The sequence below is a fragment of the Peromyscus leucopus genome, chromosome 7, assembly GCF_004664715.2.
Source record: "Peromyscus leucopus breed LL Stock chromosome 7, UCI_PerLeu_2.1, whole genome shotgun sequence".
Classification (NCBI taxonomy): domain Eukaryota; kingdom Metazoa; phylum Chordata; class Mammalia; order Rodentia; family Cricetidae; genus Peromyscus; species Peromyscus leucopus.
The window spans coordinates 20,831,030-20,975,208 of record NC_051069.1 but is presented as its reverse complement, the minus strand read 5'-3'; the positions used below and the strand labels follow the sequence as shown (position 1 = coordinate 20,975,208).

Genomic DNA, 144,179 nt, shown 5'->3' with positions numbered 1-144,179 from the left:
AAGTGATATGGCTGGGCAGAAAAAGGAATATAAGGCAGGAGGAGACAGGAACTCTGGCTCATTCAGGCTGAGGAGTTGGTGAGGTAAGAGGTGGTGGCTGTGGCTTGCTCTGCTTCTCTGATCTTTCAGCTTTCACCCTGATATCTGGCTCTTGGTATTCATTATAAGACCATTTAGGATTTGAGCAATACGGCTTCTCATTCTGAAGCCCAGGCTGGCTTCAAACTTAGAGCAATCCTCTTTACTCCACCTCTGGAGTTCTGAGATCACAGGCATTAGACACATGCTGGTCCTTGACTTCCTACCATTTATTTAAGTGTTTTCATACAAGTTAAATATCACTCCATATATACATTTTAAATCACATTTTTAAAAAAAAAAAATCTAACATTTTACAGTACATTGTGTTGGTAAAGCTTTGAGGAAACAGGCAGTCTGACAGACTGCTAGCTGGTGTGCAAAATAGTCCAATTTCTTTTGAAGACAATATAAATTTTTCTTTATGTAATTATGTGTAGTGTTGTATATGTGTGTAGAATATGTACAGGTTTGCGGTTAAACAAGCAGAGGACCACAGTCAGGGGTCTTTTCCTGGATCCCTTTCCACTTTGTTTGTTTGTCTATTATGGAGACTGAGTCTCTCAATGAACCTGAAGCTAGTGTCCTAGGTAGAGTTCCTATTGCTCTGAAGAAACACCAGGACCAAAAGCAAGTTGAGGAGGAAAGGGTTTATTTGGCTTATGCTTCCACATCATACATAGTCCATCATTGAAAAAGTCAAGGCAGGAATGCAAACAGGTCTGGAATCTGGAGGAGGAAGCTGATGCAGAGGCCATGGAGGGGAGCTACTCACTGGCTTACTCCCCATGGCTTACTCAGCCTGCTTTCTTATAGAACCCAAGACCATCAGCCCAGGAGTGGGACCACCCACCATGAGCTGGGCCCTCTCCCATCAATTACTAAGAAAATGCCTTACATTCTGGCTACAGCCAGACCTTATGGAGGCCTTTTATTAATTGAGGTTCCCTCTCCTTTGATGACTTTAGCTTGTGTCAAGTTAACATAAAACTAGCCAGCACACATAGGCTGACTAGCCAATGAGCTTCAGGGATCCATCCCTCTCCACCCACAACCCTCAAGGCTCAGATTACAGGCACAAATCACCCTGGAACCTTAGGCTATAGATATCCATACAATGATACATAATACAAAGTGATGTCTGAGCAGTTGTTTATGACATTTCTGCAGAGCAAAACACTGGAAACAATTCAACTGTTCTTCACTTGGAGATGAGTTCAATGAACTATGAGAATTAAATAGCATGAAGCAAAAAGAGGTGAGGAGGGCTCAGGAAAAAAAAACTGAAATGTTTAACAGTAAAGATTTGTATTATACAGAGCAAAACTTAATACTGATATATATTGATTGGAATTGCATGAGGAAATACTAGACACATCCACAAATAGGAAAGTGGCCATTAGAACTAGAGTGTTAGAGCTGTGCTGCCCCAAATCAAAAAACACCTGGGCCTATAAGAAATTATGAGAGTCTTCAGTCAAGAACCTAAAGAGATCAGGGAAAAGTATCTTTTCATCCCCTGCAATGAATAAAAGACAATGAGCCTAAAAATTGTGTGTGCATGGTTTATCATCAAGTGATATGTGAGCAATGCCTGCAAAGAAGTATGTTGTGAGCAGAGTTAAAGGCTGAATGTTATTGTGACTAGCCCTTACCCCGTTCAACAAGGCACCCTGAGCTGGAGGGTCTCTTCCTAGTGGCCTCCAGTTAAAACAAGAGAGCCAGGTCTTTGCATTTTTATATCACTCACTGATCATGGCCAAACCAATGACCTATACTGCTGACCTGCCCCACAGCAATGAGTTTTCCTATAGCAATAAGCTGTCAGATGCAGCTGATGTGAAGTCTAATTACACCTTCAGGATACATTGTATGCTCTGTGGATGCTTATTTGTGTTGCTATTGTCATTCTATAGCTGAAAAGCTGATGATCAAGGACATTATCGAAGCCTGGTCCAAAGGAGTCAAGAATCGATGCCTGGAACATAAATCTGGTTAAATTTTCATGGCAAGGTGATCGTGGGCCCTGTTGTTTTGCTATATAGACAAACAATCAAACTGCCTTCTAAGTAATTATGCTTATACATTTGTGTTACTCTCAACCTTAGTCAGAGAAGATTCCATAGGCTGAGTTTTCCTGTCCCAACCCCCTACTCCTAAGTAATCACTCAGAGTCTTATTAATAATCACAAATGCTCAGCCAATAGCTCAGGCTTGTTACTAGCTAATTCTTACATTTTTAAATTAACCTATTTCCATTTTTTACTTGTTGCCACGTGGCTCATGGCTTGTTACCTCATTTTTGTACATGTCCTGCTTCCTCTCCATCTCACTGTCGACTCCAGACTCCACCTTTCTTTCTCCCATCATTCTCAGTTTGACTCTCTCAGCTAACCTTATCCTGTTCAGCTCTTGGACAGTCAGTTTCTTTATTAAACCAGTCTTCCCCTTTTTGTCCAATTAAAAAGGAAGGTTTTAACTTTAACATAGTAAAATTATATACAACAAAAACAATTATCAAGTAAGAATTATAGTTAGAATATCTAGTCTATCCGTATTTGGCAAAATCAGAGAAAATATTCTATTATCTATTTTATCTTTGTGACTTTAAAGTTTTATACCTAATTATCTTTTGTCATAACTAAGGAAAACTTTTACTATGACTATCTAGTCTTCAACTTCTTCAAAGACCCCCGAAGGGTGAAATGTTGCCTAATGACAGACACATCTGGCTGCCTGGACAGTCACCTGTAACACTGGGGCATCCATCTTTGGTCTACAGGCCTAGAGTATCTGACAGACTTTTCTCTGAAGTAGGAAATTTTGAAGGACTGTCATACTTTGTCTTGGCAAAGTTTGGCAGTCACTTTTGTGTGTGTGTCCTGCTTGTCCAGTTTGTACAACATACTGTCAGCAGTCAAGGCATGGGCAGTTGTGTTTTTTTTTTATTTTTTTATTTTTTTTATTTTTTTTTCCCAAATGGCTAGCTTTTGCCATAAGGAAGGCAAACTCTACATGGAGTTTCTTCAGTGCCCATTATCTTCTCTGAGGTAAATTGGTGCTGCCAGGAGCAGACATGTCTACCTGTCATGAAAAGCCTTAAGTTATTAAGCATATTAAATGCCATATTCTGTAGATCTTTGAAGTGTTTGAAGACCATCAATATATCTAAATTTATCTGTGTATGACCTTGAAAACTACCCAATATGACTACACGTTTAATTATTATAGATGACTACCAACCTATATTTTGTTTGTTTGTTTGTTTGTTTGTTTGTTTCAAGACAGGGTTTCTCTGTGTAGTTTTAGTGCCTGTCCTGGATCTCACTCTGTAGACCAGGCTATCCTTGAACTCACAGAGATCTACCTGGCTCTGCCTCCAGAATACTGGGATTAAAGGCATGTGCCACCACCGCCTGGCTAACCTATATTTCTTAATTATACATTACATTTTTAAATGAGCTGCATAAACACAATACTCCAAACAAGAGTAGAAATATACATACAGTATAACAAAATTAACTTTAAATTTGTATCAATATACCAAAATCCATACCAATGTGAAATATTTAAGACTAGCAGTTGTTTTTTTGTTTTGTTTTGTCTAAAAGTAGATTCAATAACCTACCCTTTTATCTCATCATTTCCATATCAACATTCTTTTTTCAGTAGGCAGTGGTTAATGTAGAGACTCATGGTCAAAGTGTGAGAACAAGAATCAGGCCCTAAATGGGGCATCTACATCACCCCTTCCGAGGCTCAGAAAACATCACAGAAGAGGGGAATTATTAGGAAGAATGTCAGAACCAGGAGACAGGAATGCTGTGAACACAGCCTTCTAGTTCTGACATGGCTGTGACACTCACAGACTCACTGCAGCTGTGCTTCCTGAACAAGACTGATGCACAACATCATCCCATCATGGATAGGGCACGGGTGGCTCATGATGCCCCATCCCTAGCTGAGAATTGCTAGTGGAGAGTCATTTTTCTTCAGTGATGTAGCCAATGGTAAAGTGCCCAAGGTCATGAAACCAACCTTTATTAAATTCAACTTGTCACTAAAAAAGAAAAAAAAAACTATAAAGAAGGAAGTTAAGAGCACTTGCTGCTTTTACAGAGAACCTTGGTTCAGTTCCCAGTACCCACATAGCAGCTCACAATCCTCTATAATCCCAGTTCCAGGGCATCCACCCCTCTTCTGGCTTCCACCAGCACTAGGTACATGTGTGGTGCAAATACATACATGCAAGCGAGCACTCATACACATAAAATAAAAATAAATATCTTTAAGACATAAAAACAGGATGGGAATAAGTTAGGAAGGGGAGGGAGTTCAAATAGAGTGGGAGAAGGTAATAGAGAGTAATGTGGAGGTGAATATGATCAAATACATTATATAATGAATGATCAAAGAATAAATTTAAAAATTACAAAAATGGGTAGGGGCTAGAGAGATAGCTCACCAGTTAAGAGCATGTGCTGTGCTTGCAGAAGACCTGAGTTTATTTCCCAGCACCTTTATAGGGTGAATTAAAAAAAAAAAAAATGAATGAAAGGACATGACTGTTCTTAGGTATGGTGCAGAAGGTACTGAGAGATTCTGGGAGAATCCAGGTGGCCAGGTCTGTTTTGATATGCTAAACAGGCACCTCAGTTATCCATTTGTCCTGAGTTTGAGACCAACATTGAGTGGCTCACAACTGCCTGTAACTCTAGCTCCAGGTTCTCTTATACTCTTTTCTAGCTTCCAAGGGCACCTACATTCACATGCACATACTCATACACAGAAACATACCCATACACAGACAAATACACACACACACACACACACACACACACACACACACACACTCAAAAATAACACTTTAAAAAAAAAACAGCAATTGGGGGCTGGCAAGATGGCTCAGCTGTTAAAGGTACTTGCTGCCACCCTGACAATCTGAGTTTGGTTCCCAAAACCCATATTTTGGAAAAAGAGACCCAACACCTACAAGTTGTCCTTTACCTCCACGTTCATATTATGACATGCATGTGCCCCCCACACACACATTATATATACACACACTTTAAAATGTTTTTTATAATGCAATTAGATTTTATCTTTTCTGTATGTTCTAAGCACCTTGTCTTGCCTTGCTATTATATAGGTTATCCTATATGTATGTATCCCAATATTTATAAACCTTTCTTAGGCAACAATAAAGAGAAATTTGGAGGTGGCAAGGATTCATATTTCAATGCAAAATATGAAAGTTTGTTGCCTAGTGTATTGGTTGCTTTTTCATTGTGACCAAATGTCTGGCAAAAATCACACGAAGGAAGTTTTATTTGGGCCTCACAGTTCAGAGGAATACAGTCCATCATGATGGGATGTCATGGAGGCAGAGGCCGTTTAGGCTCAGGTTCTGACTGGGAAGCAGAGAGAAAATAATTGTCTGAGTTACTTTTCTATTGCTGAGAAGAGATATCATGACCAAGGCAACTTATTAAATAAAGGATTTAATTGAGGGCTCACAGTTAGAGAGGGTTAGAGTCCATGATCATCATGGCAAGGAGCATGGCAGCAGGCAGGCAGGCATGGTGTTGGAGCCATAGCATAGAGCTTACATTCTGGTTCACAGACAGGAGTCAGAGAGAGAGCTAACTGGAAATGGTGTGGGCTTCTGAAGCCGAAAAGCCCACCCTGCAGTAACACACTCCTCCAACAAGGCCACACCCCCTAGTCTTCCCCAAACAGTTCCACCAAGTGGGACCAAGCATTCAACTATATTAGCCTTTGGGGAACATTCCCATTAAAACCACCATAGAAATGCTGATTGCTCCAGAGGCTTTCTCCTTCCTCCTTTCTATTTAGGCAGCTCATGAAATGATGCCACTCACATTTAGGGTAGATCTTCTCTCCTCAGTTAAAACTCTCCAGAAACACTAGCACATGCTCGTGCAGAAGTATGCCTCTTGATGATCTCAAATGCAGCCAAATATGCAATGAGGATTAATCTTCATACCTGGTGTCTTAGTTAGGGTTTCTATTGCTGTGAAGAGATACCATGACCATAGCAACTCTTATAAAGGAAAACATTTAACTGGGCTGGCTCACTTACAGCTCAGAGGTTCAGTCCATCATCATCATGGCAGGGAACATGGCAGGAGTGGTGTGCAGGCAGACGTGGTGCTAAAATAGTAGCTGAGAGTCCTATATCTTGCAGACAACAGGAAGTAGAGTAAGTGTCACACTGAATGAAGCTTGAGCAAAAAAAGACTTAAAAGCTCGCCACTACAGTGACATGCTTCCTCCCACAAGGTCACACCTACTTCAACAAAGCCACACTTCCCAATAATACCACTCCCTTTGGAGGCCATTTTCTTTCAAAATGCCACACCTGGTAAGATGGAGCTTTGAAAACTTTTGCTAAACTTTCCTGACCAGGAGTAAAGGTAGCAAGATACTCTAGTATAAAAGCAATGGAGTAAGAGGAGTCCTGTTGTTTTGGGAGGCTTGGAAATGCTCTGGTTCCCATCTCCCAAGTTTGCAAGAACAGTTACTTAGAACTTGATGATGACTCAAGATCCTAAAATCACACACAGAGTAGCATTAATGTAAAAAATGTGCATTATGAATACATAGCTGGGAGGGTAGAACGTGTGTTCAAGAATTGTTTTGATTTCAGAGTACAATGATCAGAAACAACCAAAGGTTACAATATATACTGTTAAAATTCTGCCCTCACTCCAGCTGCATGACCACACATGCAATTCAGGAGTTAAGCAAAGGGTCTTGCGTCTTATGTCATCAGTGTGTGCTGCCATGTACGCACAGCGTGGTGGCACAATCTGCATGGCATAGCTCTGTAAACCCATCTGCACCTTAAAGGGCCATGACTCAGACACCCCCCACCCACCCACGTTCTGCTCTGCTCTCTCTCCCTCCACCATCTTCCTTCTCTCTGCATGTGCTTTCCTCCCCAGGCCTGGTTCTCTTGTGTCCCCCACCCAATATAGCTCTAAAACTAATACTGGATTCTGTCGTGACCATGACCTTTCCAAGCAGTAACCAGTGCCACTTATCTGCCATTACATACTTAATTGCCATTCCTTTCAATGGTGCTGTGATTTGGATAGACCATTCCTTTTTTCATTGAGTGCCACTAAAAACCATCATATACTGTCCTGCAATGTAACTTGCACAGAAAACAAACAAAACTAATCAAAATGCTCTAAGATGATGGCTAGTAGCCAGCCAGAGATTATCTACTAAGTCAAAGAGCAAAGTCCCAAACTTGACAGACCAGTGAATGTAAAAGGGGAAAGTTGCCACATCGAGTTCAAAGGGCAGAGAGTAAATGTGGGGAAGAAAAAATGGAGAAACAACCTCAGTCCTTGGGCTGTCTCTCTCTGATGATGAACCACAAGACAGTTGCTGTCAACTCATGTGTTTTCCAGTGGCCTAGCAGAATCTGCCAGGTGTGTGCTGACAGGCAGAGGCAGATTCCTACAAATGTTAGGTAATCTGAAACACAAACAAAAGAAAACCAGTGGCAGAAACTACAGGGTAGTTGTGTTCTGTTGCCTTAACACAGCCTCGTCGTAGTCAGGGTTTCTCTTGCTGTGAGGAAACACCACAAGCAAACTTATACTCCCACATTGTAGCCATCACTGAAGGAAGTCAAGATGAAAGCTCAAGCAGTGATGGAACCCGGAGGCAGGAGCTGATGAAGGGGTGCTGCTTACTGGCTTGTTCCTCTTGGCTTGCTCAGCCTGCTTTCTTATAGAACCCAGGACCAGCAACCCACAATGGAGCTGGGCCCTCCGCTATCAATCACTAATTAAGAAAATGCCCTACAGGCTTGCCCTACAATCTTATGAAGGCATCTTCTCAACTGAGATTGCTTCCTCTCAAATGACTTTAGCTTATGTCAAGGTGACATAAAACTATCTGGAACACATGGTATCTACAACTGCGTATCTATGAAGTGGTTTGCTTAGCTTCCAGTTTGGGAGGCCACAAGTTGAAATAAGTTGATACCATCCATTTCAGCTTCAATGAGGGCTTTATAGTAGATGATGTCCCCAAGGCAGAGCAGGTGAGGTCACATGGTAAGGTGAGAAGCTGGATGGGGAGTTGAGGAGTCAATCTTTCTCTTTTTAGAACTCCTCACCCTTGGGAATTAACTCGCTCTGAGAGACTCTTTGCTTTGACTAGTATTCCTACAACCTAGTCATCTCCCACTCTTTAGAGGTTCCACCATCTCCCAACAGTACTCCTGGGTGACCTTAGGAAGCATACTCAATGCCATATCTAAACCACAGCACTGCTCTTGAGCATACTAACAAAAGAAAAGAAAAAAAAGCTGAACTGAGAAATATTCTATTCAATATAGGGTCAGTGTTTCTCAGAACTAAACGAAACTGCTGTCAAAGCTGAAAGAAACCTGAGGGGCACCTGAGGACTAACTGTAACGTGGGATCCTGGGACAGAGAAGGACAGTAACTAAAAACTAATGGAATCCAGGTATAACATAGACTCTGATAATAAAAAGGAAGAAAGAGTTATGGAATGGAGGGGAAAAAAAGAGAAAAAGCCAAGATTGAAGAGTGTGTGGTCAGGCGACTTGACAAGACAGTCCAAACCTTCTCTAATGAAGAATTCATAGTCTTTCTTACACATGGAGCTAGAATAATTGGCTGTCCTTGGAGGGGGTAATAATTACATTCTAGTACATATAATGTTTAGATATAAAGATCATATACCTAAAACAAAAGCTAAAATATAAAAGTCCTACAATAAAGCACATGGAAAACTTCATCTTGTTATGTGAGATAAGAAAAAAAAATTCCTAGACAGAACACAAAATCACAAAGCATAAAAGAATAATTGTTAAATAAACTCTTATCAAGACTAAAAATAGAGGGACTGGAGAGCTGGCTAAGCAATTAAGGGTACTCTCTGCGCCGGGTGGTGGTGGCACACGCCTTTAATCCCAGCACTTGGGAGGCAGAGGATCTCTGTGAGTTCGAGGCTAGCCTGGTCTACAAAGTGAGTTCCAGGAAAGGTGCAAAGCTACACAGAGAAACCCTGTCTCGAAAAACCAAAGGAAAAAAAAAAGAGTACTCTCTGCTCAATCATGAAGATGGGAATTTGGATACCAGCACCCACATAACAAGCCAGGTGTTGTGCACACATACACTGACACACACAAACACAAGTAAATAAATTAAAAATTAAACAAATAAAGGAGGGGAACAGGAAGAAGACAGGGCCAGGGAAGTGTCTTGGTGGGTAAAAGCTCTTGTTACACAAGTCTGGCTACCTGAGTTCCATTCCTGGAGCCCATGTAAAAAGCCAGATGTGATGGTGCACATCTGTAATCCCAGCATTTCTATGGAAAGATGTAAAGCAAACAGAAGCTTGTGCAATAGCTTGTGTTGAGAAACCTTGTCTCAACAAGATCCAAGGAGAGAGTCAGCACTCAAAAATTGTCTTCTGGCCTCCACATGCTCTCTGTGGCACACACAGGCAGGCACACACACACACACACACACACACACACACACACACACACACACAAACTAGCTGCTTTCAACTCTCTTGTGTGGCCTCCAATCATGTGGCTTAGCAGAATCTGTAAGGTGTGTGCTGACAGCCAGAGGCAGATTCCTACAAATGTGGGTAATTGTGACCATAAACTAAACAAAACAAAAAACAGTGGCAGAAGAGCTCTCTCCTTTCCCTGTCCCTGTCCTTCTCCCTGTCCCTGTCCCTGTCCTTCTCCCTCTCCCTGTCCTCCCCTCTATCTTCTCTCCCCCTCTGTTGCGTGTATGTGAAAATTACACTGCAGAGTGAATGACTATGCTCACAAAAAGTTGGAAAAAACTAAAATTAGAAACATATCTTCGATTTTTTAAATAATAAATAGTTCACTAGCGAATATGCAATTTCAACTACAGTAATAGAGTCCCTTGGTAAGAAGAAAATAATCAAATCAAAAGAATAAATGTAGCAGTCATCAGAAAAATCTGTGGCTGTCTGAGATGTCATACAGAAACACATGACTCAAGTTCAATCATAAAGGTTTGTCTTCTACTAGCCTGTGTAGAATAGGTGCTGGAACCTAGCATGGCTTGTTCACACACATGATGACTAGTGGTGAGGAGGTTGCCACCATATCACCTTTTCAGGTCCTATAAAAATGCCAGTTGAGATCTGTTCTGAGAAGACAATCTGTGAACTTTTGAACTGTAGGTCCGTTGATACTCCAGAACACTTTGCACTCCCACCCATGTGTTCCAGGGCACAGCAGGCTATACACTACCGTCTCAGAGAGTACAGCCAATGGTAGAAAGTCTTTTCTGGACTCCTGTGTGGCACAGTTTCACACTGATTGCTACCACTGGCCATAGGTCTGTTTTGCAGTGCATTCAATTTTTTTGATAGTTACAGGCAGTATTTGTAGGGTAAACATCCAAAGCATGTCTCAGCACATTCATGGTGACTCATGGGTTCAAGATCCCTGAGCCCTGTGGAGTCCTCGGTCTTCACATCAAAAACTCGCATTTCTTTGATGCTACATTAGCCTGCAGATAATGTTTTGTCATGTCTTTCTGTAAACAAACAAAAAGAAGAAGAAAGAGTTCTATATATGCTGTCCCCTTCTCCTCTACCTACATTCCCTCCTTATGTCATTGCGTTTAGACTTGCATGTTATCGCTTCACCGATTTGTACCAGTCAAGGTCAACAACAGCTTCCACACAGCTAAATATCATGGTCAATTTCCAGTTCTTGTCTCACTTCCTTCATCAGTCCCGTTTGTCATGTCACCAGCAAATGCCACCCTTCCTCCCACAGTGTGAGCTGGCGTCATTCAGAGTTCCATTCTTGATCACTTCTCTCATGGATTTTCTTCACATCCCCAACTCTCAATGTTAGTGTGTCCTATGCGCCGATCTTCAAACTTCTATTTCTCTCTATTTTTATTAAAGGAATCTCAGGTAGGCTCCTGCCTGAAAATTATCTACAGATCTGTATGTTGCTAAAGTATACATTCTTCTCTTCAGGCCAGGCCACTAGTCTAAACTCCACATCTGATTTTCCAACATGTGCCCAACATCTCCAACTAGAGACTAAGAGGGACTTAACTTAAAATGGAGAAAATGAGTGAACTGTTTCTCCAGGGTGTGTGTGTGTGTGTGTGTGTGTGTGTGTGTGTGTGTGGCCCAGAGGTCAATGTAGGGTGGCTTCATCCTGCGCCCTTCCAGCCACAAAGGTCTTTATCCCTCAGGACACCTCACTTCCTCGCTGTTCTGCGCTTTCCCACAGATTGTGCATACCCTTTCCTTCACTGTCTTTAGGGACATTTGCAGATGTAGCTTTAACAGTGGATCTCTGCCATTATAAGATAGCATCTACTCCCCCTCACTCCATATCTTCCTCATTGCTTTACTGTTACAGCACTTATCAGCCTTCTCATCCATGTTTGTTTATTTGTTCCCCTAGTAACCCTTCCCACCCCCCAGAATATAATGGTTCTAATCTTATACTCCCAATGTCTAAATCAGCATTTGTCTATAGAATCTTTCAATAAATATTATTTGAAATAATCAGAAGGATCTTTTCCCAGGACTTGAGAGTCTAAGTAAAGTGAAACCCACAAAAACTCACTCCAAGTGTTTGAAATTTACATACACCCCCTCTGACCAGATTTTCCTATATAAGGTAGGAAAAAGAGTTGGAAATTGTATAAATGATAAGTTTACCTAGAACCCAAAGCACAGACCAGTTCCTATGATCCCATTAAAGGCAAAAGTCACCACCCATTGCAAGAAGGTCTTTCAGAAAGAGGAACTTTGCATATTAAAAACAGTAATCCAGGCCCTGAGAGACTGTTCAGCATTTGCTCTTAGAGTTCAACACTTATGTTGGGTCCCCAGAACCCACATAAAGGTGGAATGAAAGAATGGACTCCACAGAGTGGTCCTACAGCCTCTACATGTGCCATGGTATTTGTGTCCCCAAATGATAATAATAACAATTTAAAAAAGAACAAGCAATTGAGTATCAGTGAACGGTACATTTTCTGATAGTTCCTCCTAGCCTGAGGAATAAAGCAATGTGTCCACGAGGAACAATAACAAGCCCTTTCGATTTTGTCCAAGAACAGAGCAGACAGTTTGAAAGAGGCAACATAACATCTAACTGCCACAGACTTAATGTCTGTATCGTACCTCCACCCCTGGGAATATGGTGAAATCCTACCCACCCCCAAGTCAATCATGACAGGAGGAGTCTTCTTCGGAAGATGATTACTGCTGGGTTAAGTGGGCACATGTCTATGAATTGGATTAGTGCTCAGTGAAAGAGACCCTCAGGAGATCCCCTAGTCCAGTGGGTCTCAACCTCCTAATGCTGTGACCCTCCAATACAGCCCCTCATGCTGTGGTGACCCCCAATCACAAAATTGTTTTCATTGCTACTTCATAACTGTGATTTTGCTACTGTTGTGAATCATAATGTAAATATCTATGTTTTCTCATGGTCTTAGGCGACCTCTGGGACCCCCACCCCACCCCCACCCCGGGTTGAGGATCGCCGCAAGGCCTCCCTCCCGCCACGTGGCATACTGTAAGACAGTGTCATCTATGAGACTGCTGGATCCGACCCACACCAAATCTGTTGGCATCCTGACCTTGGATTTGCCAGCCTCTGGATCTTGGGGGAGGGGGAAATCCTGTAGTTTATAATCCAGTAATCCGAACAAATGAAGAGAATAGTTTTAGGAGAAACTGCATGGGATTGTAAACAAATCTGAGTCACGGCAGTGCTGGCCACTTCAGCCCGCTAGGTGGAGCCCGAGGAGACAGAAAACTGTCACTGGCAAATCGAAGAGGGATTCCAAGCCCAGCCCAGAGGGCGCTACCACTGTTGCTTGTATGTGGTAAGGGGAGGGGAGTGAACCCGCAGTGAACTAATGCAGTAAACAGCAGGGCAAAGCAACTCCCAACACAAAGAAAAACCCGGTTTCAGTCTGAGGTTGAAGGGTGTGCTTTTGCGAAAGCACAGAACTTTAAACCGCGAAAATGACAGAGTTGAAGGTGCATTTGGGACACTCTCTGGATTAGAAATAAAAGATTAATAGTTATATTAAAATTAAAGCTCTAAGCTGACAGGGTGGCTCAGCGGCTTGTAAAGACCCTTGCCACCAAGCCTAGATGTTCTGAGTTCGATTTCCAGGACACATGGTGGAAGAAGAGACCAGTCCCTGGGGTTGTCCTCTGACCTCCACACGCCCCTCCCTCCCCTCACACACATAAATAAATAGGTGTATATTTTTAAAACTTAAAGTTGTAAGGCTGTAGTTTTATGACAAGTAAATGGGAGAAAGAAAGAAAAAAAAGTTATTGAGGAAGTTTGTAATCCCCCCTCCCAGCTAACTGCAGCTGACTAATAGGCACAGGAGTAAATTTCTGCATAATTTGATCGCTGTGATGCTTTAAAAATCACCAGCTACATGTGTTGGATTATATTTCATGGCTATGCCTTTCCACCACATTAAAATACATCACGGATCTCATCATCAGAAAAGTCTCAGACAGAGATTGATGGTTTGCCAATCCAAGAGTAAAAACTGGGGATGGCTTCTGTATCCCCACCCATCTCTATAAGCTCCCATCAGCTGCCAAGTCTCACCTGCCCTGTTCCTTTCCCAGCAGGCTCTGTGGACTTGACTGAGTAAGGATGCCTTCTTAGAAAGAAATGAGCCATACTTTACAGGGTAGCCCGGTCTACTGGGCATGGTAGTACAGATTTATAATCCCTGTGCTCAGAAGGTGGAGGCAGGGGATCTCCAGTTCAAGGACTGGCTGGGCTACACAGTAAGATTGTCTCAGAAAACAACAGAAAGGAAAGAGAGGGGGAAGGAGGGAGGTCTGGTTATGATGCTTTCTGTTCATGCAGCTGGGGGAGGGGACACCAAGGCGTTTCCCATCTCCTCTTTCCACCAGCCTAGAGTAAGCAGAATGAAAATGGTAAAGACCATGGGAACTTGATAATATTGCTGAGAAGCCTAAGGACCTCTTGAAGTTTAAGCTGAGACCAGATATCTTAGTCCATTCAGGCTACTATAACACAGTATCTTAGGTCGGGTAACTTAACAAACAATAGAGACTTACTGCTCACAGTGCCAGGCCTTAGAGAGAGGCCATGATGAATGCACCAGTAGGTTGGATGCTCTTGAAATGAGTTTTCCTCTCCCCCCCCCCTTTTTTTTTTTTTTTTTTTTTTTTTTTGTTGCTGTGATAGAAAGCAAATCAGGGCCTTGTGAATGCTATGGAAGTGTTCTCCCGCTGAACTCTAGCCCTGGATAGTGCCTTCTGCTGAGTTCTCACGGGGCTGAGGGTCATACGTGGGAAAGCAGGCTCACTTCAGTCTCCTTTGTAAAGGCACTAACCCCATTCAGGAGGACAGACCCCTCATGGCTTCATGGTTTTCTCCACCACTCCATGTCTTAGTACTATCGCACTGATGATTAAGTTTCAGCACATGGAAGGGAGACACACCAGCATGCTCGCATCGGTCAAGGCAGTTGCAGGCCGTTCTTCCATGGATGAAGACATGAAGTAAGGCGGAGAGCTAAGGCAGGGTTAGGGCTCGGCCAAATGACTAGAAAGAACCATGAGACGTACAAGCCAATTGAGGATCATTCAGGGTGGTGAGCGGAATGACTGACAGCTGGATTTATGGAGCTAGAGAGAATGGAAAGTCACGGGCACGTCTAGAATCTTCTCAGCGGCTAAGGCTATAGAAGGACACAGGTTATAAGTAGACAGGGTGGAACCTTGCCCTGCTGGCCTCTGACAGAAAGTAGAACTCAATCGCTTTCTACGCCAGTGACCCAGTTTCCTCTGCTTTAAACAGCTCTTGGCACCTGTGGCTGGGGCTCATTCTTCTGGCTGCAGGGAAGCCTCCCCTGACCTCACAGCTCCCTAAGCTCCCTGGGCTCCTCTCTGCGGGTGACTGGGTTGTTTTGCTTGTCCGGTGCTATACTGAGTCTTCTCTATACATTTTCTCGATTACTACTCAGGAGGTAAACACTATCTATGGCACAGTTAAAACTTACAAAGGTTTGATCATTTGTCCAAGGACCCAGAGCAAACTCTGGATTCATCTTTGTGATTCTAAATGTCCCCCTTTCACCTTTACAACTTCCAGAAACAGGCGTTTTGGACGCCAGGCATTGGTGTGGTGTACTAAAGGCATTTACAACCAAACTAAGAGGCAAGGGAGAAAGATAGCAGAAAGGTGCCTGGGCCTTAGCTGTCTGTCATCACTCTATGCCGTTTGTCCACATGGCAGGCAGGGGCTAGAATTCAGAACTGAATGTGCTTGTTTGTATTTGGCTCCAAATTTAAAGAAGGAAGAGACAAAACATCTGCCAAGAGCCTCTGCTCGTCCCCACAGCCCCCTTCTTCTGACTTCACAGCTTCCCTCTGACTCGCCTCATCCTTCTCTCTTTGGCACATTCCAAATCAAGAAGGGCAGACCAGAAACAAGAAACACGGAGAAAGAGTTGGTGCCAGACAAGCACGGGGGAGTTCTACTTCAGGGGTTACTAGAAATAAAACATGCTGAAAGTCACAGAATAGGATCTGCAAAAAAAAACTAGATCACTCTGAAAGAATGATCCATGACATCATGGATGCATGTGTCCACGTGTCATTGATAGGGGGTGGGGCCTTCAGTTCTACAGAACAAAACCAACCAATAGTGGCTGTGTGTAAAAGAAATGGTGTGTGGAGCCTCTTGTGCCAGCACTTGGGATGCTGAGAGAGGAGGGTGCCACCAGGTCAAGCCAGCCTGGGCTACATCGTGAGTCCAGGACAACCAGATCCATAGAGAAGGACCTTGTTAGATAGATAGATAGATAGATAGATAGATAGATAGATAGATAGATAGACAGACAGATAGATAGAGTTGTAAAACTGGGAGGTACTTGTTATATTAGTACTTGGCAAACAGAGTGATTCAAATTCTGTTATCCCTTTGATAATATGAAAGCCACGATTCAGACTAAAGCTAGCTAGTCATAGTAGTGCCTGTGCCTGCCTGTATTTCCAGTTACTTGAGAAGCTGAGGCAGGAGGATCCCTTGAACCACTGAATTTGAGGTCAACTTGGACAAATAGCAACTGGCCTCAAACCCAACAGAGATCCATCTGTCTCTGCCTCCTGAGTGCTAGGATTAAAGGCGCGCGCCACAAACACCTGGCAGAAAAGAAGTGAAATGAAGGAAAAAGTAAGAGGAGAGGAGGGAGGGGAGGGAGACAATGCTAGCAACAGCGATCAAGGGTCCAGCACAAAGGCTGGCAAGATGTCTCAGTGGGCTCATTAAGGGACCTCCTACCAAGCCTGTTGACCTGAGTTCAACAGGGATCTACATTAAAGATGGAGAGAACCAACTCCTACCAGTTGTCCTGTGCCCTTGGCACACATGTGGGGGACACACACTTCAAGTAAATACATGTGATTTAAAAAAAAAAAAAAAAAAACCAAAACAGTCCAGCTTGACACCTCAAGTTTCAGAAACATTCTTTCTATTTTTCTCAGCACAGCTACAGAAATGACTCACACATAGAATGTCCCAAACGGAACCAAATTACAGTGCTCTAAGACAAAAAAGTTACCCCGGCATGTTCTAAATGATCCTTAACAGAGTGGAAAGAGGCTGAAACGGAACAATCCCTATTTGCAGCCTTCACAGGACTCCCGGGAAGGCAACTGGCTATGGTTGCCAGAAGCAGTGGGCAAGCAAACAATCTGCATCTCTGGGAATCCCTTCGAGGAGCAGCCAGGTCTTTGAGCTCTAGGAGTGTGATTAGGGAAGTGCTTTGCCTTGTCTAACACCTACCCCATGAACGGTAGTGGCTTTCTCAACCCTCACAGCCTCCCCCCCCCCCGTTGTCTCTTTGTGGGAGTGATGCTAAGTGCCTACAACATGCCAGCCTGCTGTGGGGAAGCTGTCATCAGATGAGAGTGACATGCAGAAGGGACTTTCCATTCCCCTAGCACAAGCGGGCGTACCACTCACCACCCAAAGTGAGCGAAGGCCATTTCTTAAAATTATATTGATTTAAAAATCGACACCAACAACAAAAAATCTTACAAAATAATCATTGGAGCTTGGGATAAAAGAGAAGCTCCATTCCAAAATAAAACCCAGCTATATCTATGAAAGTTTTAAATGGGGGGGGGGGATTTTAGTGGTACTAGAAGCAAACTTGGACCTGATGCCCACTTAACATGATGGAAAGCAGGGTGTGGTGGCACCTGCTTGGAAACCCAGCACTCGTGAGCCTGAGGCAGGAGGATGGCAAATTCAAGGTCGACCTATGCTACATAGTGAGAGCATGCCTCAGAAAGAAAACAGTTAGGAAGTGGACTGCCCATATGCTTTTCATCCTCTTGTGATAAGCTGTGAAGCAGAGCCCAAAGGTGTGTCTACACCTCAGTCTGCAGAACCTCTGAGTGCCCTCTAACCTGGCCTTTCAAGATGTGACGGAGTTGAAGGTTTTGAGTGAGGAGATTGCAGATTATCTGGGTACATTTGAAATGCAAAACCACAAGTATTGTTGTAGGAGGGAGGCAGAAGGAGACCTCCTCTAGACAGAAGAGGAAGCAATATAAGTGTGGAGGCATCAGTTGTAGTGATGGGGCCACAAACCAAGGAATGCCAACAGCCACCAGAAACTGGAAGATGCAAGGCCGATTGTCCCCTAAAGCCTCACATGGTGTTACTGACTGGATAGGAAATGTATCCTACAGTCTAGTGTCTTTGGTCCCAGGCAGTGGCACTATTTTGTGAGGTTCTAAAACCTTGAAGAAGGAGCTAATGCAAGGAAAAGGGACTCTTAAGGGGGGGCCTTGAGGCTAACAACCACACTGCTTCTAGCTCTATTCCTCCTGGTTTCTGGTCCACTGAGCACGCAGCTGCTAATCTCTGCTGCCAAGCCTTGAGCTGCGCCTTCCTCGCCATGAGGGACTGTGTCCTCAAACCATGAGTTAAAATAAGGCCTCCCAAATTGCTTCTCGTCAGGCATGCGCTTGCTGATTCAGAGGCAGTGCAGCGCTGTCAACTCCTTGATTTTGGGACCAGTAAAACCGATCTGACACTTCTGCCTTCCAGAACTATACAAAAACAAGCTTCTGTTACTGAAAGAAACAGGATTTATTTTCTTTTTAAGTGTGTGTGTGTGTGTGTGTGTGTGTGTGTGTGTTGCGTGAGATGTGCATGCATGAGTGCCGGTGCCCTGAGTGCAGGAATCCAGAAGAGGGTGCCAGATGCCCTGCAGCTGGAGTAACAGGAGTTTGTGAGCCCGCCGACATGAGTGCACGGGTCCTTCGCCAGAACAGTACATGCTCTCTCAACCTTAGTCACTTTCCTATTGATGTGATATAACACCATGACCAAGGCAACTTACAGAAAAATGTGGCTATATAGATGTCCTATAATGAGCTCCTTTCCTCAAGAGCAAACCTGAATTCAAGGGCAACATGTGACTCAGATAATCTTCCCCTTGCCTTCACTTCTCTGTGGAATACTTCAGGGCAATTTGATAGCCAAAAGAAAAATGCCTTTTGGTGTGCTTTTTTGGGGAAGTACATTCATGAGGTATCTTTGAGACCTATGACCCCTAAAGCTCTAGATGAGGTCAGATGCTCCCAGTGACCCTGTAACCCCACTCTGTCCTTTAAACAGACCGAAATGAAGAATAAAGTTGTTCTCTTTTATCAGGAAGAATAACCAGAGAGTCTGGTTGTCTCTCTGCCCTTCTCTTCCAAGAACTCCAAATTTTAGCTTTTGCTGTGCTGGTTGAGGCAGAAGCAAACATTTAATGGCTGCCTACAGTTTCAGAAGAGGAGTCCATGACCATCACGGCAGGGAGCATGGCAGCAGGCAGGCAGGCATGATGCTGGAGCAGTAGCTGAGAGCTCACAGCTGATCCACAAGCAGGAGGCAGGTCAAGAATTCGTTGGGAATGGTGTGGACTTTTGAGAGCTCAAAGCCCACTCCCAGTGATGTAGCTCCTCCACCAAGACCACAACTCCTTATACTTCCCAAACAGTCCCACCAACTATCTATGAGCCTACAAGAGCCATCTGCATTCAACGCACCACAGTGCTCTTCATCCCTGACCCACCTTTTCAGCCCCACATTTCTGTTGCTTTAAGCCACTACTTTTATAGTTATTTATCACAATAGTTCAAGCCAATTAACGAGCTCCCCTGGTCACCCAAGCTCCTCCAAGCAACAGTTAAGGGAAGGAAGATTCATAAATACAGAGAGAGAATAACAGAAGAGGATTATGATGAATATTTGGAAGATGGAAAATTAATAGATGAGATCATAAAGGGATGTGAAGACATGGGTAAGTTGTCCCCAGAGGCCAGATATAGGGTAACTAAGTAGGTGAGGAATGAGGTGTGGGTCTGAAACAGAAGACAGAGTGAATGTATAGACATGGACCTAAATGTTCCTGAATCAATGGTGTGCCAAGAGCTAGGGGCACCCCTGGTCCTTATCTCTAGTCCAAGCTTTACCCTACCACTTGAACTTGTATACCTCAGTTCTGCCCATGTTCACTCTGTTGGGAAGAACTAGTCACAGGTTTCTTCCTGGAGCAGAGTGGCTAAGAAGCGCCACACAGAACAGAGTCGGGCTTCTGCACAACTGCTCTGTGCTGTGGGAGGGAGGTGAGCTTCCTGAGGCGCTGATTCCACTTTCTGCTGCATGCTCTGCAGCACGTCATCCTAACACTCCAGGGCTCAGAAGATCGTCAAAAGCTCCAGAATAAAATAGCCAGGTCACATGCTGCTTGAGGGGAAGCAATCTCACTGGTATCGGACACGTCGATCTCAGCACAGAATTACACAGGGAGCAGTCTCAAAGTTCTGAGAGAAATATATCTTGCAACTGAAACGTCTATCATATCTACTGAGCAACTTGTCAGAGCAGACTGTAGAAGTGTGAAATGAAGATGTTTAGGGAGAAAAATAGAATTGATATTTATTTCATGTGTTCTAAAATTTGAGGGAAAATTATGATGAAGAGTTTACCAAATCTGTTGGATTTCTTGGTGGGGAGAGGTAATTGTATAATAATATATAAAACCCAAGCAACTGCCCAATGGTGAAGGAAGTAGAAATGATTCACTTTAATGTTTCTGTCTTTATCATTGTAACTTGATAAGTTATAGTTGCATGTATTTATAGGGTGCAAAGTGATGTTGTACGGGGCTGGAAAGATGGCTCAGAACTTAAAAGCATTTGCTGCTCTTCACAGGATCCACCTTCAGTTATGAGCATCCAAACTGTGAGGCTCTAGTCCAGGTGTTAAGAGATCCAATGCCCTCTTCCTGCCTCGGTGAGCACCTGCACTCACACGCCATACATACAAAACACACAAATAACAACAACAACAAATTTAAGTGATGTTATGACTTAAAAACATGAAGAACCATTAAACTCCCTCAAAATTAGCATCTGAAAAGTTCCATTTCCTGTGGTAGAAGCATTTGACATTTACTTACCATTACTGTATTCGCCAGGTTGTGTAATATCTCAAAGTTTAAGAAGTAAAACCTTATCCCTCCTGTCTAACTGTAGCTACATAACCCCTGACCATTATCTCCATATTTCCCTTATCCTAGATTAGAAGATTAACAATTACTCATGTCAGGTTAAGCAGAGTCTCCGTAATAAAGAAGAGATGATTGCAATACACAGCATGCCGCAGTGGTAACAGATTAGATTTTCTTAGGATTTATTTTTATTATTTTTAATTATATGTGAGTGTGTGCCTGCATGTGGATATGTGCATGCTGGTGTGTACATGTGAGTGCAGAAGTCCCCAAAGGCCAGAATGGTCAGATGCCCAGATGTTAGAATTGCAGACAGCCTGATGTGGGTGCTGGGAACTGAATTCTGGTCCTCTTAACTGCAGAGCCATCTCTCCATCCCTTAAACACTGGTTTTGGGTTGTTCTATTTTGTTTTGTTTTGTTTTTCGAGACAATATTTCTCTGTGTAACAATCCTGGCTGTCCTGGAACTCACGTTGTAGACCAGGCTGGCCTCAAACTCACGGAGATCCGCCAGTCTCTGCCTCTCAAGTGCTGGGATTAAAGGCGTGAGCCACCACTGCCCAGCAACACTTATAACTGTTCTGGAAAAAGTAGGGGGAAGGGAAGTTGGGGAAGAGCTGGAATTGGAAAAGAAATAAAAAATCTAAATATTTTCCATTCTAGAATCACAGCCTATATATGTGTCTTTATATGTGTGCAAAGACCATGTACAAAGGAAGTCATATCACTGAAGAAGTCAGAAAAACGGAGAGATAATTTAAATACCTGAGTGAGACGCAATGCTATTCATTTGTAATTCCAGCACTCAAGGAGGCTGAGGCAAGGGAATCACAAGTTTGAGGTCAACCTACATAGTGAGACTGTGCCTCGAAACAGACAGACAGACAGACAACAATAACCAAAAGGAATCTGTTTGTTGGAGACTGGTTCATCCCACCTTGGTTAAACGGAATAGAATGTAAGGATTCTTCAAAGAAATCATCCCACTATGCTGGCATGGCGCATGCACAGATAATGAAAACAAAACACACAGACAAGCACAGCAGCCTCCGTGCATCAGGTGCTTTCCCCACGGTGTGCAAACTCTTGACAGAGCAACTGAGGGGAGGAAAGCTGAGTTTTTGCTCCATCATGGTGGGGACTGCATGGCATCAGGAGCAGGTCAGTCTAGGACTGTGGAAGCTGTAGCTGGTGACACTGGCCACCTCGGCAGACAGGAAGTCAAGAGAGCTCCAGCTGAAACCCAAAGTTAGTATCTATGAGCTTCAAGGGCCTGTCACCAATGAATGACCTATGTCAAACAAGTAGGCCTCATAGTCAAAGGGTCCACAGAGTGACAAAACAGTGCCACCAGCAAGGGGCCACATTCAAACACCTGAGCCTGTAGGAGGCCTTCAAACACTGTGGGTGGGGCAGGGTGTGCATTTCACACTCAAACATGGGGTTTTAGCATACTACCACTCATGATACATGCACACGAAGTTTTGTGTCTGCACAGACTATTTCTGGAAAGACACCCAAGGAAACTGCTAATGGAGAATGACCCCGAGAAGGAGGCTGTGGAAAACTTCAAAGTTTATGTTAGTGAGCATACTAGCTGCTTAGTAAAATAAAAAGTTTAAAGGAAATTTTAAAAAGAACCTTGGTAAAAGAAAAAAAAAAAAATCAAGTGTCTGCTGAACATGACAGGACTTTGGCCCTTATGAACCACGGCAGAGATGGTTGCTTGCACATCAAGTCAGTCAACATTCCAGCACGGATGGGGGAGGGGCACACAAGAGCTCCCCCCCCCAACTCACCCCTGGCTGAGGAGCCGCTGAGGCTGCCTTGATGAGAGAGAGTCAGTTTTCTTTAGAGGTGTGGCCTCTGATAGTTGACCATGCTCCTGTGGCTGATCCCACACCCATGCCTCCATGGGCAACACTAACTGGACTCAGTGAGTTATTTAAAAAAAAAAAAAAAAAGGACATGAATTTGGGGGAGGATCTGGGAGGATTTAGGGGGAGGAGTGAGGGGTGAATATGATAAAAATACATGAGATGATCAAAGAATAAACTTTAAGATTCTTTTTTAACGTTAACTCTCTTAATAGCTCAGCTTAATGTGTTGGTCGGTCATCTCAATATTGCCTGCATTTTTCCTTTAGATGGCAGCAGCTGCATTCTTTGTGAGTACGATCAGCCAGCTTGCCCTTAGGACCAGGTCAATGGCAGTGTGTTTGCATGTCTTGTTTTCTTCCCTTTCAAAAGGGGGGAAAAAAATCCTTGAAATACTAACTATTCATTAAAGAAACGCACTGCTCAAAAATGTTCCCAAGTACTATTGTCATAAAAAGAAAATCACAACAGAGCGAGAGGCTACAAGTCCCGGGGGTTATAGATCCAGTGGGAGGGTATTTACCAATCTGACAATGCTTATGTCTGGGTAGTAGACCAAGAAACCGGTCAGCTTGTTTTGCTCAGTGCTCTTCCAAATGTCCTACAATGTGAAAGCTGTTTCCCAAAACCTTGTTTATCTCAGTCCTAATCTTTGTCACTGCGGTCTCCTCAGACCATGGGAAACTGAAGATTATATGCACATGTTATCTAGTCCCCAGATATTTCTAAAACTGAAGTTTTTAATTTTTTAAATGTGGAGTGAAGAGAGGAACAGAAAATTAAGGCACATAATAGGACTATGGGGAGAGGGCTTTTTAATACTCCTCCTATCCAAAAGGAGATTTACCATGGAACAATAAGGCTTATTGTTCAAGATTCTTCCGACCACTTGCACAGCCTTATATCTAATTCTGAACATATAATTTGACATTATGTTTCTTAGGGGCCCATACATTGTGTAGTTTCAGAATCCATCAAATCCAGATTCACCATTATTACAACATGCTAAAATGCTCCTTGAGTGAGACAGTATAGTCCGCGATTTCAGGGACCTTGAGAGGGCTCAGCACCAACATATCCAAGCCAGTTAGAATTTACCTTCAACTTGACACAACTTAAGAGTCACGTGGGCAGTAGAGCCTCAATGGAAGAACTGCCTGGATGGGATTGTCCTGTGGTCGTGTCAATGGGGCATTTCCTCGATTGATAACTGATGTAGCAGGGCCCAGTCCATTGTGGGGAGCACTATCCTGGGTGAGTCTACGCTGTATTAGAAAGGTGACTGAGTGAGCTGGAGAGTGAACAGGCCAGGAAATAAGCTTCTCTATGGTTTCTGCTTCAGCTCCTGCCCTGGAAGTGTAAGATGAAATAAGTCATTTCCTCCCCTAAGTAACTGGAGTGATAGACCGTTGTGAGCCGCTGTGCAGGTGCTGGAACTCAAAGCCAGGTATTCTGGAAGAGTAGCCAGTGCTCCTAAGTGCTGAGCCTTCTCTCCAGCCCCCTGATCTGTAATCATGTGCAGATTGTCAATAGTGAATGTTGACATATAACAATAATGAATGTTAACATCTATTTGGTTAGGACAGTGTTAAGGAATATGTATATATATTATATATAGTCCATATATATATATCAGTATATGTGTGTATGTGTGTGTGTGTGTGTGTGTGTGTGTGTGTGTGTAAGTATATCAGTAAATCTCTGGGTTGCAGGGTTGATTGTGTTTTATTGTTTATAATTATTAAAAAATAATGTTGATTAATGCCAGGATTTACCATTATAAGGTTTGAAAATAAAGAATTTAAGTGACATTAAAATTATTTTACGCAATTATCTGTTTGCGGTAACTAACACTTTCTTTGCCCCTTTTCCCCCCGGGGTTAGGTGTGACATGCCAATTCCACAATTAGATATGAATGAGTACTCACTTGCCAAGGCTTTGAAAATTATATACATATACAATTTTAAATACCAAAAGTTGTCTTGTGTGATAAGTGCTATTATTATGTTCATTTTAAAGTTCAGAAAACAGAGGTTTAGGAACTGTAAATATTTGCTCAAGGTTCATGAGTGACAGAGCCCAGCTTGTTGTTTTTTAACTGGGAACTGACCCTGGGTTCTCACACATGCAGTTTACTGCTGAGTTCGTCAGCCAGAGCCCAGGTTTGATCTTGTTCTACTAATCCGGGCACACGGATCATTTCAGAGTCTGGGTTCTGTTTTGTGCCGTCAGACATTCTGTAGTTGTTTTTGTCTTAAGATAAACATGTCTTTACAACATTTTTTTTAAAAGGTAGAAATCTCAGAGGGCTCTAAATTATATGGGCTTGGACTGTGGCTCAGAGACAAAGCTTAGGAATAGTAAGGTCCTGGGTTCAATTCCCCCAGAACTGAAGAGAAGAAAAGACATTTATGTGTTTGCAGATTTGAGAGTCGATTGGCACTTCTTAGAGAACTGTGCCAAAGACAATGCCTTAGCAAGTGAGTACCCCTCTCTAGCTGTGGAATTGTGGTGCCACAAAGACCCCAAGGGAAAGAGACAGAGAAAGTGCTAGGAACCACAAATAGATAATTCTGTAAAATAATTTTAATGTCACTTTAAATGCTTGATTTTCAAACTTTATAATGGTAAATCCTGACATTATTCAACATTATTTCTTAATAATTATAAACAGAGTAAAATGTAACCAACCATGCAACCCAGAGATTTACTGATAATTTCTCCAAAGAGAACTGACTGGATGCGGGATTGTATTTACTTTGTAAATGTATGGAGAAGTGTATATTCATATGTATACACACACACACTGTCACCACATGCTTGTGGAGATAATAGAACAACTTTCAGAAGTTGGTTCTCTACTTCCACCATGTGGGTTTACAGACTGAGGCCTCTCGCCAGCCTTGTTACGCATCTTAGGCATTTGAAGCCTCCAAATAAAAGGACATGATAAAAATATGGAAATTATTCCACTTTGTACATGTGTGGAGTCACCCCACTGTTCCCAATAAATATGTATAATTGTTACCTGTCAATTAAAAATGAGCCAATAAGCAGGTAGCTGAGGTGTCTATGTGGAGGAGGTGGAGAGGCAGGTTGGGCTTGTTTGCCTGTTTCCCTGAGTTCATCATGGAGATTCGGGAATTCTTGCCTTCTCTTAGGTCACAAGACCTTTGAAAGAAACTTCTTTGAGCTGACTGCTTGCTTTCTAAGGACAGTGCCCTGGCTTTTATCCTGGGGGTAAAGTCTCATCTGTCATTCCGTGTTTACACAGGTCTCAGGAAAGGGGCCCAGATGTCCCAAGGCACAGAATTCAGCTCAGTAATGAGGCCACTGATAATTGCCCCACAGTCCATCACAGCATTGTTGACAGAGTGGAGCGGTTCTGGGGTCCCGAGGGAAGGTACATGCTCATTCTCGTGCCTGGGCCTGCAGCTTCTCCTGCTTCCTCATCCAGCTATCCATCCCCCACTTTGAACTGTTCAGAAATTCCTCAGAGCATCCTCTGTACTAACATTACTTTCTCTTCTTTCTGACTGGTATTATCATTTTGTTTCCTTTAAGGATATATTCTGGGCCAGTGAGATGGCCCAGTGGGTATGGATGCTTGCCACCAAGCCTAACCATCTGAGTTCGAGTCCCAGGGTCGTGCCAGCATGAGGAAATGAGTTCCAATCTCCAGCACCCAAGTAAATAGCCAAGTGTAGCACACACACCTGTAATCCCAGCACTCAGAGGTGGAGACAGGAGGATCCCTGGGGCTGGCTAGTCAGTGAGACAGCATAGAAGAAAGCACTGTCAAACACACACACACACACACACACACACACACACACACACACACACCACACACACACACACACACACCACACACACACACACACCACACACACACACACACACACACACACCACACACACACACACACCACCACACCTCTCTCTCTCTTTCTGTGCGTGTGTGTGTGTGTGTGTGTGTGTGTGTGTGTGTGTGTGTGTGGTGGTATATGTGGTAGGAATAGGTGTATTGTTTGTGTCAGGCTGTTAGAAACTAGGACCAGAGCCTGTGCCTACTATCTGACTGCTTTGAAGCATACTGTCCTTCCCCTGCCCTTCCTGGCTGCTAGTCTACTCTGCTCTTCATTGAGATGACCTTTTGTGTCCACAGGAGGTGCTTTAGAGACGTCATCCAGCACATAAGTGCCACCATCTTGGATAGGAGTCCCGTCAGTAACTCGATTCAAGGAAACAGGCCTAAACAATGGGAGAAGAATCCACAAAGCTCTTCCTACCAAATTGTCTGCTCAGTTTCATTCACAGGAATGAACAAGGAACACAGACTTGTGGGAAAAAACATACAACAGTGAAAGCTTCAAATACAGCAACTTGACCTGAAGGAAAGAGATAATTCAAGCAAGGAAGAAAACTATGTTTTTCAAACACCAATCAACTCACAAGTGATAGTCACATTCCCAACACGTATATTAGCTCATTAAAGAAATGAATGTGGAAGCCGAACAGTGGTGGCACACGCCTTTAATCCCAGCACTCGGGAGGCAGAGCCAGGCGGATCTCTGTGAGTTCGAGGCCAGCCTGGGCTACCAAGTGAGTTCCAGGAAAGGCGCAAAGCTACACAGAGAAACCCTGTCTCGAAAAAAACAAAAAAAAAAGAAAAAAAGAAATGAATGTGGGAACAATACTAGAAAAATTCTAATTAGGACCAGAGAAGGGATTTATGACTAGTTGCAATCTTAAACAATCACAGTTTGCTGTGAAAAGTCTTAGGTAACCTGGGATGGTGACTCATGCCTTTATTCCAGCACCCCAGAGGCTGAGGCAGAAGGACCATGAGTTTGAGGCCAGCCTGGGCTACATAGTGAATACCAGCCTGGGGTACATAATTAATATATAATGAGTATATATTGTGTGTTGTATATTCTCTGAACTCTTTGGAATGTATCAGTGAATCAGCAAAGATCTTGCCTCATAAACGCCTCTTGCGTTGATCGAATGTCTTCAAAGCTCTGAAGGAAAATAAATTAATAAATACTGGAATGTGTGTCTGGCCAGACTAGCAGTTGAATGCAAGATTACATAACTTTCAAAAGCAACTCATGAAGCGAACAAGAAGCCAGACCATGTAAACATGGCACAGAGGGAGAGGACTCCAGAAGAAGAGAGAAAGGAGTGATAGAGAGGGAGAAGGAAGATGGGAGGCAGAGGGAGGGAAGGGAGGCAGATAGGCAGGAGTCAGGGTGACGGAAGGAGGAAAGGCAGGGCTCCGAGGGAGGGAAGGAAGGGCACTAGACCGTGAAGCTTAGGAGAAGCTCATTTGAGCTGGAGCATTCCCACTTAGGAGACGACATTTTCTTCCAGATGGGTTTTCCACAGCATTTACTGATCACTCCAGATTGTGGTTACAGAAGTCCTCTGCCAGCACTCCGCAGACTGCTTCTTGTGGAATATCATCAGCAACCCTCACAGACCCAATTATAACTGCAGTAGAATGTAAATATGCAAACACGAATAAACACAAAAATATACACACAGGTACATAGCCAAGAGGTGGGGCCTCTTACACAAATGAGAATCAAAGCTCCCATCCAAGGAAGCATGATGGCTCATGCTTATAATCCTAGTGCTTGAGAGGAGACAGAAGGATTTCAAATTTGAGGCCAGCCTGAGCTATAGAGTGAGAACTTATTTCCAAAAGAATACCCAAAAGAAATAGACACTTTGTTCTGGGAAAATACTTAAGGATACAAAAAATAATTTTCAATGTGGGGTGTTATTTTTGGTTTTAATTTAGTGTTTTGAGTTTTTTTTATATTTATGTATTTGTTTATCCATTTATTTATTTAGACACAAGAGTTTTACTCTGTAGCTCAGGCTGACCTCAAACTATAAACAACCCTCTTGACTCAATTTCCCCAATACTGGAATTACAGGTGAGTCACTATGCCCAGCTAAGAATAGTTTTTATTAAGAAATATAATAACATCATTAGCTCAAGTTAGAAGATGGAGGGGAACAGAGAAATTAAGAGAAATACAAACTCAAAAGGTTGGCAGATGCCAGTACATACTTCCTAGAGTTAGGATGCGTAGGGAAACAGCGCTCAATACTTCTTAAATGATCATAGCAACTGCTGTATGGTCATCAACAGCGGCCAAGAACTTCAGGTTTCCAGAGTGCGGCCTGGACCCTTCTATTCTAGGAGTCTTTTATGCCTATTCAAAATGTCTATAAAATAATAAGTAATTTCAATACTAAATATTTACATACAATTATGTATTATTAAATATGTGAAGAGTTACGCATCCCCAGCGATCTTTTCCATAAGCATGTGACTAACACTTCACACATGTATGTATATTTATATATGTAACTCTAAACCATTCCCAACACTGACCAAAGGTTCAAGATTTTTAGGAAACGCAGCTTAGGTCAAAGAGAATTTATTGTATTCGTTATTTCACATGTAAAAGAAAAAGTAAAATATTCTTTCCAGCATTTCTGACTTTGGATTTGAGAGAAGTTGTAAACACCATGTCCCCTAACCTTTTTTGACTTCACAAATGACCCCAAACTGCTCGACCAAACACTTTGGACTTTGCCGAAAAGGAATTTATCACCGAGGATTACTCATCTGTCAGACTGTGATAAAATGCAGCTTTGTGTTTGGTTAGGTCACCTTCTTCAGTAGTTAATATTTATTGAGCTTGGGAACGCTGTAGCACTGAGGAGAGAGAGCGAGGGTCAGAAAGCCCTCTGGTTCAGCTTTGACTCCAGCTAGCAGAGTGACCCAAGGCTGCACACTTAATACTTAGTTCCTCCATTTGTGGAGCATGGAAAAAAATTAATAAATAAATAACTCTGCTCGCTATTTTGTGTTATTCCTGTGAGAATTAAAAACGATAAAACAAATGAGCCTCTTTGAAAAATTACAAAGGACTAGGAGATAACAACGCAACACTGTCTGAATCACAGATTTCCCAGATGGAAAGAACTCAGTAACTAGCTAGCTGTGTTTCCCGACTTCAGTTCCTCTCTCCCAGTCTATCAGTTGTTCAGCCATTTCCTTTATCAGTAGTGCTCGTCTCACAGTAGATACTGACTTAAAATTATATTCTCAGAACTATGTCCTCCTCTAAACTTACAGGGAAACACAGGCCACTGCGGCCGCAGAGGACTTTGCCTGTCATCGACTCCAATCCTCTTATTTTAAACATGAGGCAACAGCAGTGGGAAGGGATGAGTGGACTAAGATAAATACAGGACAATGAACTCAGCGCTTGGATTAGAGGCTGGATCCCCAGTCCCTAGACACCCAATCCTCTCTCCTGTCACCACTGAAATAAGCAGGAAGAGAATATTTATGAATAGGCAGGCTTACTAACGGGACACACTATCCTGAGGAGTTGAGACTAATTACTCTAACCGTTTTTGTAATCCAAAGTTTGTGTTCCTTTAGTAATTTAGTAAACTTGGTATTGTTGAATCTTTAAGAGGACCCTCTGAAGAGAGGCAGAAGAGTCTAGGTGGTTCAGAATGTCTGGCTTTAGTCTAGTGTGCTGGGACAGACTTCTAATCTCAGCACCTAGGAGGCCGAACAGGCAGGCAGGGCCACATAGTGAGATCCTGTCTCAAAAATAACTAAATAGAAATAAAGGAAAGAAAAAGAAAGAATACTGAGTTTTACATAACTATGGATTTGAAGAATTAATATTGTGAACACGGCTGTTTTACCACAAGCTATCTATAGATCTAATGCAGCCCCTATAAAAAATTCTTATGCCAGTTTTCAAAGAAATAAAAAAACAAATCTTAAAATTCATTTGGAACTACAAATGACCTCAGATGATAAGGCAATTCTCAACAAAAAGAATAACACTGGCGATATCACCACATACAATTTCAAGTTATATTACAGAGCCATAATATCAAAACCAGCATGGTACTGGCACAAAAAGAGACATGTAAATCAATGGAACAGAACAGAAGATCTGTATATAAACAAATGCACGGGGCTGTAGCCACCTGACTTTTTACAAAGAAACTGAAAATAAACAGAGAAAAGAAAGGCAGCCTCCCTAACAAAATATGTTGGGAAAATTGAATGTCTGCATGTAAATGAATGGAACTAGAGCCTCGCCTCTCACCTGCACAAAAATCAACTTTAAATACATCGAAGATCTCAACAGAGGACTCAAACCTCTGAAACTGCTAAAGGAAAAAGTAGAGGAAACACTTCAAGATCCAGGCATAGGAGAGGCTTCCTGAGTAGGACTCCAGTAGCTCATGGAATGAGGTTAACAATCCCCGACTAAGACCTCGTGAAACCAAAAAGCTTCTCTACAGCAAAGGAAACAGGCAATGAAGTGCAGTGACGATATATAGGACGGGAGGAAGTCTTCGCCAGCTATACATCTGACAGAGGATTAATATTTAGAATGCACAAAGACTTCAAAAAACTGAGGAAGAAAATGAACGGTTCAATTAAAAACAAGTTATTGAACTGAACAGTTGTCAAAAGATGAAATTCAAACAGCCAATAAATATTTTTGGGCTGGAGAGATGGCTCAGTGGTTGAGAGCACCGACTGCTCTTCCAGAGGTCCTGAGTTCAATTCCCAGCAACCACATGGTGGCTCACAACCATCTGTAATGAGATCTGGTGCCCTCTTCTGGCCTGCAAGGATACACGCAGGCAGAACACTGTATACATAATAAATTAATAAATCTTTAAAAAAATATTTTTAAAAGTGTTCAACATCCTTAACCATCAGGGAACTCCACATAAAAACTACTCCGAGATTCTCTCATCCCAGTAAAAATAGCTATTAACAAAAACAAAACAAACAAACAAAAACACCAGCAAGGATATGGGAAAAGAGGAATATTTATACACTACTGGTGGGAGAGAATGCTGATACAACCATTAGAAAATTAGTGTGGAGATTTTACCAAAAAAAGCTAAAATAGAATTATTATGTGAGGGGCTGGAAAGAAGACTCAGTGGTTAAGTGTGCCTGCTGCTCTTGCAGAGGATCCAGATTTGGTCCTCAGCACCCACATGGTAGCTCACAATCATCTCTACTTCCAGTTTCAGGGGATTTGATGCCCCCTTCTGGCCTCAGCTGGCACCAGGCATGCAATGGTGCACAGACATACATGCAGGCAAACATAAATATAAAATACACATAAAATACAAATCAATAAAAGTAAGAACTGCTATATAATCTAGTTATACTATCTTTGGGTATATACCAGACACCTCTAAGTCAACATCTATGTTTATTACTGCTCTAATTACAATAGCCAGGAAATGGAATCAGACTAGAGGTCTACCAACAGATGAGTGAGTTAAGACAATGTGGTGCATACATACAATGGAATTTTATTCAGTAATAAATAAAAATAAAATTATGATGTTTTCAGGAAAATGAATAGAATTGGAAAAGACTATAATTTGAGAAAGACAGACAGACAGACAGACAAACACAGAGAGGAGAGAGAGAGGAGAGACTCTAGAAACAGTTAAAATACTGGGGGGGGGATATACATCTTCCCCTCCCTCTATGCAGCTTTCCCCAAGGCTCCAGATCTCTCCATCACCAAAGGAGAGTTCTCCTCCTTTCTTTCTAAGTAGGACAGCTTTTTCAGCCAATTTCAGATAATATGCCCTCTAAAAGCGGTGTCTTTTTTAGCCTGCCAAAGGTTGTTACTTGACTCTTGAGTTCACAGACCCCATGTGCGAGATCCATGTGGAGGGGCAGTGGCCTGTCTTGGTCACACAGCCCTCTATTGTGCCCTTAGCCTCCTAGCTGGCTGCTCTGACCTCATCTCATGAGGAGGCACATGCCCTTACTCCCCCACCCCTACCTCGCCCCAGCCATGCAGAATCTGTCTGTACTGGGAAGGTCTGCATACCTTTTCATCCTGATGTCTTAGTCCTGGCCCTTTAGGATTCAAAGACCTTTCAACACTAGCTTTTCTCTAAAGGGCTCCAACCAGATTAGATTCCCCTATTCTCATTGCTAGGAAACCTTGGGTTTTTCTGACCCCTGGGAGCCGAGAGTGAGCTGATACATCATTAGGTCTCCAGAAATATTTGCTGGGGGAAAAGTTGAAAAGAAAGATAGAAAGAAGGAAGGGAGCAGGGAGGGAGGGAAGGAGGGAGGGAGGAAGGGAATGAAAGGTGTATTAGTTACTTTTCTGTGGTGGTGATAGACACCATGACCACAGCCAGAGCTACATAGAGAAACTAGTTAGACCCTGTCTCAAAAGAGAAAGAAAGAAAGAAAGAAAGAAAGAAAGAAAGAAAGAAAGAAAGAAAGAAAGAAAGAAAGAAAGAAAGAGGGAGGAGGGAGGGAGGGAGGGAGGGAGGGAGGGAGGGAGGGAGGGAGGGAGGGAGGAAAAGATCCTTTTAGCTTCCTATTCCAAAGGCAAGGAATCTATAGGTGGGAAAGGCGCCAGGAAACCTGGCAACAGGAACAGGAAGCAGACAGATGGGGCGGGGCGGGGGGGGGGGGGTCTGAGAGGTTGTGCACGACTTAATAGTCAGAGCCCACCCCAGTGACTGCTTCCTCCCACAAGGCTCCACACCCACACACAAGGCTTCCATAACCCAAACAGAACTGCCCACAGAGGACCCAAGTGTCCAAGCCTAGTGGAGATATTTCTCATTCCAACTACCATAGAAAGGCAGAGATGGGAAAGGAAAGGAAAAAAAGAGGAAGAGGGAAAATGAGAAACAGCTTGGCCGTCTTGACATTTCATGTGCTAGGATGTAAGGCAGTCAGTTCACTAAGCATTTGAACAGAATTCATACATTTACTTCTGTTTTCTACCTGCCTGCATCTGAAAGGATTTATAATTGAAAAATCTTTTGTTTCAGTATCATAAATATTTACATTTGGGGAGGGCTGTATATGTGTGTATGGGAAGGGGTACTTAAGCCATAAAAGTCGAATTGAAAACCTGAGTTTAATGCCAGGAGAGATTAATGTGCTAGCTAAATTCATGTATCAACTTGGCGGAGTTGAAGCACCCGACCCCTGATGAAGCACTCGCTGCCGAGGGTGTCTTGGGGGCTGTTCTGGATGAGATCAGGTTTTGAATCAGAGATGAGGAGGGAAGGCCATGCTCAGCTATGTGGGCCGGTACCATCCCATCCCCTGAGGGCCAGGAGAGAACACAAAGAGAGAAAGAGCTTGAATTTGCTCTCTGGGCTTGAGCTGAGGCATTCATCTTCTGCAGCCCCAGGACATAGTTCTCCGCCTTCAGACTCAGAGTGAAAGGACGCGATTGGCTCTCTGGGTTCTCCAACTAAGCAGAGGGTATATCATGAGACTTCTCAGCCTCCGAAAACCACAAGAGCAAATCTAGGATGAATTTCACATTTCTGTATACAGTCATCCTTTGGTGAAGCATTAGCTGCTGGACCCTTCTTGAATTCAAAATCCCTAATATAAAAAGACATAGTACTTACATGTAACTTACATACATCTCCTTTAAATAAATTTTAGCCTTTTATTTATTTGCATGTGCAGTGTGTCATAGCACAAATGTAGAAGTCGCAGGACAACTTGGGGTAGTTGGCTCTCTTTCTACCATTTAGGTCCTGGGGGTTGGACTCAGGTCATCAGGTTTGGTGGCAGATGCCCTTACTCACTGAGCCATCTCTCTAGCCTTTTATTTACATCTTCTTGTATGCTTTAAATCATCTATAGACACTTACATTCTACCTAATAGAATACAAATGGTTATATTATGCTGCTTACAAAATAACAAGAGAAAATCTGAATATGTTTAGTATAATATGTATATATGTAGACATATATATATATATATATATATATATATATATATATATATATGATTCTTTTTCAAATATTTTTCATGTGCACTTTGAGCCTATGGGTACAGAGGGGTGAATACAAACCCCGTTTGATCTGTTTCTCTGGATATCTCTGATGCATCTGGAGCTTAAAGGTCCTAAATTCTTATCTGCTATGCCCAAGCTGCTGTGTGATCCTAGGGTATTCATTTCTCAGACCAAGTTGCCATGGCCAATAATTAGAATGCAATTTTAAATTGCCAGCCTTTCACAGGATCCACAGAAGAGGTCACTGTATTGTCTGGATTTTCAGGATCTCTGAAGATCAGATTCTCTACTGTTTGAATCTCTTTGGTCTGTGCCTCCTTCCTTACCTTTACTAACACCTTGAGAGTTATGGCTCAGGGCTATCCAGCCATTTGTGCCCATTAATTCTATTTCTGAAATGTCTTTTGAATCTGTTCCTGGCCTCTCTGTTCCCTGTGCCTCCTACTCTTTTAATACTTCTCAGTTAGGTGCAATAGCTCCCTAAAGCCAATGTCTGCCTCTTTAGCTCATCATTCTCCATTATGTTCCCTGTATCCTGGGACATTGAGATGAGTTCAGGCTGCCCAGGCCATTTATCTAGGAGGGTACTTAAAAGCTCAGCCTCTGGCTGCAGCTATCTTGGCTATATTCAGTGTTTTCTGGTTTCTAATCCCTTAGCTTTCTATTACAGTTCTTAATATCTGCCACAGACTCCCTTTCTTTGATCAACTGGAAAAATAAAAGTATTTTCAGGGGTGAGGAGAAGGCTCAAGTCAGAAAAACACTTGATGCACAATCATGAGGAACTGAGTTCTGATCCCCTAAAAGACCAAGCAGAGAGGCAAGCACCTGCTTAGAACCTGGTACAGACATGACATTCCTGCATGAAATTTTCAGATGGGCTGAGAATATGTAACCAAGAATATGTAACCAATACATAACCAAGAATATCTAACCAAGAATATGTAACCAACATTATAGTCACCACCACCCTTCCCTTTCTGCTTAGAAATAGTGGCACAGTTTTAAAATAAATGACCTCCTGATAGGCAGATTTCACTCACTGATGGTCCCTGGGATAGCCCTGAGCCATAACTCTCGAGGTATTAATAAAGGTAAAAAAGAAGGCGCAGACCAAAGAGATTCAAAAATGGCTTAAGCAGATATTTTCCCAACTCATTGCTTCTAAATTGGCAGTTCAAAATAATTCTTGGGGGCTGGAGTGATGGCTCAGTGGTTTAGTGCACCAACTACTCTACCAGAGGACCCAGGTTCAATTCCCAGCACCCACATGGCAGCTCACAACTGTCTGTAACTCTAAGACCTGATACCCTCACACAGACATACATGCATACACTAATGCACATAAAATAAAGATAAATAAATTGAAAAAAAAATAATTCTTGACATAGGATCTTAAGCATTAATGATCACAACATAGTACTTAGAAATATACCCAAAGATTTATGCTAGCTATCAAGAGGTCTCAGTGACTCAAGTTATTGTACTTTTCTGAACCTGCTTGTCACAGTAGGACCAGTACCAGAAATGTGTCTGCAGGAGAAACTACTGCTTAGCACTAAGAGTCAGCACCCACCAGTAAAGATGCATAAATAAGGAAAGGCATGGGAGCTGGAGGGATGGCTCAGCACTTCAGTGTACTGGCGACCCCTCCAGAGGACCAGGATTGATCTCTAGCCTCCGCGTGCTCTGTAACTCCAGTTCCAAGGGATCTGACAACCTCTTCTGGTCCCCTCGGGTACTAGGCAAGCAAGTGGTACAGACATATTTGCAAGCCAAACACCCATACACATAAAATAAGAATAAAAAGTTAAAGATTAAAAAAAAAGAGATGCATGTTATGTTTGTGACTTAGGAGGCATCCATTCTTAATAGGGCAGTTTTCCCTGAAACTAGCCAAATATGTTTATCACAGTACAACAACAATATGAACAGAATTCTTTGGAACTTGGAAAAAAACAAAACAACAACAACAAACTATTTGTCTGGACGAATGCAACAATCTGCAAAACAACCAGGTAGGTTCTAGTTAGGAAAGGCGCATTAGGGAGGACGCTGCAGGTCAGTTAAGCTCCAGTGTTTAGCGCTCATGGTCGGTTGCAGGAACAGAAGTGGATCCAAATAAGAGTATGACTGGATTATGTAATAAGGCAATGGAAATAAATGTGTCATCAGACAACTGGCTAGTCATTGGAAAAAGAATAAAGCCGGGTGCCTACCTTGAGCTTCCAGATGGAATAAAGATTGCAACATCCAAAAATGTCAAAAAGAATTACAATCTTGTAGCTGAGTACTCCTCTGTGAAGGAGGACATGAAGCCTGACTCTTGGCTTCACGATCTCCATGGGAAGGATTCCCACTGTGGGGGCCCTAGAGTGATCCAGTGAGTGGCTTCCTGATGGGAACTCTAGGAGTTCGGCTCTCAGCACACACATATGGCCTTATGGGGAAATTCCCCACGTGACTTTCAAATTCAGGAAGAAAACACACAAGTAAGATGGTTCCTTCCTGTAGCCTTGACACTCCAGAGTATGAGGCAGGAGGATTGCAGTGAGTTCAAGGCTAGTCTGGATCACCTAGTAAACTATGGGGTGAGACTTGATCTAAAAAACAGAGACAACAGCAACAGCCACAAGAGTCAGAGGAGGAAAAAGAAGAAGAAAATGTACTCCTGCTTTTCAGGAGCATCTCCCCAGGTGTAATGATGCAGCCATCACTAGCCCTGCAGTTCAGGATCTACCCTCCTAGAGGAGGTCTTGGAGGATGAGTGAGAATGAGCAGCTTCCCAGAAGCACACCTCGGTGCAGATCCTCCTTCTCTTCCCGGAAGGAAAACCAACCTGAAGACTTAGGAGCCAGTGGAAAGAGGACACACTGACCAGCTACTGGGTGGGAAAGTGAAACTCAGACTCTGCCATTTCTTGGCAAACAGAAGTCAAAGTTCATGTGTGGGCTGGATGATGACTTTGGATCAGAAACAGGGAGAGTGCTACCGCAACAAGACAGGGGAGGCAGTAATTTCTAGGTATGTACAGAAGCTTTCTGCTCCATGCTGTGGTGAGGAGTAACTGGCCCTAGTGACAGGAGCTGGGCAAGGACAGGACTCGGATCCCTGGAGGATGAGAGTTTGGGTCACCACAAGTAAAGAATGCTGACCAGTAAGAGCACATTGAGAGCAAGGCGTCATTTTGTTATTGCAGAGACTGCATCTAAGTGTTTTGGTTCAGATGGAAGCAGCAAGCAGAATGACTGATGTTAACTTGGTGATATATCCCCACGTTAAGAACAAAAAGTCTGTTCACATTTTAGAAAAGAAGACAGATCCTCTTGCCTACTGAGAGTTCTGGGAAAGTTTATATCATTGGCAATATTTTATCTCCAGCTCCCCCAACCAATGCCTCCTGGTGCTGAGAGGGCCACGCTCCTGTTTTTTCCTTCTCTTTAATCCATGGGCTTTCAGTCCTTCATGTGTTTCCACCTCCAGCCACCTGCACCTGAGCCCTTTTTCCCACACGTTCACGCACAGCTGCTCACCTGCTGCCATGTGCCATTTGGCCTCAAGGTTGTCTCTGAGACTACTCTAAAACGTGAAACTTCTGTCCACGAGCCTTCAGCAGGAGTCAGAGCCAACGCTGCGCTCTAGACCGTGTACAATATTACTACTTTTCAGTCAGAGTATTTGTGGGGGAGCTGCAAGGTCAAATCAGCATCCAGGCCCAGGAGTCCAAAAGGATCAGAATAACAACCAATTAGTCCTTTTTTACCTTTGGCCCTGGTCCATGTGACTCTTCCTTTCCTGGCCAGAGGGCAGAGGAAGGCCTCTGAGCACAGAGCAGGAATCTGTTGCATTGTTCAGGATCTGCTCCACCAGTGATAATGAAGGCTTGGGGGAACTCGGTTTTTCAACTGTGTCTCAGGTTTCCGTTTTTGTCACAAATTTTAGTTACTCACAGACCAAACCCTTCTGTCCCTAGGACGACCATTTGCTTAGTGAGCACGCATTTGGCGAAAATGTAAAGTTCTGGAAATTTCCCATTTCTCTTTTTTTTTCTCGAAGGTGCCCCGCCACCTCCCGCCGCCAGGAGGTCAGTGTTTAGTCACCATCGTCATCCTGAGTATATTTGACACAACAGGATCACGGAAGGCTCAGGTCCTTTGGAAATGGAAGTTGAGTCACTCAGTGCATTTCAGACTATCACTATTTCCTCTTGAGTCTATTCCCGTGTCCTCCTTGATATCTGGCTGGCCTATCTGATGGTAATTATGAATCCAGTGTTTTGTTCTATCTTGTTGCTGATTGAGCCAGATTCTAATACACACACTCAAAACAATGTAGGCACCATTGGGAAGTTACGGTAAAGCTTCTGGGGTGGTAGGAACTATTTTATATACTAAAGCTGCAATTTACCAAAATGTAACTTACCTCTCTGCCTCCAGTCCTTGCTCTTTTGTGGTGAGATTTTATTTGTGCACCCCAATAAAGCTTATCCGGGGATCAGAGGACAGAGACAGCCATTATATTTAATATAGAGGTCAGGCAGTGGTAGCACACACCGTTAATCCTAGCATTCCAGCGGCAGAGATTCATCCTGATCTCTGTGAGTTCAAGGCCACACTGGGAACAGAGCCAGACTTGGTAGCACACGCCTTTAATCCCAGCACTAGTTAACCTTAGCGGTCTGGAGGTCTGTACAGACACACAGGAAGTGATGTAGCTGAGTGGAGAGAGGGAATAAGATGGCAGAACACAGAAAGGTATATAGGCGTGAGTATACAGGAAGGCTGAGGAGTTGGTAAGGTGAGGTTGGCTGTGGCTTGTCCTATTCCTCTGATCTTTCGGTTTTCACCCCAATATCTGGCTCTGTTTTTTTTTTTTTTTTTTATTAATAAGACCGTTTAGCAATTTGAGTGACACTCTTTTCTCTCTAGAGCACAGAGAGCCTCCTAAGCTGGATACTGTCATATCCTTGCATACCTTTCCAATGACTTCCTTCATACTGAAACCTGCCCAAAGTTTTTGGCTTATGAGTCCTTAGATTCATATTTACAATCTCTGCCTGCTTCTTGGTTCACCTTTTCTGCTACCTATTATTGGAGTTTTCTTTGTGTACCCTCACTTTGAGACTCTGGCATCTGCATATCTTTACCCAGAATACTATTCACCTCGATATCACTGTGGCTCTCTTCAGTTCTTAAGTGTGTCTGTACACATGTGAGCTATCAGAGAGACAACTCCAAAACAGCATTCCTTTCTACCCCCTTCCTTCCTGGTTTTATATTTTTTTTTATTCTTATTGCCTCTTCTGTCTCTCTCTGTCTCTACCTGTCTGTGTGTGGGTGTGTAAGACCTAAAACAATGAGTGCCGAGAACATCGTAGATACTTCTCAAATATGAATAAACCACATGAATGTGGTAACAAAAGGGACATTACAAAAAGGCATTATATGTTAAATTGGTCTCATTGTAAGTAGGGAAGGAAGCAAATACCCCCAGTAAATGGTCACAGGTTTAAAGAGCAGCCACACAAAGGCAGCGGGCAGGGCTCCGTAACACGGCCTGGACAGTGGCACACCGCTCCTTGTGACCTGACCCACCGCAAGCAGTGGAAGGCTCTATTGAAAACGAAATCAAGCATGGTTTGGTGTTGCTCTTTCCCAGAGACATGTGACCAGCAGTATCTGATTTATCTGTGTAACAGACCTGTTTAGGAGTGGGACAAGAGAGATGAAAGGGAGGAGAGTCAGCTCTGTCTTCATTTAAAAAGCAACGGAACAGAGACGTCCTGTGACACCCCAGCTCGATGTGTAACTGATACCTAGCTTATGATCTTGCTTCCAGGACCTGAGATGGGAGAAAAGAGAGGCAGGTGGGGCGGGAGGAGATAGGGAGGGAGGGAGAGGGAATATGAATGAGAATGAATTGTCTGTGTATCAGAGTGAATACGCTTTCTACATATCTCCTCAACCCGAAATTCTCCCCATCTCTAATTCTGATCATAACTCCCTTAAGCTATAAGGAGAGGGAAAGTATGTGTGCATGCACAAGAGAGGGTGTATATACATCCACAGATGCATGCAGACACAACTACAATGATCCGGGCCTATGTTTATAAAAAGGAATCTAATTTAATGGCATGAAAATAATTGAAATTTACAGAATGGAACATGGAGTTTAGTGGAGGATTTATTTCTTCTTTTGGCTTCTGCATTTTCCCTTTTACTTTATTTTGTTGTGTGTGTGGTGTGCACGTGTGTTCACATATGTGTGTGCTGTGTATGTGGTGGCCAGAAGTGCATGCTGGGTGTCTTTCTACACCTCACACACCAAGGCAGGCTCTCCCATTTGAACCCAGAGCTCACTGACTTGGCTAATCTGGCTAGCCAGCTTGTTCCGGGGATCCTCTGTTTTCACCTCCCTAGTACTGGGAAAATAGGCGAGTCACTGACCTCAGGCAAGCTCTTTAACCTCTGAGCCATTTCCCTAGCCACGTCTTTAATTTTTGAAATAATGTTCCAGTTAGCGTGCAAAATAATGGTTTTCATTATGACATTTTCATACATGTACCATAGCTCATGTTTGCCCTCTTCTTCATGCCCCTCTCTCTGTCCCAACCTTTGCTGTATTCTCAGCTCTATTTATATAAAGTATGTTTCTTCACACCTGTAGAAACCAGTATATATCAAGGACAGCATTAAGGATATATATTCAGTTAACTGTGTAACTTATCCTGCTCCAGCTCAGGCACACGGCAAGACCGAAATAACTGAAAGAAAGCAGTGGGCGTTTGAGCTGGTCCCCGCAGTTCCTGTAGGTGTCTGCAGAGGATGTTTTGGCTGTTCTCAGAAAGGCAGCGCCCCTTTAAGTGTACTCCCCTCTGCGGTGTGCTGAGATGTGCAGCCCCCAGGTCTTCACCCATCAGTGATTTGTCTTCTCTTCAATGTGCCCACACCTCAGTGACTCCTCTCCATCTTGCTCCCAACAATACTTCTGGTCCTCTGCCTCCTTTTCCCTGTTTCTCATTCACAGCACGCAGCTCTCTTTCTTTTCTGGAACTTATGAAAGTCCTGTGGTTCTTATCTATGGTGCTATCCTTACATAACAAGTTGCCGTAGCACAAGTATCAGGGTACTTACTGTGTCTCAGGAATTAGCTCTGCCTTGTTTTCTACTCATCAGGGGAGAATGAAGGATTAGGGAAGATAATGGAATGGTCACTCAAAAGAAAACGATTGCCAAACTCTTTAGCCACTTATGCCTCCCATTATTCGGCCTCCCAAAACCTTCTAGGATTACCTTAGAATCCAGTTCTGGCCCATGAGACACAGTTGAGGCCCCTGGTCTAGGGAGAAGGGGTATGCAAAAGCTCCCACTTTCCTGGAAAATAAAAATAGAGAAGGCTGCTGTTGCCTCTTCCCCTTTATCCTCTCCCTCTCCTATCAAACAGAATTGATGGCTGATCTGCAATGCCATCTTGTACCATGGGAGTAAGGTCAGGAGAAGCATGGGCATGTGAACTCTGATGTCATCAACTGCAAAACCAAGGTGCACATTTACATAGACTTCTTACTAAGGGAAACAAATCTTGATTTTGTTTTCAAGTGGCCATGGGTGGTTTCCCTGTCATTTGCAGGTGAATGAAGGTCTAATTTATATACAGTCACTTCCTTATACTATGTCATAGTTCTCTTCAAGGAAATAAGCCAGAACACCATAAGCAAAAGGCAGGAGCTCCTTGTTTGAAATTAGGACTAAGAAGTGAATTAAAGTTGAATTACCGAATTCTGGGAAAGATGGGAAATTACCAGTATCTACAAATAGTTGGATCTTGAGTGGTAGGACCTCTGCCATCCAATACTACAGCCTTCGAAGGAAGAGAATTCCTATAGGTGACTTTGTGGTCAGAGGAGAAGTTCATTGTCAAGAACACCGATTTTCTTATCTAGAATAATAGCAATGCTCAAAGATAACCGAGGAGCAATTTCAGAAATGGCATCGTGGAGCAATGGAAGGAACAAGGGAACCTCTGGCAGTTAACACACAAGGACTAGCCTCTGCTACTCCCACACCTTCATCCTCTCATGTGACTTCACTGCACACAGAGAAGGGAACGGTGAGGCCTGGACTCTGCCTATGGTAATGAACAGGCGAGTAGAGCAGCTTTAACTTTTAAAGCCTGCTCATGGCTTTCTACTTAAAGTGAATTTCTTGGAGATAGCATATTCTCATTCTCTTTCTGATTTAGCCTTGTCTCTCTGTAATATCAGCGGCTGTACAGAATGAGATTGTTCCATGAGTGCCCTAGAAACTACCATACTAAGACCATGTTTTTACCTGAAAGTTCCAGAGGCCCAGCCTGCTGTTCCTTCCTCTAAGGGCAGTGGTGCTGTATTCCTTTAGCCCCAGCACTATGGCTGAGGTAGGCGGGTCTCAGAGTTTGAGGCCAGCCTGGTCTACATAGAGAGTTCCATGACAGCCAGAGCTATACAGAGAAACCCTTTCTCAAAAATGTTTCTTTCTCAAAAAGAAAAATCCAAAATAGTCATTTTTGAAAGCCCAGAGCCCAGAAAGCCTAATGAGTGAGGACATCCATTGGGACATGGAGAACCTACCAGTTTCCATACTTCTAAAGAAAATGACTCCCCTAGGTGGGCATGTGAAATTTTTAAATTATTTACTTTTTTAGCCGGGCAGCAGTGGCGCATGCCTTTAATCCCAGCACTTGGGAGGCAGAGGCAAGTAGATCTCTGAGAGTTCGAGGCCAGCCTGGGCTACAGAACGAGTTCCAGGAAAGGCACAAAACTACACAGAGAAACCCTGTCTCAAAAAACAAACAAAAAAATTAATATTTTAATTACATTATTTCCCCCTTCCCTTTTCTACTTCCAAGTCCTCTTTATACCCCACCTTGCTCTCTTTCAAATTCATGGCCTCTGTTTTCATTGTTACACACATATATGTATATACATATATATTCCTAAAATACATAAATACATCCTGTTTGGTCTGTACAATGTTACTTGCATGTATGTTTTCAGAACCAACTATTTAGTATTAGGTAACCAATTGGTGTGCTCTTCTCTGGGGAAAACTTTCTCCTGCTCTCAGCATTCTTGAGTTACCTGTAGTCCTGGATAGGGTTTAAGGACTTTTGGGCTTTTTCTCATCCACTTTGGCATGTCTATTTTTGTTGTCCTTATCCAGCTCATGTTTAGGCAATCATGTTGGTCAGACTTTATGGTGTAGCTTTTGACATTACTAGGAGACACAATCTCACAATTTCCCTGATCCTTTGATGCTGATAATCGTTTGCTCCTTCTCTTCAATGATCCCTGAACTTCAGGTGCAGGAGTTGTATTGCAAATGTAGCCCTTGGAACTGGGTTCCACAACTTTGTATGTTGACTGGTTGTGGTTTTCTATAATAGTTTCCATTTGTTGCAAAGAGAGGCTTCCTTGGCGAGAGGTAAGGATTACATTTATCCTCGGGTATGAGGACAAATATTTAGAATGTAGTTAAGGATTATACTCGTTTAATAAAGTGATGGCTGTAGATTCTCCTCCAAAATCCATAACTTTACTAGTCCTGGCAGGTTGGCTGGGTTTCCAGTAACAGGCATGATTTCCCTCTTGTTGAGCAGGTATTAAGTCCAATTAGAGAGCTGTTGGTTTCTGCCAAGGGTATGTGTTACTACTGTACCCTTAGGATTAGAGTGCTATGCTGATTATTGTTGTGGTTCATAGACATCACAGCTGGGTATAACTGTCGGCTGCATCCCTCCTTTGGAAGCTTGCACAGTGCCTTCTGGTACCATGAAAGGAAGTCCTTGGGAGGAGATTTTCAAACCAGTTCTCCAGCATAGAGGCCTCTGGGCTCCGTGTCTGAAGTACATGCAGACAAGTGGAATTTTTAGTTAAAGGCCATTTCAAAAGAAAATCTCAGATCCAGTAGGATTCAATAGTGAGTTCTATCAAATATTTTAATAGAAACAATACTATTCCTATAGAAATCTTTGCAGAAAAGGGAGAATACTTGTTCCAACAGTTTTATGAATAGTATTGATTTATCAATATTCTCTTCATACAAAATCTTCCCCACAAGAAAAAACTACAGACCAATATTCCTTATGAACTTAGACATAAAGAGCTTAATAGAACACTAGCAAACAAAATCCAGAAACATGCAAAAAAGATACTTCAATTAGATTTAGTCCAGGAATGTAAAATAGCTTTCACATTAAAAAGCTAATGAAGTGATATTTCATATTTATAGACAAAGGTCTAAAATCATGCAATTACTCTGAGAGATAGACACAGAAAACACAATCAACTAAGTCCAGTATAAAAACTCTACCTGCTTTCTTCTAAGTCCAAATGATAAACCAAAGATTGATTTCACCAAAGTTCAACCTGGGGAACCAATGAATTTATTAGGGTTACTTAACAAACATTGGTGGGCGATTATAGGAAGGGATTCTGGAAGACTCTGAAGGTCCTAGAAGGTCTGTACCACCATGGATGATGTGATTATCACTGCTGTGTAGATGGTGCCCTCTTTTCCTAGTCTTCCTCAGTCTATGTATGGTAGCCCCTACCTGACACCCCGAGGCCACATGCAATTAGGAAAGAATTGCACATAGCTGGTTGAGAGGAGTGGCTGGATACTCAAGTGATGGTCCCATGACCCTCCCTTCAATGAGGGACTGTTAATAGTCAACAAGCACAGCTGTGATGATCTTTCGCAAGCAGATACAGCTGAACTCACGAAGATGGTAGCTGTCTGGCTCAGTGGACAATTCCCTCCAACGACTCCCACTTTCATAGTCAGTCCATCTTGTTAACTGACCTTAGGCAACCGTCGTCACAGTGAGCATTGGAGCTGCCTTTAATCTCTAAATTTCAGTTACCATTCCATTGCTAAAACCATATAGCGTCCATGACGTTTTAAAATGTCTTTATGGGAAAGATCTGTAGAGTAGTAATAGTAAGGTGAGAGCTCACAGTGACTTGTTCCGTGCTCTTCACATGTGCTGGACTATTACCACAGTCAGAGAAGCGGTCACTGCATTTTCCTTTTCATATTTCACGTGGAGAGACCAAGGCATAGAATGTCCAAGGAATCATAAATACTTGGCCGCTTAGTGGAGTTTCAGTCTGAAGCTACTTCCACAGTCTACGTGTTTGATTTCCTGTCCAGTCTCTAGTTACGTAGTGCAAATTGTAACCAGAGTCCCAAGCTTCTTCGCTCAAGGGTGTAAACCTTTGCAGAAGGGTTTCCTACTGCGATGTAGCTCAGGTAGAGCCTTTCCTTAGGCTGTCAATGGCTTTGGACTAGGCCACTACCAAGTAAAGGAATAGCTTTCTAGAGTTGGGAACACTTGGAACTGTAGTAAGAACACCCCTGATATATGTCAGCTTAATTTTTGTTTCTAAATTGCCCTACTAAAATGGTCACCTCCAGCAAGCCTGCTCTCAGCAATGGGGTGGGAACCTGAGTGATGAGTTACTTAGAGAACCTGTACACCATGGTGGAAGTGGCAGCTGAATTGGGAAATGGTCCTTGTTTGGTATTCACCCTGAAATAGGAAAGTAGATTGCCCAATGCATGATGTACACTTTTAGATTTAAAAAAAAAAAAGAGCTGTCTGATGCTCACCATTCAAGGAAGACAAGGCTCTGGGTGCTAATTGCTCCCCCAGTTCCCCAAGACAAGCCCAGATGTAGTCTTAAGAGTAAAGTGAAGAAACTTTTATTATACACAAATGGTAAATCCAACAACCCTAATGAATTACTCCAGACACTTGTCAGAGTACCAGTAGGAAAATGAATCAGAGTAAAACTATACATATAGTGTGTGTGTGTGTGTGTGTGTGTGTGTGTGTGTGTGTATACAAGTGCATGTATACATGTGTGTACATGTGGAAGCTAGAGGTTAACCTTGGGTGTCATTTAGGAGCTGTCTACCTTGTTTGTTTGTTTGTTTGTTTGTTTGTTTGAGATTGGTTTCTCACTGCCTTGAGCTAGCCAAGCTACATTAGGCTGGCTGGCTAGTGCTGCCTAGGAATCCTCATTTCCACTTCTCTATGGGATTACAAGTGTGCACCACCATGCCTGCTTCTTAAAAAACAAAAACAAAAACCACATGGGTTCTGGGGTCTCAAAGTTGGGTAACCAAGCTTACATTGCAAGAACTGTACCACCCGAGTCATCTCCCTAGTTCCCCCAAGCCCTCTTTCCAGGGAGCAGAGCCACAGACTCACTAGAGTGGTAGCCCTGAATACAAATGTCTTGTTAGCAAGACAGAAGAATAAGCTTGAGCCAAAAGAATCAGGGACTCGTGGGAAGGAAAGCCAGTTGAACCCAGCAGGAACTGACAACTTGAGGGCCAATTCCAGAGAAGAGACACAGAGCAAACTCTAGAAAGTAACCAAATATTCTTCCCGAGATTCCACCAGAGATGGTTTGTTCCACAGTCGAATGGTGCCAGCAATCCGAGGCGCTGAGTCTAGCCTCCACCTCATCAGCCCAGACAGTGTGGAGGCCAAGAGAAAGAATTGGAGCTGGGTACCTTCAAGCCGTGCCAATCCAACCAGGCTGAAGATAGTCATTGGTGAGATTAGAAATTTAAAAAACAAATCTGGGGTCAGTAAAATTATCCATTTGTATGCTCTCTCCTATTTTCTTCCTTTCCCTCCCATTTTCTTTCCTAATTCTAACCAAGTCCCAGCTGAACCAAGAGGAAAACTGATTTTGCACACCTAAATCTGGGTAAATAATGGAAATTCTCCAGAGGCAGATAAGGTGGGGAGGAGCCAGAGGATGTGAGGCCAAGAGCAAAGCTGGTAGACCGAGGCAGGGCTCTGAACAGCAGGCCATGCTCACGTCTTCCTTCCTAGGGATTTGGGCCTTATCTTTATGCTTTTCCTTGAAGTCCTGCTTGCACAGTGGCCTTGGGCCAGAGGTGAAAGAGGCTCTGTGACTTCCCATTGTCAGAGCAGGGGGAACAAATAAAGGATTGCCTCCATGGGATTGTGGAATGTTTATTATCCTAACGAAAAGCATTTGTCTTGTCTCACAGGAAATCCCGTCGTCTTATCTTAGAACTGGCCCCAAAATAAGTAGTCACCATTGCTTCAAGGGAGCACAGGACCACTAGAGGACAAGCCAGTGGGGACCCAGCGAGAGACAAAAGCGGGCTCAAAACCAACTCTCACAGTGTTCATGTGATTGAAATGACCCTGAAAACAAACTCTGAACTGATGTGTTCCCCAGTTCCTACCCTATTCTTTCCTCTCTACCCTCTCCAGGGAGCAGGGTGTCACTCACACACACTGCCAGAGCAGAAAAACAGCGCTCATAGGCTGAGTTATCTATGAATTCCTAATATGTGAGAGCTAGGAAAGGCTGCTGCAACCAGGGCTGCCTTGAAGGTCACCAGGTCTCTGTGGCGCAAAATGCCCGTGAATCCATAAAGGACACAGCTGCTTTCATGTTCTGAAATTTTCCAGAATCCAAGAGATTTTTGAAAAATTTTAAAGTTTACTTTATTCCTTTAAAGTTTCGACACTGTCTTTTCTTAATCTCTTCTGTAGAATCTCTGCAAATCAAGTGTGGCATTCACCAAGTATGCTTACTGTCCGTGTCTCAGGAGACGGTTTGCAATCCTACAGATTTCGGAGCTGAGCACACACCACCTTCTGCCTCTATCCCCTGCTCTTCTACTGGTTCCTTCTGAGCTCAACTATAACCCACTCATGCAAAAAGAAAACAAACTCTTGGATTTCTACAAGACAATGTCTGAGCTGGCGTCATGTTTACTTCATGAACCCATATTTGTTTCTGTTTGTTTTTTGTTTTTTCAAGACAGGGTTTCTCTATGTAGCCCTGGCTGTCCTGGAACTCTCTTTGTAGACCAGGCTGGCCTTGAACTCACAGAGATCTGTCTGCCTCTGCCTCCCGAGTGCTGGGACTAAAGACATGAGCTATCACTCCTGGCTCATGAACCCATATTTGGAGGTTTGTAAAAAATGTGCTTCAACAGGTTTAAAGCTTTGTTGATAAAATATTTCCCAGTTTGCAAAAGATTTTGTAACTAAAATGGGAATAACGAATTTCTACAAAAAGAATTTTCTTGCACTCCAGTACTGAAATTATGTAGTGAAAAGTTCAAAGGACTCCATGACATCCTCATCTCTAAGGATGAAGCTAGCATAGGAATTCTATGACAATTAATTCTTAAAATTGGATATTAATTTTATTGTCTTAAGGTTATATAATTTTGCAATGCTATGACTATTTCTGTCTGCTGAAGATCCCTAGCATAGGAAATAGGAAATTCTTATTTCAATGACATCTAAAAATTGCCAGTCAAAGGCCTAGAAAATGGCTACATCAAAGGCCAGCAAAGCTGAATGTCTGATTTTCCTAAGGCAAGATGGTTTCACACTTTTTTCTCAATTTACAAATAGTGGAAGTTTACCACGAATCTTGGAAATTTCACCAACTGTGTATTTAACAAACAAATGAGTTCTTGCTTTAGACAAGTAGAAGGAAATTTTTAAGCAGCAGACTTGATAAATGGCAGCTGCCCACATGACTGCTGAGGACCAGTCTGACAGGAATTGGCAAGATAACAAACAGTACAATGACGGTCCATTATCTTAGTGCTCACAGAATGACTTGGCGCCTTGCCAGGTGTATAATCAGCCTATTTTTGTTTTTATCACACAAACCAATGGGTTTTTCCAAATAATAGTAAATTAGGTGTGGCTCTTTTTTCTTTTTTAACTGAGAGGATTTCCTGAAATCTGTCTAAAAGTGTTGATAATATCTTTGTATATTTTCAATAAATGGTATGTTATGTACCTATGTTAAAAGAGCACAATGGGTCTGTTGTCTGGGCTTTTTGCTTTGGAGAATCGGATTTTCAGGGGTCCTCCTCTGACTTTGTCATTCTACACAAAGGCTGGAGCCCTGTTACACAACCCAGGACCACACTGCTCTTGCAGCAGCCTGACCTCTGCTTTCTCAAAGGGAAGAAGGATCAGAGCCAACAAACATTGCTCCCTAAGCATGCCTACAACATATAGCTCAGGCTACACTTAGGTCTTTGTGATCCAGTATCTGGATGTATTAGCATACTGCAGCAGCAGCTGCTGTTTAACTTACACACACTTTTTTTGTTTTTAAAGATAGAGTCTTACTAGGTAGCTCAAGGTGTCCTTGAATATCCTCCTGCCTCAGACTCTGGAGTGCTGGCATTACAAGTATGTATTACCATGCTACACACTTCCAATTTTAACTGCCCAAGTTGTCAGAATATCTCACATGCGGACATAAACTGTTGAATGTGAGGAGTCCTCACACCCAAATCATTTAAGGTCCATTTATTATTGAATATACTAAAAAGAAATAAAGATATTATATGAAGCTCCATGGCTTCTGTCCTGAATGTCTATTTTTTAACATTAAATTTTTAAAATTTATTTATGTATATTTCTATGTGTGAGCGCTCTGTCTGTACGTCTGCCTGCAGGCCAGAGGAGAGCATCAGATCTCATTATAGATGGTTTTGAGCTGTCCTGTGGTGCTGACAACTGAACCTGGGTCAGCTGGAAGAGCAGCCAGTGCTCTTCAGTGCTGAGCCATCACCCACCACCCTCCCTCATGTCTGTTCTAACTGTAGAAGTTCATTGAACTGTACAGTCTTGGGGTCTGGTTAATTTCGGGGTGTGATGTTCTTTTATTCACAATGTTTTTAATAACAAATTTTAAAATAAATAAAAATTATGGCCAGGCATAGTGGTGCATACCTTTAACTAGGGAGGCAGAGGCAGGCAGATCTCTGTGAGCTCCAGGCCAGCCTAGTCTACATAGAGAGACCCTGTCTCAAAAAAAAAAAAAAAAACACATTTAGTGGCTGGAGAGATGGCTCAGCAGTTAAGGACACTGGCGGCTCTTCCAAAGGACCTGGGTTCAGTTCCCAGCACTCACATGGCAGCTCACAACCATCTGTAACTCCAGTTCCAGGGGATCCAGAACCCTCACACAGACATGAGTGCAGGCAAAATCACCAATGCACATAAATAAAATGAAATCAATAAAATTTTATTTTTTATATTTATAAGAAATATTGTTTATAATTTAAGGTATAAAACTTCAGGATGAACTCATCCAAACAAGTTACATCTTGTATGCTTAAAACTATAAAATACAATTGAAACACTTTAAAGAATTACTTGAACTAATGGAGATAAGCAGTTTGCTCACAGTTAAAAGACAACATTGTTAAAGTAGCAATTCTTCCCAAATTAACATACTTAATTAATCCCTAATCAAGACCTTAGTGGCCTTCCCCCTGTACCCCTGTGGTAATCAGTCAGCTTGTTCTAAAACTCACATGAAAATGCAAAGTGTCTGGAATAGGCAAAACACTTTCTAAAATAAAGAACAAAACTAATAGACATAATTATTTGGTTTTAAAATTAATTCTCAACCAAGAGTATTGAAGTTGTGTGGAAGAGGCATAAAATACACATTTAGATCAATGGAATCAAAGAACGAAACAAGAAATGGAGTCGAGTAACTTTCCACATAAGAACCAATGCAACTCACTGGGAGAGAGAAATGTCTCTTCTGCAAATGGTGTGTACGTGTTGGGGGGAGGGTGGAATTTCAAGCCATATAGACTACTACATAGCCAGACCTGTCTGGAAAAAAGATCAGGTCAGGCTAGAAGCAGAGCTTAGTGGCAGTGCACATGCCTGTCATGCCAATGATTCTGTGCCCAGCCCCTAGAAACTCAAGTGTGTGAGACAGGCCACACACACACACACACACCTACACTCATACTCCCCAACCTCCTACCCCACCCACACATGTACACACACACACACACACACACACACACAGCTCACACATACACACGCACACATAGACACTAAAACACAAACAAGCACATACTGGAGCTGAGCACTGTGACCTGCACCTGTGGTTCCAGCACTAGGGAAACGGAGGCAGGAGAATTCCCTTGATCCCAGAGTTCTGGATCTGCTTGGACAAGAGTGAAAGCCTACCAAATACCCCCCAACAATACCGGGTCAGTTCTGCTGACTATGGGCTGCAAAGAAGGAAAGATGATGCACGCCCTTTTTTAGCTAGTGGAAGCATTCTCTATGTGAATTATAGTTATATTTTCATAAGCGTTATATAAACATGTCAAAATTCATCAGATTTTACACATGAAATATGTCTGATGATACAATGATAGAGCAAGTATAGTGTAATTAAGCAAGGAAAGACAAGCTCTATCTATGTTCATGAAGTATCAACTGTTAACAATTAGAGTTTGCACTTGCTTTGGCCAACATATCTGAAATATAGGAAGTGCTTAAGTTGAAATAATATTTAGAACATCTAATGTGATCGAATAACATTTCATATTAAAAGTTATTTTAGAAAATGTGGAGAGAAAAAATGTTACATTATGTTTCCTATCACTCAAAAATATGAGCTTCTATTTTTGTTTTCAGACCTTTCCATGCATAAACAATTTTATAAAATGGGATTATACTGCAATATTACTTTGTATCACGATTCAAGATTATAAAAATTATATGAAAGTAGTTAGTCTTTGAAAGTATGATATTTCTTTTTCATAATAAAATCATATTGTTTAGTATATATGCTATTATATTATGTTGTAGTTATCTCTCATATCCACTGAAGAGTAGTTCAGTTTCAGGACATGTCCTGTGATACTCAAATCTGCTAATGCTCAAGTGTCTTCCATGGGATGCTTTAATAGCATTTGCATATAATCTACATACATATCCTGAATACTTTAAATCATCTCTAGATTACTTAGAATACCTAATACAATGCAACCACTTGTTACCCTGTATGTTAACTGTATGTTACACTGTACATATTTAGTATAGATGCAGATTTTCCCCTCAGATATTTTCCATATTTGGCTGAATCCACAGCTGTGGAAAGCACAGAAACCAGGGTACAACTGGACACTGTATATTCTAATTCACTTAGCACTTTTTATAATTCTGAATTTTTTTATTGCATTTATTCATTTGTGTGTATGCATGCAAGTGAAGGCATGTGTGCCATGCTGCATGGGTGGAGACCAGAGGACAGGTTTTAGAAACTGTCTCTCTTCCACCAGGTGTGCTCAGGGGACGGAATTCCTTTGCTCACGGAGCTGTCTCCCTGCCTTTACTAAGCACTTCTAAATTGAGGATATTTAAGCTGTCCTGAGGATTCAATTATAGTAGTGTAGAATATTTTAGTATATATGTCAAACTATGTCCTTATTTTTTGTTATTGTTAGAAATGAATACATGATCAGAGAGTATGAATATATATGAATATATCCTGATGCATAGTAGCAATTTTTGTTTTTTAGGAATATGTTAGTATATAAGAGAAGGTATCTCATTAATTCTCCAAACTATGTAAGTATTGGAGCTTTTGACTAATTAATTAACTTGACATAGGTGTGGCTGTGTAGCCCAGGCTAGTCTTGAACTTGAAATCTTCTTGTCTCAGCTTCCTGAGTACTGAGATTAAAAGTGTCCACCACTACTCCCCTGCTAAAGAGCTCTTACACTTTAACACCATTTTCTATCTGCTCAACATAACAAGGGGATTCTCTCAAAGAGATTATTATTTTGATATGCTATTTTATTTAAAAGATATGAGTTAGTTTTAAAGAAAAATAACCAACACATGACCTTTTTAAAATATTTATTTGTTTTTATTGTATGAGTGTGAGTGTTTTGTGTGCGTGTATGTATGTTTATTAGTGTTTGCCTGCAGGTACGCACATACCCCCATATGTGTGCCTGGCACCCACTCAGACCAGGAGAAGTCAGACCCCTGTAAGCTGCAGGGGGTTGTGAGCCACCCAACATGGGTGCTGGAAACTGAGCTCAAGTCTTCCCCAAGAGCAGCAAATGCTCTGAACTGTTGCGCTATCTCTCCAGCCCCCATGACGTCACCTTTATTTGACATACACTGCCACATTTGTCAACATTGCATTAAACTGAACGCATTTCTTTGTTATTCTCGCAAACATGTTAATCATGTCTTTTTCTTTTGGTATTTATAGAATCTCTACCATAAATGCTCTTTGATGTTGATACATAAGTAAACCTGTTTTAAAAAAAATTAAGATTTAGCTTGTGGAAGGATCAGTGCATTTTTTCTTCTTTTTTAGCTTCATGTTTCATTTGAGGGCCCTACTAGAAACTGTTGCCTGGTAGGAAGTGGTCATTTCTCATCTACAATTGTCAAGTATGACTTCATGAGCTAGGAATGGTTAAAACTGTGAAAAGCCACTCTGTCTTCAATCTAGATTTTCTTGTTTTAAATTGTGTCCTGTCGGGGACAAAGCTGAGACACAGGTCACATATATCTTCATGTGTGTGAAGAACTCTAAGTCCTCTGGGTATTTATTTGAGAATTCTGACCTCATGCCAAATGACTGATGTGTACCCATTGGTCTAACCCCAAAGAATGATTCAGTCTCAGGGAGTCTGAGAGGCTGGAGGGCCCTGGGCTCTCAGGACAATTCAGGGAGGGCCAAGGTCCATAAGCACAGTCTGAGACCAGATTTCAGTAGGGCACTGAGAAAGAAAACAGAGAAGAAGCAGATAAAAGTCATAGTGCTTGAGGCCAAAGAGTAAGTAGATATATAACGGATGAGGTCAACAGGAATTGCTCAGGGAGAAATGATCTCACTTGTGATTTAGAACAAAATGATGCACAACACATTGGATGCTGCAGTAGGATAGAAACACATTGAAATGACAGTGGTATTGAATGATAAGTGTAAGCACTTTACTTAGCTCTCATGTCTTTAATGGCATTTGGTGCTGTGTTTATTTAGTTTGATGTATGATGCATACATGCATACGTGAATGAATGAATGATTATCTTAGGATGAAAACAAAAAGAGGTAGAGAATAAAAGAACTCCAGCAAGGGAGAAAGACCTTGGCTTTGGATGCTACTCTCAGAATAGCTTTTGATGGGGTATCTTCTGCTTGAAGAAATGAATGTGAAGATGAGCAATCTTAAGTTTCCCTTGAAATTTAAATAAATCATATGTGAGCCAGGTACCCAATTCCTCTCCTTTGACTCCTGTTCTTTTTAGACATTGGCAGGATGGAAGAATGATACATTTCTTCTCAGATGAAGCACACATCAGAGGCTCCAGTCCGAGAGTAACTGTGAGATCAAGGAACTGGATTGCCTGGATCTTATTTTTATAAAAACGATGGGCCAGAGAAAAGTAGACATCCAGAAAGACTGACCTAGTCAACATTCCAAGAAAATGAGAATGTGTGAGTAGTTGGCAGAGCCTTTCAGCTACTTATAAGTCTGAAATATCTGTTATTTAAGTCCTCCATATGCTTTTCTGTTTTGTAAGCTCTAAAATTTCCCAGAAATACCTAAACAGGGTCATTTTCTGTCATAGGAACAAGGGAGGGAGGGAGAAAATAATGACATTGTTTTTCCCAAGTGTGTGTGTGTGTGTGTGTGTGTGTGTGTGTGTGTGTGTGTGTAGCCAAGGGTAGTACTAGAAGAAAAGCAGGGTCAGATACATACCCTTTAGGGGGGAAAGAGGAATAAAGAAGGCCAGCTTAGAAATATGAAATGTCTTTAGGAGTTCGTTAAGAAAGAATATTTTCGCCTAAGGTTGCTAATTTGTAGATAGGAACAGATGGTGTACTCTGCAGAGCACATCCATCAGATCCTGATGTGTTAAGACAATTTCCTTTCCCCCAAGAATCTTCACATCCTCACACATCTAGATTTTGCAGCTTTTTCATTATTAATCGTCATCTCAGCAAACATGCAAGCTCTAAAATCGGCCTTTGCCTGACTCTAGATCCTGGCCTCCTGGATTATCAGTCATGGTAGTATCTCTATTTGTTTCCTCATAGATAAATGAAGAAGTGAAGCAAAGAAAAAAAGGAGGAGGAAGGAAGAGAAGGAGAACAGAACAATATTTCCCACTGGGGTTTATCATGAAGGTTAAATGAAAAATACCCATGAGTCAGTTAATACATATATTAGACTCATTATTTCTGTGACAAATACTTCCTGGTCCCTTGCTCAGCACCAGGGATGGACATGACTGGGATGCCACGGGAATGAAGGAAAGACAAACACACAGACTCATGGGCAGGCTCTTGGAGAACCCTCAGCACCCAGGAGGCTCAGTGTGTTTATCATACAGAGTTGAACAGAGCAGAGGCTATGCATACAGCTCAACAAGGCAGTGGGCTTGTTACTTCCAGATAACAAGGGGGCAGAGTTTACGGTATACAGCTGGATAAAGGCAACAAGTTTAGCAGTCTCTGAAGGACAGCAGTCTTCGGACAGTAAATATCTGGGGGTGGGGGGAGTGTGGAGGACATTTTCTGTGCACCATCAATCCCCCCACCTTGGACCACCCTGACACAGCTATGCCCATGTCAACAGCACAGATTCACGCAGGGCCTCCTCCTCCCTACAAACACCTGAGAGAATGACTGAGAAGGAGAAAGACTTGTTTTGGTTCATGGCTTCAGAGGCTTCCGCCCATGGGCAGCCAGCTCCATAACTTCTGGCTTAGGAAAGGCAGAACATCATGGTGAAAGGAGGGAGGAGAGGAGAAGGCTGTTTGTCTCACGGTGGTCAGGAGGCAAAGAGGAAGAAGACGGCGTTAAGGACAAGACACATCTTCTCTCTGGGGCACTCCTTCAGTGACCTTTCTCCAATTAGGCCCCACTACCTACCTGTATTATAACTCCACCAGTAGATAAATCCACTGGTTAAAACCCTTAGGATTCAATTGCTTTCCCCAAAGTCCATCAACTGGCAACCAAGTCCCAGTCAACCGGAAATCCATGAGCATGTGAGAGGTATTTCATACTCTAATTATGATAGCTTACTATCTAGCTCGGAGCAAGTGGGTACTAAATTCTATTGTGATTCTTGTTACTAATTCATTGTGCAAACGTCTTCGATGTCGGGCGGGGCAAAGGATGCAGGAGCTTACACACTGACTTCGTCAGTGAGATGAACCTTGATTTGGAGTGGTGTGGTAGAGAATGGTTGGTTGTCCCCTGTAGCTAATGCCTCCAAGGTGCCACTTTGAAGATTCCAGCCTCATCTAGTGCAGGGCTTCAGCCTCTTGTTTTGTCCTCAACTGCTGCCCTGCAGTGAACCAACTCTGTCTGCACTCAGACTTGATGGGGATGCCACATGATGCCGATCCTCCTCTTATGCGGGCTACACGCTGACTGGCTCCTTCTCTGAGGCTGCCCTGTGGGTCCTGGGGAGACGCCACGAGAGGTGTTCATTGTCCATGTCTGCCCAACTGGAATGTCAAGGGCTGAAGAGCTGGTAGGGTAACCCTTAACTGATAGCAGATGGGAGAAGAGCTAGGCTTTCTCCCTGTTCTTCACATGGAGAAACTGTCCTGAGGTACGACCGCTCACACTCCTGTCTGAGAACTGGCCAATTGTGCTTGGCTCGAGTGATAGCCAGCTCGGTAAAGAATTGAGCACTGGCTCTCTTTCCTTCCCTGTTTCAATACCCCAACCTCACTCCTTCCTGTTTCCCTGGCTTTTAACTTCCTGCTAACTAAATACCAGTATGTAAACTTTGGCTTCAGACTCTGCAGGCCAATATATTTATCATAGCTATTTCCCTACCATCTATTAAAAAAAAAATGGCATTTTTCAGCTGGAAGGATGGTTCACTTGGTAAAGTGCTTGTCATAAGAGCCTGAGTACCTGAGTTCTATCCACAGAGCCCGTGTGAAGAGCCCAGCAGTGGTGGTGCCTGCTTGTAATTCCAGGGCTTGGGAGGTGAAGACAGGAGGATCTCCGGGCTTGCTGGACAGCCAGCCTAGCTAGTCTAACTGGTGAATCCAGGACAGCGACAGACCCTGTTTTTTTAAAAAAAAGGTGGATGGCTCCTGACAAATGATACCTAAGGTTTTTCTCTGGCCTCCATGTACATAGGCAAATACGTACAGGTCCAGCTCTAGACTACTTACCCAGTGTCCATTGCTATGAAGAGACATTATGACCAAATAGCTTTTATTAAAGTGTTTCATTGTGGCTTGTTTACAGTTTCAGAGGCTTAGTCCATTATCATCATGGTGGGTAGCATGGGAGCATGTAGGTAGACACTGGAGAAGTAGTTGAGAGCTACATCCTGATCCACAGACTGGGGGCTAGGGGCAGGCCTGGCATGGGCATTTGAAACCTCAAAGTCCACCCTACTGACACACTTCCTGGAACAAGGCCACACCTCCTAACCCTTCTCAAATAGCGTCACTCCCTGATGACTAAGCATTCAAACATAGGAGCTTCTGGAGGACATTTTCAAACCAGCATACCTGAATATCACTCTGAGAAAGAAAAAAAAAAGGCCATTATCTATTCAAACAAGAAATCAGCTTTCTGTGTGAATAAAATGAGGGTCATGTAAGACAAAAGAAAAAAAATACTATCAAGTAGGATTTTATATGGCAGCTGTGAATTTGGAACACAGGTCTAAAAGTCAAGACTTTTGTCTTTACATTATATGGACTTCGACTCTTAAAGACTAACACAGCAAAAACAAACACAACCCTTCATAGTCAGCAGTCTGGCCTAACCCACATGTTTTCAGCCCAAGTGAACACATGCTGCTGGTTGCAGTAGCCTTTGCTGTGGGTCATTGTACTTACACACTCACAGTCTAGTGGCCAGTTGGCTTTTTACCATTTAAACATTAACTGTGCAACTGGTGTTTAGAAATAAAGGAAAGGTGCATTGGGTTCATACAAGGGCACTTAGCACAGGCTTGAGTTATGATTCAAATCTGGAGGACAAATTCAGTAAGGTGAATGGGGTGGAGAGAGGTGGAAGATCCTGGCAGTCTGGGTGTAGAGTAGATGTAATCTAATAATTATAGAAGGCCAGGGTGACTTGAGTTTGGAGAGCAAATGCAAATCAAAGATGAGAATGTCTACAAATGAGTCTGGAGGGAGCAGTGATGTGAGATCATCATAATTGTATTTTAACAAATTAACTGTGGATGCAGTAATGAGAATTAATTGAGGGGGACACAAGTGGACATGTAAAAACAGGACATTATTAATGGAGTTGGAAAGGGTCCAGATGGGAGTCATGTAGCTAGAAAGACAAGATACAAGGGCTCCAATCATTAGACTGAGTAATGGGTTGTGATGAATTTGTGAGGACAGGGAGGTGTAAAAGATGGATCTTACAGCTTGCACTGAGTTAGAGAAAAAGAGAGGAAGGGCAGGTTTGAGTAAAGTCCACTCCAGGGGTCTTAGCTTCTAGTTCTGTAAGACGAGGATGACTTTTCACTGAAGGCTCATCTGCTTCCGGATGACTTCATATAATTCAGTCATTTTTCAAAACTAAGGAATGGCTTATCATGAGTGAGGATTCCTTATAGGTAAATAAATGTGTTGGTTATCTATTGCTACATAAAAAATACCCCAAACTATGACTTAAAAGAAACACTGATTCTCTCAGAATGTCTATGGGTCAGGAATTTAGGAGCAATTCAGCTGGGCAGTTCCAGTTCAGGGTTTTCTTGTGGTGGCATTCAGGCTGTGAGCAGGGGCCATAGTCACTGGACAACTTGACTGAGGCTGATGAGATACTTCTGAACAGCCTGTTCATATGGCTGCGTAAGCAAGGCCTTGGGTCTCCACTGGGGTCACTTTATTTGGATTGGAGCCTCAAAAACTGTGAAATCCTCTCTCTGTGAGGTAACTGCCTCAGGTACTTTGTGGTGGTAATCTAATTGTACAGAATTATTATTTTGATTGTATGTTAATAAATAAAGTTGTCTGGGGGTCAGAGCTATTAGAGCCATAGCAAGAGTGTGGCGGTGGTGGCACACGCCTTTAATCCCATAAGATCTCTGTGTGTTCAGGGATACAGCCAGCATTGGAGACATATGCCTTTAAGACCTAGGGGGCTGTACATTCAGACAGTGACGAGGCAGTCATGTGTTTGGGTTTACAACCAATGAGAAGGCAGAACAACATACTATAAAAAAACGAATCGACAGGAAGTAGGTCTCTTTTCGCGAAGCTGGGACAGCAGGAGGAAGGGTGAGATTTTAGCTCTGAGCTCTGACCTCTCGGCTTTCTCTTTTACATTGTTTCTGTGTTTCTTATTTAATAAGACGGTTGGTTACATCAACAGTACTTCATTACACCAATAGAAAGCTGACTAAAATCACTGGGTCATTTATAACTAATGTATTTCTCTCAGTTTTGGAGGCTGAGGATTCCTACATCAGGGTGACAGCAGGTTTGGTGTATGGGATAAACTGGCTCTCTCTGCTTCAAAAAAGATGGTGCCCAGTAACTAAGTGCCCTCCCATGGCAGAAGGGTAGGAGGGAAAAAAAAGGACAAACACAGTGGAAGCCTCTTTTACGAGGACATTAATCCAATTCATGGGAGCAGCTCACTTACAGCCCAATCATTCTCTAAAGCTCTATCTCTTAATACTGTCATGCTGCCAATCAAGTGTCCACACGATTAAGGACAGAGCGCTCTGTCAAATCACGGCACACACTGTCGAACCTACTCAGTCTACTTGCCGCTGTAAGTGACCAAATACAGCCCACTTAGGGGAGCTCCATCTGTTAGAGAAAGAAGCATCAAATAAGATGGGGATAGATTTTATTTATATTTGTAAAGATTTATTTTTATGTCCATGCGCATGTCTACCAATGCACAAAGAGATCAGCAGAGAGTGTTGGATCTCGGGAGCTGGAGTAAACAGGTGGTTGTTAGGTACCTAACATGGGTGCTGGGCACCAAACCCAGGTCCTCTGGAAGAGCAGCCAGTGCTCTAACCACTGAACCATCTCTCCAGCCCCATGTTTTAAAACACCACATTAAACTCCGATCTTCTGTACTTGGACTTCACAAAGCACTGAGCACCCTTCCTCAGGAGTAAACAGTGCTGCTGTATAGAATCAAACAAATAAAGGGAAATCAAAATGCTAGCTGTCGAGAATGCTCAGTGCTACAACCAGGGGGATCATTTATTCACATAAGTCTTTTATTCTTCTCCCTCCCTCCCGTAAGGGAAGGAAAGTATAATAATGCACAAAGCTTACTGAGTTACAAATCAGTCACTATTTCAGTTTACAATTACCAGATTTTTATGGAAGGTGACTGTACATACATATGCTCTGTATATTTTATAAAAGTATGTAAGGCATTCTGTAAATTACATTGTTCATATGCAAATCAACCATTTTATATGGGTCAGAGTGAGAGATGGGGTATTTTAAAACTTGAAGAAAGCTTTCTGAAATTTTAATCCAGCTGTCTCCCTCAGTAAATGAGAATGCTAAGTACACACATGGGCGCCCGCACATTCCTCTCAGATTCCTCACTCAGTCTGAGGTAGAGCACTGCTGATGATCATTGGCCAATACTATTGGAGATGAGATTCAGTGTTCTTTGACACCATTTTCAATGCTGAAAATTCCGCAATCTCTTTAAGCAATATATGGGAAAGGCCCCATGCTTTCTTTCTCTAACATTCCTTGCAAGTAGGTTACAGAATCATCTGTAAACTCTTTCAAGGGCACTTTGTAACTTGTTGGTAGGAACTGGGAATATAGCCAGGCTTATACGTTCCCTCTTTCAGACTCTTTCCACTCCATTTATTACTTACTTCTGAAATTTTATTGCCATTTATCACAAACTAAATTGCCTTTACTGTATAAATGGAGAGGATTAAGTCATAACTTTTACTTTGTCTTTGTTGATCTAATACGCTCATATCTGTGAACACATGAATTATGTACTTATGTAATTTGATCCCAGGATAGGGAGAAAATGAAGGTAGCACAGACTCTTACTCAGGCACTTTAACCTCCATACTTCTATTGACTGTACTGAAATTTTATAGCTCATATCAGCAATTAACTTTGTGTGGCTTACTCAGCACACAGCATCAGTGATAAGATAGTTTTCTTTACTGTGTCTGAGTTTACTGAGGGCTATTATGTTGAACACACTGAGTATATGTGCTTAAACATCCTCGATAATGTGAGCGGTGAGAGCTATTGTTCATAATGCAAATTCTCTTAGCTGTTCTCTATTTGCAGGCTTTAAAACTAGTAATATTTCTGCATTGTTACAGTTTTTAAAAATAGTGAATTATTTTGTAATGGAAAACCATTTTAAAGTTTTTCCATATAAAAATATGCTTTAATTTGCTATCTAATATTTGTGTTAAAATTCTTGGCTTGGACAAAACTGTATTTTCCAAATAAATGGAGAAAAGACCTATTTTAGTGTATCTATGTGCATTTATTAGCAAGCATTTGTTCATTTGGGTTTTTCATTGTTACTTTGTCTTTTAAAATGGGCTCTCATGTAGTCCCAGGTGGCCTCGAACTCCTGGTCCTTCTTGAGTGCTGAGATTACAGGTCTGTGATGCCACACCTGGCTGTCCCACTGCTTTCTTCTCATTTGTCACAGTTCCTTAGAGTTCATCTCTGTCCGGTTATTGAATCTACACTTATTTTTAGATTCTCCATAGATACTGAGACCCAGCCTACTCCCAAGCGCCTGACTGTTCCGATCTCTCAGTATTTACCTATCAGGAATTGTTCACTTCCTGACCCCCTTCTTTCCACTCTGCTTAGATGTCGGCAGAAGGGCAACGTGAGCCCTCTGGTGCTGGTTCCTACCATCCAGTGGCTTCGGCAGTGGGTGCTGTAGACCGTCCTTCGGAGATCCAGTTTTCAGCAGGGATCTGCTGATGGGCACACAAATCATGTGCGCCTGCAGACTCGTCAGCACAGCTAAGCACCGGCGATCAGGAGTCAGGATGGCCCATTCTTGCTGAAGTTCCACTGTTCCTTTGCAGTCTCTTCAGGATCTCTACAGGAGAGGTCAGGCAGGATTGCACATGATCCTGGAGACGTGCCGCACGTGCATACTGCGTCGTGAGCCAGCAGCCACATCACACCTACACAGAGAGGAAGCCCCCTTGTACTGCATAGATGCTGATGATGGCCATATAGCACAGAAGGGAATAAGAAAGCAATGGTAGTCAGGCTGATATGGTGCTGGGAGAGGCTGGTGGTCATCCCTGGGATAAGTTACCATCGGCTTCCCAGATCCGGTTAGTGAGTTTCAGCCAGACAGTGGCCAACAGGAGTGTAAGAGGCAAACTTCAGCACATCAAGGATTCCATTAAGACACAACATTGACCCTAGCAGGGTTTTCAGTGGAAACAAAAGCTTTGTTCAGAGCCTCTTCAGGTTTACAATGTAGACAGTGTTACCTGCCTTGTAGACATCCTATTCCATCGGGAAGTAAAGGTTAGTGCTGCCCGCCTGTGTTACTGTCCTCAACCTTCAAAAAGCAGCTAAGGGAGGCAGGGTTTATTATGGCTCATAATTTGAGGGTGCAGTTTGTTATGACAGGGAAGGCACAATGATAGGAGCATGAGACCCCATCCTCACAATGGGTAGATCAGTGACTCTCAATCTGTGAGCTATGACCTTGTCATAGGGCTCATAGAGGTTTTATGTTTTTGTTTGTTTGTTTGGTTGGTTGGTTTTTCGAGACAGGGTTCTGTGTAGCCCTGTCTGTTCTGGAGCTCACTCTGTAGATCAGGCTGACTTCAAACTCACAGAGATCCACCTGCCTCTTCCTCCTGAATGTGGGCACTAAAGGCACGTACCACCATTGCCCAGCTCTCTCCCTTTCTTTTTACCCAGTTCAGGACTCTAGCACCCCATTCAGGGAAGGTCTTGTCCTCTTGGTTAATCTTTTCTGGAAAGGCCCTTGTGATATAGTCAAAGTATACCTCACTAATGTCCTGTGTGTTTAATACAACAACTTGACAATGGTTATTAAGTGAAACAGCATTTTAGTGGGTTCCAGCTGCAAGGTATTTGAAGACATCCTTCTGCACTGCTGACAAGACACCAAGGGCCCTGGATACCAGGCATGTTTTCCTTTAGCTTATGACAGAAATAAAGAACAATGCCATATGGACCCTGTTCCATCTACCCAGGACCAGGGTGGCACCACATGCAGTGGGCTGGGCCTTTCATATCAATCAATCATTAGTCAAGAAAATGTCCCCAAAACTTGCCCACAGGCCAAAATGACAGAGGTATTTTCTCAGTTGAGGCTACCTCTTCCCAGTTTGTGTCAAGCTGACAAAGACTACCCCAAGGAGTGGTAAACGCATTTCTTTCATGTTCCTATTTGCCCTCTGGAAACACACCAGAGATCCTGAAAGCACTACTGATCTCAAGTCTTTCTCTTCAGTCTGTCCCCAGCTCTTTTAAGAAATCCTAACTCCCTTCTGCATCCCCACCACCTCCCAAACTCAGGTGCTCCTGCCCTCTCACTTGGGCCTTTGGAGCCAACCTGTCTAAGGTGTTCCTTGTAAATTCACTGTCCACCGTAACAGAACCATGCAATCCACACTGTTGCCAGATGTCTTACGAAAATATGAAGTGGATCACATTATTCCTGTTTTCCCCTCAACTTTAATTTTATTGAAAATAGATTTTTTAATACAATATATTATGATTACTGTTTCCCCTCCCCCAACTCCTCTGAGTTCTTCTCCAAATCCCCTCCCATACGAATCCACACCCTTTGTCTCTCACTAAAAATCAAACAGGCATCTAGAGAATAATATTAAAATAAAATAAAACAAAACAATCTGGCATAGGACAAAACAGAAGAGTCATGGGGAAAACCACAATTGTCACAGAAACACACACACATTCTTACACACAGAAATTCCATTAAAAACACAAAACTGAAAAACCATGATATATTCAGAAAGCATCTGTAAGGTTTAAAAAAAAAAAAAGCATGAGACAGAGAACAAGGCACTGCTGACTGGTTTGTGTGGCCATCAACTACTGGGCCTGGGGCTTGCCCTAAAGAGTGGTGTGTATTCTCAGTGAGAGCTGTTGGGGAGAACTCATTTTTTATTTGTGAGTGGTTATCAACTGGAGACAGCTTCTGAGTTAAGGATGGGGGTTTGTGTCCACTTCTCCTCTCAGTGCTGGACCCCATCTGGTGCAGACCTGTCCAGACCCTGTGCACACTGCCACAGTCTGTGTGTCCATCCTGCTATGTCTAGAAGGCCTTGTGTCCTTGGTGTTCTCCATCCTCTCTGGCTCTTACAATCTTCTCTTCCACAGGGCTCCCTGAGCCCTGAGAGGAGGGATTTGATGGAGACATCCCATTTAGGACTGAGTGTCCCCAGGTCTCACTCTCTGTACATTGTCCAGCTGTGGGTCCCTGTATCTGTTCCCCTCTGCTGCAGGAGGAAGCCTCCCTGATAATGGCTGAGCAAGGCAGTGGTCTATGAGTACAGAAGGATGTCCCTAGCTTTTCTGGTGTCAGGTTCTTGGCCACCCAAGCAGAGTTGGGGATGGGTTGCATCTCATGGCATGGGCCTTAAATCCAATCAGATATTGGTTGGTTACTTCTACGTGACATTTTTTAATGCCTAAGTCTTATGAGGGAAAAATTGTGCACTGCCCAACTTACCTTTCTGAACCTCTGGGTATTGATCACACATTGTTCACACATGCTACTCAACACCCAGAGCTGCCTTTCCTGCCTTCTTCTCTGAGGACACTTCTCCACACCACTTTCCTCTCACCTCCTCCTGTAGCATTCTCATATCTGAGGAGAGTCAATCACTCTCTCCTGTGTCTCCCTGGCCACAGTGTATGGACCTTTATTCCAGTCATTTCACACAGCACTGTTGGCTTTCTTCATTACCTAGACAGAGGGCCAGCCTTATGAACCAGCAAGGGAACCATAGCTTGGTTTCTCAAAAACAAACCAAAAAAAAACCACCCCAAATCAAAACAAACAAACAAAAACAATTCATCTATAAATTATTTTTGTACAAATTAATTTTCTTCATTTCAGAAAATATTTTTTTTTTTGAGGCAGGGTTTCTCTGTGTAGCTTTGCACCTTTCCTGGAACTCACTCTGTAGCCCAGGCTGGCCTCACACTCACAGAGATTCACCTGGCTCTGCCTCCCAAGTGCTGGGATTAAAGGCTTGTGCTACCACCACCCAGCTTCAGGAAGTACCTTTTATGTGTGCTAGTGAGACCAGTGCTTTTAAAACTAGCATTGGAATTCCAGAAATTAGAATAAGTCAACATAATGTGGCAAAGACCAATAAGGGTGCAATGTAGAGATTTTAGCAATAAATTTAGTTTTTTTGTGGGTTTTTTTGTTTTGGTTTGGTTTTTGGAGACAAGGTATCACTCACTATTCAGCTCTGGCTGTCCTGGAACTCACTCTATAGACCAGGCTGGCCTTGAATTCACAGAGATCTGCCTACCTCTGCCTCCCAAGTGCTAGGATTAAAGGTGTTAATCACTATACCCAGCTATGGTTTTAAAACATCTTATATGCTATTGTAAAAATATATCTTGGTAACTATTAATTAATATCAGGTATATTTCCAGAACAAGAGTGTTTTAGGAAATCTGTGTGGGTGTTCCCCCCTCTGACCCTGAACTTTCAGGGGCTGGGATCTGGCTCAGTGGGAGAGCACTTGCTCAATAAGCATCAAGGCCTGGGTTCAGTTCTCAGCACCAGGTGAACACACATACCAACATCCCAAAATTGAAGTTTTTGGGTATTTAGATTGAATACTTAATATTTCAAAGTGCTAATATTTGATATGAAGAGCAAAATAAAACAATGGTGTGTTTCTCTGTGAATATTTGCAACCGTGTTAATATTTAATACCGTGATGGTAGTTTTGCTCTATTTCAGATGAAATCCTCATATATGGGATTATGTGTTGTTCTAAGAGTTATGGACCCTCTTAAAGTTTGAGTCACCCCATCAAACTGTGTGCTGGAGTTTCACTTTACATCCCAACTCACGTTTGAGAGTACCCTTTTTATCTTACCAGCTTGAATACTATCTTTATGTAAATCTCTACTAATATGATAGTCAACTGAAATGTTACAACTTGGGGTGGATTTGCTATTGCCCTGAGCATAGGATGAGAGCAAGGCTTTTTGTCAAGCATGCATTACATTTAGGTTTAAGTCATCGTGGCTCTGCCATTTCCCAGCAAGTCTGCAGTGACAAATAACTCTTTTGAGGCTGCCCTTTATTCATTAGCTTATTTTAATGCCAAGAAGAGCTTTCACCTTGAGCCCGGGGTGGTTGTAATCATTAAACAAGGTAATCATGTGAAAGCACTTCACACTGTTCTGAACACATGACCACGACTGAATGCTCCATTTTCAGTTGCAAAGTGTACCAGACTTCAGTTTGATCTGTGTACTATTTAGGGATTTGCATAACATTTTTACTGTGGAAACAGGGTCAGCAAGTATTCCTTTGGTGGTCTCCAAGAACCACATAAACCTGTTTGGTTACAGAGCGCGCACCTGCTTCCCATCCTTGAGGAATTTGAGATCTAAAGACTTCTGAGATTAACCTGTGATCTCTGGGGGCTTTTTAATTGTTTGGTGAGGTCTCTAATGGCGATGGTGGTAACTCACTGAAGACGGAAGATGAGGCTTGGTGAAAGGGATATGCTTGCAGAGTTCCTGGAAAAGCTACTGTCCCAGCAAAGGGAAGCCTAAGGCCGGGAAGATGAATTATTTGTTCTGTAAAAGTTAAGTACACTAGAGTTTTATTTATATTTATTTATTTATATTGAAAGTTCATTTACGAAAGATAACGCATCTTATGCGGAATGCGGCAGGCTGGTAAGGTTTGTATGGTTGCTGTTTGTACAGTCACACCAAGTGTGACTCTAAATCACAGCAGAAAATACCCAGGGCTCGTAGCACGGAGATAACCCCACCAGAAGAAGCCAGCCACTCTCTCTAGTCTAGTGAGTGGACGACGATCAGACTGTGGTCAGATGGCTAACTTTTTCCAAGTCTAGAATAATTTAGGTTTGGCTGCTCTTTGGGTCCTACTTCCAAGTTTTTCTTAACCTACTCTTTCTACTCTTTCTAACTGTATCCTTGCTAAAGACAACTCCCCCCCCCCTTCACGTTATAGGCTTTTTGAGGGAACTTAAAAAACACTGCAAAATTGAAAGCAGCCAGCCTTTCTATTTGGTTAAAATCTGCACAAAATAAATGTTCTTTTGTTGCAAATCCTGGGCCTATTTCCCTCTCCAAGCCGGGGGATCCTGACGCCGAGCACCCAACTACACACCCGGAGCGGCTCCCCGGGTCTCCCTCCTCCCGCCCCCCCTTCCCGGGAACAGCTCCACCTCGGGGGCGCTGGAAACGCCCTCCGCGAGTTCCCTGGCACCAGCGGGAGTTTCAAGTTTCCACTGGCGGGGCGGGGGCAGGCGGCGGGCGCGCTCGGGGCCGCGCGGCTCCGCTTCGTTCACTGCGGGCTTCGGACTCGGGCTCCCGCTGGCCGGTGGCGTCCTCGTCCCCGGGGAAGCCTTCGCGAAGGCCCCGCAGCGCGTCTCCCCCCGCACCCCACCCCACCCCCGCCGGCTGAGACCCGTTCGTCTCCGCCCGTGGCGCCGAGCCCCCCACTGGCTGGGGAGCCGGGAGAGACGCCCTCGCTGCGGCCGCGGGGTTGGCGCTCGGGCCCCGGCCTCGCCCGCCACTGGCGGGCCGCGGGAGGAGGGGGCGCGGGGCGGCCCCGCCTTCCCCCCGAGGAGGCGCCGGGCGGCCATATTGCCGAGCTGTCTGCGGCGGCGGCGGCGCGTCTCCTCTCCGGCGGCTCAGGGCTCGCACCGCCGCCTCTCCGTTCGCTCGCTGCCAGCCGCGACGCCCCCGCCGAGCCGCGCCTCAGCCAGCCCGCGGCGGGCAGGGAAGGAGCCGCTCATTTTCGGGGTAAGCCCTGCTCGGCGCGCTCCCCCCACCCCACCCCCCGGCCCGCTGGCCCGCTTGCTCTCCCGCCGTGGCGCTGAGGTGGCGGCCAGAAGTTGCCGGGCTGTGGCGCCGCGGGCCCGGGGCCTGGCGCGCCTCCGAGACGGGCTCGCTCGCGCCTGGCCGCCCGAGAGGCGCCGCGGTCGTTAAAACGGCCGAGCCAGGCCGCTTACCCGGAGCCTCCTTGCCGCCCCGTGCCGGCAGCCGTCGGCCTGACCGCCCCGTGCGTCGGGCGGTGCGGGTTCCCGCCGCCGCCGCCGCGGACTGGGCCCCAGGCTCGGCCCGGCGCGCCCCCGAGGACCGTGGGGAGCGTTAGGTCGGAGGCTCGCCCGCCACCCCGGGAGGGGAGGCACGGTGAGAACTTGTCCCCGGCCTCCTGTGTGAAAGTCGGGGTGTTGGATTACTAGAGAGCGTGTGGACGCCCGAGCAGCGGAAAGGGCTGTCCGCGTTGCCGGGCTGGGGGCGCCGGGCGCTCCCGCCGCGCGAGCCCGCGAGGCCAGGCCCGGACTCCCGGCCGCCCTTACCTGCTGCTGCTGCTGCTGCTGCTGCTGCAGCCCTCCCGGCCCCCGGGCTTGGCCCGGGTCGCGGAGTCGCCTGGTGTAGTGTCAGCAGACCCCACCAGGAAAGTTCGCCTTCCCCACCTCGCCGGGCTCCCAAACTCCGTCTCCGAGCTAAGTTTGAAAAGGGGTAGTGCGTTATTTCAGTGGAAAAAGCACGTCTGTTCCCACACAGATGTTTCTTTAAACGTTGCCAGGATTCTAGGTGGGTTTTTTCCCCCCACCCTTACCCTGAAAGAGTGGTTATTCGTTGGAAATGTGTTTTAAGAGGTCAGCTTCATAAAAAATGTATTCAAATACAGTTGAGATTTTGCAGAAGAGGTGCGAGCGCGATGCCCCGTTGGCTGTGTGGAGGCACCAAGATTTGCATGATGTAAATGTAAAAGCCCAGGATAATAAGGGTTTATGTGATTAAAGAGTACTTGGACACTGCAATCTATTGTTGACTGAGCATCCCCCCCCCCCCAAGAATACTTATAAGACTATGACGGAGCACAGAATAAACAATTGCCCTGTTCATTTTGCTGCATAAATAATGGCTTAATCCGCTTGCCAAAACAGCATCACTAGGTCTGGAAAGAGAGGCTAATGTTTAGGATTACATTTTTTTTTTTAATCTTTAGAATTTCTCTGCAGTTTATCTTTCATAATAATTTTTTTCAAATGTGACAAAATGCAGACTCCTTTTCAAGTTGTCAGTATGCTGTGAAAAGAATTACACTGGCTTTTCTTTGCTTAGACACCTTTGGAAACTGTATTTTGGAATTTAATAAGCAGTTAATATTTGGAACGAATAGTCATGTTTACATGAGGGAGGGGTTTGATTGTGACATTTAAGAAATGTTAAGCCCTGCCTCCGTGGGTCACACATACTGTTTTTTGTTCATTCCTGGAGCTTCACACGGGAGAGAATGTAGGAGGACCTCAGAGATGTTTGTGAAATTGATTGCATAGATTTTGCTGGGGGAAAAACACTTGGAATCTTAATTTTGTGGAAACTGGTTACTCAGGTGGAAATCACATTGCTGCTTTTATGTGTGATGGTTAAACAGCAGGCCTTGTTCTTCTCCCTCTCTAAGCTGTCAGTAGTCACGGGGTGGGAGATAGGAGCAAGAGCTGGCTTTTTATTTATTGCTTTACCATTCCCAAGAACAGAATTGATTTTTTTGTTAACCAGTTTTTAAGTTCTGGTGAGGGGTTGGAAGATGTACAGATTTTATTTTATTTTAATTTCTCAATCTTGTTGTTTGTTTTTTCGAGACAGGGTTTCTCTGTGTAGTTTTGGTGCCTGTCCTGGATCTCGCTCTGTAGACCAGGCTGGCCTCGAACTCACATCCACCTGGCTCTGCCTCCCGAGGCCTGGGATTAAAGGCGCGTGCCGCCGCCACCCAGCCTCTCAGTCTTTTAGTATAAAAATTAACCACAATCTAATATAATAGATTCTGAAATGTTGAATGATGAGAGTCCTGGGTTTTCATTTATTTTAAATTTAGTGCATTTTAACTTGAGCCATTTCAAAATGGGGTGGCAAATCTTTAACTTTTCCCCCAAAGACCAAAGGCTTGAAATAATGTCCCATTGAGATAGTGAAGACTGAGCAGTGCAGATGGAGCATATCTGTAGGGCATAGGTAATAGCTTCCTGTTACTGGTGCAGTCTGGGAGAAGAAAAGTCTCTGTTGGATGGCTTGTGCCTCTTACTGTTGCAGTCTGGGAAGAAAGGAAGTCACTCTTGGAGGACTTGTGCCTCCTGCTTATCAAGAGCTGTTGGGCACTAATTTACCCTGTTGACATCTGGATATGGAGCTGGGTTAAGTTGCTACTCTACAATGCTATTTTAAGTTTCTTGACCATAGGTGTCACTAGAGGGAGTTCCCGGAAAGCCTTGACTTCAGTAGCTCAAGGCATTGGAGAGAGAGGTATCCAGGCTGACCTCAGAGAGTTAATCTTTTTTTTTGTTTTGTTTTTCGAGACAGGGTTTCTCTGTGTAGCTTTGGTGCCTTTCCTGGAACTCACTTTGGAGACCAGGCTGGCCTCGAACTCAGAGATCCGCCTGCCTCTGCCTCCTGAGTGCTGGGATTAAAGGCGTGCGCCACGAGTTACTCTTATCTTGAGTGTGTTAAGGCTGTTCCATCTGGTTCATTCATTAAGTTTCTTAGTATTTATATTGGATGCATATCTTAAACCATTAAAAAAAAACTATAAAGGTAATACATTATATGGTAAAGTTATAACACCTAGAAGGATGTTAAGCCACAGAGTAAAAATCTTGTCTTCTCGCCCCAGAACTCGACAATTCTATCCCTGGCCCCATTTTTCATAGGTAATTGTCTTGCGTATAGAAAGTGGTAGCACTTCTGCAAGGATGAGCATGCCTTGCTCCTTATCTGTGGGTCTCAAGTCTGTTAGAATAAGGTGCTGTAACAAACCCTGACATGGTGTTTATTACTTATATTAAACATCAAGTAATTATATTTTTCAAGTTTTTATCATTTGAATGAAATTAGTGGAATTTGCTATACCAGTTCTCAGAAGTGTTTGTGTAAGCACATGTGCTCATTTTCTTGGTTAATGATTAATGGTGAGGTTTACCTTTTTTTCTTCCTAAAGTATAGCATAAATTTACAGTAGAAGTTGGTGCACACCCAAAAGCATGTACATCTCACACACACACAAGCACAGAAATGTTGTCTTTTGAAACAGTTACATGATTTGGATTAGCAACCTACCTATATAATATGTATCTTTACCTGGAAACTGTTTAGGGAGGAATAGTTGTCTATATGATTAATTTCTTCTCTGTCTTTAATAGTGGACCCTAGTACCAGCTTCTCAGAAAAGGTGGAGGTTATATAGGGCTTCCTCCACACTGAATAACAATTACGTATTGCAATTCTTGCAAATTCGTCAATTTAAAATAACTAGAATTTTAAATTCTTTATTTTTATTTTATATGTATTGGCATCCTTGCCTGCATGCATATCCACATGAGAGTACTAGATACCTTGGAACTGGAGCTATAGACAGCCATAAGCTGCCAATGTGGGCTCCGGGAATCAAACTAGGGTGCCAGGTCCTCCGGAAGAGTAGCCAGTGCTCTCAACCACTGAGCCATCTCCCCTGCCCCAATAACTAGAATTTTTGTTTGTTTCTTGTTTTGTTTGTATTGAGACAAGGTCTCTCTAGCTCTGGCTGTCCTGTAACTTCTTATATAGACCAGGCTGGCCTGCAATTCAAGAGATCTGCCCCTGCCTCCAGAATGTTAAGATTAGAGATATATGCTACCATGCCTTGATAATAACCTAGTTTTGTTGGACAGGCACTTGCTATAAATTGGGGTGTGAAAAAACTTTCTTTTCTTTATAGTGGCCCTTTTAAGTATAATTCCAAATTACATTTTGAATTATGTTTTATGAGGGTCACTAAACTTTATATATCACATTTCTTTATGCTTTATATACATTGGAAATAATAAAGTAGTAAAGTTAATTTACTTGGAAAGATTGCTTAGTAACTTTTGTGTTAGTCTGCCAGTTAAAATCTATAGGCCAAATCCAACCTGCTCACGTGTTTTTTTTTTTTTTTAATAAATAAAGTTTTATTGGAACTTGTATGTGTATATTGTCTGTGGCTACTTTTGAACCATGATGACAAATCATATGGCTAACAAAATCTAAAATAGTTACTCTTTGCCTTTTTGCAGGGAGAATTTGCTCATCTCTAACTTAAAAGAAAAACAAGAACAAGAAGCTCTACTATATTGAAAGAATGCTTTAAACCGGGCCTAGTGGTACAAATTTTTATCCTAGCTGCCCTGGGATGAGACAGGGGATTGCAAGGCCATCCTGGAAAAATTAGTGAGACCCCATTTCAAAATGAAGAATAAAAGGGCTGCAGATGTAGTTCATTGGTAGTGTACCTAATAGAATTCAATTCTCATTGGCTGGGTGACATGTTTTTAGATACAGTATCAAAGAAAGGAGTCCTACACTATTATTTTTCTCTAAGATAGTACAATTTATAAAGTTAAGTTACCTCACTATCAGTAATTGATATCATTTTTTTCTAAACTTTAGTTAATTCTTATTGGCTTTCAGGACCTTAAATATTTCCTTTAATTTGTAAAAAGTGGACATTAATTAAGGTTTGCTGCAAGTGAATTTGTAAAGTTTTGAGCCTTTACATTGTTTAAGATGCACTACTGTAGAGTACTAGAAAATTCTTGACTCTGGACTGGGGCCATTCCCTTTGGCTTAGACTAAGACTATTTTTTACTCTGGTTAGCTGCGGGAAAGATTGTTTTTTACTCTGGTTAGCTGCAGGGATGAGTTGACTACCTTGTCTAGATACATAGTATCCAAGGGAATAAGGGAGGGTTCTTTTCCAGAAGCCTCTCCCAAGATGTCTTCTGCTCCTTGGCCAGGATTGAGGCATGTTTCATATCTCCCAACATTGGCACTGTTAATCAAATTATTTTAATTCTGTTCCCATTATTTTCCTTAGTCATGTACCAAATGTATTGAATTTTTTCTTGTCCCCAAATGAAAACAAATTCAAAGTGACCTGTCATACATTAATATACTTAATTTAATATGAATATGCAATTTAATGAATTTTTTGTTCAAAACTTTAAATATGAAACGAAAAACATTGATTGCTATTAAAATGCTTTATTGAATTATTATGCACAACTAATCCAGCTTCCTGCCAGTTTTTGCAAGTAAGGTTTTATTTGAACACACTGTAGTTCATTTACTTAATTACAAAGAACAATTGCAACATAGAGTGTATGGCTTATGAAACCTAACATGTTTATTTACCTGGCCCTTTGCAGAAAACGTTTGCTGACCTTTGTTTTAAGATGTCAGTCATATATCCAGGCAATTGTTACCATATGGTAAATATCTGTTGGCATTTAAGCCTGAAAGATGGACAGAATACTGAGGAATTGACAGTGTAAAGAACAACACATGTGCCATATTGAATGTCTTAGTGTGTTAAGTGGGATTTTCATGTATGTCAGCTGGAATTAAGAGTAGTGTGTAAAGTTCTCAGAATCTTCTGTGATGTCAATTCTGGATATCACTTGCTTTCTATTTTTTTTTTTAAATTTCAAATCTTCCTGTTGTTTCTGTAAATTAGTAGTCTTTAAATAAGACAACCAGAGGAGATGTATTTGTCCTTAAAAAGAATCTCCCTTCATGAAAGGGATAATGAGGACTTACAGAATCTTAGGTATGGTTAATTGACAGTGGTCTTTCCAAGTGTGTTGTGCCTGTGGTCTGTGGGCTAATATGCCTCCGAGGATAGTTATGTGCATCTGTGGATGGCAACGCCATGTTGAAGTGTCAAAAGTTAGACAGTCATTGTTGAGGGGATGGATAAAACTGTGTTAGATGTCGAGAGAACTTTGTACCTTTTTTTTTTTTTTTTTTTTTTTTTAAGGTTCTAGACTTAGAGAAACTATACAGACTTAGTTTGGTATTGAGTAGAAGTGAATATACTGGAAAGCTTACTACTCACACCTCAGGAACACACAGCATCATAATTACAGTCATTATTAAATGTGACATTTACTGTGTTTGTGTGCATCTTTTACTGTTTCTTACTAGCTTGGCCATTTTATAACATTAAAACGGAAGAAAATGTTTTCCTTGACAATAACTAACAGCTAAAGTGAGTATTAAGTGTAAGCCCAGCTCATCAACAAAAACAACAGACACCTGAGGACCAATTGTGAGACAAGCACCATCCTAATTTCTCAAAAGGGAGACTGGATATCAGAAAACTAGAAGCTGAATGATTTTTATGGTAGTAGATTGGCTAGGTATCCTTATTGACCACACAACATGTCTTATTTTAAAGATGCTTAAGGCATTGTATTAAATTTTGAAAAACCAGCTACTGCTGTATGATGTCTAGTGTCTCAAAATAAGTAAGATGTAGAAGTATTTGTGAGAGTTTCTCAGTTCAGCATGAGTCTTTGATTCTTTACCATGACTTACATGAACTTGCCTTCCTCTTACTGTTTCTAAATGTTTATTTCATGGCTTAAAAAGTTGTCTTGAATGTAAATGAAGAAGTTGTGCTGCAGAGAGCTGTCTTACATTTTATTCTAGCACATGTTTACAAATGATAATGTACTACTTACCTTTCTACTCACCCTAGGAACAATACAAATTATTTCCAACATTTTTTAGGTCAGAACTGAAAATGAGGGTAAATGTTATTTTTGTAGTTATGTTTTACATTTAAGGTTTAGAAATTTGAATTTCCTCAAAACTTGTGAATATTTTCTTGAAAGTATCTTTAAAACACAGACTACATCTACATGAGCAAGTGTCAAATAGATTTAGAATTTCCTGTCACTCATGTAGGAAATTGAGCTTCTGAGGAGATCATTCTGGTTAATTTTCAACTTTGATATTTTCAGAGGTTGGTTTTGACTTGATGATGGTAGAGGAGAAAGCTTTCTCGGCCTCTTCTTACAAGTCTCATTTGTTGTCTGGGACTGGCTTGCCTAGAACTGCATGAGGAAGTCAGAGTAGGTCAGTCAGAGCCCAGAGCCAGGGCTTAGAAGGACTCTGACCTCAGTAACTAGCTCCATGCCTTTGGGCAGCTCACTCACTCACTCACCTGGGTCTTCCTTTCTTTTGGAGCTGTGTATAGGGATTGGAATGCTCAAGTAGGGTGGGGGAAGACAAGCAGTTATGAGGATTAGACCATGTCTGTAAGTGCCTTTAAAGTGAGCATTCTGCAGACACTGAGGCAGCCTTGTCCTCTGCACTTCACTTGGGAATCACATGGGGGGCGGGGGAGAGGGGAAAGAAAAGTATTATTACACCATTAAACACTGCTAGTTTATAATAAACACTTGTTGCTATTTTTAAGGTTTTAAACCTGAGGGTATGTGAACTTGGATAGAGAAAGTTATATCCTTGTTCACATGTTCTGTTATGAATGTGGCAGTATCAGAGAAACTTTTTTCCATAGAACTTATTAGGGATCTTCATAATACATTCAAGTTTTCTCAATATAGTATTTATAATGATATTTATTTACCAGTCTAATGATTAAATCCACTACTGCTGTCATTTAAAGTGTTAGAAAAGAAGCACATATATTACTTTGACATAGATTTGTGTATTTTAAATTTTGATAATTATATTCAAGAATGGTAGGTTTCTTGTAATTTTCTGCATTTTATAAGCTTAACTTCACCTCTGGGTTGTGGTTCATAGGGCAGAGTGTCCCATGCAGGAAGAAGGATGGAGTTGTTCTTTTGTCAACGCCATAACTGTTTATTAGCCCACCAGTTACCTTATTAATGCATTGTCCATTTGTCTTTGTAATACTGCTTCCTTGTTTCCCAGTAAATTGGACAGGAGTTCTTTTGGAATTTTGTTCGAAGACAACTATTGTGCTCTTCCACAGTTTGAATCCCAAAGGACTGAAAACAATTACAATTAGGCCTTGGGAAAAGAATAACTTGAAGGTAAAATTAGTTTGGTGTTAATTACTGAAGCTTCAATGTAAGCCGCTAATAGACTACCCCTGGCGACACCTGATGCAGCACCGAACCTGTTGGTCTGTTGTGCTGCTACTGCAGCAGAGATCCACTGTGGCTCGGCAGGGCAACAACCTCTTTTGTGTGAGGAGGGTCAGCGCAGAATTGGAGGACAGAGGATGCTCTATCTGAGTAGTTTGTCTTTATTGTGCAGCATTGGGTTTGCTCTTGTGGGTACTTTGCTGGTGGTGGGAGACAGCTGAGGCCAGCATCTCAGACAACAAATTGCTGACTGGGTAGTTGCTGCTTCTGTTGTGCTTGAGAGGCAGTTGATGTGGAAAAGAGGTAGGGTAGGGCCTCTTTAAGTAACATGGGAGTGGGAGAATCTGGAATGGGGAAATTGGTTACAATAATAAACGTGCAAGTGAAATTTTAAAAAAACAAAAAGGGGAGGGGAGAGAGTCATTGTTTTCTGAGTAGTAACACAAGAGAAGAGAAGAAGTGCACCAATGTTTGGTACACAGAATGTATGTTTGGCAGCAGTGGAGATATTTAGAGAAGAAGGGTGCTGAAAACAAAGTTGGCTTCAGGTTAGAAGAGTGGACTCCTAGGATATGTGTGTATATTACTTGACCTTTCAAGTGATCTTTTATAGTCTGCCCTGCTACTAGCGGTGCTAGTTTTATTTAAAATATACGACCCAAAAAGGGGCTAGATGTGCACCATTCCTGTTAAATAGTATCTTGATATGAACATTGTTGAGTGATCACTAAATTGACTGAAACTTAGATTTATTCCATTTACACATGGGTTTGTCCTAGAAATTTTAAGGTAAAATTCCTATACATACCACATTATATAAGGTAATAAACTAATATATAAACAGATAAGTGGAATAATGCTTTTGAAAGTTTCCAATCTAATTTTTAAAATTAGAAACTTAAAAGTAAAACCTCCATTAATCCTTAAATGATGTAACATAGTAGATTTGTGTTTTTACATAGTTGTAATAAGTGTCTAGTTAACATGTTCTGCCTCTGCTTAACCTTACACAAATGTTGACACAGTTTGTCCAGATGTATAGAAACAAACTTCCCTAGCAACAACAAAAACAAGCCCTGGAGTGTCCATCATGCCTTCACATAGTTTCAGCAGTGCTTGTGATTTTAGTCATTGGCTATAGTAAAGAATGTGGCTGGGAATATCTTAGTAAAGATTTCTTTCTTTCATATATATTGCCTTGGACTTTCTTCTAGAAGCAGAATTTCTCTTTCTCAAAAGTTGTTCAGCTTTTTCTTTATGTTGACATTACAATTTTAGAAATACAGAGCCAATTTATGATGCTACCATTATACTTGTCTTCTTACCACGTAGGCTTCTCAGCACTAAGAAGTCTTAGCTTGCTGCTGTGTAATGAGGACACAGTAGCACCTGAGAGTTACTTTAAAGCTTTGTGGCTTTAGCACTGCAGTTGTTCATTTTATGTGTCTGTGAAGTCTCCACGTGCTGTTTATTAGTGGAATGTGTTTTGCATGCAGCTTCATTATGGCTATTGTGTATTTTCCTGTTAACTTTGATATTTCTTTATTTCTACCTATTTAGGGCTTTCAAATAAAGTCTGTTAGTTTTAGCATAACATGTATGTACTTATTCCTCCAAAACTGAATTATCTTTGTTTTCTTTTTATCTTCCCTTTTAAAAACAAAATTTGTATTTTCATTTTAGAAGTTTACAGATTAATTCATCCTGCTTCCTAGAGGCTTTTTATATTTTGGAATATAACCATTTTGCTCTTTTCCCCTAATTCATAATGTAAAGAAATGTGATGATTTGTGGATAGTTTTATAAGTTGTGGTGATTCTTCAGTGGTCTATGAATATTTTCCCTGGTTTGGTTAGTTGTATATGGTTTAGCAGAGTCTAGATTCCCTATGATTCATGTAATTTCCAAGACATTCAAATTTATTAACAGCACTGTTAGTAGATTCTTTGTAGTTGTGCCATTATATAGATACTGATTTTTTTTGTCTTTCACTTTTATTGAGAGAAGTGAAATGAAATAGGGGAAGGCTAACAGTTTTTAAGATGGAGTGATTATTCTGAACACACATTTTTGTCATTTAGAAGTTAAGTGTCTCCATGTTTGTGAAGGCTTTGTTAGGCCCTTTACTTCACCATTGGTACCATGTGGACCTGCTTTTTTGTGGTTGACCTAGGCCATATCCTTTGGATTCAGAAAAGCTCTCTTATTAAGGCTAAACTTTAATGCAGGTTTTTTTGCTCCAAACTTTCCTTCCTTCCTTCCTTCCTTCCTTCCTTCCTTCCTTCCTTCCTTCCTTCCTTCCTTCCTTCCTTCCCTCCTCCTCTTCCTCCTCCTCTTCCTCCTCCTCTTCCTCCTTTTTTGTGGAGTACAACTTGAAATAAGTTTAATTGAAAACTTGGCCAAATTATTTCAGTTTTTATTACCTGCCTAGCTGCTCCTATATTTAAGAAATCTCTTTTCTGAAATATGAGTGCTGTAACTGAGCGTGTAGCATCTGTTGGATAGTTAAGGTTTGTTGGTTTCTTGTTTTAGTTCTTCCTTACTGATGAGATTGCACTGGAGGTGCACCCCAGTCACATAGTTGAGAAAATAGTATGATAGGTGATGAAGAAGCTCATCTGGATCTCTCTGCCCAGCCCCGGAGAGCACTGTGATGGGGACTGGACTGTACAAGAGCACTAACTCCAGAAAGGACGGAAAGTGGGTGGCTAGAGAGAAATGCCCTGCGCACTCCGGTGGGAGTAAACCAGAAGAGCACCTCCACAGTGGTGTACAGGGCTGGTAAGGCCCGCCGTTGGCCGGTCGTTAGGGTGTGGGCAATCTAAAACGACTAACTGAAAATGGAATTTGAAAGGCATAGTAATAGGAGAATAAAAGGATATTATGCTATGGAAATACTAGAAACTTTTTTTTTTTCAGTCAAAAAAGGCTTTCTAGGAAATGAAGGATGGCCTAGTGATTAAGAGCATCTGCTGCTCTTCCACAGGACCCAAGCTTAGTTCCTAGCACTCAAATTGGGCCACTCACAGCCATCCTGACTTCAGCTCCAGGACATTTGACACCGTCTTCTGGCCTCAGCAGGACCTGCACACACACACAAATAAAAATTTCAAAACATCCTTCAAATCATTTCTAGAAATAAAAAAAAAAAATGGAAATTTTAAGCCATGGACAGGTAAAAATAGATTAAAAATAACTGAGAATGGGGCTGGAGAGATGGCTCAGTGGTTAAGAGCATTTCTTGCTCTCTCAGAGGACTGAAGTTTGGTTCCCAGAACACGCATCAGATAGCTCACAAGTGCCCATAACTCCAGTGCCAGGGATCTGATGTCCTCTTCTGGTCTCTCTTGGCACCTGCACTCATGAGGCATACAATCCACACAATAACACAGACACCTAAACAAATTGTAAAAAAACAAAAAACAAACAAACACCCTGGAGAAGCTGGACTTGTTGGCTCACACCCGTAATTCCAGCACTCTGGAGGCAGAGGTAAGAGGATTGGCCAGCCAGAGCTCCTTTCTCTGTGTGTGAGACCTTGCCTCAAAACGCACACATCCACGTGTAGAGGCATGCTGGCTAGAAGGGGGTATCACTCCCTTAAAGGGATGGGAAATTTGAAAATGGAGTCAAAGATTAGATAGGAAAATTTCAGAGTTTTTCCAAAAGGAACTACTAGGTGAAATGTGGGTAGAAAAAGAGGCAGTAGCTAATAGGTTCCAAGAATCCAAGAAAAGTAAACTTTGTTAAAGTAGAGCGAAAAATCCGATTAATACAAAGGAATGGCTTAGATTGACAGCTGGCTACTCAGTAGTGCTAACAAATGCCAGAATTGAGAGGAGTAATGACTTCCAAATGCGGAGCAGGCACAGTCCACACGTCTGTGTAGAGTTGCTGGAAAGATTTAATAGTTCCACAGCTGCTTCTCTGATACCAACCTGAAAACTCGTGGAAGTGAAAAATTGACATTTTTATCAGAAATCAGATGGGAAAGCTTATTGTATTCCTGTCAAATTAAGTAGAGAGTTAAAAATTAAAAATTTGGCTTAGCTTGATCTAACATAATACCCAACACATATCATATAGTATTTTTGTTTATATCTGGAACAAGTCACTGACTAATTCTGCACTAAAGGGTTTGAATATTGAAACAAATGCCAAAACAACATAAAATTAGCATTTTGCCTATAAACCTAAAACTCTTGCATTTGAAAGTTAAAAATGGAAAAACAGTAACATAAGACTTAAGACTTTTTTTATTTTTATTTATTTATTTAATTTTTGTCTTTTCGGGACAGGGTTTCTCTGTGTAACGGTCCTGGCTATCCTAGAACTCGCTTTATAGACCAGGCTGGCCTCGAACTCACTGAGATCCACCTGCCTCTGCCTCCCAAGTACTGGGATTAAAGGTGTACACCACCACCTTAGAAATCATGGTTTGAAACTGAACATTTAGAGCTTAATAATGAATGAGAGAAGTACATATAAAAATCAAAGCTTTCCCAGACATGTCGGGGCAGGAGGGTGACCGAGAATTTGAGAACAGCCTGGGCAATATAGTGAGTTCCAGGCCATTCTGGGCAGAGTTAGAACTAAAAACTAAAACCAACCCCAGCAAATAAAAAACCCTAATGAATTTACCTTGCAACTTATAAAAATGGTATAGCTTCAAGTGTATGACAAATGCCCCTCCCCACCCCAGGATAATCCCCAGAAAAGGAGAAACATTGTGTCCTTAGACCTTTCATTGCAAGATGCTACCTTCATTTTAAACATGAAAGTTGTATTTGACTTGAAATTCCTTTAATTCAGATGTGTTTGGAATGGTCATAGAACTTCTCTGATAAGTGATTTAACCATAAAAAATAGGCAAAGAAATCCAGAGCAGAAAAGCTGGGCATGGTGGCGCATGTCTTTAACCCCAGTACTTGCGAGGCAGAAGCAGGGGGATCTCTGAGTTCAAGACCAGTCTGGTCTACAAAGCAAGTTCCAGGAAAGCCAGGACTACAGAGAAAAACCCTGTCTCAAAACACCAAAACTGAAAAAAAGAAATTCAGAACAGATTTGATCAAAAGAACCCAAATAACCTTAAAATTTAAAACCTCCAGTAATTGCAATATAGATTTATTATTACTGTAGATTTGTAATACAAATGGGGTGTGCATATCTTAATGTATAGTTGTGGCTTGGGAGCAAAATTTGAATGATAACATGATACATTTACTTAAAATGCTAATGTTGAGCTGAGGGTATGGCAGTGGGTAAAGTTACTGGCTGCACAAGTGTGAGGACCAGAGTTTGACTCCCTGAATCTAGGAAATTGTGGGCGGGTGTGTTGATTTACCTGTAATCCCATAGTATGGGAGTTGGGAGCCAAAGAGTCTCAGGATAAGCTGGACTGTCTAGAGTAGCTGAATAGGTGAGTTCTGAGTGAGAGACCCTGCTTCAGTGTGTAAAATGGAGAACACTTGAGGGCCCCTGGCCGCTACATGTACTCACATACATGTGAACATGTATACTCACATATGTACATCACAATACACATGAAAAATGGTGTTGTTATAATCTTAAAAATTATTATCCAAAAGAAAAGTTTTGATAATACATTCTTGCATATGTGTAGGAGCAGTAAATTGTTCTGTTGACTATGAAAGAAACAAACTTCCTGAATCAATATTTTCTAGACCGTGTTTTAAACATTCATGTATGCCACTAAATGCTACAGATGAAATTTAATGTCCAAGTGATAAAAGAATTTATCATATTTCACTGGTCTGTTAGTGGAATTACTTTAGAGTTACCCTTAAACTTTTGGATACATTTAGCTTATGATCTTGAGGCATTAATTAGTGAAGAACTAAGGTTGGAAATTACTTTGATATATTTTAGAGAGTACAAAATAATCCACAGTAAGAGAAAGTAGAAGAAAACATTGAGAATTAATAGAAATTAACATAAATGAAAGATGAAAAACTAAAACTGAGAAGTGATTTTTTTTTTTTAAGTTCAATAACCTAAGGGGACTTATGCCAGGATTAATCAAGAAAAAAACAAACAAACAAAAAAAAAACAGGCAAACCTTTATAGTATTAAGAATTTAAAGAGGGTCATAATTTTACATCTTAACAAAGACATAAAAATCATGAGCAAGCATACTGACTACATTTCTGGAAATATATAATTGACCCAACCTTGATAAAAAGTAGATTTGGCTTTGGTGTAGTGATTTAAGTTTTTGGGCCACTTTATAGTTGAGACAACTGTATGGCTGTTGATTGTGGAAGTTCAGGTAGCTAAAAAAGTCTGGAGATAGAAATTTTAGGATTCTGAGCAGTGAAAGCAAGCCAGTTTTGGAAGTTAAATTATTTTTCACTTTTGCACATTATATAACCCAGGCAGGCCTCAAATTTACTATGTATTCCACTTTGACCTAGAACACTATCCTCCCAGTTGAGATTCCTGTGCTGGGATAACAGGTGTATACCACCATGCATAGAAACTGTTAAAATCAAGGCCTATTCATGATAATATCCGAACCAAGGGAAGGGCACTTAGGATAGAAAGTGTTAGAGACAGTTTGGCCTGTCGGACTGTAAATGTGTATGTGTAAGAGGCGTTGGGGGCGAGAGGGCGGTCGGGGAATAGGCTACAAAAAGTTAAGGAATGGGTGTTTTATTTTCCACCTGAATGTCATTATCCAGTGATTCATATCTTTAAAAAAAAAACAACACAAAGCCAATCGGCGGTGACGCACACCTTTAAGCCCAATACTCGCGAGTCAGAGGCAGGTGGATTTCTGTGAGTTCGAGGCAAGCCTGGTTAACAGAGGGAGTTCCAGGACAGGCTCCAAAGCTACACAGAGAAGCCCTGTCTTGAAAAACAAAACAAAACAAAAACCAAGAGCATATGCTTGAGTGAAATTTAGGGAAATTACCTTATTTGAGTGTGTGTTAATTTAGCTGTGCCTGCAGATATCTTGGCAGTGATAGTTTCTACATAATTTTATCTGTAATGTCTGATGCAGCATTAGTCACAGAAAGGTTTGGAACTGAAATCTTTTTTCCTAGATAGCTGATAATGATAAAGGGTTGGTAGATTTCTCAGAAAGGCAAACTTGTTGTTGATGTTTCTTAGTAAGAATGTTTACCCAAGACCACATGGTAGACCTTTCTTAATAAGATGTGTTGCTTTAGTGAGAAGTTACACATCAACATTAGCTTAGGACCATTCTGTTCAGTGAACCAACAGGTTCAGTGGAGGCCACTAGCTAGCTAGGGATTAGCACAGGTGTTGCTATGTAGAGCTGTGGCTGCCTTCCATACCTTAGGTGAACAAGCAATTGTGTATTTTTTCTCAGGTTATAGAATTTCAAAAACTAATTTTTAAGGAGAAACATTTTTTATCAGCATTTTTTATATCTGGCAATACAAAAGAAAGGTATTGTTGGGGTTTCCTTAGCACTTGAGTCTGCCCATCTACATTTTTACTGTCCTTTCCACACAAGCCTGGGTACGTGGATGAACTTGTATGGAAGAGCCAGTCTTTGGGTCCTTAGAAATCACATTTTTCTTGCTGTTTTAATAGAGTAACATACTTGATGCTATGCTATTTGAGACATGCATTGCTTTTAGATATATTGTGCATATATATATATTTTCAGATATATTGTGGTGATATATTGTGCACCTTAATAAACTTAGCCTGAGGATCAGAGGACAGAGCCAGCCACTAGATTAGACACAGAGGTGAGACAGTGATGGCACACACCCTTAATCCTATCACTCAGGAGGGAGAGAACTGTCTGGATCTCTTTGAGTTCAAGGCTACATCGGGCTACGTAAGATTGATCTAATATAGGAGAGAAACAGAGCTAAGCGGTGGTGGCACACACCTTTAATCCCAGCACTTGAAATTTCATGCCTTTGCTTGGGAAACGCACACGCCTTTAATCCCAGGAAGTAATATGGCAGGGCAGAGAGAAGTATGTAAGGCGTGAGGAAACAGGAACTCCCTCTCTAGCTCAGGATTTCGTAGAGTAAGGACTAGTGGCTGGCTGTTCTGCTTCTCTGATCTTTCAGCTTTCACTCTTATATCTGGCTCTGAGTTTTTTATTAAAAGACCATCTAAGATTGGAACAACAACCATATGCCAGTCTTTTTAGGGGATGTGAAATACTAGCTGAAGACATTGAACATGAGTGTAAGAGAACACAGTGTCACTTCTAACCTGCTTTTAAAGTACTCTCCTTTTTTTCCTTTTTGTGTGAGCTACAGCTAAAACCTGATATGCAAGATAATGAAGTGTGCTTTTTCCTTTAACAGGCAATAATAGTTTATAGAAGTGAAGAGTTCCTAAAGAAGATAACAAACAAGAGAAGGAAAATGCCGAAACCAGTAAGTGTACCTTGTTTCTCTCGACACTGCTTAGCATTTTGTGGGTTGTGAAGAATAATCATGAGGACAGTACAGTTAAGGTTAAAATTAATGAAATTTAGGACCAAGCTGTCTAGTTCTATTCTGCTTTCATAGTTAATCTCTGTGACTTTTGTTTAATTCATTTTGCTCTTGATTTCCTTTGTATAAAATAGGGATATCATTTAATTTACTCAAGGAAAGAGACAAGGATTATAAAAAGAACCTAGTATACATTTAGTGTTCAATAAATGTAACTTATTGTTAGGAGAAAATAGTGAGAGGTATGCAGGACCTATACCTTTTATGTGTCTCCTAATTAGAACTTGGATGATAGCCTAGAATTGTGTACCTTGATCATTTCCTTTCTCTTGGAAGTTTGTGCTTCTCGACTAAGATCTACTCCTTTTGTTTTAGGGTAATAAAAGAGGCTATTTTCTTCAGTGTTTCTTTTGGCTGTCAGTGTGTCTGTGTATGTCCCATGGTAGCCTTGAATTCATAATCCTCCTCCTTCAGTGTCTTGAGTCTTGGTATTAAGATAATATATGTGGAGTGAGAGATGGCTCAGCATAGTTAAGAGAACATTTTGTTATTGCAGAGGACCAGTGTTCCATTCCAGCACCTATGTCAGGAGGCACACAACCTCATCTAACTCACTCTGGCCCAAGAGGATTTGATATCTCTGACTTGTATAGGAACCAAGCATTCATGTGCACAAATCCATGTACACACATACACATAATTTAAAGACAAATGAAGCTTAAAACTTATAGGTATGTGGCACCATGACTGGCCGAATTACATTTTTTAAGAAAAATGTTGGTTATTAGAATTTTCTGGCATGGATATCACTGTGGAATGACGGTGCAAAAGAAGGTTAAAAATGAGATGTGAAAATCAGAAAGAAGTAAAACTGTGTGCACGCACACATACTTTCAGAGGCCAGAGGAGACCATCGTTAGTGTCCTTCTCCATCTTTCACTGAACCTGGACCTAGGCTGGTGGCCATCAGGTTCCAGTGATCTTCTTCTGTCCCCATAGCACTGGGGTTGCAAGTGTAGGCACAGCCACACTCAGCTTTCTGGGGATTGAGGCTCAGCTCTTCCTTCCTGCAGGCCAGTACTCCTAAGTGCTGAGCAGTCCCTCACTCTAGAGCAGAAGTTTCTGTTTGTAAGTGATAGGATATTTCTTCAGTCGATCCTCATAAACCCAAAGCAGCTACCACAACTAATAGTGAAACTAAATTATATTACTATACGTAGTTACAGTTTTAAAAAATGAAAAATTTCATATATTAGCTTCAGAGTTTAAAAATGAATGTTATAGCACCGGAAACAAAATATTCGGACCAAGTATAGAGGTGACACCAAAAGCTTAGCATAATAAAGATCTAACTGTGTGGAGAAATATGCAATGTTTGGGACTTAGTTATAAAAGCAGTCTTCATATGTCCCTTTCCTCCAGATGTGTCAGTAGATTGAATTCTGTTCTAATCGTTTGAGTCCCAGCGTTCTTGGGTAGGGTGGGTAAAGACTGCTAAAGAAATGGAAAACAAACATGGAAAACTTAGAAAGTTGGATTGAAGTTCTTTCTTTTCAAGCTAAAAAAGTAAGAAAGGAGTATCTGTAACTTTGCAGTTTATTTTTAGCAGGGATGTGAAACTTCATAGCTACTTTAGAAAGTCTAGTTTGTCTTACAATTAATATTTATGTTACTTATATTCACATTTGTATATTAGTTGAGGATTAGTTCTATGTGTTGTCAGCACATGAAATATCCTTGGGGCTAGACAGGTGGCTCAGTAGTTAAGAACATACTGCTCTTACAGAAGAGCTGAGTTTGGTTCACAGCATCCATGCTGGACAGCTTACAAATTCCTGAAACTCCAGCTCCAGGGGATCTGCCACTCTCTTCTGAACCCTGTTGGCACCTGCACCCATACAGTGTTTACTCCAGCACACAGAAACACATCTTTGTCTTTGAAATGCATTTCATTCTTTGATACTTTCATACAATGTATTTTGATCATATTCACCCACCCCACTTCAGCTCCTTAATTCTTCCCAGAACCACCCTACCTTCTTTTTCCCTTTCTAATTCCCTGTCCTCTTGTTCTTAATTTGTTTAGTAATCCACTAAGTTCAGTTTGTGCCAGGGCCACCATTGTATCAGAGCTAACCTACCATGAGCACACCCTTAAAGAAAACAGGCCCATTTCCCAGAAGCCATTGATTGTCAGTAGCTATTGTCCGTTGGGGATGGAGGCTCATGAGCCTTACCCCATGCTAGACTGTTGACATTAAAAGGTAATGGTCTTTTCCTCACACCTTTGTTATTTGTGTTGTACTTGATTTTCCTTCCCATCTGCCCTCTTTGTGTCTCTTTCCCCCATCCAGTCAGTCCCCTCTTCTCCTTCCTTAGCACATGTATTCCCCATCCTACCCCCACCTAAGGTCTCTTCTCTTATGATCTGCTTTCTAGTTTGATCTCTCTCTATATCCCTCCTCCCTTCCTCACTTCCTCCCTCTCTGCCCCTTCCCCTCTACTAAAATCTAAGTTTTGCTTTTTTGCATATGGGAGAAAACATGGTATTTGTATTTCTGAGACTGACTGACTTTGCTCAGTGTGACAATTTCCAGTTGCATCCATTTTCCTACAGATGTCTTGATTTCATTTTTCTTTGTGACTACGTAAAAGGCCATCGTGTATAGCTACCACATTTTTGGAGGGTATCCATTTATTTGTTAACAGATACCTAAACTGATTTCATTTCCTGCTTATTGTATAGCAGCAGGCATGGATGTGCAAGAGTCTCTGGTGTGTCAGTTTGGAATCCTTCAGCTGTAGACCCAGGAGTGGTAGAGCTGGACCATGCGTTCTGTTCGTTGTGTTTGGAGGAACCTCCATACTGATTTCCACTGTGGCTTCACCAGCAATGAAAGAGATTCCTCTTTCCCCAAAGCCTTACCAGCATTTGTTGTCATTTCTTTTCTTCAAGATAGCTATTTTCACTGGAATCTCAAAGCAAATTGTTCAATTTATCATTTATTATGCAGAGTAACAGGTCTCAAAGCAAATTGTTCAATTTATCATTTATTATGCAGAGTAACAGGTTTCCTTATGGCATCTTCATACATACATTTTATAATGAAGAAATATGGGATAGTGGATTAACATTAAAAGAATTAGGAGTTGTGTTCAGTTTAAATATCTTCTCTGTTGTTTAATACCCATGTCTCCTTGGTTCTCTTCGTCTGTGCTGTGGGTTCCAGGGATCAAACTCAGGTCATCAGGCTTGATAGCAGGTGTCTTCCTTTGCTCATTAAGCCATCTTGATCACCCTCCAATAGTTACTTTGAATGAGGTATTTTTAAACTTTTCTTTCCTTCTGCTTTTAAGATTTCCTGTAATAAGAGTCGAGCTGTATCACTTTTAATAAAATGTTAGGGCTGGGGCGTAGATCAGTTGTGGAGCACTTGCCTGTCATGTGCGAGGGCCCATTTCATTTCCCAGTACTGTCCACCTACCCCAGATTTTTTAAATGTACATGTATATGCCTATAATCCCATCAGTGAGGAGGCTGATGGGGCAGGAACATTGCAAGTAGGCCAAGCTTAAATTACATAGCAAAACTTTATCTCAAAAAACCAAGGGCTAGGATGTAGCTTAGTGGTAGAGATTTGTGTAGCATGCACAAAGCCTTGGATTTGATCCCCAGCATCCTATCCCACACAAATAATATAACTCAAAGAATTTTCTCATGCTTACTGCTTTGTAAATATATTCTTTCCTAATCATTGTCCTTTTTGGTTTTATTACAGATCAATGTACGAGTAACTACGATGGATGCTGAGCTAGAATTTGCCATTCAGCCCAATACAACTGGCAAACAACTTTTTGACCAGGTATCATTTAATCCCACAAAGCATGTGACTGTGTGCATGTCTGTGTGTGGTTTATGTGTGTGTGTCTTTGGTGGGGTACACATGCTGAGGCCAGAGAAGATCAAATTCTCTATTTTATTGAGACAGCATCTGTCACTGAATCTGGAGTCAGGCTAGTGGGTCAGCAAGTGACAGCAGTCCTGTTTGTATCCATCACAGTACTGGTGTTACAGGTGTGGAGGGCCAAGTACAGCTTGTTAACATGGAGACTAGCAGCAAGCACTGTTAACCAGTGATGCAACTTTGATACCGCTGTGTACATGCAATTACTTACATCTTATATTTTCTGTGTCTTTCTTGATAATTTAACAATGTAGTGCTTGGAATTTTTAACAGTATATATTCAGGTGGTTTGAAAACTGTAGGGGTATTTATATATTATCATTTCTACTTTCATGGGTAAGTCTAGTGCATTTTCAAAAACATACATAAAAGCATAAAAAGGGGCCAGCAAAGATACTCAGCAGGCAAAGATACCTGCTGTCAAGCCCGATAGCCTGAGTTCAACCCCCACAACCCACAACCCACATAGAGGAAGGAGAGAACTGGTGTGTTAACATTGTCCTTTGACGTCAACATGCATGTTGTATTTGAGCTCAAGAGAAGGTTTTACCATAAAGGCATGATAAATGAATAGATATCATTAATATAATTTAGACTTTATGCAGTGTACACCTGTAGTGAGACATTGTTGCCTCAGCTCTCCCTAGCTTTTAGTAACTTCCATCTACTTCTCTGAGAACAACTCTTTTTAAGATTCCACACATGGCTGAGAGCATGTGTATTGATCATTGTATCTACGCATTCATGTTCTGAATGTTGGTCTGGCTTATTAAAATTGCTACCTGTCATTTTTTTCAGCAATTCTTTTTTAAAGCTAGCTTCCTTCCTTCCTTTTCCTTCCTTCTTTCCTTCCTTCCTTCCTTCCTTCCTTCCTTCCTTCCTTCCTTCCTTCCTTCCTTCCTTCCTTCCTTCCTATGTGCACTGGTGTTTATTTATTTATTTTAATATGCACTAGTGTTTTTTGCCATGGGTGTCAGGTCCCCTGAAACTAGCATTACAGACAGTTGTGAGCTGCCATGTGGATGCTGGGAATTGAACCCAGGTCTTTTGGAAGAGCAGTCAGTACTCTTAACCTCTGAGCCATCTCTCCAGCCCCGCTTTCAGCAATTCTTACGTTACTGTTCTGTTTCTTAACTTTCTTGAGCCCGAATACCCACAAACTGAAAGCAGTACCTTGGCTGTAGTGAGGATATAGGATAGCCAGTGGAAAGGTTCAGGTAAGGCTAGGAGCAGATAGGGCCCTCTCATAACTTCATATGTGGACATGTAACAGAGCCTCAGTTTTTTAAAACTAGAATTTGCTGAATCAAATAATATTCTTAAAACAATTCCCACTATAGGCAGTTCAGAGTTAAGTGTCATATTTGTAGAACATTGTTGAGTCTTTACACAGAAGTATATATTACCTGCATAATCCTGTCATGGGTTTCCAGCTTCTACAGTGTATGGATGGGTTAGGGTCTTAATTAATATTAACATATATCCCCACAGTGCAAAAGCGTGTCATTACTGTTTTCCTTGTCACTTCCCTTCGAGTATGCAAGATCTCTTGGGGTACAAGAAATATTGAAGTATTTATATTTTTGTTTTTCTTCCAAAGTCTTTACAAGTCAATGTTATTTAGTTTACTAGCACATTTGTGAATAGCCATCCACTGCAGTTACGCTTCTGACAGGGTTTACTTGCAAAGGTGGATGAGAGCTTTCTGATGGCATGTCTAGAGAGAGAGGAGCCCCTGGGGAGCTCAGGCCTGTTTTAGAATTTCCAGGCTGAGCTCTCTGGATGGTGGTGTCTGTTGTGATAGTTACCTCCCTGTGTCCTCTGTAGTACCTTCTGAATGGTACATTCATGCCCTTTCTGTTGAGCCAACATTGAGAATGTCAGCAGGGAGGCAAAAGCAAAGGTCGGTTGCTTGGTTTCACATCTCTCGAGTTTGAATGTTTTCTGTACTTCTGTTGGGTCAGTTACTTGTGTTGTTGCTGTGAGAAAATAACCTTACAAAAGCAGCTTAAGGAAGGGAAGGTTTATCGATGCTCACGGTTTTCAGATTCAGTCCATCACAGCAAGGAAATCATGACCGCTGGAACTGGAGGCAGCAGGTCACTTTGCATCCACAGTTAGGAAGCCATGAGTGATGGATGCCTGATTTCAGCTCTTTGTTGTTGTTAAGTCCACATCTCTGGCCTGTGGAATGGTACTATCTTCGTGCTCACATTTATGATGGGTCTTTCGAGTTCAGTTAACCTAGTCCAGATAATCTCTTGGAGGCACAGGCAAAGGTGTGTCTCCTAAGTGATTCTAGACCCTGTCAATTTGGCAATATTACTGCCACATTCTCTTTGTCAGAGTTCACTTAACAGTTTTCATTCTTTGGTACTGATTTGCTATTGTATCATCAGTGTAAGTCTTTGTATTTTGTATCCCCACCCCAGAAGTTTCTGGTTTTTTTTTTTTTAAATATATTTCTTAGCTATTTTTTTTCTTATTTTTTATTTGTATCATTTAAGTTAAATTTTTCAAGTAAGGGAAAGTAAACTGAAGAGTTTGGTGTGCTGTCTTGAAAAGAAGTCTCTTAAGATTGTCCTCTAAAAAATTAGCCAGACTGGAGAGCTGGTTAAATGGTTAAGAGCACTTGTTGCTCTAACAGAAGACCCAGGTTTGATTCCCAGCACCCACATGGTTGTTCACAACCATCTATAACTCCAGTTCCAGGAAACTGGACAGTTTCATCTGACCTTGTCAACACACATGTGATGGGAAGACACATGTAGGCAAAACACTCACGTGTAAAATGAAATTATTAAATCAAAAAAGTTTTGTTTATATTAGCCAAAAGTGCTTACTACTTAAGTGAAGTTAAATCTTTTGTAAAAGTTTTGCATCTCATGTCTTCTCTTCATTCTCCTCATTTTCCTCATTTTCTTTTAAATACAAGTGGCTTTTTCAAAAAAAAAAAAAAAAAAACAACTGTGATGTGGTGGTGTCCTGGTGTGCATTCTAGTTCTGCCACTTTTTCCTAGTCCTTAGAATGCTTATCACCCATTAGTGTACATATGCATCATGTCAACACAGCTCTCCCTCAAAGGGAGTGGGTTTATTTGGAGCTCTTTAGGAACACATACACAGGTTGTTGTGACTACATCCCACTGTGGAAGTGGGTCCATGGATTGCTATAGTCATGGAACCAGAAAGAAGCATAGAACATTTACCACACTGGTGGGGACAGCAGGCAGTAGCCAGTAGGGTAAAACTGTGCTGTTTGTTTCAGATGTTATCTGATGACATTCTTAGCTTAGGGTTAGTAGAAGCTGATGATCTAAACTAAGAGTCTGAAGGTGGTTTTTTTTGTTTGTTTTTGCTTTTTTAAAAAACTAGATAGTTGAAAGGATATTAGGTCAACTAAAGTGCACAGTGAATGGCAGTTACAAGGACTAAAGATAACGATAATTTGTGCATCTATAACATTTCAACTCTTGTGGAATCTTCAACATAGTGTGGCTTTTTCCTGGGAACTTCACACTAGTCTATCAGAAGATACAGATTTCAAGAGGAATAAAATAATGATACCACTATTGTCCTTAAGTGCTAAGACACTTAATGTGTTGAGACACATAAAAAGATACACTGTAACACAGTTGACTAGGGAATAGGTGACTAATTTAATTTCTATGATAGAAGAGATTTATTCACAGAAAGAATGTTAGTTGATCTGGGACTTAAAGAATGAATTATTCAGTGGATGGTAAAAATGTAGAAGTATTCTGTGCAGAAGGAAAAGCATGAGCAGTGATGTAGAATGGTGAAACTTAGGCATGGTTCAAGAATTGTTTCAGTGAAGGTAGAATAGTGAAGGCACCGGACTCTGTCACCAGAGTGATGGTTTTGCCCTTGGTACTGGTGGGACACCTGAGGTAATCAAGTAGGACTGTAGGCTGTGCACATCTGTGCTTCTGTCCTTCAGACTGTTCTTCTGTTTATTGAAGCTGGGATGCGAGCTGAGGAAGTGAAGATAGAAAACACTGAGTCAGGGAAGAAGCTAGAAGTGATGTAGCAGGATTGAGAATAAAAACCCTGAGTTGATGTTTTCAGAAACACTCTGACCATTTCAAAAGGAAAAGAATGGGTTAAAGGAAAGCCCTTTCCTGTGGCACATCTGCTCGTGTGCTTTTGTCATCTGATTACAGTGTGAATATTGAACTGAATTTGTTTATCTGTTCTGTAGGTTGTAAAAACAGTTGGTTTACGTGAGGTCTGGTTTTTTGGGCTGCAGTATGTAGACAGCAAAGGATATTCTACGTGGCTAAAACTGAATAAAAAGGTAAGATGTGTATAGTAGCATTAAATTAATTTGATGTGTGCTGGAAAAGCGCAGGTTCTGACTAACTCCAGGGCTCCTTTTTCAGTTGTCTCTTAATCATTACTCATACCTTTTAATTCATTGAAGCACCATCAGCATTACCACACACACTCTGTGTGAACTGAGCTTGTGAGAAATAGAACTCTGAAGAGGAGTTAACGTGTTAAAACTGAGCATGCAGCTGTAAAGTCTACAGGATGAGCTCTGGCACCCAAAGCACTTTTCATTCGACTGTGGACTGGGTTCCCAGAACTGCAGGCAGATGCGGGAGCATGCACAGGAGCTTCTTCAGCACATGCGTTTGTCTACAGGCTTATGTATAGCATGCCTATCTACTTTCTTCAAAAAAGAACTTGATGTAAATGTATTCATTTACAGTGAATTAAAAGTTTTGTTGACTACACTTGAAATTACTATTCTAGGTGACACAGCAAGATGTTAAAAAAGAAAATCCTTTACAATTCAAGTTTAGAGCTAAATTCTTTCCTGAAGATGTGTCTGAGGAATTGATTCAAGAAATAACACAGAGACTTTTCTTCTTGCAAGTTAAAGAAGCCATCTTAAATGATGAAATATATTGCCCACCAGAAACTGCAGTTCTTTTGGCTTCGTATGCTGTCCAAGCCAAGTATGGAGATTATAATAAAGAGGTTCACAAACCAGGATACCTGGCTAATGACAGACTCCTACCACAGCGGTGAGTAAAGCATGCCTTCATTTAATATTCTCTAAAGTTACATTCCAGAAGCATATGCTAAATTTCTTAAGACTTTTAAGTTGCCAGTTGGCTCATAGACTGTATTTTTAAAAATCACAACACAGATTTGTATGTATTCCACTGTGTTCATATCTGTAGGGGTGCAGCAAAAGGAGGTTATGATTTGGTCTTGAGGGAAGGTTATGAATTATTGTTTTATAAACATTGGAACACAGCAGGTAGGTACATAATAAACACTGTGAGAATAGTAAGTGGCGAGAGCTGTTTCTTCCAGAGAATGAAGTTCTCTGCATTTTGCAAAGACTTGAAACTAGGTTTAGCGTGCAGTATAGTCCCGCCTTTGTAACACTCAGAGCAACACGGGAAACAGGACTGAAGGATGAGGTTTGGGAACTGAATCTGCTCTTTGCTAATTACAGCACCTCAGATTTGTAATCCCTAAGGATCCACCATAAACAAAAATGGTTAATCTATGGCCTAAGAGAATTCTAATCAAAGTCTTTGTGTTTATAGTATATTATAAATATATTGCTTTTGCTGCTTAGGCATTAAGCATAGAAAATAAGACTACGTTTTGGTTCACAGTTGAGTTAAGAACGTTGGCAGAATACAGATGAACACAAAGGTTACTAGAGGAGAGGTGTGTGGCGCCGACATGTGATGCAGAGTGTGCCTTCTTTCTTTTGATGCCACAGGGTTTGGTGTGGAGTACAAACGGGCCTTGAGCACATTGTGCAGCCCACATTGATTTCAGATTCAGATTTGGAGTGCCTCAGTTTCTTAAGTACTGGGATTATAGGTGTTCACCACCATGCTCAGCTTAATGTATGTTTTCTTTCTTTTTTAATAAAAAGTATCTACACAAAATGACAATGTTAAATTTAGTCATAAAAATAGTATCTATCAAGAATAAGGGGATGATCAGGACTCAAGAATTCCATTTTCCTGTTTGTCCTTAATTTTCTGTTAGTAATAAGATAGCTGTTGCTGGAGGGCTTCTCTGCAGGTTTCCCAAGCCCCGCAGTCCCACAATCCACTTATAAAATAATCACTCAGACGCTTATATCACTTATAAACTGTATGGCCGTGGCAGGCTTCTTGCTAACTGTTCTTATATCTTAAATTAACCCATTTTTATAAATCTATACCTTGCCACGTGGCTGGTGGCTTACCAGAGTCTTTACATGCTGCTGGTCATGGTGGCAGCTGCATTGTCTCCCCCCTCAGCCTTCCGCTTCCCAGAATTCTCCTCTTTCCTTGTCCCACCTACTTCCTGCCTGGTCACTGGCCATCAGTGTTTTATTTATATAGAGCAATATCCACAGCAGATAGCTATTTTTTTCAATCCAGGTTATGGTTTGTTTGAAACATTTGAGTTCTTGTAAACTATATAATGCCCATCTTAAAGCATGAATTATTTAAAGTAATTTAAGCAATCTAATACTTTGTTTTAGCTTTCCCTAGTAGCATGTTCTATGACTTCAGTATTCATCCAGGATACCAGACACAGCCCATCACCTTGTTCTATTCCGTGTTTATATCCTCAATTGTGTTTTCAGTTCTATGTGGCTTTAGCATGTGCATTAATTTGTGTTACAGGTATCTAGTCAGGTTATGAAAGGACTCTCTAGACAGGAAGGAACTTGATCTTTGGATCACAGAGTCATTAACTACATTCTTTTTCCTTCCAGTGTTTTGGAACAACACAAACTGACCAAAGAGCAGTGGGAGGAGCGGATCCAGAACTGGCACGAAGAGCACAGAGGGATGCTGAGGTACTGGGCCTGTTCTCTGTAGTTCTCTCCACGAGAGCACTCTCTCACCTCAGTTTGGATCTCCAGCTGATGGTGCTGCCGCACCTGATGACTGGAGTGGACTCCCCAGAGCTCACATGGTGGGAGAGAACCAGCTGCTGAGGGTTGCAGGGTGGATTGGGTGGTTTAATTTCTTTGTTTCTTCGTCCATCCTTCCTTCCCTCCCTCCTTCCCTTCCTCTTCCTCTCCGTCCTTTCTTTTTAAATCAAAAGTGTTATCTAAATTTAGTCACAAATAGTAGATATGGATAATAATCAGGACTCAAGAATGAGATAGCTATTTTTTCAATCCAGAGTGTGATTCATTTGAAACATTTGGGTTCTTGTAAATTATATAATACCCATTTTAAAGCATAAATTATTTAAAGTAATTTAAGCTATCTAAAATGGTTTTAGCCTTCCCTAGTAACTTCTGTGCCTTTAGTATTCAGCCAGGATACTGACTCTGACACAGCCTGCAGACACGCTATGGGTCACGGGCCCATATGCACACTCACACATGTGCACGCGCGCGCGCGCGCGCACACACACACACACACACACACACACACACACTTTCGCTCACACATGTACCAAGTAAATAAATAAATGTTAAGGTTTGTGATGGTACCAGACCAGGTTATATGTCCTATCTTTTGATGTGGATTAATAAGTATAAAGCATTAAATGTTAGCTCCATGTATTTTTGTGGTTTTAGTTTGATGTGTAGTTGTGTCTACTTAAAATGTATTACATTCAGCTATAATTTAATAGGGAGGATTCGATGATGGAGTACCTGAAGATTGCACAAGATCTAGAAATGTATGGCGTCAACTATTTTGAAATCAAGAATAAGAAGGGCACTGAATTGTGGCTGGGTGTTGATGCTTTGGGTCTGAATATTTATGAACATGATGACAAGTAAGTGAACGGCTGTCTAGTGAGCTGGTTGTTCTGTGATCTCAGTGGCTTTCACATTAGCTCTGCCTGGAAAAGTTGTCTTGATTGTCCATGCTTTCTGTTCTTACCGTGAAGGGTTAGTTAGTTCCATAGTGAGTTTTAGCTATCAGTTCTATATTTCCTAGTACCTTTTAGTGGGAGTTCCTTCTGAGTCTGTTTATTAACTCAGGGTTCACCTGTGTTTGCAGTATGCTGTCTTTGTCTCTTGCGAGGGAAAGCTAGTAACAAGACTAGTAGCTTGAAATAAGTTAACATACAGAATAAGTCAAGAGCAAATAAATCAATAGGTGTGTTTAAACATTTTATAGGAATTGTTTTGCATATTTTAAAATACCAGTTCAATAGATTATCTATATTATTCATTTTTAATCTCTATTATTCATAATGGCTAGTGTAATACTATTTTGAATTTGATCAACTTAATTTTTATATACATACACAATTCATATATATGATACATGATGACTTTACAATATTAATATACATATTAATACTATAATGTATATATTAAAGTATTATTAGTTATGTGTGTATATACAATATTGATATATATTAATACTGTATATATATATACTATAAATGGATGATACAAATATATAATACAGTGTGACTATATCAGGCTCATAGTCCTTTTCGAGTATAAAAATTAAGGGCTGGAGAGATGGCTCAGCAATTGAGAATCTATGCTACTCTTAAAGAGGATGCGGACTTGATTCCTAACACCCATGTCTCAAAGCTCACAACTTTCTCTAACTCCAGCTCTAGGGGGAATGGGTTCATTTGGCCATCTGCAGTCATGTGCACAGATACACACATAACTAATAATAATAAAATCTTTTTTAAGACACTAATAAGTCTATGCTAGTAATCCCTCCCATTCCAGGTGTTCTGCAGTCTCCTATTAAAGCAGGTTGGGCTGATTTATCTCATTGGCCATTAGAGGGCAGAATAACATGCATAATGATTGAGTGTTTTATGTAAATAAGTAGCTATGTTATACTACTTATTAGGGATTAAAAGTAGCATAAATAGGTAGAAAATCTTGTTTGCTTATCAGGAACCTGACTAAAATGGCCTGTATATGTGTCATAGTCATTTTAGTTGTCATGAGGACAACTGTCATGATTCGGTTCTGATTCCCAGTATGTTTATGGGTAAGGTGGCAAAATGGGGGTGACAATTGCTAGCCACAGTGGCTCACATTCTGAAATCCTAGTACTTGGGTGTTAAGGCAGGAGAAATGTAAGTTCTAGGCCTGCCTGGTCTACATAATGAGAGCCTTGGCAGAAACGGCAGACGAACGGGGACACGGGGGAGGAGTAGGTGAGGTGGGAGTCTCCTCTCCATTTGTCAGAACCGTTTTGTTCACGTCATGAAAGTAACCTTCAAGTTTCACTGACAGTTGTGAAGAGGAAGTCTTCAGTACTCAGTGCTTTGTGTCTGTATTCCACGGGAGAATTTATAGTTACTTTCCCCTACCGAACTAGTACTTGTAGCTTAAGACTCAACATAATAAAAGCTAAGCAGAAGAAATTCCAGCCCGAAGAGACTCAGTCCAATACTCTGTTTACCAGGTAGATTTTCCTGGGTAATTTGAAGACAATGGCACATCTATGAAAACCTTGAATGGTTATTGTTTTATGTGATTTAATTAAATTTTCCTTTCAAAGTTAGCATCAGCTGTATAGTGTGAGTAAGATAATATGTTTTGAGAGTCTGGAGCTCTTAAGCCTAGTCATTCATGTAACCTGTTCCAGAGTGATCTGTATTTTCCCACTGTTTCCTGCCTGAAATGTAAAGCAATATTCTTATATATATTTTTTTAAGGTTAACACCTAAAATTGGTTTTCCCTGGAGTGAAATCCGAAATATTTCATTTAATGACAAAAAATTTGTTATAAAGCCAATTGACAAAAAGGCACCTGTAAGTATTTTTTTGTTTATTAACTTAACATTTTCTGCTACTTTCTGTGAAGTCACTTAGAGAAGGCCACTCATCACCCTGAGTTGTTTCTGAGGGATAGTCTTTTCCCATAGTTAAATTTTTCTCAGTGATGAAATGCTATTAAAAATACAAAATTTCCCATTTTTCTTAATAAGACATAAAAATTTTTACTGTGATTTAATTGTGATTGGTAATGGTATTGAAAGGTTATTAACAATCATTCCTAAGAATTAATTTAAACAACATTTATTGGTTGCAAGAATGTAGTAGAGGTAACCTTTTTTAAATTAACTCTGTATTCTTACACTCTGAACTGTTTTTAATATTTGTGACTTATGTATTCCTGTTTTGATTTTTAATAATTAGTGTCACATATACTTTAGTATTCTATCTTTGTTATCTAAAAGATAAATATTTGAAGAACACTTCTAGATTAAAACATAGCTGTGGAGAAAGACCAGTTTTGACAGTAATGGGAAAACACATCCTTTTCTGGGGTGTAAGGATAGCTGTCAGTAGTTTCTTTGGAGAATAAAAAGAATTCATGACTTTTAGTTCATTATAGAAACGGGTGAGGGATGAAGGAATAAGGAACCGGTTATGTAGAGTTGTATGAGATCTGAGTCCCTAAGCTTTATGCACAGTGAGAGTTCTACTTCATGTTGAAATTGAATAGTTGTGAAAGACACTATCATTCAGAAAGGTTTTTAAAATGAGAATATCTTCTATTCAGGATTTTGTTTTCTATGCTCCTCGTCTGAGAATCAATAAGCGGATTTTGGCCTTATGCATGGGAAACCATGAACTGTACATGAGAAGGAGAAAGCCTGATACTATTGAAGTACAGCAGATGAAGGCTCAGGCCCGGGAGGAAAAGCACCAGAAGCAGTTGGAAAGGTACACATGGGTACCTGTTCGTTTTGAATTGCTTGGGACAGGCTATCTAAAAGTTTCATTGGTATACTTTAATTTCAGACTTTGTGTACAGTTTTGGTGATGGACCTGAAAGGTATCTAAAATAATTTTACCTGTTAGACTAGAGACTATAGTTTTAGTATATTTATGTCATCAAAATAGAACTAGATTGAAATGAGTGTTTAGAAACTCAAACTCTTAAACTAAAACACATACATATATATAATGTAAATAATCCCAAGAAGCTTCCTGGGAGAAATGTGATTTGGTTAGGGTGTGGGAAAGACACATTCAGAAGAGGAAGCTAGTATAAACAAATGTGTAGAGATAAGAATATTCAGGGTTTGCCTAGGGACCAGTAAATGGACCAGGTTTATCCTTTTGAGCAATATACAAAGGTGATTGTCTCCCAGTTTTATGTGGGAGATAAGAAAGGCCTAGCAACCCTAGGTGTCAGCATGTGATGTGAAGAGCTGAATGCTGTTGTACTTTGGTATGGTCTGTAGAGGTAGGTTGTGAGAAATGCATCTCAGCGATACTGTAGAATCAATCACAAAACTGTTTTCACATAATCAAGTTAACTGTTTCTCCTGTATACTTACTCCATTTTAAAATAATGTTGTTCTCAGCTTGCTTATTGCCATGTTCCTTCCGACCTTTTTTTTCCTCGGTCTCCATATCTTCTTTACTTTCATCCCTGTAAAAGAGTGGATGAGACACCAATAGGGAAAAGCTAAATGAAGCCAACACCCTTTCCTAGAAGTGACATTTATGCCAGAGTGTGACCTAAAAGGTTTGAGCATTTGGGATAGGTTACAGCCTGCAGGTCTTAAGACTTAGTTTGTACTGAGTCCTCAATAATTAAGGATCTCAGGGCCTGCCAGGAAGAAAGGTAGCTGCCTTGAGGACCTATGGTAGTGCTGTGCATGACTGTACAGAGACTGTGGAGCGATGCAATAGCCTAACACATACCCTGGGGTTGTAGACAGTGTGCTGTGGTTATTTGAAAACTAGTACTCCTTCTATGAACAGCCTGAGGGGACAGCAGCCTTTTTAAGTTAAAGGTGGGTCTTAGGTCCTTCTATTGTCCAAGGAACCTGGTATATGCCAACTTGCCCTTAAGCCTCTTCATTTAGGTTTCCTAGAGGTGTTGAAATTCCCAGCCTCTGAAGTCTCTGCCTGAATATACTTTATAGGTGTTGGCTCTTTATTCTGGGTGTTGAGGAAGTACATCATAGAGAACTTAGAACCAGAGTTGAACAGCCCTCACCTTATTTATTTACTCATTTTTCCTTTTTTCTTTTCAAATAATTTTTTTTAAGATTAGATTTTTTTTATGTGTATTGACTGTTTTGTCTGCACATATGTATGTGCACCACATATGTGCCTTGTTCCTGCAGAGGTCATAAGAGGGTGTCATATCCCCTGGAATAGGAGTTACAGATGGTTGTGGCCTACCATGTGGATGCTGGGAATTGAACTTGGGTCCTCTGTAAGAACAAGTGCTCTTAACCCCTGGGGCAACTCTCTAGCCCCAGATCTTTGGTTCTTAAGTGGGCTAAATACATTAATCAGCAGGACGTTTAGTGACCCTTCAACTTCTGTATCAGTGTTGGTGGATCAGAAAGTTACCACCAGAAACTCCTGCCAACTTGTGGCAGTTCTCCATCAGAGTTCCACGTTTCTTTGGGAACAGATGGATACCCAAGATCTGCAGGAATTTCCAAATTCAGGCTTTCATAGTAAGAAAAAATACTTTGGTCGTACAGTTTTGTAATATGCCTGAAATTCAGAATTGACACTAAGTGGCTGTTGGTACCGTTTTGTGACTATTAAGGAAATGTTAGAGATGGAATCATTTCAGTAAAACAATGTTGTCATTGAAGGTAGTGCTTTGAATATTAAGCATACGAGGCAACAGTTTAGTGCTGTCATCTTTTGGTTTTGCTCAAACATGGAGTTTGACCAAGGGCAGGCTCTTGCTAGATGTCTGATGGCAGGTTTTGACTGTATTGGTTCCCCAACTCCTCTCCCCACAGTGATGTTATCAGGACTGTGACCAACACAGCTAAATCTCCATGGCATTGTTTTCCTTTTACCACATTAAATACCTTCTGCTGTCCTGGTGGAATTGTGACATGTGGTAACTACTTGTCATCTTACAGTATGCATGAATGGCTAGTACCCAGAAATTGTTTGTATTAAGTTATTTTTAATGGTTAAAAATCATTGACCTCCCAAGCTATTTGTAGTTGAAGGTACTTAAGTGTTCTCTTTAAACCTTTGTTATTTCCCGGTGGAGGGCTCCTGTTAACTCAAAGAATGAATTCCCTTGGGTTGTGGTGATGGGTACAGCAAGCCTTATTAGGATGTTACATATAATCTGTTCTGTATGCAGATGCTAGATCTCCTGAGTTTTTTCCCACCTGAGTTGGCCTTGAGACCATGCTTTGTACACTTGTTTTAAGTTTTAAAATTGTGTGTGTGTGTGTTAATGTGTGTATGTACACACATGCATAAATGTGTGGATGTCAGAAGTTGAGAGCAGCTGGGGAAGACACTGGAAGGACAAGGTCTGTCAGCAAGCTCCAGGGACCCACCTTCTTCTGCCGTCCCCAGCTGTGGGGTGCTAACGCGTGCTGCCATGTAGGGCCAGTGAGTATGCAGTGCGGCATAGTGCTAGATACTGAACTGTAGGCAGTGAAGAGATTGAAAATTTTAAATGGTTAGCTTGCACTTTTTTATTTGATTTGGGATTAGTACAAATACGTATTAATTTGTTTCTACCTTTTTATTTGTAACATGTAACTTGTAATTTCTTTAAGGGCACAATTAGAGAATGAAAAGAAGAAAAGAGAAATAGCAGAAAAGGAAAAGGAAAGAATAGAGCGTGAGAAGGAAGAGCTAATGGAGCGTCTAAGGCAAATTGAAGAGCAGACAATGAAAGCCCAAAAAGGTAAGCGTTATTTCGAACAGTCATTTCAAGATTATGACTGTGATGTTAGATAGCAGTATTTCTGTAATGATACGAAGTGTTATTTATGTCATATAAGATAGTTGTATTTAATTCACAGATTAGTGTTCAGTGGAATCACATCAAAGTCTGTTTAAGACACAGTCAGTTCTGTTGTACTCTTGTTCACATTCATTTTATATTCTTTTTTATCATTCATATGTAAATTCATAGTTTTTCCTTTTCGGGATTCCATAACTAAAAACATGCATTTACTGTCTTCTGGCATCTATGCCAGTGCATCAGTAGAGTGCTTTGGGACATTGAAGTACTTGAAATATTTTTCAGTCTCCCTGTATATACTAAGCTCCTACAAAATACGAGATTTCAGTGTATTACAGAGCACTGAAGGTTCGAGGTGGGTTCAGTACAACACTTGATTAGTTAGCGGTGTGTTACAGAGCACTAAAGGTGTGTGGTTCAGTACAACACACCTAATTGCCTGTTATGTATAAGGCTTGATATTCAGCTCCAGGCACACGCAAGCTGGGCGGTGGTGGTGCACACCTTTAATCCCAGCACTCAGGAGGCAGAGGCAGGCGGATCTCTGTGAGGTCGCTGCCAGCCTGGTCTACAGAGTGAGATCCAGGACAGGCACCAAAACTACATGGAGAAACCCTGTCTTGAAAAACAAACAAACAAACAATGCACACTCTTGCACAGACATGTTATGCTGCTTGTTTGCTTTTGACATGTTTAGATGAAGTTCCTATTCAGCATATAGTCAGAGTGCTGAAGTACATAGAAAGGACACAGTGTTACAGTGAATAACTGCAGGATACACTACTTTGACAAAGCAGTAGAAACAGAAGAAAACAAGTTAATTGAGCAAATTAAATTGTTCTTCCCAAGCCGCAGAATTTCAGCATGTCGTATGAACGTACTCTGTTTATAATACCTTTCCCTAACAATTAGTAGAACTAGACATTCATTTTTATTGGGAATGGCAGTGTTATTTAAGGCTTAGTTTGATTCTGTGTGTCATGTTTCCATGTGGAGATGTTTTTCAGAAACAGAACCATTTTTCAGTGGGTGTCCAGAGGAGGTGGTCACACAAGTGACCGTCTACAGTTATTCTAATTCCAGGAGTATTGGGAATATTTTTTATAAAGACTGTTGTGGCTTTTGAGTATGTGTGGAGGTGGGGGGGCTATGTTTTTACTCAAATTTGTAAGTCAGGCTGGCCTCAAAGTTTGATACTCCTGGCTCCCTCCTCTTAAATACGAGGCTACCTGACCTGTGCCACCTCACCAGATGAGTGCTGTGGGCTGGACACGGCCCGTTCAGGGAAGCCCTCGGTGTGCAGGAGTGAGGAGCTCAGTTTGGTCCCCGAACTGACATAGAAGGTTGGCCATGAAGCTGAGGTCGGCACTTCCCAGGGCTTGACTAGTCAGGCAGCCTTACCAAGTCAGTAAGACCCATGTTGTGAGAGACTCTGTCTCCCAAAGGGAGGGCACAGCTTCTAGTTGACTGACTGCTGCCCTCCGTGTGTATCCATACCACAGACTAAATAAATACAGATTTTAAAACGAGTTTTATTCTAACTCAAGTCGATGAATCTCACCTCATACCTAGAATTAACTTTCTTCAATGCTGAAAGGTTGTAAGACGTCTGTCTATAGACCACAAAGTGGAGACAGGATCTGATTCTTGAATTCCAAATTTGATGCTGTGTATTCTGCTTTGGATACATTTTAATCTTCTGGGCGTACAGATATACAACCTACATGGCAGTAAAACTGTGTGGGTGAAAGAAATATTTGTATAAAACATTGATAGAGTGATATGATGTGTGTGTGCTAAAGACCACATGACTAGTATAAGTTGTACCTTCAAGAATGGTGGAAAGAAACTTGGATTAAGGGGCGTAGGGCACATTGATGGGATGCTTGCTTACAGGATGCTTGCTTACATGTGTGAGGCTCTCAGTTTGGTTCTTACTACCACACACATGCCCTCCTGCATTATATTGAAGGAGAGTTAAAGAATGAAAATTTGATAGTAAAGGAAATATTCACTCATAGCACTTTTAAATTTATATAACTTTGAGAGAATAACTACTAAATCTTTTAATCTTGTTTATTTAGGATGTATAATAAAAGTATTAATGGTTTACATACAAAACTACTCAAAGAAGCACTGAAGAGTATAAGGGAGATAGAACATAAAGAATGTAGCGCACCTTTATCAAGACAGTTGCAAATCAGTCATCTTAAGGCAAAGGAAATCCACTGTTTGTTGTTGTTGTTTTAAATAAAGCTTTCCCAGGTGGTCCTCAAACCTACATGATTGTCTTGTAATTTGTACTAAATTCTCATTCAAGTGAAGTAAATGACCATATGTCATGATATTTAGATTAATTATATTTCATTGTCATTGTTTTAATTTTTATTGAAGCTGTAATTTCAAATGACTCGTTAAATAGAACAAAGAGCAATTGTCCTAGGACATATTGAAGATATATTGGGTATACCTGAAAGGTACTGTCACTAGATCTGATGTTCATTTACTGTTCTAAGGAATAAAGTGAGTTCAACTTCTGTAAGACAAGCTGTAGGAAGGAGTTTTGGTCTAGTGATTTCATTAATTCTGAGCATGTAATAAGCACTGGGTGCACGAAACTGGATAGATGCAGTCCCAGCTTTGATGCAGCATACACTTTATTGATGGAAGATGGAGCAGTAACCTGAACAGAATCATTTTATGTAGTTTGAACTGCTGTGGAGGGGCAGTCAGCATGATAATGTGGTGATATTAGATAGTACTGTTTACAATTTTAATTTTGTTATCAAGTTAGAATATGACCATGAGTGAGTCATTTTAGCATCCTTGTTTTCTTTTTTTTTTGGTTTTTCGAGACAGGGTTTCTCTGTGTAGCTTTGCGCCTTTCCTGGAGCTCACTTGGTAGCCCAGGCTGGCCTCGAACTCACAGAGATCCGCCTGGCTCTGCCTCCCGAGTGCTGGGATTAAAGGCGTGCGCCACCAACGCCCGGCTGCATCTTTGTTTTCTTAGGTTTCTAAATTCTGAAGTGGAAATAATCCTTAACTTAGCATTCCAAGATTGTTTTTAGTTAGATTTGTTTTCTGAAAGCCTTAAAGACTATCTCAGTGAAGTGTGCTGATAGAGGTCTATATACACCTGTTAGGAGTAAGCCTCAGTCGTTTGTTCCAGGAAGCTATAATTCTAAAATCACGTAAACTGTACAGTCTTATTCTTGTAGCTTGCCTGAACAAAATAATGAGCATTGTGGCATTCTTTATTACTTTAGTCATTTGTCATTTCCTATGTAAATTTTGTCACTGGTTTTTGAAGTCTTAGATTTAGTTTTATCTTTTTTACCCTGGTAGCTTTTTTGAGATACAACTGATATCCTGAAAATGTTTAATATGTTCAGAGTGATGTGCAGCTACCACCCCAATCAATTTTCGAAATCTATCCTCTCTAAGAAGAAATCCCATACCCATTAAGCAGTCAGCTAAGTTCTCCCAGTAACCCCTCCCAGCCATGGACAACATGATCATTTCATTCTTTTTAAATTGCTGAATGATATTTTATATTTTATTTTTTATTCACCAGTCCTTAGGCACTTACATTGTTTCTATTTCACTGTGTTGTGTATAACTTATGAATGTACATGTACAGATGTATTTTAATGTTTTCATGTTTATGTTTTCCTATAGTTGGCCATATTGACTTACGTTTTTGAGGAACTGCCTAATTGGTTTGAAAGTGGCTTTATGTTCCTACAGCAATGTGTGAATTCTTTGCATCTTCTCCAGGATGTGTAAATGCTTATATTTAGGATTATCATTTTCCTAAATGATTACAGGACTGTTAGGGGTTTGACTTAGACATCTCAGTGCCTAATGATGCTGAGCATCTTTCCATGTGCTTATTGGGCATTTCTTTATTTTGGGGGGAAAATGTTCAAAATTTTTTCCCCACTGGGCAATGGGATTTCTTGTTGTTCTAAGGGTTCATATATGTCTGGGATAAAAATCTTTGTCAAGTACATGATTAGCAAATATTTTCTCCCAAGGAGATGGTAGCCTAGATGATAACAAGGGCTTGTCTGTGTTAGCATCAAGTGCTGTCGTTTGACAAGAGTGTGATTTCTCTCCCTGCTTTTGCAGTTTCCTACATGCTTTCTGTGTGTTTCCTGGTAATGTACGTATGTGTACATTTGGGGAATTGGCAAGTATTCCAAAGGAAAATAGCATGCAGATTTGACGAGGCTTTCTCCTTGTTGACCTGTTTTCAGGCCCTGGCCTCCTAGTGCTTTTCCAGTCTCACGCTCTGCACCCCCATCTTCGGCCTCCCGGCCCAGTAGAGTACTAGTCCAGGCCGCTATGTGTGGTCTGCCCTTGTCCACTCTCGGGGGAGCAGATGCCTTTTTGTTTACAGAGTAAATACGCAGCACATGTGAAAATGGGTTCTCATTTGTCACACAAAAGGCACATGTGACATATATCCTAGGTGTTTTGTTTAAGAGGAGGTCTTGCTTACTTATCCCAGACTGGCCTTGAACTCTTGGAGCGAACTGATGGTTCTGCTTCAGCCTTTCAAAGTACCCAGGACTGCAGCTGCACACTACTGTATCCAGCCAAAAAAAATTTGTGCCTTACTGTTTACAATTACTGTGTTCAAAAAATTATACTGTTCATTGAAATCTTCACTTTTTATGATGACATATAATAACTTTGTCACTGCTTAGGTGTACTATTTTTTTAGCCAATAATGCATAACCGTAGTGTTCTGTGATTTCTAAAAACTGATTATTGAACTGTTACTTTTTTTCTTCCAAGATAATGTGTTTTCTCCAGGAAATCAATAATGTAGTTGATTGCCTTACAAAACAAAGAAAAAAAATTAATGTTTTGGGCTATATTGTATTGTCTATTAAGACATGTAGTTTTTTTGTTGTTGTTGTTGTTACTACAACGTTAATAGTAGGTTCTCTGGTTTTTGGGTGAGAAATCATTTGACTTGCAAAATCATGTAATGCTGGGCTTCAATTATGAGTGAGAAAGAGAAGCTTCCTTAAATTTTATTGATTTGAATTTACATTACCTTTGCCTATCACCTCTCTATTAAATATTATGACCAAACACACCCCTCTGATATGAGTGGGGACATAAACAGTTTGCCTTTTGTGACTTGGAACCTTTGTCTTGAAAGAGTTGATATTTTAAATAAGCTGTGTCATATACTTTACAAACTTCATGCCACACCCCCAAGATGGAAAGTTCTAGATTTTTTTATGAACCAGATGGGGGAAAGTATGTAGAATGTATCGTTCTTATCAAATCCTTTACCAGTCTTGACTCACTTATGGCCTAATTCAGTAAATATTTTAGGCATTTACACAGTCTCAATTACGCGATTTGGCTGTTGTGTGAAAGCAGTAATGTAACTTCTGAGTGAGCATGGTGGTGATGTCTCCATAAAGTGTTAATAAAATAGCATTGGGTTTGGTTCATGGGCCAACGTTCATTAACCCGTAAGATTCCAATGCACTAGTGAGAGCTGAGCATTTCCACTTAAGGTCATATGACTACCAAATCTTTCTTTGTAGGTAAGACTAGAACAATGTTCATTCTAACATTTTAAAACATAGATTTTTTGTTTTTGTTTTTTGTTTTGTTTTTCAAGACAAGGTTTGTTTGTGTAGCTTTGGAGCCTGTCCTGGAATCACTCTGTAGACCAGGCTGGGCTCAAACTCACAGAGACCCACCTGTCTTTGCCTCCTGGGTGCTGAGATTAAAGGCGTGTGCCACCACCTCCCTGCAAAAGATAGATTCTTGTATAATCTTTTTTAAAATCCTTAAAAAAAAAATGTATCACAAAAAGCTATTGAGTCTACCTGTGGGGCTTTTTTGTTTTTGTTTTTAAGTTGATACTGCAGAAAGCTGATAGAAAATAACATTAGGGAGTATTTATGTCAAAATTTAATTTGTAATCCAAACTTATAAGAGTTTTGTTACAATTTTTTTTCCTATGGCAAACAAAAATTTGGCATACTACCAAACTACCAATTTTGAAGTATATGGTTTTACTCCCTCTCTCTCTCTCTCTCTCCCCCCTCCCTCTCCTTCCCTCCCCTAAAGTAATTCATAAGTCACATAAGAGCTTTTATGTCAAATTGCTTTTTAAACTTAATATCTACAATTAGCCTCTCAAGATTGCTAATGACTTATTAAAAAAATAAAGATTTCAATATCCCTAAATCCAAAAATGTTTTGAACTTAAATCATAATGTCACGAGTGACAGCTGCCCGCTTGACTTCATGCGGCAGGTCTCAGTCAGCCTAGGTACACTGAAGGTCCTGCACGGGTTACCTTGAGGTCCTGCACGTGAGATGCATCGGAAACAAGGGATTTCATGTTAGATTGAGTCTTAGCACTACATTCTTTCACTGTGTACACTGAACATTGAAAATCCCCACAAACAATCCAAAACTTTGGATCCCCATGCATTTCTGATAAGGGTTGCCCTACCCGGCTTAGTTTTTGTAAGACTTACTGTTCTGTCCTGATGCTAAGGGTTGAACCTAAGGCATCTTGTGTGCTCGACAAGACTTGTACTGCTGAGCTGTATGGCCCTAGCCCTGTAGGTCTTCAAATGAATTTATTTAGACATCTCTAAATATGGTACTGACGGAGATAAGTTGTCAGTCTTTACTTTTGGGCAGCACTAAGGTTTGCCCCTTGGTCCTTGTCCATCTAGGCAGGTGCCTCTTGCTGAGTTATTCACCCAGGCCCCAGCGTTTCAATTCCCAGATCAAAACTTACAATTACAGATACTTAAAAAATTCAGTGTGTGCTTCTACACAGCTCGAACTGTAAGGGACTTTCAGTGTCCTTGAAGCTTTGAAATACGTATTTTGTAATTTTTACTACTCTTTATAAGGTTAAAATTGAAGTATTTATGTATTTAGACACATGCTGATCTTTAGAAACTACAGATTTTGGCATCTTGCTGTAATGAGGATGATTGAAATTAACCCATGTCTGTGGGCTGGGTGAAACCTTTGACAGAACTAGAAGAACAGACTCGGAAAGCTCTGGAACTGGAGCAGGAGCGCCAACGAGCAAAAGAGGAGGCAGAGCGGCTAGATAAGGAGCGGCGGGCTGCGGAGGAGGCCAAGTCCGCCATAGCCAAGCAAGCTGCTGACCAGATGAAGAACCAGGAGCAGCTGGTGAGGCCCTGTGTGTTCTCAGAAAAGTAAAACTTTACTAAATATGTGGTGTGACAACCACCCAAGTGTATGACACCTTCTAAAAAGCAGGCTGAAGGGATAGTAACAAATGACAGAAACTGAACATTTTTCTGCCTGAAGAAATTAAAAACCAAACGTAAAGCCAAACAGGATAAGCAGGTCCATGTGTTTTTTTATCATGTATTTCCTTTTTTAAAATTAAAAATAATTTTCTTTTACATATGGCTGTTTCCTTTTAAGTGGAGCTAGTGGCCAACAGAAGGATTTTCATTCACTCAGACCACTGGTTCTCAACCTTTTTAATGCTGTGACCCTTTAATATAGTTCCTCAGGTTGTGGTGACCTACAACCATAAAATTATTTTTGTTGCTATAACTATGATTTTGCTGGTGTTATGAATCATAATGTAAATATATATGTTTTCTGGTGGTCTTAGGTGACCCCTGTGAAAGGGTCGTTGAACCCTCCAAAAGAGATCATGACTCAGAGGTTGAGAAACACTGACTTTAGCTTTGGCCTGGCTCACAGGAGGACAGACATGTGGCATCTTGTGCTTAGATGAATTTGACATAGTGTGTTTGGTTTCTGGGCGACATCTATAAGCTACAATTGGTTGGAGTTTTTTATTTAATGTACTTCCAAATAATGAGAGTATGTGTGACACAGAGGTGATTCTAAATATACTTATTAATTCAAGTGTTTATTTACTGCATGTCTTTGAATCTTGCTTGTGTGTAGACAAAGTCTTGCTACTAACCCAGGCTGGCTTTGAACTCTTGACCATCTCCTCCCACTTCCTAAGTACCAAGAGAGCATGGATTCCAGGTGTGGGATGCCACACCTGTCCTTTTTGAGCCTCTCAGTTTTTTTTCTCTTTGAAAATAGGATTGATGAGAGATCGGATGAGGCTGATGACAAAGTGCCTTTCCAGTTACAGAACACTGCAATTTTATTTGTTTAATTGTAAACTTCTAAAGCAAGCTCTTACACATTGTAAGCTCTTCCTACCAAAACATAAGTAACTGCTCGTCTGTAGAAAAAAAACTTTGCTCTGTATTATCTCATTATCTCAAGTACCTATTCAAACCAACTAGTTAATATCATCAGGAAATACTGCCTTTTTAAAAATGGAAGACCAAGAGAAACTTAAAACAGTCCAACCATTTTTCAATACCTGAAAAAATTTTGACTGAACATGAGGGAATATTAAAAATATTATTGTCTCTAGTATTCATAATATATAAATATTTTAATTTTAGGCAGCAGAACTTGCCGAATTCACTGCCAAGATTGCACTTTTAGAGGAAGCCAAGAAGAAAAAGGAAGAGGAAGCTACCGAATGGCAACACAAAGTAATCCTTGTTTTGTTGTGTGCTAGCGTCTACTGACTTGGCTGCTCTGTTAGTGAGCCAGTAGTAGGCTTGCCTACTTCCTGCCGGTGATGTGAGATTGGTGTATGCTCAGCCCCTGGGACTGTGTCAGGGGTGACCACCTGGGGGAACCAGACAGATGTCTGAGAATGTAAGAAGCTCTTAAGTTGGGTCTTGAAATTAGTTTTAAGATTGGAAATGATTAAAGGCTGAAGTGCGTTGTTGACTGTTCCAGACAGAAAAGAATGAGTAGAGGAAGTAGGAATAGCCAACAGTCAAGTGTGATTTCAAAAAAGATGATGCAGGTGTCAGTTGGATAATAGGAAACTGAGTTATAGGGGCTTTAAACAAATGTCTACTGATGCAAATTGGTGGATGTGTGTGTAGATAAACAGGTTCTGAAGATTGGAGAACACAACACAGTCAAGTATGATTTTGTAAAAACAAAATCAAACAAAAAAAGAACCCAAACCTTCCCATTGTGAAGTATGGATTGGGATATTGGGTGCTTGTAAGTGCCGAAGGACGTGGTAGTGAAAATGACTAGACTGGAAAGAAGAAGTCAACAGTCTCTGGTGACTGACACAGACCTAACAACCAGTTATAGGAGGTAGCTTGAATTAGGGGTTGTGGTTTTGCTATGAAGTAAGATTGTTTAATTAGCATGCTTTAATTCTACGTGGACATTATGGCATTTTCATACATGCATATACTATAGTCTGACCATATTCCCCTAGTTACTCTGTAGTCTGCTGCCACTCCCATGATACCCTTGCTCTTCCCACTTAGCATCTCCCCTTCTGCTTTCCTGAATTAGTTTCTTTTTAATGGACCAGTGAGTTTGTTAGGGTTACAGAGCTTGGGTAAAATCTTATTTACAGGAACATGGTCAGCTTGTCAGTGGGTACACCACGGAGGTCAGCAACCATTAACTCCCTGCTCCTTAGGGAGGGGTGGGTCTCCTGAGCATCTTTTCCCAGCAACCTTTAACTGCTTATAAATCTTAAGGGAGCAGTAGATACTGATGAGAATTCACAAGTGCAAAAACCAAGCTTGTAATTGGAGGGGTGATACAGAAAAGATAATGAGTTTAATTTAATAACATCAACTTTAAGTGCAGTTTTAATTTTTTTAAGTAATTGATTTTTTTTTTTTTAATTTTAAGTGCATTGGTGTTTTGCCTGTGTGTATGTCTGTGTGAGGATTCCCTGGAACTGGAGTTACAGACAGTTGTGAGCTGCCATGTGGGTGCTGGAGATTGAACCCAGATCCTCTGGAAGAGCAGTCAGTGCTAAGCCATCTCTCCAGGCGCCCCCCCCCCCCCCCCCCCCCCCCCCCCCCGCTTTTGTGCAGTTATAATTTTATACCCATGAAAGGTACATGCAATATGTGAGGGTTTTTCTACAATCAAATACACTTACTGTATAAAATGTTTTTCTTTTCCTGCTCTTAAATTTCTTTGAGGCAGTTCAATTTTTATTGGAGCTCTTTTGACACATGTGTATATATGCAAAAATATAAAATACATATAAATAATTAAAAGGGTAAAATGGTTAATCTCCCTGTTATACTGCTTTTGTCATGAGAATTTTATAGACCCTATTTAGAGAGAGATTTATGAACTTTAGAGTCATACAAACTTAAAATGTATTACAACTGCAAGTCCTGTGAGCAGTTTAAAAATGCACACAAATCAACAAAAGTTAATTTAAAAATAAAATGACAGTCCTATAAAGTGGGACATTATTTTAAAACATTAGCATATATCCTCTATTTCCTATGTTGATATATACAGTTATATGTTTGAAATGAAATCTTTGTTTATATAATTCCATTTTATTGAATTTTATCTCATCTAATGTTAGATTATATTTAGATTCCAAAACTTAACCAATAAGTTTGGTAGTTTGTAGGTGGTTTGCTGTGCCATGTGGAGAGCAGGAGTTTAGATCCTGATTGTTTAAATCCTGACTGTACAGGATAGTTCCTCTGCTCATCCTGATTGGCTGAAGGGACTTGTAGCCTGCCCCTCCTCAGGTGTTTGTCTAATTGCTTCCTTATTCACTTGTCTTACTTCACAAGTAGTTCCTGTAAACTGAAATGTCATTCTTAAAGCTTTGTTTGTTTGTTTTGTTTTTCAAGACAGGGTTTCTCTGTGGTTTTGGTGCCTGTCCTGGATCTCGCTCTGTAGACTTTCTTATAGAAGACCTCTGTAGTTTAGGAGCCCTGTGAGAGTAAAATAGAGTACTCCTAATAGGACGTAGGACAAGACTGCAAAGTGAGATTTTCTCGGCAATCCAGGAAGTACTGTCCCCCAAATCATCAGTGACTTAGAGATTTCACGTTTTATCATGTGAGGTGACTTACCTAGTTAAGTGAGTGAGTGAATGGACCATTGTATTGGAGTAATGACAGTCTGGTTCCTCCATTAACTGTTTTATTTTTCTGCTTGTGCTCCAGATATAATTTGTTAAGTATTGTCATTTCTCATCGTTGTACAGATTAAGTTGTTTTCCACCGAGCATTTGCACAACGGTTACAGAACAAAGAGTAAACTTGTACTAATAAGGAGATATCTGCGAAATGTTTGTGTCTCCTACCTACTGGAATCCTTTGAAAATGGAGCTTTTTATTAAAAGGACTTAATATTATTACTCTGAAATGTAGTTTTTGTAACAAGACAGAATACATCGTTTTTATTCCCAGTTTCACAAACTTATTTTCAATGTTCAGGCTTTTGCAGCTCAGGAAGACTTGGAAAAGACCAAAGAAGAGTTAAAAACGGTGATGTCTGCGCCCCCTCCCCCTCCCCCTCCACCGGTCGTTCCTCCCACAGAAAATGAGCATGACGAGCATGACGAGAACAGTGCTGAGGCCAGTGCAGAGTTGTCCAGCGAGGGGGTGATGAACCACCGGAGCGAGGAGGAGCGGGTGACGGAGACCCAGAAAAATGAACGTGTAAAGAAGCAGCTCCAGGTACTGATGCACGTGTGTGCACTTAGACCCTTGCAGTCTCTATCGACATCAGTTTCGTAAATGTCCGACTCCTGATATGGGCCAGCCTTGTGTTTGTCCTCAAGTGGTATTCCTCTTTCCTTCCGTTATGCAACCCTGTTAGCAAGGGCTTTGCTAGCTGCTGAGGGTTGAGTTACAGATTGGCTCATTTCGAAGGAAGAAAGTATTCTAGTACTGTGTAAATGAAGTTAGTCTTTAAAACAATGGTGCAGTACTTGATACTTCATCCTTTTTCTAAAATACTGTCATCAGAATTATTCATATTTTAAAACTAAAGGATCAGTTTATTAAATGTGCATTATTAGGTCAATAGGAAATTTCAGGATTATTCAGCAGTTTAAAAACTAACCTTTAATTTTTTCAGTTGGTGAAATCTTAATAAAGAAGTGATAATTACAATAAAACTTGTATTGCTTTCTAGAGAAAAATGTCCATTTTATATCTTATATTAACTCTTCTTTAAAATGACTGCCTTGAACTTGATCAGTTATTTCATGTATTGGATTAAGAAAGTTAAAGCAGGGCCGGGCAGTGGTGGCACACACCTTTAATCCCAGCACTCCGGAGGCAGAGCCAGGCAGATCTCTGTGTTTGAGGGCAGTCTGGTCTACAGAGTGAGTTCCAGGAAAGGTGTAAAGCTACACAGAAAAACCCTGACTCGAAAAACAAAACAAAACAAAAGTTAAAGGAGTTCAGAATGTGTAAAATATGGCTGATGACTAAAGAAAAGAAAGCCTTGCATTCCTCCCGATCACAGTTACTAAAAAGAATCTTATGGGGCTGGAGAGACAGCTCCGTGGTTAAGAGAACAGCTTGACTGCTCTTCCAGAGGACCTGGGACCAAGCACCCACATGGCAGCTCACGACTGCCTATAACTCCAGTTCCAGGGGATACACAGACATAAACATGCAGTCAAAATGCCAATGCATATGAAATTAAAAAAAAGATGAAGCTTGTATACCATCCAGAAAACTACTCCACAGTGGAAAAATTAATCATATATTATTGTCCGTGTTATTTTGCATCTTTAAACTATTTTCATAATTTTTTAAACTTTAATAGTAATACTTTTTTTTTTTTAATGCAGGCATTAAGTTCAGAGTTAGCCCAAGCCAGAGATGAAACCAAGAAAACACAGAATGATGTTCTTCATGCTGAGAATGTCAAAGCAGGCCGTGATAAGTACAAGACTCTCCGACAGATTCGACAAGGCAATACAAAGCAGCGCATCGATGAGTTTGAAGCAATGTGAGAGCTGTTCTTGTGATACATGTCCTTCATAAGCTGAACCACCACCAGAGAAAAGCAGGCCTTTGCAGATGCGATGGAATGCATCCCACCTTGCCAAAGCACTCAGACCAGTTGACTGTGCTCACTAGCAGGATTCTGAGGGGCGCTCTTCAGCATTAAGGCAGTGTGCTGTCATGTTTGGTCATTTTTCTTTTGGCCAGGGAATGGATAATGCTATTCTGTCACCTCTTTGTACATGTTTCATTTTTTTTGTTTCTGTTTCATTTTTTTTCAGTTGAATATTAACACTAATGACATTGTCTGATAAATGTGTATGTGTGCTTTGAGCACTGTGTACATGTTAGGATAATAGTGGACATTTCAATGCATGTTTAGTTAATGAACTCATTTTTATTTGCCCTTTCCATGTTTAGCCTACATACATTTCCATGTTCACACTCATGTTTTTTCAGTATGGGCTTCTCATGCCCTGTCATGACAGAGCCATAATTCTGATGTCATACAGATCACTTACTGGAGGTATTTAAAATGAGGTGTTGGGGTAAACAGATCCAGGTAGATGAGACAGCGGCCCTTGTGGGAGACTGCATCATGAGGCGATGAGAACGTTGAACAGCATGGTATACAGAGGTGGTTAATTATTGTAGAAATCCCTTCATCACATTATTGGGCGTTGGCTTTCCATTTACTCAAGTACAGTTGTCATGCCAGCTCTAGTGACTGGTGGATCATGTCCTGTAATCCTTGGGTGGCTTTACTTGCCTGCCACCTCAGAGATGGACCCAGCAGGCAGCACTCCTAGGAGAATTATTGATGAAACACTGCCTGCGAGTAAGTGGTATCTGAAAAAAAATTCAAGGTTTGTTATTAGGTTGATTTAGAGCCACATGTCTAATAGAAGATACTGTTGATGATAACTGATTTTAATTGTTAAAAACAAACAAACAAACCTGGGCCTTTGAGCAAGGGCAGCAGATGATAGCATCAGTTCCAAGAAAAGTAATACTACCTCACTCTATACCTGTGATGACTGTTCACACTCAGTGTGTGTACACTGGTGTCTGTCATCCGTGGGCAGTCTCAATCATGTCCTTCATTGAATATACTTGGAGATTCCAGTGCTAATGTTTAACTGCCTTTTTGTTGATTCGTGGGGCTCTGATGTGTGTTCAGATTGTGTGTTCTCACTGGTATGCTGTTTCCTGAGGGGTGTTCTGTGTCTGAGGAAGTGGAGTGGCCCTTTATGAGAAAGACATCGCCTTTGCAGCATGGGAAGGATTCTCATCCTTTGTTCTTGGTGGGATAGGTACATCATTTTAGCGTATTTGGTTTCTGAATCACTGCCTATTTTATTTGTAGTCTCTAAAAACAAATCTATTTCAATTATGTCTTATTGAAGTCTTTCCAGCTAGAAAGATGCTCTTATAGTCTTAGATCATGAAGCACCTGAGTTTGAAGATACAGAAAGCCTTGTTTTCTCTGTGTGGTTCAGCTACGTTCCATTTGGTATTATGCACTCAAACTTACATTTATCTATTACAATTGCCATTTTATTAAGCAGTTTTCATGCACAGTAGATTAAACTTGTGTCTGATTTTGCTGACTTTAAAAGGAATAATTTGGGCAGATATTATGAAAAGGAAAGGCCTTGCTTAATATATTTTTGGACTCTGTAGGACAAAGGACAACTGGTAAACCTTGAAGTGGCTGTTGTACAGTGGTCGTGCACATGCTCACCATCATTGTTGAGGGAACGTTTCTGCTTCCCATACATGAGAGGGAGAGGTGGTAGGCCTTACTGCTCCACTTTGAAACGTGAGCATTCACTTTCCCAAAGCGCTAGAGCAATAGTCCTCATTGCTAGAAGAATTGACTGCCTATGGATTTCCCCTCTGCATTGTGTACGTTATCATTGCTGCACCAGTTGTGACAGTGTTGAGAGGCTACCAGTTATATTTGCTGTTAATAGTCTATTTGTAGATTAGTATTAAAATGGGTTTAATCCATTTTTAAAGCTGTACGGATTTTTCTAAAGGAACAGCCATTTGCAATATGGGTTTTCATAGAGATTAAACCAATTATAACGTTTAGCAGTTGAGAGCACATGTTCATATAGCAATGTAAAAACACACTAATGAGTATTTGATAATTTCCCATTAGCATAATTTCATGTTGTACAAGTAAATTACAATTACATCTCTAATTTTGGTTAATATTCATTGGTTAACAATAAAGTGACAAAAGCTCATGCCTTTGAGGTCCACTGTTGTTATTTAACACGGTTTTCTCATACATTTCTTGAAATTATAATTTGAGCCATGAACTATTTGATCTTAGGAAAAAAATTTGAATCCTCCTAGACTTCTCTTTATCCCCCTTTTACATTGTAGAGATCACAGTGACTTTTAGACTCATGACATCTGAAGGTGATTTGGGATTTCCAGACATTGCTTTGTTTACACTGTCCATTTTCTTTTTCCTGAGGAAGATAAGCTTCACTCTTGATGATTCCTCTCACTGTTAAAATTGTGGTATTCTTTGTATTCTAGGCTAAGTACCGTTAGTCTTCCTAAAACTGTATCATAGCAGTCCACTGTGAACGTAGATTGCCTTTTAGATAGTCTCTCACTAATACTTAGTGAATATTCTTAAATAAAAGAGGAACAGCTCTCCTCTGAACCTTTTAAAAGCCAAGAATTGTTACTTTTTCTGTCTTTAAGAGTAGGTAGTCATTTCTCTGATCTTGAAAAGCAAAGACATTTTTATAGAATGTTCTACTTTTTATCTAGAGAGTTTTTTTAAACTGGAATTATTGCTTTTAAACTTAACATTCTATTGGAGTTTTTCTTTATTATGTGTAGAAAAATGGCTTGGCATTAGTGTTGTGGTTTGGAGTAATTCCCATTTTTTTTTTCTAATTTTCATCACCTTATAGATTTGGAATGTTTTAAGAAGCAAAAGGATAAACATTAAACCCACAAGTATATGTGCCCAATAAAAATTCATCTTTTTTTGAAAGTTAAAACTTGAACTAAAATATAAGTGATTATTAAATTTGAGTTAATTTACTGACCAGTGAGGCAAATGTGGCCTGTCACATAGGGTGGTACTCTTTTCATACATCTTGGAAGTTGAGTGGACTTTGTATATTTTGGTTACATCATAAAAATGTCCAAAAGCTAGGGGTAGTGATCCACACCTGTGATCTCAGAATTCTAGAGGTGGAGGCAGGAGAATCAAGAGTTCAAAATCACCCTTGGGTACACCATGGTTCAAAGCCAGCCTAGACTAAATGCCACCCCTGTCTACTCCCCATGCCAAATAATCAGACCATCGGCACTCTTGCTTCTACACCATAAATCAGCCGAAACATGGGCATGTTTGGGTTTTCAACCTTGGCTTTTCAGATAAATACTTTCAACTCCTATTTTCTTTAGACTTACCTCTTAGTAATGATCCCATCTTTCAGGAATGTAAGAACTGCCATTTCCTGGTGGAAAGGGCTGTGGCTCCTGTCTTGTCTGCCCTTTGACCCCTTCAGCTCTGCAAATCAAGTATTCTGACGCAGGCTTGTACACACTCCCTTAAGCATGACATTTTCCTTGTTACATACATCACCCAAGGGCTGAAGTATTTCCTTCATGCTTATATACACACTGCCTCAAGCATTGAAGTGTTAACTTGATCTCATATAGAACTTTAAGGTAAAGTCTATGACTAAGAAAGCCCCATATAGGTCACCTTTGTGTCTGTGGTGCTCCTGAGTACTCGTTCTGCATTTTTATTTAGTAACCTTCATTTAATCAGAAATGTTTATTAATTGCCTGCTATATTTGTGGACTTGAAGCAAGATAAGAATGACCATGGCCCTTCAAATACAAGACTTGAAATATTAATTTACCTTAATTCTTACATCAGTTTGCATTTCTCAGTTACATTATCAGTTTACTTTGAAAATGTCAGTGCCATATTGTTGCTTTGTGCTATTTTGTATGCCTCGATTTCCTCCATACTTACAGCTAACCTGGTTACTCCCATCTTTGAAGTTTATTCCCCTGTCCTAATTGTTCGTTTTTCTTTAATTTGAAATTTGGGGTTTTATGCTTATCATGTCATTGGTTCCTAAAAACCTAGTGGAACTGGCTTTTGCTTTGTGTCTTATGCTTAGTAGCAAGCATGCTGTTAGGATTTGGGGATGTTCAGGTGACTTGGAAGCTTTTCTGATTAAATGTGAATTGTGACATTCTTCTTACACTGTTACAATATGTATAACCTTTTCATTTTCTCAGTTTGTATATTCATAGACCTAGAAACATGCATTTCTTAGGATCCTAAGAGTATCTTCCTCCTCCCATTTCTTTTATTCATACTAAAAACCTATGAAACTCAAGTGTAGCATTTGAATCTTTTATACCATCATTCCATTTATATAGTTTTTTAAGTTCTGAATGCATTAGCTAAAAGATAGTTGTACAATGATGAGAATGAGACATAAGGAAGGTCGGTAGCAGGAAAGTGAGCAGCCAGGATAATGAGTAATGGGTGTGGTGTTACCCACAACAGTGTAGTCCCCAGGGAATCTTGTTCTCTGATACATTGCAGTGTCCTCTCTGGTACATTACAGTGTCCATTTCATGGGTCAAGCTTTAAATGTTGGTTAATAAAGATACCCTAAAGATGAAGCTCCTGATTTTAAGTCTGTAACTATAAGAAGGTTCACTTTATACTCAGTCAAGTAGCATAGTCAGAGGTATGTGCATTAAGTGGGAGTTTGATGGAGTTAGAGTTTTTGGTTGATTATTTATGGGTTTGTTTTGTGATAAACTTTGTGTAAGATGAGCTTGTTATTTTAATCACTTCAAGGGTACAGCGTGGTAGCCCCACATTGTCATTGTTGTGCACCCATCACCAGCATCCATCTCCAGAGCATCTTCATCTACACTGAAGCAGTACTCGTTGAAGGACAGCTTTCTTCCCGGTCCATGGTGGAAACTGTACCCGTTGAAGGACAGTTCTCTACCTGGTCCATGGTGGAAGCTGTATCCATTGAAGGACAGCTTTCTTCCTGGTCCATGGTGGAAACTGTTCCTGTTGAAGGACAGCTTTCTTCCTGGTCCTTGGTGGAAACTGTACCTGTTGAAGGACAGCTCTCTTCCTGGTCCTTGGTGGCTACTTTTGGTACTTTCTGTTTCTGAACTCTGGGGTTTCTAGGCACCTCATCAGAGTAAACCATATGGTATCTGTCCATTTCTGTCTGGCATACTTCACTTAGTACATTTCACTTAATATAATATTCACATTTTAATGCTTTTTTTTTGTTAAGGTTGAATAGATGCTCCACTGTTCATCACGTTTTATCCATGTATTGGTCAGTTGGTTGTGTCCACATTTTTTACCATTCTATTCTACCATTTCCACATTTTTACGAATGGTCCTGTAACTTTGGTATGAAAATATGTCAGACTCCCTAAATGGATTTGCTGGATCAGGTAATCCTATTGTTAATTTTTTGAAAAACTGTCATATTTTCCATGTCAGCTGTACCCGTTCGTACTGGAGTGCACCTGGGTTCCAGGTTACTCCATCCTTGCTGACAATTGTTATCTTCTGGATACCTCCTTTTACTTTCCTGACAATGTAGTCGTAACTAATTGTGGTTCTGATTTACGTTGTTTTTTAAAAAATTTTATAAATGAGAAAACATTGAGCATCTATCTCTTCATGTACTTAGGGCCATTTGTGTAACTCCTTTGGGGCATATTCATTTGCATTTGTCCATTTTAATTTATTTGTGGTTGAATTAGGTTTTTTAAAAGAGTTCTTTATATTTAGTATTCAAGTTATATATTATCTCAGGATTTAGTTTTTGGTTTTTCTGAGACAGAGTCTCTACATAGCCCTGGCTGTCCTGGAACTCACTATATAGACCAGGCTAGCCTTAAACTCCCAAAGGTCTGCCTACTTCTGCCCCTCAAATGCTAGGATTAATGATGTATACAACTACATTCGGTGAGAGTTAGAATTTTAATCCCATAACAAATATGAGTAGCAAATACTTTCTTCCATCCTATGAATTTCTTTCTCACTTTTGTTAATGTTTTTTGATGCATAAAAGATTTTGATGAAGTTTGGTGTATTTTTTTGTTGCCATTACCTAGGGCTCTGGTTTTTCTTTCTTTCTTTTTTTTTTTTTTACAAAAACAAAAACAACCCATGTTTTTATTAATTTTAAGATCTTGATGTGTTCCCCAGGCTGGCTTCCGCCCCCTGTACATTGACTAGCCTGCTGTAATCTCTGAAGTAGTTGGTGCTGTACACATGCTGCTGCCACAGGTTGTTGGTTTGTTGTTTGTTTTAAGGAACAAAGTTTTAGGATTTTTATTTATTTAAGACAGGCTCTCCCTCCCTTGAACTTGTATCCTATCAGTTCAGTTTCAGGGCTGTTATCCCAAATGCTGGGATTACAGGCCACTGTGCCTGACTTAGGGAAAGTAGGCTTTGCTGAAGACACTGCTAAAAAGAAGACAAGACGGAAGAGTGCCATTCCCAGCGGCTAGTATGTAGACAGGAAAAAGTAAGTGGGAAATGTGAGTCACCCTGCACTGACGATAGGATGCTGCCAGGAGTATGTGCAAGCTGGGAAACGGTGCCAGGGTACATCGGCTTGATTCAAGGGCAAATGGTGGCTTTGACAATTCATGTTGCAATGTAATACATAACTAAAAAGTGCAGAGGTTAAAGAAAGCCTAGAGTTGTGTTCTGTAGCTAGCCCGCAGGGAGGCTGTGGCCCCGTGGAGGAGAGGCATACCTGGATGTAGTCTGTTCTCAGTTTTGCTGAATGTAGCCATGCTCTTTTTCTTCTGCTTGTTTTCCAAGTGACTTGTTTGGGGACTCTTAGGACCCTTCCTGCTCTGTGGCTTTCTGTGGTAATGTTTTTGGTGAACTAGAATTTAAGATTCTGGGTTCTCATCCCAAGCCTAACACTGTGCTATATTGTAATTCTGATTTTCTAGTTCATAGTTTTGAGTCAGATTGCCTGTGTCAGAGTATTTTTCTAGAATCAGGTATGTATAACTTTGACTTCAGAACTTCTGGCTAACGCTGGCTAATATTCATGTACTTTTCAACTCTTGCTTGTAGTTGAAAAGCCGTTCCCTCAGTATGGTGCGTAGGACAGTAATTCTGTGTTCTCAGATACCCCTAATGATGTATCTGAGAAGATGTCCATCAAACAGGTTTCTAGGGACTAAAAAGCCAACTTCTTCGGGTCATTGTGAAGGGTCATAATCATCAAGACATGACCCGGTGGTGATTATCTCAGAGCACACAGCTACAGTTACTTACTGGCTGCAGCATCTTTGGGCAATTCATTCTGGAAATTTCTATAAGCACAAGAGATAAAAGAAACTTACATGCATTCCATTCATATGGAAGTATGCCAGACTGAAATTCAGAAGGCAGCACGTGACACAGGAAAGTCATGAGGGGAAATAGGTTGATGTGCAGTTTGGGCCCTGATAGAATCCCGGGGGTGGGGGTGGGGGGATGCAAGAAGAGAAAGTGGGCTTGGGCCAGAGCCTTGGAGAGAGCACCACAGTGTGGCCAAGTTGGGGAGCACAGTGGAGGGAAGAGCACAAGCCTTACACGGAGGGCTGACTCCCTGAGCTCCAGGGCCATAAGAAAGGGGGGACTGTCAGGACTTGTGATCACACTGGCATGGGACACAGTCGCTGGAAACGAGCACTGGATTAGATGACCACCGTGTACCGTGTCTTCTGGAAGGTGTCCTCACAGACCTCCATGTCAGCTATTCTCAACCTGTGGGTTGCAGCCCTTTGGGGGTTGAACGATCCTTTCACAGGGGTCGCATATCAGATAGTTACATTACAGTTTATAACTGGGAAGATTACAGTTATAAAGTAGCAACAAAATAATTTATAGTTGGGGTCACCACAACATGAGAAAGCATATTAAAGGGTTACAGCACAAGGAAGGTTGAGAACCACTGCTCCATGTGGTCCTTAAGTCTCAAAGAACAGAGGAGTGCTCTTTCCAGCAGAGTCCTGTACCATCCCCAAGGTTCACTCCAGCATGAGCTCCACCTGGCACTCTTACCAAAATCACAGGCTTCTCTCCAGTAAAGTGGCAATTACCCTTTGGGGCAAATATGTTCGATGCAGCACTTAAGTGATTCAGTTCCCTCACCTGTTCTGGTGTGGTAACACTTACTAATGATAAGGCCCTGACGACTCCTAGATGAGTTAGAACAGCATGGTCAGGAGGAAGCAGAAGAGTCCAGATGAGCATCAGGCCGATAGATACAGTCAGCCTCTTGCTGCAGTCAGCTAGACTATGGATGCTCCCTCTGCCCTGAGGCCAAGCAATACTGGTGGGTGTGGAGAGCTGGTCTCCATGGCAGTTTGCACACAGGCATCAGAGTATGTGACGCTCCTCAGCAGTCCCCATTGTTGGAACCAAGGGCATCAGCTATGTGAGCAGGGGTTGAATCTGGGGACATAAGTCCGCCTCTGGAACTGGGTAAAGGGCAGTGCTAAGTAGTGGTGGGCTATCTTAGGTTATGGTTGTAAGTAATGGTGGGCTATCTTAGGTTATGGTTGTAAGTAGTGGTGGGCTATCTTAGGTTATGGTTGTAAGCAGTGGTGGGCTATCTTAGGTTATGGTTGTAAGCAGTGGTGGGCTATCTTAGGTTATGGTTGTAAGCAGTGGTGGCTATCTTAGGTTATGGTTGTAAGCAGTGGTGGGCTATCTTAGGTTATGGTTGTAAGCAGTGGTGGGCTATCTTAGGTTATGGTTGTAAGCAGTGGTGGGCTATCTTAGGTTATGGTTGTAAAGTTAGAGCTGTGACCTGTTTGCAGGCCTCAAAGACAGAGCTATTGAACTGCTAAAGAAAGGTCTTCGGTGGGGAGAGAATGTCAATGTCTTTATTCAAATATTTTAGTGCCAAGAACCTTCCAGACCCTGTATACTAGCCATTCAAGACGACATAGTGACATAAGCCCTTGGCCTAATAAACTGACTTTCTGTAGGAAAAGCAAAAGACATCAGTAAGCAACATTAAATTGCTACACATTTCAGTACTAGATTGTGTGAAACGGCCAATATTCAATCATCCTTGACCTATAAAAGCACTTTTATTTCCACTTAACCTATGAAAGGGCTAAGTTGGGTAAAACTTTGGGGGTGATAATCAGGGTTCAGAAGGTCATGAGCACCCCCATGAAGAGGTGGTGTATAAATTGTCACTTGAAGAAAGAGAACTCCTCCCTTTCCTTCACTTGGATCAGGAGGGTGGGCACCCGGGGGCTAGCCAGAACTGTCTGTCCAGGGCTCTCGTGTGCTGGCTCTGGGGCACACCTGGTTCCTCAGACACAGGAGCCCCAGCATAGCTGTACCTTTAGATCTAACAAGATAAGTCAGAAAGGCTTCCAGAAACCGCAGTAGGGCAGCTAGGATCAGAGGGAAGGAGGCCCTTGAGAAGTGAGGTCACACACAACTCAAGGCAGGCTAATCATCCCAGGCAGTCTCAGCATGTCTGGAGGAGAAGTATGCTAAATTCTCAGAACTGCGTGTGATTATTTCAACAAAGTAGTTAGTAGATGGAAGGTAAGATGTAAATTTGTGTGAAATCTGCCCCTTATTTCACAAGTTTTTGAAAAAGCTTCTCAAGCCCAGCAAGATACCCTCCCATGGGACCGCAGTAAACCGCGGTCTTGCCTGAAAGTGTTCCAGGAAGAGAATATCACAGCGAAGACCGGCAAGAACCGGCTGAACTGCTTCAGGAGAAGAAGGGGAGGGTTAGGACCGAGGGCCGAACCAAGTCAGAGGAGAACAGTGGAGTGGTATCCGAAGTTGTAAAGGGGCCAGACCACATCTTTCGTAGTTCATGGGGTTTAGGCTACATGTCCACTGAGCAGTTTGGCCTTGGAGACCACGTTATTCCCAGAGCTAGGCCCGCATCATTTCAGTAGAAGTTTGAGGGATGAAAGCGAATACACTGACTCAGAGATACAAGTGTTGTTGGTCCAGTACTTAATGAGCCTTGCACGGGGATGCTCCTGCCTGGAGGAAGGGGCACCTCTGCCTAATCCACAGAAATATGTCAGGAATACTGCAGGCGGCTTGAAGTTGGTGAGCTATTCTACTTAGTTAATGCAGTAGTTTGTCCAAAGACAACCATCATGGCAGTCTATCTATATTTGGACTTTGGTTTGCATTGCAGTAGGAAGTATGTATATCCACATCTCCTATGTCTATATACCTGTCAAGGCCATTCTATATTAAAGTGACAAGACATGCTTGAATGCTCTTGTAGGCCTGTCTTGTCTGCATACCTCCAAGTAAGTATATCCATTAATGTAGAAGCCAAGTTGAATAAATTCTCAGTTTAAACATAACAGGGTAGTGACTGAAAATTACACCCATCAATGGAAAACTGGGCTTCGACTCAGCTGGTTCATCTTCAAGATGAGGTGAATGTGGCTTCAGTGCAGACTGAGATAGTTGATTGGCCCTTGCAGGGAGAGAATGCATCTTTTGATTGTCTCTGCAAGCCTGCCCAAATCAAAAGAAGCATATACCCCCAAGAGGTGGCTTTAATTTAGGTGAGGAGCTATAGGCGATTAATGGCTATTGAGAGTGGGAGAATCAGTTTGTTCCAAGGATGAGCCAAGGATAGGTTGGTTATCCCCCCCAAAATGGTCAGGCCTATACATATACATGTAAGCAACACTAAATGTGCTCAGCAGATTATGTGTATGCATGTATATGTACCTATGTAACAGTAATTAAAGAAGAGGCCATGAATTTGAGAGGAAGGGAGCTGGACACAGGAGAAGCCTGCAGGAGGAGGAGGAATGGAAATGATGTGAATACACTACTTCTGTATGAAATTCTTTTTCAAGTTATAAAAAAAAAACCTATAGAAAAAATAAAATTGGAGACGTGAAGAGAAAGAGGCTTGCGCTGAGTTGAGTCAGTGTTACTCAGAGGTGTTGAGTGTTTCAGGACTCAGCAGGAATTGGGGCATTGGCACCGAATTCAGGCTGGAGAAGATCCCGAGGTTGGAACTAGAGGGAAGAAGAGATCAAGGGAGGGAGGAAGCCCAGTGGGCAGTGAGAAGTGAGGTCAACTGTGGCTTGAAGCAGGACTCTAGTTGCCTGTAGCTAAGGGGCGAAGGTCTATGTGTAAGAGGAAAACACTAAACTAGCTCTCAGAACTCAGTGTGATTATCTCAGTTAGTTTGGTCCTTATTAGGATATTTGAAAAGGAAAAAAAAAAAAACAGTGTAATATTTTACACATGTCCTGTGTCTGCAGATGAACAAGGATCTAATTTACCTTTATGTTTCTATTAAACAATAGCATTTTTACTTGTGGAATTGAAATGAAAACTACTAAGAGAAAATCACTAGAGATGTGTTTAGATTTGTAGATAATAGTTATCCAATTAGAGCAAGGATTGGGAAATATCTCTGTTTGAGACAGGGCTCACTATGTAACCTAGGGTGGGTGGTCTTGAACTCATGGTGCTCTTACCCTGCTTCCTGAGTGCTGGGATTACAGGAGTGAACCCCCATACCCAGCTTGACAAATTGTTTATGTGAAGATGAGGTTTTTGCCTTCACGCACCAAGTGTCACATGCGTGACTAGCTAGCATGGGTGGTGTGTAAAGGAGCAAGCCTGAATTCCGATATGGCTTCATTGATGTTTACATCCACGTTTCGTGTAGTTTTCATTGCTAGGGAGGCTTTAGATTTGGGAGCAACAGAGGGAAAAGAAGAAGATGAAAAGCTTAAATCACTGTTAGAAGCAAAATTGGTGGGACCATAGATTAGATTTACTTAGTCCACAAACTGGTTTGTCAGATTTAAGAATCCATAGCCAGGCAGAATGCACAAACCTTGGATGTATCCCATACTTGGGAGGTGGAGCTTGGAGGTTGGAAGAGTGCCTTTTGTTTGAGGCTAGTCTGTTTTACATAATAAAGCCCGGACTAGCCAAGGCCCCACAGTGAGACCCTGCATCTGAGGAGGACTGAACCACAAATGGTCAGGGGTGTGGAGTTCTCAGCTGTCAGGAATTCTGCTGTGGTCACAGGGGAGGTTTGCGTTGTTGTAATAAAGGGCATGTCCTGCCCTTTGAAAACCTTTTAGCATTGACTTAAACCAACATGCCTTCAGAGTCACCTGAAGGACATTGACCTTTGCTGACTGATGGACCTCATCTTCCTGCCTGGATTCTGTTTACAGCATGATCCATTCTATTACTCAGGCTTTCCACTGAGGTTTTTATTTGGCTTATTGAATTTTTTATTACCAGCATCAATTCAGTTGGGTTTTCTTCAGTAATTTTCTTTATGTCTCCTATTTTCATATCTTGGATTGACATCCTTATCTCCCCCCCCCCCCCCCCCCCCCCCCGTGGCTTGAGTGAGTATTGTTAGAGTCATTCTTTTCACTTCTTGGTGTGGTAGTTCTTCCAGGTCACTCTTGTTAGGTGTCATTATTATGGGATTAGGGACCTTATTGGGGAGGCAGGCTGTCTTGGATGTCCATATTTGTTCCTATACCGCACATCTGGAGTAGTTTGTTGGCTCTTTTCCCTCTTGCTTCTTTGAGGGGAGGTGGTTTTCAGTGTCAGGAGAGGACTGAGACGTAGGAGGGTTGAAAGCCCCCCCCCACCTCTCACCCTCTGCCCTTGAGGCTGGTGCAGGAAGTCCTGGAGTGACTTAGGCAGCCTCCTAGGAGGTGAAATATGGTCCCCTCCAGGGGCAAAATTCCTGGGAGCTGCAGGTGGGCTTGGTTGAGGAGGCCATGCCTGGCACCTGGTGCATGGTTCCCAGGCGGTGTGGATGGGGTGGATGGCCTGTGGAGGGGGTGCCATGTCCTCTCCTTGCTTCAAGAGGCTATGCTGGCTGGGCTCCTCCTCGTGCGGAAAGGTTTTTCATGCTCTCCCTTCTGGTTGCAATTACTGTTCTTTTCCCAGCTCACTGTGTTGTCCAGTCATCAACAGGCCTGTCACTGGTCAGTACCATCCTGTCTTCATTGAACAGGCCTTTATCTCTTGTGTAGTTTACTTCTGAAGTTTCTCCATGTTATTCTGATGAGAAGCTCCTCTGTAGGACCCCACGCTTCTGTATAAATCTCAGCATTAGTTTGTTTTATGATGAAAAAGTTTTCAATGGGAAACATTTACAATATCAGAGACTCCTAATAACAATGGCATCATCTCCATTTATTGGCATGATCTTCCATCATGTGGTTAGGTAAAGTTGTTTAAATTGTTACAGTAAGAACATATATCTTCTTGTTAGGTTTATTAATCGTCTTATCTCACGATCTTTTAATGGTTGTCACTGAAAATATTCGGGGCTAGGGTGGAGAAATGAAACTAGTGTTTGTCTGCCGGCCTTACTAGTATTGCTGAACCCCCGGGGTTTCTAATGATTTGCCGGTTCTTCGGGGCATTCTGAGTTTTCTGCAGCGGTGACAGTTCTAATCCTTCCAGCATTTATAATTTCCATTCTTCTGCTTATTGGATGGCGTTTCCAATCCAGTGCTGAATGTTGGCGGCATCTCATTTTGCTTGAGATCAATGTTTCTAACGTTCCTAGGTTTGGGGACATGACCTTTACCGGACTAATGGAAATTCCTTTTATAAGTCTTATTCATATTTTGCCAAGAGGTTCATTTACAAAATACAAAAGAGGGTTTCAAACTTACTCCATGTAATTCATGTACATAGTGAGATAACCGTTCAAGAATTTTTGGTTAATCTTCTGAACTAAACGAACAGATATATATCGTTAAAGAAAATGTATGTGTTTGAAATAACGTGATATAACGTATGTCCTAGCTATGGCCGGTGCTCCACAAGTCCTGAGACACCTGTGACTATCCTGCCTATCTGGTCAGTATGTTCCACCCTCTCCCCTGCAGAGGATGCATCCTTCAAAGAAGCGTAATCTAACAGCGCCACCTGCTGGCAATCTTGGGAATTTCTTCTCTCTCGCCCTGGGCTTCCTTTATCAGCGCTTGTCTTGTGCTTTTTTCCTCTTCACTCCCTGTCCTCCTCTGTCTAAACGTTAACACACACGTGAAGCCGTTCTCTTCCCGCCTTTGCTTTCCTTCCCTCTTGTCTCTTCATCAGTCTAAGCCTCCTTCAACAGTGATTAAAGATGGAAAGCACAGAACTGTCAACCAAAGCAAACAGCACAGCCAGACATACATTTGAAAGGGCATTCCGGACCAGAGTGCCCGCTCTGACCAGTTAGCCATTAGCATCCTCCAAATGCTTGAAGTCCCCTGAAGATGTCCTCAAGTCTCAATTTTTTTAAATCATTTTCTAATGAATTCTGCCCAGTTTAACAAGCTCAAGAATCAATGAAAGATTAATAAACTGTTAGTAGCTCTCATTATTTCTGTCTTTTTATTTTGGTAGATTTGATAAAGTTGGAGTATTTTATATTTTACTATAAGGGTTCAGTTTTTCATTATGGGTTCAATAACCTGGCTGCGGAACCACCATCCACTGCAATTTATAGGGAGACAGCCCCCTGCAGGTGCCTCTTGGTACTGCAGTTTATAAAGACAGCCCCCCCCCCCCCCTTATAGGTGCCTTTTGGTACTGTAGTTTATAGGGAGACAGCCCCTGCAGGTACCTCTTGGTACTGCAGTTTATAGAAAGACAGCCCCCCTGCAGGTGCCTCTTGGTACTGCAGTTTATAGAAAGACAGCCCCCCTGCAGGTGCCTCTTGGTACTGCAGTTTATAGAAAGAGCCCCCTGCAGGTGCCTCTTGGTATTGCAGTTTATAGAAAGACAGCCCCCCTGCAGGTGCCTCTTGGTACTGCAGTTTATAGAAAGACAGCCCCTGCAGGTGCCTCTTGGTATTGCAGTTTATAGAAAGACAGCCCCTGCAGGTGCCTCTTGGTATTGCAGTTTATAGAAAGACAGCCCCCCCCCAGGTGCCTTTTGGTACTGTAGTTTTTAGGGAGACAGCCCCTCACAGGTGCCTCTTGGTACTGCAGTTTATAGAAAGAGCCCCCCTGCAGGTGCCTCTTGGTATTGCAGTTTATAGAAAGCCCCCCCCCCCCCCATAGATGCCTTTTGGTACTGTAGTTTTTAGGGAGACAGCCCCTCACAGGTGCCTCTTGGTACTGCAATTTATAGGGAACCCCCCCACACACACACACACCTGTACAGGTGCCTTTTGATACACAGCTCACTTAAGAGACAGCCTTCTGTTTCTAATTGCTTCGCTGACTGGTGCAGCAGATACCGTGAGACACTTTGGAGTTGTCTGATGAGTAGGTGTGGCCAGTGCAAGATGCTTCTTTGTTGGGTTAACCTTCACCTTGATTTTGGTCTGTATCTAAGTATGGCAGTTGACTATAATGAGGAAGACACCGTGGCCCAAACTGATCCCTGTGGCCAAGGACAGTGCAGCTATGAGGATGTTGTACTGTTTCTTTTCACATGCCCCAGCCTACCAGGAGACAATACGTTGAGAATTCTTGCTCATTCGGAGATAGCAACTCTCGACTTCAAAGTAGGCACCACAAAACCTTTTAGGCCCACTGGGCTGGTTGTTACCTGAAGGACACAGGCAGTTCCTAGATCACAGGAGAGATTGTAAAATAATCTAGAAAATCCAGGCTGGGGATGTAGCTCAGTTGTTAGGGGTGATTGACTAGCTTGCAGGAAGCCCTGGGTTCCATCCCCAGCGCCACATGAAACCACACCTCTACCCCAAGCCCTTAAGAGGTGGAGACAGGAAGATGAGGAGTTCAAGGTCATCCTTAGTTACCCAGTTGGCCAAGGACAGCCACTGATGAAGTTCTGGTGTGTTATGGCTTTAGAGCCGTGATTGATGTGAAACTCTCTGGGGAGAGTTCCTCAGCTCTTAGTGAACCCTCTGGCATCTGCCTCAAAGGAATCCGAGGTATTCTTCTCTCCATGTTCAACCAGTGGAGTTTCAAAGGTGAACTTTAAGGAGAGCTAGAAAGGAGAGCAGGCTAGCTGCTGAGTTCCCCAGTTGGTCCTCTGACAGTCTAAGCTGAGAAAGATTTCCTAGCCTCTAAACTGCTGAGCCTGCTGTCTGAGACCCCTGCTCCCTCTTCCTGTGCTCCTCTACTTTCATGTTTTCTAACCTCTTGGTCTCTCTTTCAAAAGGTGGGGACCCAAACTGTATGCACTGTTCCAGATGCGCTCCTGCCAAAGCAGCATAAAGCATATGTAACAGGATGAAGCCTCCCTCCTCGTGAGGTAAGTCCAGCTGGCAGCAGCTGCTGGGGTGAGCCCGTGCTTCCCGGAGACCTGCTCAGATCCGGGGGGGCCTCCTCTGCCTGTGTACCTGCTGGCCAGGGTCTTCTACTGTCCAGAAGAAGGAGCTGAGCCGAGTGCACTGTGGCACCCCATCCTGCCCCGTCTTGACCTTCTCAAGGGGCCACGTCTTCCAGGCTCTTTACCAGTCAAGGGCGCCGGCCTCCACTGCAACCACTTTGCTCTCAGCTCAAGTTTATGAAAATGAGATTTTTATCTGTGACCATGGTCAACTGATTGTAAGTGCTACTTTAGGTAGGCCATCCAGAGAGACTCTCTGGATGAGTGAGAGGTGGCTGGTAGATTGTGCCCTCAGATGTGACACTCTCGATGTGCTGGGGTGTCAGAGTCACATGGCTGTAGGTAACAAGGAAGGGCTGCACATGCCCATGGAGTCAGAAGATCAGAGAACGGGTTCATCAGCCTTATTAATAAAATATTGTGCACCTCCCTCGGTCTGGCTATTTTTGAAGATTCTTTTATCATGATGACAGATTGTTAGAAAATTACTTAATGTCTTTGGCAAAGACTATTGTGACCCCAGTTCTAGATGAAACCACAGCACTGAAGTTTATCTTAGAGACTGTGATGGGTCCAGGGTGAGGTCCCCCCAAACTTTGCGGGAGACCTTCCCAAGCTTTGACCTGCCTAGTTACAGTGATGGATGCAGAGATCCTGGGATATGGGACACGGGTCCATCCTAGCGATGTCTTCTAGACTTCTTTTCGTGGGTAAAACAGTCGGTATATGCTCTTACAAGGTGGGGAAGCTTAAAATGACTTCCTTAGCCTTGAATTTTAGGTTCTCTGAAGTGAGGTGCAGGTCACTAGACTCTCAGACACCTCTGAAACTGTCCCAATTGGAAAGTGAATTGGGAGGCCACAGTGCACTCATCTGTGTCTGTTCACACTCATTTGGAAAGGGGTGTGGCTGACTGTAAATTCATAGAATTCAGCTATTCTTATTCCTGGTATTTGAACAAAAATCTCTGTTGGAAACACATTCTAAACATTCACAGGTTGCTGCAAACAATATTCTCCATGGCTTTTCATCTTGAAACCTTGTCTTCCAGAGCAGAAATCCATTTATCCTTTTTTGTTTGATTAGCAAGAACCCCAGATTAAAATCGGCAGAATGTTCTCCTCCCTTCTTGGTGGTTTTCACCTGTTAATACCTGTGCTCTTCAGAGTGCCTCCTTTGAGGGAGGCTGACTCCAAGCCATTGTTGTCAGAAGCAGAAAAAGAAAAAGTGTCTGTGTGACTCACCAGAGCAGCCGAGCTCCAATGACAGATTTTGAATTATCCCGAGAAGGATTCATGAAGGGAACAAGGGAGCTGGCAGTCACTGCATCTCTGAGTCTGAAATGTCATCTAGCTGTCAGCCTTGGAAAGGCTAAGGCCTCTGCAGTTGATTGTCACTGGAAAAGCACTTAGTTGTCCTTTAGGCCTTAGTTCTCTGGGGCTTCTCTCCAGAACTGTCATCCTGCCTACATGTGAGATTCTGCTGGCAAGAACTTAGAAGTGACATCCAAAGCCACAGACAGGAACTAGCTGGCTGGTTTGCTAAGTGGTGGGGCCCCCTAAAGTCTCAGGACCAGATCACAGCCAAATGACTAATCAGCTGGCACAGGGTGGATCATGGGCTTCCTGGTCTCAAAATTCAGGCCTTGGTTTCTCTGCAAGGCTCTGGGCTAATTTTTGCTTAAAAGGCCAGAATCTGATTTGATCTCAGGCTTCTCTGTGTGGGGGCCTGAGGTGGGTGCCTCATGGAGCTAGTGTCAGTAAGGTGAGCTCATGCCTCAGGCTGTTCTCTCCTCAGCCCCTCCTTCTCCATACCAGAAATGTCTGTGACTGTGACGTGATGGGCAGTGTTTAGACTGCAGCTTTACATCCAGAACATGATTCTGGGGTCAGAATGTTCCCAAACCTGCTGTTGTGATTTCTTTGGAGGCCCCAAACAATTCCGGCTGTTCTGAGGTCAGAGAGCAGTCTGCACCTCCTGGCATTTCCTCCACAGCATTCCATCCTCTGCACAGCCCTGGAACATTCCCCGAGTGCTAAACACGAGTTTTCAGGGCCATGCCCTTTGCAACCCATCCTGGTAATGTTGAATTTTTTTCTCTGTCTCCTGACTTTCCCATCATCTGGCTGTACAGGTCCCTGGTGGCTGACCCATGATGAGCTTTCGACTAAGGATGTACTGAGACAGCCCTGTGTCTTGAATGCATACACCCCAAAACTCTGGTGTATCCTGGACAACTGGATAGACTCTTGCTCATCAACCAGGGCACTTGCTGATGTCCCATTCCCCCACCTGCTCTTGGCCTTCTTCTTGCTGTTATTCTTTCCTAGACCTCTCCACTGTCTTTCCTAGGAACAGCCCTCAGGAGATGGACCAGGACTTGGGATGTCTGCAGACCCTGTGGTCCTCAGCCAGCCAGCATCTGCTGAGCTCGACTTTTAGATGCCATTTTCTCAAACAGATGCTGGAAGGCACCAACTTCTGGAAATCCCCCAGCACACACACCCCACCCCGCTTTTTTTTTTTTCTTCCTGCATGACTAGCTCATAAGATGGAATCTAAGGGGAGAATTATCAAGACTTTTTCACTTTTTAAAAAAATATCTGTGACTTATCTTTGGCTTTTATCTGAGCGCAAACTTGGTGGCGTGCATCTCCTTCAGTGTGTACTCCTGTGGAATCTGCAGACACTGCTGCGACATCCCCTTCCTGTCTGGGCTGTTTGTACACTTGTATATAAATGTAGCAATAAATATATTCTAACATCATCTGGAGCCTGGATTCTCACTTCGTTTTGCACCTGGGTGGCAGGCAGTGGCGGCAGCCACACTTTCACCAGCAGGCCCTGCTGACCGCCGCCGGGACCGACCTGATCCAGCCGGGTTTCTCACCATCTCCGGTTTCACCCAGTGAGCGTCACTAAGAAGCAAGGCAGCGTTTGGAGAAAGGATGAGGAGCGTTTGGTAGCAGAGCTGGGACATGATGCGGCATTAGTAATTCATGCCGCGGCCCCGGTCCTTGCTGAGGGAGGTTTGAATGTGCAAAGACTAAAGCATTGGGTGACGGTTTGCGATGTGACTCAGCCATCTGACATTAGGGTGGCTTGTTCAGATAGCTGAGTCACACTGCACACTGTCACCTTCGGAATATGTTGTGCCACGGCGACGTGGTGAAGGTGACAGGTATTGGCCAGGCACAAAGGTAGACTTTAAGGATTTTCATAAAAACCACACAAAATATGCCACGATAGAATTTTTTTGTTGGTCAGTGGTTTTTCAGAGGTACCAAGGCAATACAGAGGGCACATAAACAGACAGTCCTTTATCTGTCAAGCACAACATCGTTTATCTGCTGCCAAGGAATGTTTATTAACACTGTCCTCTCATGCACTTAAGGCCTTTTGTTATCAGACTTTTTTATAACTTAAAAGATAATCATATGCTTTGCTGTGGTATCTTATCAAATTGCTTTGCTGATGTTTCTCAGTAGGCCTCTCGTCGGTCATAAAGAGAAATTCACACACAACGGTTCAGTCAAAAGAAAAAAAAAAAAAAGACAAGGATATGATGGAGCCCCAGATTGGAACGTACTGGGGCATGGAGAGGTTTGGAGCACTTGAAAGGCGGCTACTCTTTGTGTATTTTCAAAAAGGGAAGGGGGTGGGCTGGGAGCAACTAGGAATCACCAGGCTGTGAGTTCTGAACCTTGGCAGGGAGGCAGGACTGTGCCTCACAGCTGTTCTTAATTCCCCCGCTTAGCAGATCCTCCAGAGACTCCAAAGAGAGCCTGCCCTCCACAGCCATACTGCTTTTCTGAACAGATCCTTCCTGGCTGGGGCTAGAGATTTGCACAGGCAGAAGCCATCGGAAGAAGGATGGCTGTGGTGGGGTAGGGGACAATCCTGTGGGGAGGCCTAGGATTTCCTCAGGGGGTGGTAACCGCAGCCTGCCGTGTGTACTGTGCTAGAAATCACCGTGAATTAGTGCCTGGACCTGGGGCCAGCTGTGCCAGCAAGGGGCCTCTTACCCCACTGCTGTAAAATGGGGTGACTGCATGGAAGGGGAAAGAGTCCTGTACCTCCATTTCTACACTTACTTTCTGTCTGTAATGTGTCTTCTTGGAAAAGGGAAAGAAGTCACCTACTTTTAATATTCACAGAAGGCGGCTGGTTGGCACAGATGGGCAACGGAGACAGGAGGACTAAGAGTGTTTATGTTCAGATGCCAAAGCAAGTCAGAGCTTCTCGAGTCCAGCCCCTGCGCAGAGACGGAGCACATCACGCTCTACCGCCCCTGCCCTGGTGGCTGGTTTTCTGACTCTTGGACAAATGGGCTGGAAGTTGATGGCTCAGCACCCCTCTGCTGGTGACACAGCATCCCTGCAGTGTCACCAGCAGAGGGGGAGAAGATGATACTTCTAATTCCCACCAACCCCACATGCACCCAAAGGAGCACCTGGGTAGGGAGGCTTCCTTCTCCCCAGAGAACCCACATGGGAAGAGCACTCGGCACCCCCGCCTAGGATGATCTCTGCATTTCTCTCTCTCTCTCTCTCTCTCTCTCTCTCTCTCTCTCTCTCTCTCTCTCTCTCTCTCCCTCCCTCCCTCCCTTCCTCCCTCCCTCCCTTCCTTCCTCTCTTTTCTTTTTTTGGTTTTTCCAAGACAGGGTTTCTCTGTGTAGTTTTGGTGCCTGTCCTGAGTCTCGCTCTGTAGACCAGGCTGGCCTCGAACTCACAGAGATCCACCTGGCTCTGCCTCCCAAGCGCTGGGATCAAAGGCATGCGCCACCACCACCCAGCGAGCTGTGCATTTCTGTCCTGGAAGATGGAGTCTTTCACTGGATAGTTTGTGGAGGACCCTGCTTCTCAAGTTTTCTTTTGGGGGAGCTGGCTGGCTGCACAGAGTCCACAGTGATTCCCATCTCTTGGTCTCGCAGGTGACTACAGGGAGGGTGGGCCTGCTTTCTTGGGATTCAGTGGTAGACAGGAAGTCCTGTTGCCCTAGTCTAGGTCTGCACTCCAACAAGGAGCTTCGGTCAGGCTGGAGGTGATCATCCAGCCACCGCCTACTTGATCTTTTGCTCTGTCGCTCAGCCCCATGTTTCTCCTTTAATGTACATCGGACTCACCGGGAAGGGTGGCTAAGAAGAATGCTGGACCCCTTTCTCAGACTTTCTTTCAGAGCAGGCCACAGGCCTGGCCCAGGCCTCTGAATTTATAGCACATTTCTAGGTGAGCCCAGGGCTCCTTCAGTAGGGACCGCACCTAAGACCCAGAAGCTCTTGTCGGAGAGAAGGAGTGGTACTTGTTCTTCTCAGACACCACAAGAACTGAATGTTCTCAAGGCTGAGTCAGCTGGGTGGCATTTGCTAAAGGGGCCGGTGAACATTCCTTGGTCAGCATGAGTAACTTAGAAATCAATATCCTCTTCTAGCCATGGCCTTGGGGACAAACAAGTGGTTATGGGTTACACTCACTTCAGACTGGGTAGAACATCGGCTAAGTGGATGCCAGCTGGACATCGATCCTGAAATGGCACTTTAAGGACAGAATCCCATTTTCCCTCAGTAAAACCGCAGACAGAGCCCTGTGCACAGATACACAAACCTGTAACCAGACCGTTGAGCAAGGATGGGGGAAGCGGGCATATGAGCTTCCCACTGAATCATAGAAGTCAACCATTCACAGGAATCAGCATGACAAGTCCTCACAATGGACAAGTCCAAGGAATCAGCACAAGAGGGGACACCCTGATGGGTGCACTTCCCGGAAACGGGGATCAGCCCCAATAGATTTCACCTATTTGTAATTCATGTAACTGGAGTTAATCTGCATGCACTCTTCAGATTTTACTGAATGATTTTACTCAACAGACCCTCAACAATTCCTTCAAATGCCTTCCCACCCCTTTGGATTTGGTGACAACCATAACCAAATGTTTCTCCAGACTTGGCCATCATGGCTGCTAGAGGCCAAGCCAGCGAGGCCTTTCAGAGTCGCAGCCCAACATGGCTTCTCAGCCAAGCCTCTGCAGGTCTTCACACCTAGACTCCCCGATTTCCCAGCGTCCCTGCAATCTGGTCCGCTCTGGTGGAAATGTCTTCCTTGCCACACACTCCGTTTTCGTTATTGCAAGGCTCCCTAAGTTGCCTGCGGTGCTCACCCACAGCCTCAGCTGCCCTTCTTCCTGGGCACTTTTCCAGGGCGCTTGGCCCCTCACCAGTTTCCATTGGATTAACACTTTCCGCTCCTGCCTAATGCAATACTCAGAAGTAGCCACAGAGCCTCTTCTAGGTGCACACAGGGAAACAGTGAGCACAGGGGCTGTCTGGTGAAGGTGTGCTGGCTCGATTTGTCAGCTTGACACAAGCTAGTCATCTAAGACGAAGGAGCCTCAATTGAGAAAACGCCTCCATAAGACCAGGCTGTAGATGAGTCAGATAGGGCATTTTCTTAGTGATTGATGGGCAAGGGCCCAGCCCATTGTGGGTGGTGTCATCCCTGGGCTGGTGGTCCTGGGTTCTATCAGAAAGCAGGCTGAGCAAGCCAAGATGAGCAAGCCAGTAAGTAGCACTCCTCCACGGCCTCTGCATCAGCTCCTGCCTCTGGGTTCCTGCCCTGTCTGAGTTCCTGTCCTGACTTCCTTCAATGATGGACAGTGATGTGGAAGTGGATGTCAAATAAACCATTTTCCTCCCCAACTCGCTTTTGGTCACAGTGTTTCATTGCAGCAATAGTGAGGCAGGGTGTTAGTCTGTCTCTTCTGCTAAACTACAGGTCATGGGTACTTGACAGAAGAAGTTTGTTTGACTTAGGAGTCTGATCACCCAAACAGCCTGGCTCTGTGGTCCTGGTGAGGGCTAGGGTGCCCATCGTACTGCCAGTGAAAACAGAAAGGGACTTGGCTGAGTGAGGAAGGGCTGAGGGCAGGCTCACTTCATAAGTTCCCTGACAACCCTTCCAAGGATGGTGCCCTGTGACTTAATCACTGTCCACGAAGTCCTACCTCATAAAGGTCCCATTATCTTCATATTGCCAAGTTGGAGACTAAGGTTTTATTACCAGAAACTCAAACCATTAACCAAATCGTAGTGTGAGCATCTCCAACTGTCCTGGTATTCAGACTCCTTTGTGGAAGGGCAGGGGATAGCCTACCTGCATTTCTGTGGATGGACACACCTGTGTTCATACACCTCTAGTGTGTGTATTTTCTATACCCGTGGCACTAGGGGATATGTCCGAGACATTCTTGATTGTTAGGATTGGGTGAAACATCCAGGAGGAAAACCAGGAGTTCCACAAAGTATCCTCAAATGTGTAAGGGACTTCTGAAGCCTCAAATACCCACTCATCATGGACATCAGGTACCTCCTACCCTTCCCCAGTCTGTGGCCTCTGTGCATGGGTCTGTCATGGCTTTGGAGAGGTTGAAACAGCAGGGTAAGTAGTCAGGATGGACTGAGACCAGGCTGGACCACAGGCTGTGGCCTACATCCCTGGCTCCTTCAATAGGCCAGTGACTAGCAGGACCAGAGTACAGAAGTTATAGAGAAGTAGGGCTCTGTGTGATATTCTTAACAGTCTCCTGTCTCAAAACTACAGAAGACAGCACATCAGTGGGGCTCCTCACCCCAGGAGCCCTCCCTCCTTCCCTCCCTCCCTCCCTCCAGAGGATGCTCTCTGGGCCATGGGATGCCTCAGCAGTCCCCAAACGTACACCCAGACCTCTTGCACCCTGAGTTGCACCCACATATTGTCATCACTGAATTTTCCTTCTTGGTGATTGGTCATCAAGTCGGTAGGTCTGAGGCATTGCATCCCGCTGTCATCAGGGGGCTGGCTAAGGCCAGTGTTGGTCTGAAATGAAGAACTCTCTTAAGTCTCTCTCTAGTTTTTCTGCCATATAACTTCACACCCCACTTAGCTTCTCTCGATTCCAAAAATATAAAAAACAAAATATATTGTGAAAGAATAAACTACTACATGCATGCTGTTAATGTGTCCTCTTTTCCTGGGACAGCTGCTCACCCAGTCCTGAGGAGCATTTATGAGTGCTCTGAAGGCTGAAATCATGCTTGGTACATTCTGAGAAGCAATTGTGTACAGTCAGAAGGAACAGCATTGTTCAAAAGAATACATTGTTTCCCCTATCTCCTCAACAACCATTTACAGCTGCCCTGAGCTCCAGCCCTGCAGGGTCAGTGGGACAAAGGGGGTCCTGCCTTCCCCAGGGGCCTCTGTACCTCCTCTTCCTATACCCAGTGCTGGGGCAAGGACCACCCTGGATGATGACCAGGGAGGAATGCAGAACTGAAAGTTGCAAGGTTCCTCCCACCCCAAGAAATCAATCAGCTAGAATAGTCTAGCCCCCCGCCCCCCATACCTGGCCCAACGTCCAGGAAACAGCCCAGAGGCAGACAGCGGGCTGCACAGACAGGAAGAGAACATGATGTGAAATGCCTATGAATGGAGACTTGCATCCCGATCACCAGGTGCTACCTGCATTGCAAGGAATGCAGCTCTAGATCTGGGGTGAACGATGTCTGCCACTGGGGATTATGAAGCTGCTTTAGAAGTACTATACCCTTGTAAGGCTCACCCCGAAGTACAATAAACTAGCTTTGGGTACATCCCTCTCCTGGCTCTGGGAACTGGTAGCCCTACTTTGGGCTATACCACCTGACCCTTGATTTATCTGTTGTCATCGTTGGGCATATCCTTTAATCCAACATCATAAAATCAACACTCAGGATATGGCCCACTCCCAGATGAGACCTGGGACCCCACTACCCAAAGTTATCTTGGCTTTCTGCCTACCTGCCTATCTGGGTCACAGGGAAGTGATGGATCTAAGGAAAGGCCCAGCAGTAGCCTTAGCTTGGCTAGGGCCAACCCCTGAGCCATGCGTACAGGTATGCAGCTGAGCTGTGGGGCAGCTCAGACATATTCCAAGTTGACGTTTGAGATAGGGCAACCAAAGGACTTTGTCTGGTCATGTATCACAGATAAACTGAGACAGCTATAAATCAGGTCCATGCCCTCATGGCGTATTTATTTCAGGGCAGGGAGATGAGCAATACAGAAACTAAATCTCATTGACAATGCTGAGGAGGCAATGTAAAACGGGGTGTATTAGAGAGGAAGTGTTAGGATGTTCAAAGCTCAGGAAGGCTTCACAGAGGTAATGTCGGAGTAGATAATACACCTTCTAAGCTGGAAGACTGCATGCATGCTGGAGAAATATCCAGGAGGTCCAATATCTGCTGCCCTCTCCAACTCAAACATGTTAGGAGCTTGGCATAATGAAATAAGTGAGTCTGGGCACACATATGGCCAGAGGCATCCAGCACAAAGCAGAGGGACAAGTGGTGGCTGAGTTGAGAGCAGTGGAGGGCAGGATGCACCTTGTGAGGGACAGGCAAGAAGGCAGGGGACGGCCTTGAGCTGCAAAGGAACTTCTCATTCCAGCCTTTCTACCCTCCCCAGCGCACGGCCGGATGCTCTATACGGGCATCTCCTTAGCCACACTGACATCCTTGAGGTGGACATGATTCCATCTACAGGGGAGAAAGCCCCAATAAAAGGCCAAAGTCTTGTTCACATGGGGGCACTGCTCTGAAGTTCATGCTCACGCCATTGTGTCACTCTAGCCTTTTCCCAGGGCATCTGGCGCAGTCTCCATGTTAAGTTCTTGTTAGAGAGATGGAGAATCTTTCAAAGCCAGTTGCTTCGGGTCACCCTACAGTTCCTGGCAACTGGCCTATCCCAATATCCCTGACAACCTTGGGCGGGTTCTCTCCAGGAGGCAGAGTTAAGGATGCTCACCTTTGCAGCTGCCTCAGAACTAGGAGATGACGGAGTGTGGTAAAAACCCAGATCCAGGTTGTTTTTTAAATGAATTTGCCATTACAGTTGCTTTTTGTGATCCTCCCCTTTCACTCATTGATGAGTGCTTCAAGTCATCAGTGTGTGCTAACTTTCCTCTAGACCTGAGGAAAGTGAGGTACTAAGTCTACTTAGCACTCTAGGCCATCTCCTGTTCTGGGCTCAAGTAGTCCTGGGAAGGCTGGAAGCCTCTCCCACTAAACGTTGCTGTTGATTCATTGCTTTTGGAGATGTTGAACTCTCTGATAACTGTGAGAGCATCAATACTTCAATGTGCACGACAGCTTGAACCAAAACACACAGTCTAAGTCTGCAAGTTCTGAGCTCCAACTTAGACAAGTAAGTGGGCAAAGGAGCAGAAGAATCTATGGCATTGGCCAATGGAAAGTATCAATTTTAGGGGCAATGTCAGAGGGAAGCAAAGGTCTGCAAAGAGACAGGAAAATCCCAGAATTTAATCATAACATCACTAGAACATGTTGTTATAATGACCACAGCAGCAGTGGAATACTCCCAATGACCAAAAATCGGGTCAGGAAGACACAGCTCTCTGGAACAGCAGGGATCACATGAAGACCCTGTTTCAAGGTTCAGGAGCAGGGCCAGGTAGCACTATACTTATCTGTCCCTGCCCTTGAGTTCTCCTCCCCATCGTGCACTGGGGACAGGCACCTGTGACACAGGGGTCAATGCCATTTTACGAGGGAGTTTGGGAAAGACTCTGAGAGCTGATCTGCTTGTTTCTGCATGCTGTGTGTGTGTGTGTGTGTGTGTGTGTGTGTGTGTGTGTGTGTGTGTGTGTGTCTGTTAGCATACTAACATGTGCAAGATGGGTTCAAGCACACGAGCATCACTTACTAACTTCTGCCTGCTGTCTCCTCTAACCTCTGGAAGACATGAAACATCGACCTATAGTGATCTAGCGTTTTGAGTCTCAACTATTAACAAGATAAAATTTATTATGTTTTTCCTTTTAATACTTACTTACTCATGTTGACTGTCTTGCTTTTAGACTCCAGCTTAACTACATGGAAGCGACTTGAAGGATGCATGTGAAGCTTGTTTAGGGTTCACATGTACCAGTGCCCCAAGCTGGTGTACCACACTACCCCACCAAGAGAAGTCTTCTCAATACCCTTTAATCCTTGCTGGCCTTCATCAGAACAAGGACACTGTACCATCCAGCCTTTCTGTAAACTCAGTGGACAAAGTCCTTATCCGCAATCACAGTCTTAGCTAGACAACCAGACATTTCAGAATCATCAGAAACAAATCACTTTAGAGACAAACAGAAAGAAAACACTCTCACCATGTTTTGAATCATGACTAGTTATTTTTGACATTTAATTTCAGTTTAATAGGAGTTATTTGTGGCTCTAACATTTACATTGATGCTGAACATGTGCATATCCTACAGAGAAGCCCAATGTCATTAACCACAGAATTCAGGCAAGCCAGGGGAAGAGAGAAGGAAAATACTTTGTTCATTTAGTATCTGTGCTGTCATAGAGATCAATTTCTTCATGAAACAACGACCTATCACAGGAACAGTGGTGATTTAGTATTTCCCCCTCTACAGCTGGTTCCACTGCTTTCGGGACTGTAAAAATCCCATTACAGAAACACACAGAACAGACAGAGATAAACAGAATAATATGTTTATAAAATGGTTGCTCTAAACATATTCTTTATTTTCTTTTTCCTGTAAGAAAAGTGAAGGATCAATAAGGAAGTTCTCTACCAGCATACAACTATAGTCAGGAGTGAAAGGAAACCTGACAGAGAGGGTATACCATGTCTGTAGTATTTGACCATTTGTGGGTATTTAACAGAAGGTAGAAAGTTTATAATTTAAAAAACCCAGGGTAAATCTAAATATATATACGTGTGTGTGTGTGTGTGTGTGTGTGTGTGTGTGTGTATGTGTGTACGTACACACATATATATACACACACATACACAAATATGTGTGTATGCTTACAAAACCACCACTGGGTTTCTTTTTCCTGTGAGACATGAGCTGCTTTAGAGAGGAGTTGGTAAAGCTCTGCTGGGAAACATCTTGTTGTTCACCTGAAATACCTGGGTAGAAAGTCAGTACATGGTTTAAGAAATGAAACCTTACAAGTTTATAAAGAATGAAAACATGCATAGACATTTTCTACTGCCAAATGGTCAAAACCTGAAACTGTGATTAAATCCGAAGGACTGCGGATTCTAGGGGAAAGTCCTGTATCCATATGACAGTGTGGTCATAACAGGAGTAACAGGCAAGGAGCTGGGAGCATGACAGGAGAAACATAAACACTGGGAAGCCAGAGCTGCACTCCAATCTTAAAGGGCAGCGTAACTACTGAAGTGGGTGGTGGGTTTCCTAGCTTTTTAACAATCCCATGAAGATAGTGTTATTGCTGTGGTCCATGGATGAAGCCCTGGGAATGAG

The 144,179-nt window shown here is 42.1% G+C and overlaps 1 protein-coding gene across 2 annotated transcripts; it reads left to right on the top strand.

Annotated features, from left to right (window-relative positions):
* Positions 1-68,214: 68,214 nt before the first annotated feature.
* On the top strand, positions 68,215-134,622 carry Rdx (radixin). 2 transcript variants are annotated; one of them, XM_028864941.2, is made up of 16 exons: positions 68,215-68,376; positions 84,839-84,910; positions 88,750-88,833; positions 93,158-93,253; positions 93,715-93,989; positions 95,702-95,785; positions 96,577-96,723; positions 98,590-98,686; positions 99,441-99,604; positions 102,448-102,578; positions 109,675-109,835; positions 111,116-111,208; positions 113,960-114,202; positions 115,330-115,490; positions 131,685-131,777; positions 133,990-134,622. In XM_028864941.2, the coding sequence occupies exons 2-15, from the start codon at positions 84,899-84,901 to the stop codon at positions 131,749-131,751; spliced, it is 1,815 nt and encodes a 604-aa protein (XP_028720774.1). In that variant the 5' UTR covers positions 68,215-68,376; positions 84,839-84,898; the 3' UTR covers positions 131,752-131,777; positions 133,990-134,622. The 2 variants fall into 2 exon arrangements, with proteins under 2 accessions (XP_028720774.1, XP_028720775.1); XM_028864942.2 differs by lacking the exon at positions 68,215-68,376 and having other exon boundaries at positions 134,208-134,622.
* The last annotated feature ends 9,557 nt before the right edge of the window (positions 134,623-144,179 follow it).

What these genes read in the sequence shown, in the direction of transcription:
- Rdx (XM_028864941.2), top strand. An exon ending in TGAAGAACCAGGAGCAGCTG is followed by an intron (nt 109,836 to 111,115) that starts GTGAGGCCCTGT and finishes TTTTAATTTTAG; the next exon opens with GCAGCAGAACTTGCCGAATT. An exon ending in ATCGATGAGTTTGAAGCAAT is followed by an intron (nt 115,491 to 131,684) that starts GTGAGAGCTGTT and finishes CTCTTTCAAAAG; the next exon opens with GTGGGGACCCAAACTGTATG.